Below are 126,876 nucleotides of genomic sequence, written 5' to 3' on the forward strand. Positions count from 1 at the left end.
ACATACCGTTAATAATTCAGGATTGTCATGACATTTTCTTGCCTTTGTTATGTATCATATACTCTCAATATAGAAAAAAATATGAATGATTCGTTATACATTATCGCTCCCGTCCGTATTCCATTAAAAATGCATATTTTTCTCGCAAGAAAATAATTTTTTTCACTTGACATTCACTGTTTAACATTCCTTTAACAATTGCAATATGATTTTTAACAGTATGAACACATTGTTTATATTCTTATCATTCATTGAACATTCATGTTTTTCGTTAAGATGAGCATAATACTCGTATGATCATGTGATATGTTATTGGTAGTCGAAAATATCAAAGCTATAGATAGACAGATATGTGAATTACTTGATATGCCAACAGACATAGGCCGTTTGAAGACTGAAAACAATCATGTACGGCACATAAATACAGTAGTATCATATTATATTCAACTGCTAAATTTCTCTGGAAAAAAATTGTTTATTATTGAATATTGAACACATACTCATCGTGCTCCTTAGCTCCCTGGCATAAATAACTGTCATTCCTTATTACCCCGTATTAACATTAACACAAACACTGCATCATGATTAAGAGTTTTTAATGTGAGCTCGGTTCCATTAAATCGTCCTGTCTGGTTTTTTTTTTTTTTGGGGGGGGGCAATGATTGAGAGACCAATTACCAATATTTATACAAAACGGTTATTATTCATTTATTAAAGAAATTCATCATTCACCCAGTAAAATCAAATATCTAATTTAAATTCCGGAAGCAATTATATTTTCGAAATTGAACGAATTTCTGGCATCAATCAAATGAAAATATACGATATTTTCTAAGGTATCAAAATATAACATCATGGGGGGGGGGGGTGTAGTAATATTTATTAATCATTCAGTTCAAAATCAAAGTGATGCTACATTATAAAATAAAACAATTCAATATCAACAAAACACTGTTCACAAAAGACAAATAATTATCAATTTCTATAACACAATAATCGTACAAAATGTCAGTGGATAAATTCAGTAACAAAAATTAACCATTTATAATCAATATAAATTCACAAAATTATACAAGAGTTATGCAGAAAATTGATTACTCAACATTGATTAAACTGAATGAAATTACAAAAAAAGGAAAAATGTTCCAGTAAAATGGTAATTATGATTAATCAGTCAATGAATCGACTAAGGAATGTAGGACAGAGTACCAAAATGGTATGTATTGGTGTATAAATTTGAGGTTCCGCGATCCACGCAACAACTGGGAGTTGTGGCGTGTGCCTGTAATCTAAGCTTTGGGGGTTAGGTTACAAATTGATACAGAGGTTAGAGGTTCGAGCCCTAGCCATGTCTTTCGGATGGTGACGTTGAAGGTCGTACCCAGACGTAGATAATTATATATCCTTGATAAACGTCTGATAAAACTCAGTTACACACACGCACATACGCCCACACATACATGTATTTAAACCCATTGGCGTAGTGAGACAAAGTTAGAGGGGACAGACATTGATTGGATGGAAGGCGAAATTTCGAAAAGTTTGCGAGCGAGCGAAGCAAAGGATCATATTTTTTCTCTTTGATATCTTTTTTTGTTTTGATAGATTCAGACATGATATTCAAAATTAATATCAACATTTTACAATTTTCTCTTTCCTTCGATCTCTTTCATTTTCTCGATTTTTTTCTTGATCCTGAAACTTTTGCGGATTCATGAGCCCCCCCCCCCCAATTTATACGAAAGTGAGATATATTCATGCATGTGGATTTGCAGATGATATAATTGACAAATGTTGTTCATTCAATGTAAAGTCTGCCTCAAAAGTCTACCAAAGTGAAGAAAAAAGTTGATGTGAATAAAAAGAGAAAAATCCAACGAAACAAAACAGTGAAAAATTCATCAACATTGGATGTAAAATAAGAAAGATATAATATTCTACAGTTTCGCTTGATTTCACAAAACTGTTATATGCACATTCTAGTCGGTATGAAAATGAAGGGACTAATGACATCACCAACTCACTATTCCTTTTTATTTCATTATCATGAAAAGTTTTGATTTTCTAGTTATCAATTCTCATGTGAATGAAGGTTTTATTCCTTCCTGAACATAAGGAATTAATATTGTTTATCACTTTCTGGCTCAGTCAAGTTGGTCAATAATGTCATATCCGTTAATATGAAATATTGTATAATTCAAACAATAAAAAAAAATAGTGAGTGAGGAGCATCATCAACTAAATCTCATTGGCGTATGACTGAGTTATGCGTAGGGGAAGGCGGGGTAAGTTGTGACACTTTTTGCATTTTGCATGTTAGAATTGTTATGACTAGTAATATTGTAGAAATAAGTACCTTGCCTTTAACTTTGATTCTTGGGAAATGTTTTTCACCAATATATAACTTTCTACCCCCACACTGAAAGTCATCGTGACCTTTGAAAAAGCTCATGTCAAATGAATCAACTTGCCCCATATATGGGGTAATTTGTGCCACCATCTGGGGTAAGTTGAGCCACAAAAACTATGTACAAAATGTATGTGGGAAGAATCAGGATGTCAATTTTTCATTTAAAGTCTTTTCACTTGCTAATTCTCAATATATACTAACATCTTGTAATGCAAAAGAACTATCATGTGAATTTGCTCCTTTCTGCCTGCATATCAATGGCTTTTTACGTTTTTAAAATTTTCAATTATACATCACCATAAGAATTAACATGGCTCAACTTGCCCCATGTTGATTTGGCTTAAATTACTCCAGTCCGAACTTATTTCGATATTTTCACATTCACACATTTCTAATGCATTCATCATGTAAAAAGCTATGACAAGAATGAGAATCCATGCCTGGACTAACAATATTGTTCGTATTTATATAATATATTTAAAGACGTGTGTTGGTCAAAAGCACTTATCTATTTCACACCCTTTTTTACTTTTTGGCTGAAATTTATATTTTTCCCTCTGAAAAGTACTTTTTGTTCGAAGTTGGAAATAAAGTTGTTCGGTTAAGCAATGGGTCATCAATACATGACACCACCACAATGTCTGACTCATTCATTATTAGCCTGGGGGTGCTGGCTCAACTTGTCCCTATACTCAACTTACCCCGCCTTCCCCTATAACTGTTTTGTGAAAAATAAGCAAAATTATAAAATGTCCGATAACTTTCTTATTTTACATCTGGTTTTGATGAAATTTTCAGCGATATGCTTGTCTGATATTTTTCTATTGACTCAAATTATATTTTTGGGGGGTGAACTTGTATAATACAATAAAAATGTCGTTCTTAAAATACGTTGATCGAAACCTTCCTTTTCCGAAAAAAAACACGTTTTGCTGTAGATACTCCCGAGAGTTTTGGGCGCCACCTCATTCCAATAAGAAATGGTTCCCGTATTATTGCCTTCAAATCTTATATACCTCCTCAGAATAATTCACTTTCTTTTCTTTGTTTACTTGAACACCTTATAGTGATTAGGGGCCTAATATTGTAAATGTGACTGTAATTTAAAAATCGTTATCGTTAGTATAATAACCACCAAACATAACTTATTTCTGAATCCGTTCGTGTTGCTCATTACGTTATTATTTTTAAATTGGTTTTCAGACATGAAATTTGTAATGTTTATATTGTATTGAATAAGTCAGAATGGGATAGCCTCTACCGGAGATATTACTAGAATTTGGGCCGACATTGCGCGCGCGGCCAGCCAACCCTGCATTTGAAAACAAAACAGCCGCTGTCAAATGGAAAAGAACGAATTTTAAAATGTTACAATACTACTAGTATTCAGGGTAGCGTTTCATAAAATGATTTGTCAGACGTTTTATCTGACAGTTACCATAGCAACAGTGCTTCTCAGCCAATCAAAACCTAGGAAAGGTGTCAGATCTGACAACTCAAGTTGTCGGACGAAAATGTTGATGAAACACTCCCCAGGAATACGCGTTTTGACATAAGCAAGAGAGAAAAGGGTGTCGTAATATTTAATGACTTATAACCCGAGAAAGGGAACGGAAGACAGTAAATTCAAGATGCAGTGGTGCTGGTAGGATAACCCTGGAAGGGGGCGGTCACACATGTGCGTTTTAGCCAGCGTCTGCCGACGTATATGTACGTGTGACCAACCTTTAACGCCTCATTCAATTCCATATCTTGACATCAAGTTTCAATTCTCGATATGAAAAAAAGGGATTTGATTAACAGCACAAAATTTCAAGAATTCTCATTCTTTATAGGCGAGGCACCTTCTTTATGTTTTTAACATTTGAAAATTTTGCAGTATTGAAAATGGGATTGAAGAAAACGGATTCCCATAGCATACGTGCGTCGGCATAGGATGGCTGAAACAAACATGTGTGGCATAGCCTTAAAGGGATGGGTGTGTGAGCGTGTGTGTATGTGTGTTTCGTCAGACCGTAGTCATTTACGTCTGGACCGACCTTCACTTTTAAAATAAGCCTGCTGCCATGGCTTCGATAAAGCATTTCAGATTATCTTTGATTACATCAAGAATATGGGTTATTAAAACGCATTTGTGCGTGACTGCACTTTCGTAGAAATGTTAGTAGGCCTTACATTGAAGGCAGTATCATTCTTATTTTCATGATTATTATATAACCATTGGTATTATTATCATGTCTGTTACCATCGTTATTATTCATTGTGGTCAAATTAATATTACTGATTATGTGGAATGATTGGCGATTCTGGATTTGACTTGTTTATAAATACATTTAAATCGATAGAATGGTTTTTAATCAATAAATTCAGTTTTATGGATCAGTTCGTACAAGGACATAATCCCTTTTTTTAATCAATCAATTCAATTTAATGGTACCGGTTCGTACAAGGGTATAGACCGCAGCGCGTAAGCTATTTTTAAACTTCAAAAACATTTGACCTCCCATTGGTTCTACTTTCCCGTAATGGTGATATTCTCTGAAAATAAAGAAGAATAACACAACTATTTTTAGAAAAAATATTCAATTGAAACATCATCATGCAGGTTCCATTTAAAAATGTCAAAATTGGTTGTACTTGATTTCAAATCAGGCATAATCGCATTAACAATTACTCGAAGAAAATGGCAAAGGATCGAAAGGTCAAGAAGATTAATTCCTTAGAAGATCGACCGATAATAGACAAGCATTAAAAAATATCAGAATTACAAAACATGCACTTTATAAAAGGGGGTAGATTATGATGACGAGCGAAATTAATTTATAGGTATTTTGGATTTGTCGGTGTGCAATAAGTGAGTGTACTGTTTTGCTTTAAGTGCGAGAGAGAAAGAAATTAAGAAAGAGACAGATAGATTATGTAGGTCTCTGGAGCCTAGTTTTTAAATGTACCCACTGGTGGATCCAGGGGGAGGCAAAGCCGGCCCAGCACCCCCCCCACGTGAGAGGCACAAATTAAATGTTCAATGTACAAATGCCGTTAAAATAAATAGGAGTGTGCCCCGCCTCCCTTTTTTTTGCTTATCAAACTTTTCGTGGACGAAATGTCCTATATTTTGGTTGAAAACCTTTTTTTCCTTGTCAATTTTTTCCTTGGAAAATGTGCCCCGCCTTTTTGAAAACTCTTGATCCGCATAGATGTACCGGTGGTTGTGTGTGCGTGTGTTAGGGTATAGGAGCGTGTGCGTCTATGAGAGAGTGTGTATTTATCCAAATATTGAATTTATTGAAGAACTATTCACAGTCAATAAGATGCATATAGGCCTATATCTTTTTTGGCTGGGAGGGGGCATTTATATTTACAACAAAAATCCGAAATCCACTCCCAAAATGCTAGCTGAATAGAAGACTGGAAACTTAATTATATTTCAATGGTGTGTTTGAATCTGAAAAAGAAAAAAGATCTATATTTAAGGGCGTACATGCAAATCATTGAGTGTTTTTTTTTTGGTCACTGCTAAATGATTAAAATGTTGCTAACCCATTACAGTCATATTCAACATGGATAAATAATCCGTTTAATTAATATGTTTTTCCTAAGACTGAATTTATAGAATGCTTTTGAGCGCTAAAAATATTAAGAAAAATATGTTTGATTCTCATCTTGTTACGATAGCATATCACAACTTTATCATTATGGTATTTTTAAAAAAAATCTCACATCCGCCATCTAAGAATCTACAACAGGTATTTTAAAGTGTTCAGCGAAAAAAAATTATCATAAATAAAGAAAAACTCAATATTATAATGTCACACGTTGTAAACCGCATTCCAATCTGTCAAAGATCACATCATATTTTCAACTTTCGGAACGGAATTAAATCTCATTGCCATCAAAATACCACTTATATCCTCTTGTCAAGTTAGTAGTGAAGGCGGCATACTTGGAAAAGGGTCTTGAGCCGATTCAGCAATCATATTTTTATAAATGTAGTAAACAAAAATGATCTCTTGGCGTAATAAAAACCCAAGCTGGGCAAATACCACGCAGAGAATTGAGGTGTCTTCAGTCTATTTAAGGATCGCTGCCCACACCCACTTAATGCCTTGGTGCGTAGAGCGTCACTTCTCATCTTTCGTGGTCAACCCCCCCCCCCCCGCTGCTCTGCTGAAAGCAAGGATTAAAATCTATTCCTCCGGAGTACAATTGAAGTGATTGGTGGAGGAGAATTTTCTTTCAATACAAATAATATCTAATAGTAATATCATGCTGAAAAGAGGTTCGAATTAATTCGTAATAGACTTCTGTAATCAATATATCTGTATTCCATTATAAGGCTAGATCATAAAAAAATCGCTTATAGTGCTTAAACATGTTAAAAGTGGAATATAGGCTAACTGACCGGGAGTACCACGTCAATTTCGTTTTTCGTACATTAACATGAGTTACATTTCTCCCTTAGAGATTTAGTCAATTTTTCAGTTACAGACATCTTGAAAATGTTTGCACGAAATGTAATATCTTTGATGTGTGTGGAGGGGGAGCAGGGATTCTGTGTGTTTGGACATAATGTGTGGGGGTGACAAATAAAGATTTGTATGGTTGTGTTAAACCAACATTTTGCGTGTGTAGCGTTTTGGAAAATGAGTCTGTGGGTGTATGTACACAAACTAGTGTGAAAGTGTAAATACATTGAGTTGATACAAAAATTAAAGGGATACTCCGGGCTGAAAATATTTATATCTAAATAAATATTCATAAATTAAAATGCTGAAAATTTGATCAAAATGGGAAAGCAAATAACAAAGTTATTGAAATTTAAAGTTTATCAATATTTTGTGAAAACAGTTATCGTCATGAATATCCATGAGGTGGGCTGATGATATCACATCCCCACTTTCCTTTTTCTTATGTTATTTCATCAAATCATATTTGTTTAATTATTTCATACATGTGTAAATGATGTGCCTCAATTATGAAAAATAGGCTGCGACAATAAATAACTAATACATTTAATCAGTTGTCAATCAAATGCTTTAGTTCATGGTAGATTTTTTTTTAATAAACCTAATTTCATATAATAAAATACAAAAGAACAAGTGGGGATATGACATCACATGCATGCCTAGGACTGTCTTAGTTACCGGAATAATGCAAATATTTAAAATTTAATAACTTCGTTATTTGTTATCCAATTTTGTTATTAAATTTTCAGCATTTTGCTTTGTTTATTGAGATATAAATATAAGAGACCATCCCTTTAAAAGTAAATGGCCCAAATCAAATATGTCTCCTTTCAAAGGCGCGATGCGCTCCATTAACGATTTTGCCGATAAAATTGTGAAAAAAATCCATATTTATCATAGTCCTACTTAAAGTGGTAAAGACAAACTAAAAATGACATCCATTTTGACAATATGCCGGCAATTTATGAATGAAATTAAAATCAACGGCCATCGGGGGAGTTTTGGAATGATGTGAGGAATTCGCCAATAAATCAATTTTGTTTTGATCTTCCAAATAACAGAGGAATGTAAAGAGGGATGTATTATTGTATTCGTGTTGTCAGCCAGGATTGCTCTTGAAGTGAAGAGGGGGGGGGGGGGGGGGGGGGGAGGGAGAGGGGTAGATAAAAGGGGTGAGGTGCATTATTTTTTTTTTCACTTGGAGCGTTATGGCCCAATGGATTAGTCTTCTGACTTTGAAACAGAGGGTCGTGGGTTCGAATCACAGCCACGGCGTAATATCCTTCAGCAAGAAATTCCTCCACACTGTGCTGCACTCGACCAAGGTGAGGTGAATGGGTACCCGGTAGAGAGAAATTCTTTGAATGCTTTGAGCGCCTAGGCAGCCCCCAGCCCATGCAGCTAGCTAAAGCCGGCTATAATACATGTAATAGCAGGCCCACTATAGGAGAACAGTTTTCGGAACTGAAGTGGCTTCCCTGGGTAAATATACCTAGATTATTATTACATTATTATTACTTATTCATTGTTTTATTGTTTGGCAAGAACCATTAGTGTTTATTGGCACGGGGGACCGCTACTGATTCACATCATTAAACAATAACGTCTGACGGCAAAATCTTACAGCAATTTGTTCTGATCGTCATTATCATTAATATATAAACATAATGCCATCTGATAATGAAGTCAAGTTTCCGACTATTAAACGATCATACACAGTTTCCTAAAATCTCGGCGATTTTAACTGCAGTTAAAATTAAACCCAAGGAGGAATGAAGAAAATTTGTAAAAATCAACAAAAGATTGTCTGAGTAATTGCAATATTCTGAATTTGATTCGCGCGTTATATTCTAATACGATTACGGAAGCAAAACATTTTGTGCATATAATAAACATGGGCGGAAATACCAGGGGGACGTGCCCCCCTACTCAAAATAGTAGGGGGACACAATATCAAATGTCCCCCTACTATTTCTGATCTTTTATGATGGTAAGAAGTTTATCATTCAAATCGAAATAAAACATCTATTTTTAGGACTAGATGACCTTACTTTTGGGATGATGCCCTGTTTTTTTTTTTGTTTTTTTTGCTTGTCAAAATTTCGAGCCCCTTATCCCCCTACCTTTTGACCAAAGTGGGCATTTTTTCTGGCATGCATTCTCTCTTCCATTCCAGCTAAAATGTTTCGTCTTCATTCTACAAACAAACATTCCATAATCATTTTTATTTAATTTCTTTATAACATTTTCCCCCTGTATATTTCAAAAAACAGTTTACCGGGACAATTATATACAGACAAATAGGTCTACTTCATAACATGAGATGAGAATGATGGCATTGATGGTGCTCCAGTAGCGGCCTGCTATCTTTGATCTCATCGCCTTAATCATCCATTAATCGTTTCTAATCTGTCTCTATTGATCAAAGCAGATAATTGCGAGGCTAATTTCGTTACAAGAATGAAAAACGATCTCATTTTTCACAGCTGCAGAGCTATTTGATTTTGATTCGTAGGTTTAAAATAAATAAATGCATAAATGAGTGAGTAAATACATAAATAAATAGATGAATAAATAAATAAAAACATGGACGAGGAGAACTCGATTTTCCGAGTTTCACGATTCTACATGTATTTTTCTTTATAATATATAACGCAAAAAATGCATTTATTTCATCATAAGTTATTTTTCAAGAACCCGCGAATCTTGAGTACTATGCAAGCTTTGATTTAAATTGATTTAGATTTATCTTTCTTCTACCTCACATTGTTAATTGCTTAGTATTGGTAAAGGCCTATTAATGGAAAAAAAGTTTCGTGTTAATAATGGAGGGGAGAGCAATCCCTGAGAGTAAATAACTATTATTTTGATAGAATTGGATCAATAAAATATTTGTTCCATTATTCCTTAAATGAAACTGATTTTGTGTATTGTAGTTTGCTATGCACGCTTATTGAGTTTTAGCAATCTGTGTGTTCGAACCGTATGGATTTAAAAATGAGACACCGTTTTGCCCACAAAAACGAGCATTATTTTATTCATAATAATGCAATATGCATCATAAGATTTGTCAAAAAGCTGACCCCGAATGCCATCATGCGCCCATCAAGATTGGAGATCGTTTATAATTCAGTCACATCTGCTCGAAGGCGGGCTTACGGCGATTCGAAAACAGCCATTTTATTCATTTTTATTCAAACCAGTTATGTATATAGCGGGCACAACAAATGTTAAAACGGCTTTTTTACTCGCCGTACCGCCGCCGTAGATAATTTGTGATTGTGGTTTCAGGGGAAAAAGGGTAATTCAGCTCAACCAAAAATGAAAATAAGGACAAGAAAGAAAGGGGAGCAGATTCAACTGAGAATTAACTGAGAAAAAAAGGTTGTCCCGACTCCCTCCCCACATCCACTTACCCTTGTTTCGCCACTGCTTTAGAAACGATTTAATTAACATAACTGAAATGTACAGATTAAAAGGGACCACAGAGGAAATATACTGTAAATAACAAAATAGACATCTCTGATGATTTTTTGTGTACACTTTTCTAGTCGCACCACCATGGCGACGGCCAACCAATTTTGAAGTCTTTGAATTAGGTAACGGTAATTTCATTGCTTGAGAGTCTCGCCAAGATTTTAAACAAAAAAAGGGTATACAAATTAAGTTTGGGTCCAAGCTCGGATTCGAACCGATAACCAGGTACGGTAAGCCCAAGGATTATCCATAATCTGTCTATGAACATGATGACTATTCATGTGAAGAAATCCTTGACGACAGATGTTCTGGAAGTGCCGTGATGTAGTGGTTCATTCACTTGACTCTTAAACCGATGGTCGTGGGTTCGAATCCCACCCGGCGCTAATGTTCTTTGGCAAGGAACTTATCCATGTTTGTCACTCTCCACTATTAGATTGGCACGTGTGCACCGATAAACGGTTCCCTGGCCAGGATACTCCCCAGGGAGTGGAGATGGTACACTTTACGTGTGGAACACTGATGGATCCTATGACCGGGGTAATAATAATTACAATGTGAAGCGCTTAAAAACCAACGTATGAAGCGCTAAATGAATGTAGCTAATATCAGTATTACTATTATCATTATCATTACTATCATGGCGTCGGAAAGAATCTGTTTTGGGAAAAACATTTAACCCTAAAAAGACTGGGGGGGGGGCCTTTTTTGTACATAAATCGCGATAACTTTTTTGCGCATGAAGCGTTCGCGCCGCCATTTCATGACTTTTTTCTCTTGAGTTTTGCGCAACTTTTGATCATGTTTGATACCAAATTTGTATACCCCCATGCCGCGGTTGCGGAGTTACGTAACATTTTCGTATCACATGTCACGTAAGAAATTGAAATTTGTATTCGTTTGTGTGTAAAGTGTATGGTATTTGAATGAATGTTATACACATTGTTTTCTAACTACATTTTTATTTGTTTCTTTCTATATTATGTCACTTGTGAATTCAAGTAGCAGTTCTAGGATATGAAAATAATGAAAAACATTGCATAAAAAAATAAAGAAATACATAAGAAATTGAAATCAAAGAAAAACATAAGAAAAGTAGTGCAAAATACCAGAATCGCTTGCACAACTATATTCTTGGGTGCAGGAAACACTGAATAGACAAGTAATGTCACACTTTAGTTGATTATGCTATAATTGATATTGAATAAGTTATATATTACACAAACCCAAAATATATCTAGAATACTCAAGAATTTGCAAACAGGAATTTATGGACCGCAATAGGTACCAAAATATGAAAAATTCAATTTTTTGATAAAATTTGCATATTCGCATAATTAATTATGAATATAATTTGCATAAATTATGTGATATCTCCTATGCTTTGTTTTCACCAGCTAGTGTACATGTAACACATCACTTGTGTATCTTCCAAGATTGCTTTGTCTCATTGCAAGAGAGTGTAATGCAATAAAACATGCCAATTATTGTGTTTCTCTACATAACGCATGCAGAGTACTTATTTGCATATATAGTAGTTACTAATTTGCATAAGCATATCTATTAATTCAAGCACGAAATAACACAATTCCATGATAAACAACCTCTTCTTACAGCTGAAAACCTTGAAACGGGAATTTATGGACCGCAATAGGTACCAAAGTATGAAAAATTCAATTTTTTGATAAAAATTTGCATATTCGCATAATTAATTATGCATATATTAAAAAATACAATGAATATCAGTATTTTGACTATGTTTTCTTTTAGAGGACATGACAAAGGATGTGTGTGCCAAATTTGGTTGCGATCGGACGACCAACGGCCGAGATCTTAGGGGGGGGGCCAAAAGGCCCCCCCCCCCAGTTTTTCTAGCCTCCAAAATAGCCCAGTCTTTTTAGGGTTAAGTGACGGGGGGTGGGGGTGGGCGGCGGCGTTGGGGCCAACTCACCGTTGCGTGTTAGGATGTCAGATGATAATGTATTTTCTCTGTTCGTGCCAAATGGGAATAGCGCTTCGCTGCTCTCAAATTTGCCATATATTGTAGTCTTTATTTATGATTTAGTCATATGTAGGAAGTAGAGAAAAGTGGAGATAATAAATAAATAGAATTACGTCAGAAAAAATAAAGGATCAATTATGAAGGAAAAGGGCAAATATTATAAGGTCTACTCTCCATCTATACGCAGAATGACCTCCCGACCTATGTAACTGGAAATTATGGAATATTTTGCCCAAAATAGAAAAAATCGTATCGAAACAATTGCGCAAGATATAAAACATTCTTTCCTTTCACTTGAACATCATTGAGAGCTCTTTTTTCCATTATCAATAAATTGTTGTTGTTTGAAATTTCTATTTTTATATCTGTAAATAGGTCCAATCATAAGTTCATATTTCGTTTCGCTCTTTCTTTTATTTCTGAGTTTGTCCAGATCCATCTGTCCACTAATATAAGAGCTTTGCTAGCCACTGAATGAATATGAACAGAACACAGGAATCGTATTCATATTATTCATAGAGCATAATTATGCCCTGCTTGAATACGAAGAATTTAACTCCAAAAGGAGCTAAATCCATATTAAGAGGTTTTTTTTGTAAATCAAAGGTTTTTATTCGCCACTTATCCTAATATACTGATGTTTTCTTTTAAGAGAGTCAAAAGGGGCCTAAGCTTTCGATCCTAGCAGAATCTTCTTCGGAGGCAAAATGACAAACATATAAGGTGATGTTTTCTTTTGATATATATAATTGTGCGATCATCTTAAATTATGTTTAATAATGGAAAATGAACACTAAATGCATACATATTGATAGCAGAGTACATTTCACATCTTTTACAAGGAAGGTGACTTTGTTTTGTTATAACAGGAGCTAGACCCAAAGATATTCACAATAGTGAAATTATATTACTTTCATCAAAGTTTGCACTGATGGTGTGAACTTGTATCCACAACATGTATTTAAAAATCTGAATACATAACTTATGACCATATTGAATTTAGCTCCTTTTTGGAATAAAAATGTATTGGATTTAGCTCTTTAGGAACAAAAATCAAATTCGCAATCAATTTTTATCAACCCCCCCTTCCCCTAAAAATAGAAATGCGATATGGTGCATTCGATTTCCACGTCTTTGATACATAATGTTTAGATTAGGAAGTCAATTTTGGTCAAACGTGGATTAGGTCCCTTTTGGAATTAATTAGTTCATCTGTCAGAAAATCGAGCTAAATTGTCAATTCATTCTAATAGGCATCGAGATGAAATGGTGATAAGGTCATAATTAAGTGGTAGAAGTGACGAGGGTTGGGGAATATGATTTCATGGGTAAATACTAAAGAGATCCTGTGGCAATTCATGCAAAAAAAAAATGGAGACTTGGGCACTCGACATCCCTTCCACAATAGACTTCAACTTAGGGGATGTTCATGTAGAGGGAGATTCAACATTAGAGACAAGAGGAAAGAGAGACAAAAAAATACACTCGGCAAAAAAGTTCTTGAACACTTTTGATTAAAGGCAAATTATGGTATGTCAACGTGACCAGACAATATTCCTCTTCCAGTATGACATGACATTTTCATGTGAACAGTCATGCATATTTGTGTCCAAGAATTTTTTTTGCCTAGTGTAGATAGATAAATAAATAGAAAGATAGAGAGAAAAGGAGGCATGCAGACAGAGAGGGAGAGAGAGGGGGGGGGGGGGGGTTGGACACGAAGAGACGGAGAGCAGCTAGGAAAAGAGATGTGGATAGGAGAGAAAAACAGATAGTTGTCACAAAGAAGGCAGACAGAAAAGGAGGTCATTTACATCTTGATTGCATATTTGTTTTTACCATATCATGTCTGACCTTAATAATAGTACCCTTCTGATTATCTACCAGCATCTATATCCATCAAGTTGTTATGGAGGAAATCCTATCATAAAAAGTGCAATATTACAAGTATTAAAAAAAAATCACTCATCTACCTCGTGTTAGTGAGGCCCGAGTCAGCAAAGAAAGGAATAACTGGAATCCGAAATTAGAGGCATGAATAAAACTAAACCAGTGTCGTCGCCAATGAAAATAGCTACTATATGATTGTAGAGCAAGCAGCAACGCCCCCACCCTAATTAGGAATAAAACGATGAATTACTCTTTAATTCTGCATTCACTTTTTTTCTTCTTAAATAGCTGGGGTGGGCGTGCTTATTGGTTTTACCCGTGTATTTCTCATAATTTTACTCTAATCGCCAATGGATTTCAATGCTATATACAAGCAATGTATTAAGTAACAAATTGGTTGACAATTGCATGTGAAGTGAATTAGGCATTCGTTACTTTGAAAAATAAATAAATGCACTGGAAAAGGGCTGAACTTTGACAGTTCCTAACTAACAAATTGGTTGACAATTGCATGTGAAGTGAATTAGGCATTCGTTACTTTGAAAAAAAAATAAATGCACTGGAAAAGGGCTGAACTTTGACATTTCCTAACTTTACCACTTTTGGTAATCTTCTTGATTCCTTTTACATACCCAAACTCTTACCATATTCATGTCATGTGTACCTCACGTACAGTATGGCACTGGCAAAGGTTGAAGGCAGGGGCGGAAATCCTAGGGGGGACAGGGCGGTCGTGTCCCCCCTAGTCAAACTAGTAGGGGGGACACAATATCAAATGTCCCCCCTACTATTTTGGGTCTTTGGTGATGCTAAGAAATATATCACTGAAAATGGAAATAAAACATGCGTTTTGAGACAAGATGACCTTTTTTTTTTTGCTTGTCAAATATATTTTCGTCGAAATGACCTTAAATTTTAGGTAATACCCTTTTTTTGTGCTTGTCAAATTTTCCAGACCCTTGTCCTCCTACCTTTTGGGAGAGATTTCCGCCCCTGGTTAAAGGCAAAGGTTAATATTCATAACAAAATATACACTCCAGAAGCCCGTCTCAGAATCACATGCACTGTGTCAATTTTGCCATTATTGTGATTTCCTGTGAACACTTGAATGTGATTGGTTGCTGAGCACTTTTACCATGGTAGTAGCCACAATGGCAAAGTTATAGTAGCCGTAACTCACCACCATTTTTCATCTGACTAGTTGTCAGATCTGACAACTTTCCCTGATTTTGTTTGACAAAGGAGCACCATTTGTTTGGTTACTGTCGGATAAAATAATTTGTGGGGGAAAAAGCCCGGCAAGTCAATTCATGAATTGCTGGACAGTCAAGCTGCCCAAAACAAGACTTTGGCTTGTATCACAAATGACTTCACCTTACAGCACAAAGAACTTCATCTTGCATCACAGAATACTTCACCTTATATCACATAAGACTAAGCTTTATACCAACGAGTTCACCTTATATCACAAAGGACTTCCACCTTAAAATCACAAGAGACCTCACCTTATATCAGAAGCAACTTCACCTTATATCACAAAGGACTTCCACCGTATGTCACAAATAATTTTTTTCACTTCATAACACAAACCACCTCACCTTATATCAAAAAGGACTTCGCCATATATCACAAAAGACTATCACAAAGGACTTCGCCTTATATCACAAAATAATTCACCTTATATCACAAAAGACTTTGCCCTGTATCACAAACAACTTCACCTTATTATCACAAAGGACTTTGCCTTATATCACAGGAGATAATTCTCACTCTTATCCAACTCTTTCTTGTCTTTCAATTTCTATCTCTTTCATTCCACCATCAAAGAACCGTTCTTTTCCAGACTAAATCACATGGTGAACATCTTATCTGTACCAGTATGCAAACGCCCCCAAATACAAATAAATATATGACAAATTTGTTCTCAGCAAATTGGAGCATGCCTTCATGATCAGAAGCATAATTATAACAATATATTTTAAACATGCCAAAGAAAACAACTTTTGTTAGATAGGGTCCTATTCACATGGGAAACTATATGCATTGGACTTAGAGCATAACAAACATAATCTCCACTAAATCATGTTCAGGATTTTGAAAAGAGAAAAGCTCATGGATCAACTAAACTGATTAATTTTCAATACTTTAATTTCAATGTACACAATAAATGATGTATTTACAGGATAAAGATTTCTTGAAGAGCTTATTAGTTATTATTTCAATAATGAAATAGAGCTGAACGGTTTTGGTACATCAAAATGGAAAACAAAGTAGGCTTAGAACAATAGATTCAGTCAAAGGTTACAGTTAATTGTAAATGCCAATTTGAATGATACAGTCTTAGGTATTCTCAATTTTAAAAGTGCCATAACTTTCTCATTGCTTGTCCGATTTCTTCCAAGCTTATAGTGTACTGCTTTACTGAATATTCTCTCTCTCACTCAACATTTTATGACCAAGGTAGGATATCCCTTTAAAGGATCTGGCCATTGCTGGCTGACCTGAAGAATTTCAATGTTTGAAACAAGGCTGCATGCTTATTTTCATTTTGAATCCAGGACACAGTCACTAACTTCCCTGAACCTATGTCTAACATGAACATGCACAAGATATGAGAATATCGATAATAGAGATCTGTTCAATGTTCCAGTCATGAAGACACCGAGGTACATTTGCTGGTAGGGAATTCATCCGGTTCGTTTTAACCACGTATATTAATTGAATGTCTTCTTCTACTGGTTGATATTCTAATGTAATTTTAAAATCCAGGGACAAGTACCATATTCATATGTGATTGGTATGTTATGGTATAATAATAATTATCATTTTTGTATTCATTTCTTGTATAGCGCAGACAACATACTATCTAAAATCTCTACATGTATGTTACTTACAAGGAAATTAGGACTTTATTACCGTGGCTTCAGCCCGACAAGTCTTTTACAGTGGACAAGCATTTCAAGGAATAAATTCCTGCCAGGTGCTCATTGACCTCACCTGGGTTGAGTGCAATGCAATTTTTACCAGCTTCTTGCCGAGGGAAATTGTTTATGCCATTATGGGATTTGAACCCATGACCCTGAGGCTTGGGAGACTAATCCACTTGGCCAAACAGCTCAGCATTGCCAGATAAACATTTTGCGACATGCACTCTCAATGGAAGTACCATCAAGTCTGCAATTTGACCTTCTAAAGACAAATCATTGTGTCAGATCAGGTTGGTGGTTCACAAATATTTAAGAATGCCTAAAATTTGCACATAATTTCCCAGTCACGTATTTCAGATGATATATAAGTTTTTACATGCTTTAGGGAAAATGATGCACACAAAATGAAGTGCTGTACGAAAAATGCATGGCAGGGAGAGTGCATAGATTTAACCCTATCTAGGCCGGGGGGGGGCCTCGGAGGCCCCCCCCTCAACGAATCGCGCGATATTTTCGCCGCGCAAATTTTTTTGACCGCGCTGCTCGCTGACTTTTTACTTTCAAGTCTTGCGCAACTTTTGAGACCAATTTTGCGTCACCCGGGTACTCGGTTCCGAAATTACGCAACATTATGTAAGTGCATGTCAGACCAAAAATTGCTCAAAAACGTGATTTCGTGTACAAAGTCAATGCAAATTGTGTTTTCAACCAAAATTCATAAATGCATGATTATTTTTAGTTTTGCTGGTCTAAATGTATTTATTTTATGCTTTTTATGATCACAGAAGAGTCCCCAACAAATTTCATTGAAAATTCATACTAATTATGCATAAATTAGCATAATCACTTAATAGCCATTCGCATGAAAAAAATTACTACACAATCTTGTAGATTATGTCCCAGGCAACCCGCGTGCCGATTTTCAGCGCGATCGCGCGGTCAACGGCCGAGATCTTTAGGGGGGCCTGGGAGGCCCCCCCGGCCATATGAACTCCCAAAATACCCCGGCCTAGATAGGGTTAAAGCATGAACACGTGCCTTGCATACATCATCGAACCCGTTTTATAAAACACATAATCGCATTGGTCTTCTTTCGGAATTGTACAGAAACGTTCAATGCAATTACTTGTTTCCAATCTCTCTTTCTCTCCCTCACATGCATTTATCTTTCTCCCTTTTATGTACTATGTGCTTGCTACTGTACTCTATGAGTTGATATCTGTTACAACAATATTTTTGTATACTTTTGCGTAAACTTATTCCCTTTTGATGTTATACAAAATGACAAAATGCCTAACCCATGAGCACAATTTCCTCTTTTAGAGGTCCTGGCACACTATTTTGTACATCTTTGTGATTGTAAATGATCCTGAAATTGGTTTTAAATGTTGATAAATAGATTTAAATTATATTTTGAGCGGGGATAAAGTCCACATGGAAGTGAAGGACTTTCAAGATGCCTTTGCTAATAATAATAATATAGGGTATTTATATTGCGCACATATCCACCTTGTTAGGTGCTCACGGCGCTCCAACATTACCCGGCTAAGCTAGGCGTTCAGAGTGCACACAGCTTCTAAAGGAATTACTTCCTACCGGTACCCATTTACCTCACCTGGGTTGAGTGCAGCACATTGTGGATCAGCTTCTTGCTGAAGAAAATTACGCCATGGCTGGGATTCGAACCCATGACCCTAATAATGGGCTGGTTTCAAATCTATAGCTGGTTCCAAATCTATAACAATTCTATAAATAAAGGGGTGAGACAGATCATGAAAACATCTTCAATATGAGGATGGCATACATGTATATCAGGCAGAAATACTAAATAAAAAAGCCTTAAAATAAGATTAAAAATGAGTAAAAGCTAGATACACAGTGATACGAATTAAATATTTATTTGTAAAAAAAACCCCCGAACATTTATTGACACTTCTGTGACGTAGGGTGGAAAAAATTGTTACAGTCATGTATATTGTAACTGAATCTTCTAGTCAAAGAGGAAATTGGATCTTCTTAGAATATATATATGAGTAATTATGAAGGTAGAGCACGAAAAGATATTGTATAGGTCAACTTGATAAAAACTGATCAACTTGACGAAAAAAAAATCCCTTTGGGTAAATTACATAAACATGTTGATGTACGATTACCAATTACTACCATTTTCATTATTTCAAACAACATAATTCAGACCGAATAACAAATTAATGAGATTAATGTATTCGATGCAATCAATCATTTTAAAAAATGTTCTACGATGAAGGCTGAGCTTTGTGTTATGGGCCCCAGGTCTTCCATTTTTTCACCTGCTGCTATTGCAAGGATTTTTTTCTTCACGTTTTATGAGGAATGAAGCGACCTGGGTCCCGTAACACAAAGCTTAGCACTGATCGTAGAATATTTTTCTACGACTGATTGCATTGGCTACAATGTACAATCAATCGTAGAAATCAAGCAAACAATTAATCGCTAACGTTTGTGTTACGGGAGCCAGGTCTTTAACTTCATTCCCACTGCTAGTGAACACATTGTTGTTTCATACCAGTACTTTGAAAGCAACCATTCAAACTTTCCTTTCATTTGAAGAGGTTGTTCTTCAATATTTTGTTTGAAAAGTGGTTATCAGGTTTTCCAATCTTTGAATTGCTGCAAGTGCAGGGATCGATTTTTTAGTTTATGATGAAAAGGTTATTCAGTATTCTATCTTGTACCCACTGATATTGCAGAGGTCTATCTTCAATTTTCTTAACCCTAAAAAGACTGGGGGGGGGGGGCTGAATCAGCCCCCCCCCTCGACATTTTTCGCGATAAAATCCGTCGCGCACAATTTTTTTACCCTGTCGCTCGCTGACTTTTTACTTTCAAGTCTCACGCAACTTTTGAGACCAAAATTGTGACCCCCGAGTACGTGGTTCCGAAATTACGCAACATTTTGTAAGTGCATGCAGACCCAAAATTACTCAAAAACGTGAATTTGTGTACAAATCCAATGCAAATAGTGTTTTTAGCCAAAGTTCATAAATGTATCATTATCTTTCCTTTTACTGCTTAAAATCAATTAATTTTATCTTTTTTATGGTCAGAAGAAAGTCCCCGACAATTTCCATTGAAAAAACAATAAAAAACAAAAAGTCGAAAAACAGAGAAATACATAAGAAATTTAGAAAATAGAATTCATAAGAAAATAAATGTGATGTTGAAATTTTTTTCAAATAAATTTGATCAGATGCCTATCTAGAGCATGTGAAACAAAAATTAGCATTTCAGGGGCATTATATTATTAATTAGAGCAAACTTATGATCTTACACATAAATTAGCATAATTAAAGATAAATTCCAGTTTTGGTAACGATCTCAAAATGACTTTTTACAGAATCTAATATAATGACCACCCAAGTGTCTGTTTGTATGAATAAAAAATATGTGCCAAAGGATTCTGGAAGAAACTGTGTACTCGCTGAGAAATAAGCAAAATAAGTGTGGATTCAGTCACTTCGGTCGGGTCTTTATTTCAGCAATAATAATACACTGTCCCACGTGTGCCTATCTGTGTTGGCGATCTTCAGTGTGATCGTATTTCAGCTTAGATTTTATGATTTCACAAAGTTCAGTTTATGTAACTGTACCATATCTAGATCCACGATGATATAGTCATACTTAACCTTGGTTTTACAGACTTTCTCACAAAATCTGTGTTTTACTGCAAATACTATCATTTAGCTTTAATGAGACATGAGATTTTTTGCAGAATTTGATGTTATAATTTTGTAGATAATGCCATGGGTAACATGTGTGCCAATTTTCGTCGCAAATGCGCGATCGACGGCCAAGATCATAAGGGGGGGGGGGACTGAATCAGCCCTCCCCCCAGTCTTCAGCCATAAGGATTTCTTGCTCTTCTTCTTTAATTTGAAGAAAGTGGCCATTCAGTAGTCTTTCTTGTATGAACTGATATTGCAGAGGTTCTTCTTCAAACTGGCCATCAGTTTTTCCAGGAATTGTTTTTCTTCTTCTGAAATGAAGAAAGTGGCCATTCAGTTTCACATGTCTTACTACATGTAGCTGCTACTGCAGTGATTGTTCTTCAGTAATTTGCAAGAAAACACTATCTTCACACCTCTCCCAATAATATTACATTGACTAATCTTTCATAGATTGCTATAAACTCAAAGCAGCCATGAGGGCTTCCATGGCTCGAAGTCAGCCAATCATCTTTCAATATCATGGAAAGGTGATTTAAACGGTGTGCTCACACCAGACTTTGTGAGAGGCAACAGAAATCCCTGTAATATGTGTGCATCTTCAGGGTTCAGACAATCAATCTCTCCCTTCAAATGGAATGATAGATATTCTTATGCATGATCCAGGCTACATTGGTGCAATGGTAGTGAGATGATTTTCAGCATATGAGGCAAGGTGAAGAATATACAAAACATGCACCGACTGGCCATTGATCTCGGCTCCACACTGGGGAATAGACATCACCTGTTACTTGGCATACATCCTGTCGCTGTCAAAATCTCAATGAGAGCTGATGCTGGACTGTCTTTGACCTCTAATAATGTAGGGACAATTCTTTAAATAGCATCTACATGTATTGCTCATGAAACACCATTCTACTCTGGGTGACAGACAGCATCTGTTTCTTGGCAAACATCCTTCAGGTGTCGAATTCCCAAGACAGCTGGCACTAAACCATCTTTGATTGCTGATGCCATTGGGATTGTTCTTTAATATTTTGTGAGGAAAGCGGCCATCGGGTCCTCCATCCTCTGTCTCTTGAGTCTATATGCTTCCATTTCCTCTTCCGTTGGTTCCCTCACGCTGTCGTACGACTTGAGGCTGTTGTACGGTCTCTTCCTCTCGTCCATGGCTAGCAGTCGGTCAACCTCCCTCTCCTGCTCTTCTTGGCGTTTCATGGCCTGATGATAAACAAAACACAATTGAATGCCATTTGATTTTGATCATGCATGTTAGAAATCACATCATGGTGTGGACTTACATGTGGAGAGCACACACACCACCAAAAGACACTCATGGCGCCTAGCAAAGCAAAAGTTCTCCAACGTATAATCAAGCTACAAACGTAGCTGAAGTCTACATGTACAAGTTAAACTGAAATCACATGGTGCAAAGTTACAAACATTCACTAGCATAATTTGTAAACAAATTTTCAGCATTACTCCTATGTATTAAGATCGCATGCTCGATCTTTAATGGAATCATAAGTCAGAAAAAATTGGAACCAGTGGGATTCGAACCTGCCATCTACTGCTTTCCAGGCAGCGACTTAACCACCAGGCTATTTGTTTACAAATTATAATTTCCTCCTATTAAAGCCTCTTTATTTACTATCTATTGTCCACGGCGGACTGCATTTGCATATTATGCATATTAATGAGTCAGAAAGAAGAGGATCTAGGGTATTTGAATTCCAGTTCATCGTGATTTAGCCGTGAACCAGAATAGCCTGGTGGTTAAGTCGCTGCCCGGAAAGCAGAAGATGGCAGGTTCGAATCCCACTGGTTCCAATTTTTTCTGACTTATGATTTTCATTAAAGATCGAGCATAATACATAGGAGTAATGCCGAAAATTTGTTTAAAATTATAATTTCCTCCTATTAAAGCCTCTTTATTTACTATTCACTAGCATATTAACAACTTCGCACCACCCATCAGTATTACCAGCTACATCCTACTAAAATTGCCAATTTGTCCACTGCCAACTCGTTAACTAACCACATGGTCTACTTTCATTTTAATCTGATGCCATTCTGTCCATCAACATGTTGTCTAACACCATTTGGTCCAATCATCACTTCGTCCAATCACCAGTTCGTCTATGACCATTTCGTCTCATAACCAGTTGGTCTAATATTCAATTTTTTTTCCCCATTCATTTTGCCCAATTAACACTTGGTCTAATTAGACCAAATGGTATATGGACTAAATGGCTATTGGACCAACTGGTTATTAGATGAAATGGTGAGTGGACAAAATGGCAATTAGACCATGTGGAAAGTGGACGAACTGATGGTAGACCAAATAACAGTAGACGAGTTGGCAAATGGTCGAATTGGCATTGGACCAAATGAAAATAAACCCATCCTATTGGGGTCAGCTCACTTTTTACAGGAGCCCCAGCGTATGTATAAACCAGCCCCCAGGAGGAAAACAAATACACCATCGATATCAATAGGTGACTGGAGCTACTATGTGTTCTTTTGAGGCCAAAAAAGTACTCCAAATGGCCAATAGGTCAAGGGCGCACAATAACCCAATTTTTTTTTTATTGTGTGTGCGTACGTGAAGTATTTTACATGTTGGCATCGCCCCATATATACTGTTACTTGTATACTTGGAGTACTTTTTCTTTGCCTCAATGCAGCAGCGCACAATGACCCCAATGCAGCTTATGGATATCGATGAATTACACCAATGAAGGAGGGGCAGTAATTCATCTTGATCAAGTTCAAGTCAAGGTAAAGTCCACCTCAGAAGACAATAAGACCCATCTTGGCTGAACCATAAAAAGTTAAACAATGGTAATTCCTCATGTTCAGGGAGAAATAAAACTTTGTTTCACAGGACAATTATGAGAAAATTAGAATATTTCATTTTTCATATAATAGAATACAAAAGAAAAAGTGAGTGAGTGATATCAGCAGTTCCCTCATTTGCATACCGACCGGGATGTGCATATAACTATTATGTGAAATTTAAGCGAAACTTTAAAATGTCATAACTTATTTTACATCCGATTTTAATGAAATTTTCAGTGTTATGCTTGTTGGATTTTTTTTCTATTTTTATTCAAATCAATTATTTCTTGAGGAGGACTTGTCCTTTCACGACTTTATATGAGAGAGTTCATAGTTGCCCATGTGGTTGGCCCTAAAAAAAAGACTTTAAAGTTTAGTAGATTGAGCTGAAGAAAATGAAGGATATGGGGTGAAAATTGAAAGAACAAGAAAGAAAAGAATAGTTTTAAAATTTGAATCCTAAAAAACATGTCTGTGTGAAAAAAAGAGGGTTTTCATTGTTCTAGCACATCAAACAGTCCTTTTCCAGAGTAAAGATCTGGGGGGTGTTTCACAAAGATTTAAGTATGACTTAGGTCGCACTTAAATGTCGACGCGTACATGATATGCAACGCGCAATCTTATTGATCAATACGCAGCAGTGCGCGTCCTCTTGGAATGATCTGACCAATGCTGTTATGCCTTTAATACTCCGCGCAACTAGAAATTTAAGTGTGACTCTAAGTCATACTTAAATCTTTGTGAAACACCCCCCTGGTGAATCACCAACTGCATGTAAATTCTCTCATGCACGGTTAAAGAGTGAGTCCATCCCAACATCAACCTCAATTTCAAGATGACCTTTTTAAAAATAAAAGTAGAAAAAAATGGTCTAGTGACCTTCCCTTTAAGACAGAATTGTTACACTAATGCTCTCCAAATTTGAACTAAAGATATGACAAAACTAGGGCTTAACTGATAGTATCTTGGTGAATCCAAGCAAGAAAATTTCATGTAATATTTGTGTCATCCTCACCTCCATTATCTTCTTTTTCCTAATGGCTTCCTCATCCTCTTCCTTTTCTTCACTGCTATCTTCACTACTGCTCGAATCTGAAGAGTCTGACTCGTCTGAGCTATGTCGCCTCTTCTTTTTCTTCTTCCGTCTCTTTTCTTTTTCTTTCTGCTTTCTCAGCTCCTTCTGTTTTTTCTTCCTCTTTCTCCTCTTTTCCCTCTTCCTCTCCTTCTCTAAGTCTAGCTTTTCCTTATGTTGCTGAAAATATAAAAGAATAATGAGATTTAATTAAAAAATTCCAATAATAATTATAATAATGATAATAAAATATGTGGCTTATAAAGCGGCAAATCCACTCTGTAGAGTGCTCAAAGCACATAATGTAAATGAAAATGGAGATTCTATTTTTTTTTTCATTAGTATTGCTTGTAGCCTGCATGATAATGCATTCATAACAATTATATTTATGAAAAAAGATACAGGATTTTTTTTTTTTCATTTCAAAGGAAAAACATGTATAGAAAAGCTAACTTACTTGTTTTGGATTGTATAGCATATCTACATGTTGCATCAATTGAATCTAATATCACAATAGTGGTTTCATTGTAACAATCAGATACTGTACATGATGTATGGTACTAAACTGCAAAGAGCCTGGTTCAGAATATGAAAAGGGCTTTTAACATTTTGGCTATGGACATACTACAGGATGGTCTATTTATAATGCAGATGTCCTCAAAATGAGAGAAAGTTAGATTAATTAGATCAATTCCAGTGCCAATACAAGCACGCACATGATATCACCATGACATCGTACCAAATCTCTAAGTACATCATTACACTTCGGCCAAAATCAACTCCACCACACCACTCACAAACTTCTGCCTTCCTCCCATGCCACGTACACAATGCAGTGCTACAGAAACCATGGCACAAATATGGCACCTGAAATTGCTCACTCCAGAGTCCCTAAGTTAATCATAATCAATCTCTCAAAACATAATCAATCTGCCAAAACTTCACATCGAAAGAATTCAGCCACAACAAAACGTTTTTAAACATAACTTCGTTCATAATCATGGAAAATCAAGACAATTATCAGGAGAAAAAATGGAAATCCGATTAAAATCAAGGAATGTCATTGATGCCTGAGAAACGTGTTTCAAGTTACAAATACAATGCAGAAGGAGGGGAGATCCTTAAACCATCTGACAAAAGGATATGATAGGCATTAGATATTCAAAGAGGTAAATAAAACAGAGAAAATGGGTGAATTTCTAAATAATTCTCACCTCCACAAGTGACTTTTCAGGCTCATCCTCCTCCTCCTCATCATTCCTGGGGATGGCATCAGAAGGTTCAGAGGGTAGGATGACGGAGTCTTCTGTCGCAGCCATCCTACCTGCTGCCCCAGTGCAGTACGAGCCTCGGACGAACGAGTGGCAGCAGCGGTAGCCCCACTGGCCATCTCTCCAGTACGACCCCCAAACACTCTGAAAGACAAGATTTAATTATTATTGCAATGGCAAAATATGATGACTTAGAGAGTGTCAAATCCATTTTGATTTAAAGCTGGAACCACATTTCAGAACCACACGACAATTCGGGTCGTGTGGTCCAGTGGTTAGAGCATTGGACTCATAATCGCAAGGTTGTGAGTTCGAATCCCAACTATGCCATTGTCCCACTTTGATAAAAAGGCCTGAGAGTGATATCTGTCGTCTATAACATCAGCCACTATGACTGATTAACCTAGACATAAAACGTTTCATAGGTAATTGGTTATATGCCAGCTTGGCGTTTACCAGCAAAAAATGCTGTCCTGCCGAGTTACTACGGGAGTTACCACAAACAGAAACAGAAACATTTAAGTTGAACAAGTGGAATGCCTCTGGGGGTCTCACCTGCATCATGCGATTTAATATAGCAGCAGTGCTGACTTTGACACTAATATATAATAATTATTCACAAAAAAACACCATTAATTGACATTTGACCTTGATCATGTGACCTAGAACTTGTCAGTGATACTTGATTACCCCTTTATCCACATTTTGTACACTATATCTATAAACTTTGAAAGTTATGACAGCAATCTAATAATAACATCTAACATGGCCAAAGTTCATTGACCTTATAATATGACCTTTGACCTCAATCATGTGACCTGAAACTCGCACAGGATGTTCAGTAATACTTGATTAACCTTATGTCCGAGTTTCATGAACTAGTTCTATATATTTTCTAAGTTATGATGACATTTCAAAAACTTAACCTTACATGTAGGTTAAGATTTTGATGTTGATTCCCCCAACATGGTCAAAGTTCATTGAAAATAAATGACCTTTGAACTTAGTCATGTGACCTAAAACTCAGGCAGGATGTTCAGAAATACTTGATAAACCTTATGGCCAAGTTTCATGAACTAGGTCCATATACGTTCTAAGTTATGCTGTCATTTCAAATACTTAACCTCCGGTTTAATACATGTAATACATGGTGTTGATGCCGCCACCACCGCAGTCGGAAAAGCGGCGCCTATAATCTCACTCTGCTACGCAGGTGAGACAAAAACTAAAAAACAAAGTAAAAGTGCTGAAAACATGATTAAATTATTACTATACTACTACTACCACTACTACAAAAAAACATTGTCATGTAAAGCAGTTTTCAAAACTGAAGTGGCTACCCTCTGTATAATATGATGTTATTATCATTATTACTACTATTACTACTACTACTACTACTCTTTCTACTACTCCTTCTACTCAGATTCTCCTACATGTATTGAATATGCTATCATTAAGATAAAAGACAAAAAAAATGAATATACATTTTATTCATAAACAGGAAAAAAAACTTCAGAACTAATGGAAAAAATAATCAAATTAGAATAATTGTATATAAAATTTTTAAAAGATAAATCGATGCGTATGTAAGTACATTAAGTACATACAAATAAATAGAATTGTAAATATAGGTAAATGAAAAGTATACAATGAAGACATCAAAGTGAATTATCAATTTTGATAAGAAAATAAGGAATGCAATTTGATCAACAACAGAAAAAACAATCCCTTCTCTCATCAATACAGATATCAATCTAAAAATGTCTACTCTTATGATGGAACTACTTTGTGTTACATATAAGAATAATTTTAGAAGAATTGTAAAAGCAATTACATTCATCTATTAGTTATTTCCCTTTAAGGTTAGCCAAGAATTGTAAAGAACATTCAAGAATGTCTTTTTATTATGCAGGCCTTGCCTATTTTTAAAGGCCAAGGAGTTTTATTGTTGAATAAGGAAAAGCCAAACAATAGAATTGTATTGGTAGTGGAAATGAATAGGCTTAGGTATTTTGTTTACACTGTTGATTTCAATGAGGTCATTCAAGAGTGTTCTGGATTTTGACTGCTCCTGAAAGGAGAAAGTTCTTTTGGAAGGTGCTAGAACCTTCTATGGTGGTGACATTTTTTAGAAGCTTCTAGATTAGTTGAAACTTAGTATATATAGCTGCAGTTTCTTTAATCACATCATATTAGATCACACCATCACATCATATGAGAGCAAGAGATCACATCATATGAGATCACTTCACCAGATCAGATCAGAGCAGTTTATGCATCAATGAACTGTTTGCAGTTATTTTGAGAAATTATCAGTTCTCATCGAGATCATCAACATCATCAACCTGTTCAATGAACATGCTTCAACCCATGGATTGCTGAAATTGACTGTTAATCATCATCAACATCGTCTTCACGGACATTTCAACTCGTTGCAGTGACTCTTATTATTCATCGGACTTCAACATCAGTTTCATCATCGCCATCATTGTGAATTTTCGCCAGTCAACTGGGATTTTTATCATTTGGATTAATACTTGGATATAGCATCATCACGTCGGGATTTTACATCGGACACTTCAAGAGATTTATGTAAGATCATTATTTGTTTTATTTATGTATAATTATCTCCTGTAATAAAAAAAAGAGAAAATTAAAAATCAAATTTACTTGTTATTTGTTGCAGTATCGTAACAAATAATTTTGGGGGCTTGTCCGGGAAACGGAAACCAAATTTGTACAAGCCAAGGCAATTTGAAACGGAAACCAAATTTGTACAAGCCAAGGCAATTTGAAACGAAAACCAAATTTAAAGCCAATTTGAAATTAAAACCAGTTTTTCAGGAAACAAAAGCCAATTTGAATTGGAAACATTTTGGAAAGTTCTAGAATATACTGTACTGTGTTATTACGTGCTTGTATTTGTGTATATTCACTATGGCTACATTTGATGTTGAAGAATTTCTTGCAATGACAGAATTGTCATATGATCATTTGAAGTCACTGAAGAAAGATGATTTGATAACAGTTTGTGATCATTTGGGTGTATCTCTAGCCCCAGGTTTAAAGAAGGCAGAGATAATTGACTTGTTAGCGAGTCACATGAAGCTTACAGAGGAGTCTGAAACTTCTGTTATTATGTCAGATGATGCTCGGATCCAACTGGCAAACATTGAATTAGAAAAAGAGAAAATCAACCTTAAAAAGGAAATAGAAATGGAGAAAATGAGATTAGAGTACCAGTTGAAATTGAAAGAAATGGAGTTAGCTCATGCAAATACTAACTCTACTCAAGATAAATCTCCCCAAGGCTTTGATGTGGCGAAAAATATTCGCCTTGTGCCAAAATTTGATGAAGAGGGAGTTGATACATATTTTGTGTCATTTGAAAAAGTGGCCAAGAGACTGAATTGGCCCGAGGAATACTGGACTCTTCTCCTCCAAAGTGTTTTTGTTGGAAAGGCTGCAAAAGTCTATTCTTCACTCTCTGAAACGCAATCATGTGACTATGCTACAGTAAAAGAAACAATTCTCAATGCATATGAGTTGGTACCAGAAGCGTACAGACATAAATTTAGGAACATGCAAAGACAAACAGGCCAGACGTATGTTGAATTTGCTAGGGAACAAGAAATGATGTTCGATAAGTGGTACAGATCACTGAAAGTTGACAAAGATTTTGTTCACCTTAGGGAAGTTGTCCTCCTAGAAGAATTCAAAAAGAGTCTTCCTTTTGGCATTAAATCTCACTTAGATGACCATAGAGTTACTGAAGTCAGTAAAGCAGCCATAGTAGCTGATGAATTTGAGGTCACACATAAAGGTAGTGGAGATAGGCCTCCTTTCAAGAATTATTGGAAAAAGAAAGGTAAAGGGTCATTTGAATCCCACAATAAACCTAGTGAGGGAAAATATGCAAGCAAGGACAAAGACGCTAATAAGAATCAGGCTAGTGGGGGCACAGAATCAACCAAACGGTCTGAGAGTCGTAGTTCCAAAATTTGTACTCATTGTCATAAATCGGGACATTTGAAAGAATCATGTTGGAAATTGGTTGGAATGCCAACCAAAGTTAAGAAAGACATGGGTTTTGTCAAGCAAACAAGTGTTCCCTCGATGGAGTTTGTTCCATCAGAGCCCAATCGAGATGTTGAGAGTGTTTCTCTAGAATTTGCTGATAAAGTCAAACAGGTTGATGAAACTTTTAGAAGTTTTTTGCATGATGGTGAAGTATCCCCTTGTTCGACTGGTGCTGCTGGTAGGTCAGTGGTGATCCTTAGGGATACAGGGGCTGCACAGTCCCTGATGGTGCCAGGTGATTCGGCTCTTCCTCCGGAGAGTTCAGAGAATGCCAACGTCTTAGTTCAAGGTATTGGCCCAAATTTCATGTCGGTTCCTTTGCATAAGGTCGACTTAAAGTGTGACCTAGTTAGTGGTCCTGTGACTGTTGGTGTCGTTCCAGAATTACCCATGAAAGGTGTTGATTTCTTGTTAGGTAACGACTTGGCTGGAGATAAAGTTGTTGCATCTCCAGTGGTTTCGGAAAAGCCCGTTGAGGTAGCTGAAACTGAATTGTTGCAGGAAGATTTTCCAGGGATTTTCCCGGATTGTGTTGTTACTAGGTCTCAGACTCGTAGAGCTGAAAAGGATGATGCGGAATCTGCTGATGTAGAGGAGAGTACTGATGTCTGGTTAGCTGAAACCTTTTTCAAGGATTTGAATGGGGATAGTGTTGAAGGCTCTGTTGCTAACAATGGTAGTTTGTTTAGTAAATCCTCCCTTGTACAGGCACAACAGGCAGACCCAGAATTAAAAAGCTTGTCACAGAAAGCATGTTCTGAGGCTGAGGCTGATAAGGTTCCTGAGTGCTTTTATGTCAAAGATGACATTTTGATGAGGAAATGGAGACCTCCCCGGAGACCAGCTGATGAAGATTGGTGTATAATTCACCAGGTTGTAGTTCCTCCTTGTTACCGCACAGATATTCTGAAAATGGCTCATGAGTTACCTATGGCAGGTCATGTCGGTATTCGGAAGACAGAAGATAGAATTATGAGGCATTTCTACTGGCCTAAGATGCACAAAGATGTTGTGCATTTCTGTAAGACATGTCACACATGTCAGATTATTGGTAAGGCACAGCCTTCTATCAAGCCTGCTCCATTAATACCCATTCCTGCATTTGATGAACCTTTTACTAGGGTTCTTGTTGATTGTGTCGGACCCTTACCCAGAACTAGGTCGGGTCACAGATTTCTCCTGACGATTATGGACTTGTCTACACGGTTTCCAGAGGCGATACCTTTGAGAAGTATCACTGCAAAGACAGTGGTGCAGGCGTTAGTGCAGTTTTTCACTAGGTACGGTCTGCCGAAGGAAATTCAATCTGATCAAGGGTCAAATTTCATGTCAGGAATATTTCAGCAAGTTATGAAGGAGTTGGGAATAAAGCAGATCAAATCCTCTGCTTATCACCCACAGTCCCAAGGAGCGTTAGAACGCTATCATCAGACTTTGAAGACCATGATTAGGGCTTATTGTGAAGACTATCCCGATGACTGGGATAAAGGGATCTCATTCCTACTGTTTGCAACTAGGGATTCCCCGAATGAGTCCACAGGTTTCAGTCCATTTGAATTAGTCTATGGTCATGAGGTTAGGGGTCCTCTAAAGCTTATCAAAGAGAGGTTTATGGTTCAGGATGATGATGTAAACCTTCTAGACTATGTGTCAAAGTTTAGAGAAAGGCTCTCAAAAGCTTGTGATGTGGCTAAGGAACACTTGAAAGAGTCGCAGGGAAAAATGAAAGCTCAAGCTGACAAAAATGCAAAAGAGCGAAGTTTCAAGCCTGGAGACAAAGTATTAGTGTTGTTGCCTTTGCAAGGTGAGCCCTTGAAAGCTAGGTTTAGTGGTCCCTACATAGTCAAAAAGAAATTGAATGATGTCAACTATGTGATCAGTACCCCTGATCGAAGAAAGTCTCAAAGAGTTTGTCATGTAAACATGTTGAAAGAATACTTTGAGCGAGAGGCTAGTCAGCCAATAGGTACAACACAGGTCAAAGAAGAAGAAAAACATGTAAATGTACATGAAGAAGAATGCTATGGAAAGACAGATAATGAATTGTCATATACAGATGTATCTAAGAACGAACCATGTGGTATAAAGTTGTCTAACTCAGAGATGTTAGGAAACATGGATGAGGCATTAAAACACCTGCCTGAAGATCAAAGAAATGATATATCTGGCCTGTTAAGAGAATATGAGAATGTATGTAAAGACAAACCAGGTCGTACACCTTTAACTGTACATGATGTAGACGTAGGTGATGTAAGACCTATCAAACAGAATCCTTATAGGCTCAATCCAAGCAAGTTGGAAATGGTGAATAAGGAAATACAGTTTATGTTAGATAATGACATAATCGAACCGAGTCAAAGTAGTTGGAGTTCTCCCATTGTAATGGTTCCAAAGCCAGACGGCTCTCAGAGATTTTGCATTGATTACCGAAAGGTAAATGCAGTAACTAAGACTGACTCGTATCCAATTCCTAGGTTAGAAGATTGTATTGATAGGGTTGGAAATTCTGCCTATATCACAAAGATAGACTTGCTTAAAGGATATTGGCAAGTGCCACTGACTGACCGAGCCAAAGAGATATCAGCCTTTGTCACACCTGAAGGCTTATTTCAATGCAAAGTCATGCCTTTTGGAATGAAAAATGCACCAGCAACCTTCCAAAGGTTGACAAATCAAGTGATTGCCGGACTTGACAATTGTGTCGTATACATAGACGACATCCTAGTATACAGTGATACTTGGAATGATCATCTGAATCATTTGAGAGCACTGTTTGACAGGCTGGACAAAGCCAATCTAGTAGTGAATCTGATGAAAAGTGAATTTGCCAAGGCAAAGGTCACATATCTTGGTCATGTGGTTGGTCAAGGGCAAGTGCTACCAAGAGAAGCCAAGATACAAGCTATCTTAGACTTCCCAATTCCCACAACTAAGAAAGAATTGCTCAGATTCTTAGGTATGAGTGGCTTCTACAGGAAATTTGTTCCAAATTTCAGTACAGTGGTTAGTCCTCTGACAAACCTGCTGAAGGCAAAAGTGAAGTATGTTTGGTCTGACGAATGTCAAAGATCATTTGAGAAATTAAAGGCCATTTTGGTGAATGAGCCTGTTTTGGCGGCTCCAAACTTCACAAAGCCATTCAAAGTAGCTATTGATGCATGTGATGTTGGAGTAGGAGCAGTATTGCTCCAAGAAGATGAAGAAGGCATCGAAAAACCAGTGTGCTACTTCTCTAAGAAACTCAATCGGTTTCAGAAGAAATACTCAACTATTGAAAAAGAGGCCCTGAGTCTCGTACTAGCCCTTCAGCAGTTTGAGGTGTATCTAACCACTGGAGAGATTACAGTCTATACAGATCACAATCCTCTTGTGTTTTTGGAGAAATTCAAAACAAAGAATCAAAGACTGTATAGATGGAGCCTAATGCTCCAACCATTTCCTTTGAAAATTGTACACATAAAGGGAAAGAATAATGTAATTGCTGATGCTCTATCAAGAGTATAAAAAGTGAAATTATTCATGATTTTGACCAAGTGTGTCATTTGAAGAAAACATCTTTGATGTTCATTTATTTTAACATGTTCGTTAAGTACTATATCTTTGTACACGATAAATGTAAATGATTTATCAAGATGACTTTGAACAGTTAAAAGAAAAATTAATCTTAAAGAAACCTTTACTACGGTAAAGCTTTCTTTTCCCCGGTGGGGGAGGTGTTACATATAAGAATAATTTTAGAAGAATTGTAAAAGCAATTACATTCATCTATTAGTTATTTCCCTTTAAGGATAGCCAAGAATTGTAAAGAACATTCAAGAATGTCTTTTTATTATGCAGGCCTTGCCTATTTAAAGGCCAAGGAGTTTTATTGTTGAATAAGGAAAAGCCAAACAATAGAATTGTATTGGTAGTGGAAATGAATAGGCTTAGGTATTTTGTTTACACTGTTGATTTCAATGAGGTCATTCAAGAGTGTTCTGGATTTTGACTGCTCCTGAAAGGAGAAAGTTCTTTTGGAAGGTGCTAGAACCTTCTATGGTGGTGACATTTTTTAGAAGCTTCTAGATTAGTTGAAACTTAGTATATATAGCTGCAGTTTCTTTAATCACATCATATTAGATCACACCATCACATCATATTAGAGCAAGAGATCACATCATATGAGATCACTTCACCAGATCAGATCAGAGCAGTTTATGCATCAATGAACTGTTTGCAGTTATTTTGAGAAATTATCAGTTCTCATCGAGATCATCAACATCATCAACCTGTTCAATGAACACGCTTCAACCCATGGATTGCTGAAATTGACTGTTAATCATCATCAACATCGTCTTCACGGACATTTCAACTCGTTGCAGTGACTCTTATTATTCATCGGACTTCAACATCAGTTTCATCATCGCCATCATTGTGAATTTTCGCCAGTCAACTGGGATTTTTATCATTTGGATTAATACTTGGATATAGCATCATCACGTCGGGATTTTACATCGGACACTTCAAGAGATTTATGTAAGATCATTATTTGTTTTATTTATGTATAATTATCTCCTGTAATAAAAAAAGAGAAAATTAAAAATCAAATTTACTTGTTATTTGTTGCAGTATCGTAACATTTGCGAGGGCATTCATCACACCTAGTGCATCATCGTACTTACCAAGTGATTGGCCAGAAAGACATCTTCTTCATACTTGGATTTGACTGGGGCCTTCTCTTGTCCTTTAATAACAGTCCCATGTCTTGAATACTCAACATATTCCTCCTACACATGTATGATATAACAGAACCCAATACATCATTCATGCAAATTATATAGGTCAAATTAAATTGCATTATATGCTTCAAGTGGTAATCAGGTCAGAAAAAAATAATAAGATTTATTAACGCAAGCCAAGTAAGAGAAATGTATTAGTGATAATTGGAAGAATATCTGTTATCACTTCAAAAATCATAGCTTAATGTCTCAAGCAGACTTAATTTGATCAGGGCAATATGATGCACCAAATACATGTACATTATACTGACAAATGTTGATCCTAAATTGAAGTCATCCATCTACATAACACATTCGTACTATATTGATAATGTCAACTTAAGATTAAAATGATACATAAGCAAAGAGTTCATGAAATCTTATGTAATTGTCCATTACAAATACTAGTCTGAAATTATCTAGATAGAGTATACCACAAATTTGACTCTCATGTCAACAAGAAAAGTATGGCCTGTACTCTCTCGAGTCAGGTTTAAAAATAAGCCCATTGCAATCCGAATTTCAAAAAAATTGCAATAACACTTGAAATTAACATTCCAACCGATAAAATCTTAGAAATCAGAATACAGATTTGTGGTAGGACTACTGAAATTGGAATTAAGTCAAGTTCGAGCCTCCCTGTAGGTATGAAAGAAAAATCAATTACAAATTGCAATGACCTCATTATCGCCTGCGACTTGAAGCAGATTTGGACTATACTCCAAACACAGAGCTTGCCGCAAAGCAAAATTGTGATTTTTACATTATCCTGAAATTCTAATAAAATAATTTTGTTCTTCTTTGAAATGTCACATTTATGCAATATGTGTCGCATTGGATTGCATAGTGTGCACTCTGCTCAAGGCTACGGTCTAACTCTGTGCTAAAATTATGGGAAGCCAAAATTCAGAAATTCTGTTTATATTGTATATCCTACGTTTACTTTTTGTTTCTTTTTGCTTATATAATGAAAACAAATACTTAAAGGGGAAAGAAACCCTTCGAAAAAGTGGGCTTGTGTGGAAAGAGAAAAATTAAAGACAGTTTCAGAAAAATCAGACAAATAATGAGATAGTTATGAGCATTTGAATATTGTGATCACAAATGCTATGGAGATCCTTCCATTGACAATGCAACAAATATCACATGTGAACAACTTTCCCTTTCATGGACTATAAAACACTCCTAAATTGTTTAATTTTGCTCTTTCTTATGGTGATAATTAGATAACTGATGTACACTATATTGCATTATGTTACACCTTCTTTATGTTGAATTTCAATTTGTCATTTCTCTTTGTATATACATGAATGTAGATGAATATCTGTATAATATTTGGAAATCTATGTATTGATGTATTACTGATTTATACAACATACAGTTATGAATGTTTTTGCATGTTATCATTGTATATATTTTAAAACAAAATATTCATGCCAAATGAAATGAAATGAATTAAGTTTGTTAATAAATTCAAAATTAAAATTCAAACTCTTTATCCATAATATATTCTTTGAAAATCTGTATTACAATCCCTCTTTTTAGACTATATACATGTAGTAGAATCTATTTTCTACTGATAGATGTGACAATAGAGGCATTTAAGTGAAATGTACACAAAAGCAATGGGAAAGTTGTTCGCATGTGACATCAAACATGTTTGTCGCATTGCCAAATGGAGGATCTACAATACAATAGCGATCTAAATTTCAAATGCTCATAACTTTCTTATAATTCATTCAATTTTCTCGAACTTTCGTTGATCTGTTTCTTTAATTTTCTTTTTTTCACACAAGCTATTTTGTTCCTTCAAGTTATCATTCCCAGACAATTACGAACAATTTGAGTGTCAAACGACTATAACAAATTAGATTTGTACTTTCTACAGAATATCCACCTATTTGGAGGTCAATAATCATAAGAAAATCAAATTTCATGTAGCTTTGGGTTTTTCAGTTTTTAAACAATAAAAAAAATCAATTTTAATTGGTAAAACAAATGACAAAAGAAAATGGAATTATTTTCTTTCCTTCAAATCTCACATATATGTTTTTAAAATCCTCTCTTGGTCACAGCCTCGGGTTGAACAAAAAGGCCAGTATGGACAGATTTCACTGTCTTCCTCACGAGCAGTCACTGTTTGCATATTAGGCAATAAAAGGATTTCATATTTTCTGGGGCCCGTTGCAGAAAGAGTTGCATTTAAACGCAAGTCAAAAAATCAATCGCAAGTCCCAAATGCTACGCGCTGTTGATTGGTTGAAAATCAAGTTGCGCCTGATTTTTAGAGTTGTGATTGATTGCAACTCTTTCTGCAACGGACCCCTGGGCTACTTTTCACAACTTACAGCCTAAATCTGCAACATTGAAATGCACAGAATTGAGATTTTACAGGGTTCCTTTTTAAGTTTCCAGGGCTCTTTTGAGCATTAAGGCCACCGCACACCTTACGACCCGACTGGTCTACGATTGGCTTGCGAATGAGTGGGGGAGATGTGATGTCACAGATCTTGTCAGCTCGATAGCTGCAGACCGGCCAGAGACAAGTCGCAAGGAAAATCAGAAGGATTTGACATGTCGAATCCTTATGACTGAATCGCAAGCTCAATCCTTCTTCCAGCCATCAGACAGCAGAGTTGTACGACGCGTTCATGATAAACAACACACATACGCAGTAGTAAGCGCATTTTCTCAGTTGTTATGGCTAAAAGTAAAAAGCGCATGCGTGAGTTGAAGACAGCATGGTAGTCGGATCATAAGGTGTGCATCTCCCCTCACTCAGTCGCAAGCCAGTTGCAGACCAGTCGGGTCGTAAGGTGTGCAGTGACCTTAAAGAGGGTGAAATTGCCAGCCAAAGCACCCGCGTAATTTTAACCTTGTTGTATAGAATATAATTCATATTCATGACAATCGAATACATGTACATGTACAGTGCGTATTGAACTACGTAAACTATCAGCCTCCCATGGGAAATAAAGGCTGCAGAAGTCTTTAAAGACGGTGGCTAACAATGATTTGATTTTTTTTTTAATTTGAGCTTCAAGGTCCCACTTGTGATATGTTAAAAAAAATGAAGCCCAGAAAAAAAATCACATCCGAAAATCATTATTTTTTTCTTCAAAAAAGTGAAATATAAAGTGACTGGAAACACCTTTTTGATTTCATCGCGTACACTTATGTATTTTATTATTATCGGCACAATAGAAATTACAAAAAATCCTCGATTATAACCTTTCAAAGCATTTGCCCTTTCTTGGGGGGTTGGTTTCAAAGGTTTTAGGTTGATAGAAGTGCATCCATGTACATGTTTCATCTCTCCTTTAGTTTTTTTTAATACATGTCTTCAACGTTAACTTACAGCTCATACATCAGTACAATGTATTTTCTCGATCATATCAATAACAAAAGAAACACGTTTTCGGAGGTCTTGGTGTGTACTATTAACGAACTGCAGTGTATCATCATTTACATGACCATATTTCTAAAGTTGCAGAGCATCATATCGTAAAGCCTGGGGGAGGTTTTATCTTCAAATCTGACTTACCGTTTGAGCCAGCAGCAACTGCTTAGGGGGCGCCTCCAAGTGCTCTTCACCACCATACTGTTATGAGAAAAAAAAAAACATCAAAGAACAGATTAAACCTAAGTACCAGTCATTGAAGCAAACAATGATTTCATGTGAAAGTTTTTGAAATCAAGGTTAATTCTAACAATATCATCACAGAGACAATTAATGCACAAGTCAGAATTCAGAATTCCAACATGTGAAGAGCTCACTTGCAAAAAGGGTTAGGTTCATTTTTTATCATATTTGATTTTTTTTGTCTCAATGTATAGATTTTTAGTAGCTCTTTAAGATGATACCAAAGAAAAGTTGAAATTCCCTTTAAAAAGTGATCTGAAATGGCAAAGAAAAATCACTTTTTTTCAAAAGGGGATAGGTCCATTTCAGTTTAGTTGCAAAAGGGGGTAGGTCCACACAGAATTTTTTTGGAAAACAATATTTTTAAAAATATGAAGACAGGTAGATTTCTTTTATTCCCAATGCTATATTCTCATGGTAGGGTATCATGAAAATTTAATTTCGCATAAGAATATTGCAATATGGGAAAATAAAAAAAATGATCTTCTTGAAGTGGGCCTAACCCCTTATGCAAACAAACTCTTCTAAAGAGCTCATTTGTCAAAGGAGTTAGGTCCATTGTTCATAAATTTTGTTTTCTGTCTCAAAACCTCTAAATTTTAAGTTGCTCTGATGAAAACAAAGAAAATTTGAAATTCACATGAAAACATCAATAAAAATGGTAAAGAAAAATCACTTTTTTAATCAAAATAGATTGGATTCATTTCAGATTACTTGCAAAAGGGGTTACATCCACAATGATAATTATTAAAGAATATGTAGATAAAAAATGAAGACATGTAGATTTCTTTTATACCCAATTTTTTGTTCACATGATAGTGTAGTACATCATGTCAATTTAGTTTCTCATAAGAATATTGCAGTGAGAATAAAAAACATGTTTTTTCTCGGAATGGTCAAAATTGGACCTAATCCCTTTTGCAACTAAACTCTTCATGTCAGAAACTGACAGATATCGCTTCTTCCTCTCAGGTAGAATCTACATGTATCAACATAAAATTGTGTTCCTGTCACTTCTTTCATCAGAACACCTAAACCTACTCTTTTCAGATTATGGCAAGCGGCACGACCGATTATGGCAAGCCGCTCTGGCCTACCCTGGAGTCTGAATTGTATTTCAACTTAAAAAACATTATAAAATGCCGAACTCCCCCTTGCCTTTTTCATAAAACTTGTTATAAAGGCAAAATTTGGAAAACACTGGAATTGATTGGATTGGCTTATAGTTAAATTGTTATAGAAAGTTATGCATGTTATTATTACAAGTCCTCATAAAATGGGATGGTATTCTGGTGGGGAAAAACAGAGAAGAGGGGGAGTATTGAGTATGTAGGGCCCAACTACTTGAAGCATGAAAAAAATATTTTTGAAAATAGTCATGGCTGATTAGTAGAACTGATCTAATCTAAACAATGAATTGCCAATTCCTCCACTGCCAACTCGTCCACTCACCACATGGTCTACCTTCTTTTAGTATAATGCCATTCCGTCCATCAACATTTGTCTAGCAACCGCTTGGTCCAATCATCACTTTGTCTAACCACCAGTTCGTCTATTCCCATTTTGTCTAATAACCAGTTTGTCTAATACCCATTTTCTATTCATTTTGCACATTTAACACTTCCCTTTATTTAGATCAATCGGTATATGGACTAAATGGCCATTGCACCAACTGGTTATTAGACTGAATGGCATTAGACTAAATGAAAGTAAACCATGTGGTTAGTATTAATTAAAACGAACTGATGATAGACCAAATGATAGTAGATGATAGTAGCTGGCAATTGGATGAATTGGCATTAGACCAATGGGTAATAAACCTACTTAACAACATCACTGTGTGCTTGACATAGTCTCATGTGAAAGAAATAACAAAATTTACGACTGCTATACCCTGTTATGAATTTTATCCGATATTTTGCTTGTTTTTAATGGAATAATGGGCGTCAAAAGACACCGTTCTCACTACATTTTCTAAAACTAGTTTACTGGCTACCGGTTCAAGAAAACAGTTTGGTTCCCATTTGATCATCTGAAAGTGGTTTACAAAATCATTTCACATAAAGCGATCGTGTTGCTATGGAAACGCTCTCAGCGGGGTGACATGTTTTGCGTGAAATTCGAAACTACAGCGTAGGCTTTCTACACCTGCCGTCTGGAGTAGCATGTTCAAAATCTGTGAAGATCGCTACTGAAGAACGATTGTATCCTCACGCTAAAATTGGTTTAACGAAGGAAGGAGGCAAAGCGATCTTGAAAACTACAACACGAGGTGGTTTCCTGTCTCTTAGAAAAAAATGAAACATCATGAAAAGATAATGTCTAGAATACCGCCCCTGGTTTCTAGGACTTCGAGGAAGCTTACCTTTTGGAGTATGGTCTCCTTCTGACTTTTCTTGAAGTTTTCCTTCTTGCTGCCAAACTCTTTATGAAGGAGGTCTAGCTTGGTTGGCTCAGCCTGAAGATGGACATCGGTACCGCGGTTAGATGCGTCCCATGCAAACACTGTCAACAACAAGAACATCAGGGACAACCGATTGGTAAAAACATTACTTTTTGAATTTCTAACAGATACTTACAAAAAAAATCCAAAAACATAATTGATTTCTGATGTATTTTATTGTTCTTTTTACTCTAACATATTTCTTTGTTTTTTGAACCGTTGTTTTTTATGATGAAAATCCTCATAGACAAGATTGCAAACATAAATAACACAAAATAAATCCATTTAAACCGGCAAAAGTAAAAATAATCACACATTTATGATTTTTGGGTGGTAACACAATTTGCATTGACTCTGTACACTGAATAACGTTTTTGAGCAAGTTTTTGCCTGACATGCAAGGTTACAAAAGCTGTGTGACTTTGGAATCATGTTCCCTTGCATTGCAAATTTGGTCTCAGAAGATGGGCAAGACTTGAAAGGAAAGTGTCACTGAAAGGTTCGGTAAAAATGTTGTGCAGCGGCGTAGAAATGAAATTCCTTCGGGGGGGGGGGGGGACTGGACCGGTCAAATAGAGGTTAACAAAGTGCATATAGAGCATCTTTAATATTTTTGACCCCCTGCCTTAATACTGTCAAAAGATGAAGTCATCAAACTTATCCCAAAACCGGATGCAACATGTAAGCATTTTTTTTTATATATATTATGGACTGGATGCTTGAGTAAACCTCAACTTGCAACAAAAATTTTCTAATTTTTTTAATGAATCTTCCCTGACAATATTCAACAATGAAATTTTAAGACAAATGCATGTCAAAAGGTTTATTTATTGTCTTTTGATTAACATGATATAGATTAATTAACTATTACCTTTCACTAAAATTGAGTCTTTCAATAGCAAACAATAATCCATCATTTGCAAATATGTGATTACTTGTAAATTTACATTTTGATGCTACTTTATTCACAAGTCCACCGTTTTCAACAGTGGACTCCTTTCATTTAAAACAGTGGACTCATCAATGAAAACGCATGCTAAAAAATGGCAACAGGCGTCAATTTGTCACACTGTCGCGCATTTGTCATAAATGCGCGCATCAGCATTGGACATTTTTAATATGTGGGTAAATTTATTCAGGAAATCAGCGTTACCAATGCGTTCAACCGATGGTTTTCAAAACCACCTTTGTGAATTCCGTCTAGAGTGACTGGAATTGGGCGAATCAAAGTACATGTATTCAGGTGAAAATGAATGCCCTCCCAGTATCAGGATCTGTGAATCCAGACAACTGCTTCCTGCTAAAACAATGCTAAGCCAGGACCCTACTGCATGAACGCTACTATTATGGTAATTTGCCATCCAATGGTTACTACCATGGTAATGCTGATTATCAGCCAATCAGAAGCAAGGATTCCATGCAAATTACCATTGGATGTCAAAGTTACCATGGTAACTTGTATGCAAAGGCCTGGGTCCAGGGGTTTAAAGGAACAAATCACTGTACATGTACATTAAAAAGCCTACTTTTACCTTTTGTACAATGCAAATAATTTTTTATTTGGTGTTTCAAACGTGGTATTTTCCACTGTAGCAGATGAATAAAACTGATAGATAAGCTGTGCCAACAACCAAAAGAATGGGTCATCAATCACGAACAAAGTCATTGATATTAACTTTATCACACACCATGCAGTCCAAGATACAGTGTATTAATTCATATCAACTTACTTTGTGCCTTTGCCATAGAGACCGTGTCACCACCTTCTCGTATGAAGTTATCTCCAGCAAACTTTAGACTGTAAAAAAGGATTGAAATTTGATGTGTATTTGTATATGCACATATCATAATCAACAAGTTAAAAACAAGTGAATGCTATCAATACCTTGAGATTAATATGATTCATAAAATCTTTAAAAATCAAATGACTGGAGATTGTCAAATCAAAGATGATGCATGCACACTCATATTTTTCTCATATACATGTAACTTGTAATACTTATTTTGGAAAACGCAGTGATAAGGTACTACACCACAAAGAGCTACTAATTTATATACTGGCAATCATCAATTGAAATCTAAACAAATCCACACCCATTTTTAGGGTTTAACATATTATCAGACTCCTAGATGGATGTATCTCTAATCTCTATCAAAAATTCAGAATTTTTTGGTGTGTCGTATCAATTCTTGCTATTGACACTAACCAAAAGTCTTGGATGTAATTCCGGTCTTTTACTTTTAGGACCCAGTAAGCTCCGGTAGCATGAAAGTATGAATAGAATACAGCAAAAGGGATAACATACATGTAAGAATAATGTTTCATACTTCCTCCTAAAAACAAATAGAGATCAAGTACACACTATGAAAGCAGATGCAACTAGAATAGCGCTTGTTATGGGAACGAGTAGACTGGAATGTATTGAGTCAAACATCAATGATCAAGAAGTGAAATTTCTAGTTCAGTGCAGAAAGTGAATGGCAAACTCTTGCCTTGTGCTACATCCATCGACTTTTAGTTATTGTCCATTGCAAGAACTGGTAGTTTTGCTACAGTCTTGGCAGAGGATCTTTACTGTGAATGATATTGAAGCATTGTGATAAAATGCCAATCTTAGATACGTTTTGTGGCTGTTATATGATATTTCATTACTTAATTCTTCATGAAATTTTGTCACTGATCAAAATCAGCACCCTCTATAAAAGTAATGTTTCTACACAAATATGAATACTTATCTTACAAAGCTATCAGAAAGGTTTGAAATCTACATGTATTTTACCCCAGCCCTTAATCAAAAAGTGGTTTTCCATCCAAGAAGAAAAATATGCCCTTTAAGAATTTGTTGTCGGGACCTTGCTTTTTTAATTCATGATTTTTTACTCCAGAAAAATCGGGTTTTGCAACTACAGAACAAGCTATCACATCTGTGACTATTTGCCTTGTGATTACAAAATTAGATAAGAGGATCATTTCATTAACATTGGATCTGACAACTTTCCTTGAATTTGATTGGCTGAGAAGAACTGTTACTATGGCAACTCTCGGATAACCCAGACGTCGGATCAGTTATCCAAGAAGTCTTTCATAAGTGCTCCCTAGGTCATTCCTGAACAAGCCGAATCTGAAGTTGATCTCTCAAACAGTTCCTGATTTATTGTGAGGAGATATTTCAATCTCATGACATCTATGACCTTTGACCTCAAATATCCCACAAAGTTCCCATTCAGTTCATTGTCCTCCACGTATGGATGCATCAAACACGTTTGCATCCGGTGGGTGTTTCATAAAGCTGTTTGTAAGTTAAGAGAGACTTTAAGAACGACTGGTGAACCTTTCTATGTTGTAAATAATCACCAATGAATATTCATGGTAAACGTCACTTACCATAAGAAAGAATAACCTGTCATTCTTAAAGTCACTCTTAACTTATGAACAGCTTTATGAAATGGCCCCCTGATCCATTGTAGCATTTTGAATTGAATGAGAAGAGAATGCCGGAAGACATACACCTTCAGCACCACCTCGGGGGGGGGGGGGGGGTGTTAATAAACAATCAATAATATACTCACTCATCAGGATTCGCTCCGACATCTTTATAAGGATTATCTCTCATCGATCTTGTTTTGGGGTCGTAGTAGGCCGAGTTGGGGTTCAGGTTGTACAAGTACTGTGTTAAAAGATTGGAGAAAAAAGGTGTAAAATATTTTAGTTTGAAAATACAAATAAAAGAAAACAAACAAAAGAGCAAAGCTTTGACTCTTCTAATGAACAAGTTTAAATACAAAATCAGATTATCAAATTATTTTTCTCCGTCAAAGAAATGAAAGAATCATGCAAATGTGTCCTGCCCCAAAATGAATATTCAAACAAGCTATGACCATCATTTTGCATTGTCATAATCATTTCACATGAATAAATTACAGGCTGCTGAAAATATTTAATTTCTGAATTTTTGGAAATATTATTTGAGAAGATATTATTTGTGAATACATGCATCAATCAAGGGCTGCTCAAAAAGCTGTAGAAAAATATAAACTTTGCCAGGATTCTATCATGTCTATCCAGCACATTTACCATCAACATCAATAGATGGATAGAGCTAAAACACACTCTTTTGAGGCCAAATAAAGTACTCCTAAAGGTCAAAAGGTTATACCTGCACAGAGTTCCATACTTTCTTTCTATTGCCTATGCATGTTAAAGTATTTTGATTATTTAGTATGATCCCACATACTGTTAATTGTATACTTGGTGTAGGCCCGTTTTGAAAGTCCATTTTTGATGCACGTGTACACAGCGTGTTTTTCGGTCGTGTACACATTGTAAACACCGTGAGAGCGAGTTATGTTTTCATGTCGACACGGACCCGCATCAACATGTCATAAATAGGGGTCTATATAGCCTAAGTCACGGTTTTAAAGCTTACCTGAGAAGTTTGTAGTATCAATAAAAGTTAATTCAGCTTAGCAGCACATTTAATTAATAAAAAATGCAAATGAAAATCAGTGCAGGGTCCTAGCTAGTGCCGACGCTCGTTGGAAGCGCATTTTGTATACTGTACCGTACATGTATGCACAGATCGCTATAGAATTAACCCTAAATAGACTGGGCTACATTGTATTTTGACGCCTAAGAAGACTAGGGGGGGCTGATTCAGCCCCCCCTTATGATCTCGCCCGTCGATCGCGCGATCGTGACGAAAATTGGCACACGCGTTACCCATGGCATTATCTACAATACTATGACATCAAATTTGGCAAAAAAACTCATGTCTCATTAATTATGCTAATTTATGCGTAAAATCATAAGTTTGCTCTAATTAATAAAATAATGCCCCTGAAATGCTAATTTTTGTTTCACATACTCTAGATAGGCATCTGATCAAGTTTATTTTTTTAAAAATTCAACATCACATTTATTTTCTTATGTATTCTATCGTTTTCTAAATTTCTTATGTATTTCCTTGTTTTTCAACTTTTTGAATCAGCGATTTTGGAAGTGAACTCACTCTAGATTAATTGAAATATATTGACATATAAGTAATTAAAAAATGTGCAGTGTCTGAGAACTAAGATTTAATGTGAGGCTGTGAGCTTGTTCACTGACTTTGTAGTCCCATGCAAGCTTTATGCAGATGCTACCGTGTACGCGGTGATGGAATTTAGTACACGTGCACTGACTTGACCGTGCGTGTACACGTGTACCCGAAACGGGCCTAACTTGGAGTGCTTTTCTTTTGCCCCCACAGTCATGCGTGCGGCAGTGCACAATGAGCTCCATCCAGCTTATTGATATCAATGACATTTACTGAGAAAAATAAGAAATAAAAGTGAATTAAAAAAAAAACAAGTGGAATGCCTCTGGCCGTCTCACCTGCATCACGCGGTTCAATGTAGCAGCAGTGCTGACTTTGAATACTACTCTAACTCGCACAAGATGTTCAGTGATACATGGTTCCTCTTATGTCCACTTTTTATGAACTAGACCAATAAACTTACAGAGATATGATGGTTATTCAACAAAAAACCCCAACATGGCCAAAGTTCATTGACCTTACATGACCTTTGACCTTGATCATGTGACCTGAAACTCGAACAGGATGTTCGAGTTGATTACTCTTATGTACAAGTTTCATGAATCAGATCCATAAACTTTCAAAGTTATGATGGTAATTCAACAGATACACCCAATTCGGCCAAAGTTCATTGACCTTTGACCTTGGTCATGTGACCTGAAACGTGCACAGGATGTTCAGTGATACTTGATTACTCTAATGTCTAAGTTTAATGAACTAGACCAATAAACTTTCAAAGTTATGATGGTAATTCAACAGATACCCCCGATTCGGCCAAAGTTCATTGACCCTAAATGACCTTTGACCTTAATCATGAGACCTGAAACTTGCACAAAATTTTGAGTGATGCTTGATTACTATTATGTCCAAGTTTCATGAATCAGATCCATAAACTTTCAAAGTTATGATGGGAATTCAACAGATATCGCCAATTCGGCCAAAGTTCATTGACCCTAAATGACCTTTGACCTTGGTCATGTGACATGAAACTCTAATAGGATGTTCAGTAATACTTGATTAACCTTATGGCCAAGTTTCATGAACTAGGTCCATATACTTTCTAAGTTATGACGTCATTTCAAAAACTTAACCTCAGGTTAAGATTTGATGTTGACGCCGCCGCCGTCGCCGCCGCCGCCGTCGGAAAAGCGGCGCCTATAGTCTCACTTTGCTTCGCAGGTGAGACAAAAACCCTAACAACAAAAAAAAACACCTGCAAGTATCACATACCTTAGCTGTGTCCTCACGAATGCGAAGGTTTCTCACTGTAATTCGCCTAAAGAGATCAAACAGAGACACGAGTTAACTTGATTTTATCTTCATACAAGTACATGTATGTTAGCAATAATCAAAATTGGGAATCCACATTTTCTAAAAACAAGCCATGTGAGGTCTAATGCATTGCTATTGAAAACATGATAGTGTAAGGTAGCAACCAAAGAGAAATAAAAAATGAAATCACATAATTTTTCAAATCAAATATTTCTGTATCTTTTTTGGTTTGCCTTTCAGAACAAAAAAAAGAGTATATATATATACATGATGCAGTACAAATTGATACTGCACCATATTGAAGAAGACAATTAAAATTTGATTGTTTTTTCTTCAACATTTCAAAAACTTGTTTTGCCTTTCTGAACAATATTATCATCTATATAGTGTTCTAGCGATGCATAAAAAAACATATTTTGGTCTGCATCAATTGCCCGTGCAAAAAAAAGGACCGAAATCCGAGAAATATCCCATAGACTCCTGTACAAAAATTGTTATTGAATATGAGAGCTTATTCAATAGTTTAAGGCGCGTGCACGAATGCGTGAAATATACAACTCGTGCAACAATGAAAGCAATGCGATGCACAGCATAGAGCACAACGACGCTCCATGACGTCAAAATGAACTACATGGAAGTCGCATGTCAACGACAAAATTATAGGTGATAATGGCAAAATGTGATAAGTGATATGACTTGTTAAATCAAATTTCTCCCTCTTTTTCTGGGGGGAGGATGGGATAGATGATTATATTAGATGGCGTTATTTCATGAAACCAGAAATATTGCATGGCTTTTTTGTGCATTCCCGATTTCCATTCATTATTTTGTTCATCTATATTTTCATAATTATGTGCCAACCATAATTTTATCATCACCACTATTTGTTTCAGTTCTGTTCTGTTGATACCTTTGCTTTGTTTTATGTTAAACAGCTATTTATTTTTATTTTGTGTATATATACTTTTGTTCCCATTTTGTTCTTTTTAATGAATTTGGAAATAAATGCTGAATTGAATTGAATATTCCTCTAGTTAGGGCCAATATTCCACTCATCTGTGATTCGTGGAATATTTTCCTGAACTCTTGGAATATTTCTTGTATTCCATTCAGAGCAATCCAATACAATATACATGTAATTATATTTCTTGTGTTGGTAGAAAAATAGTGATGCTCATGGTCTGTACTCCCATACAAGCAAAACGAAAATTCCAATAACCCTCAGAATTATAACACTGAAAATCTTGGATGGAAAAAAAATTATCAACATCATCCCACAAAATGCCAAGACAGGATGGATGAAGATGACTTTAAATATAAAGAAGGAATTTCCTTTCCCACTAATGCGCACTTCTTATGAATTTCCAGGTTAATCCTATAATCATAAGTGGTTTCAGCACTGTCAGGTAACTTCGTACACTGATACATGTACCATTCTAACTTTAGTGAACTATAATTAATTACACTGCATTCCATTAGCTTTCAGATTCTCCTCCAAAATATTATTCCATATGTAGGTCACAGATCACATGAGGAAATCTCATAGGTTGAAGGATTTCTGCTTAAAAATTAGTTTGCATGTTTTCATTAAAAATTACATGCTTATTCTCCATTGCTGGATTTATTTCTCATGAATATATATAACATATTGGCTTCAATTTGTATCAGACAAATATAATTAAAAAACATTACTTTATTTTTTTACTGGAGCGTTGTGGCCAAGTGAATTAGTTTCCGGACTTTGAAACAGAGGGTCATGGGTTCGAATCCCAGCCATGGCTGCGCGGGGCTTCTTCCCGACTGCACTTAATTATAAGTCCGCTGTGCTGCATTGGCCGTTGCTGCAGTTGCAATCAAAATGTAAATGAATATGCGCAGGCTTGTTAGATATAATTATTAAAAATTTAAGGATCCTGTATGAATGGCCATCGGAATAATGTTTTCTGCATTGTAATCTGAACCCAATTTCATTGTTTTTCAATTTGTCGGTATTAATTTGAGCGAGAGCTTGTAAATGTATTAAACTTTATTTACGATCAAATTTTGATGATCTGGGTCAAGTCAGAGAGCAAGCGCAATTAAACGTTGAGAGAAAATATCAAGCAACAGCATGCGCAGTTCTGCCCATGACAGTATATTGAAAAATATACTGAGCTACAGGAAAACTTTACAGAGCTATTTGCAGCAATGTGTTTTTCCTATTGAAATTATACTTTGTCACATGATCATGAATTGACCAATCATTTATTTAGAATACTCATGAATATTCGTAAGAGGGATATAACACATTATATTGAAGAAGCCCACTTCTACTTGGCAAGAAGTAGTAATCAATATAATAAAGATTTCCTAAGAAACAACTTTTTATTTCATATTAAAAGTTAAACCTAATACTCCCAAAGGGGGAGGGTGCAATTATGCTGCCCCCCACCCCCCCCCCAATTTTTGTTGTTGTGATGAATTAACTGCAAGGAATCTTTTGACCATGCTACTCGCTAATTACTTTCAAGTCTTGCGAAATTTTTGTCACCGAATTTCGGATGTCCAGGTATGATTTTATGAAATTACGCAACACTATGTACATTAGGAGCATATCAGTCCCAAGATTGCTCCAAAAAGTGTTTTTACCCAAAATTCATAAATGAGTGATAATTATATGGTAATTGCTTTTATTAACAACAATCCTTTAATATGATGATATTTTTTACCAATATAATGTCGACAAGATATTTTTTCGAAAAAGAAAAAGTGGAGCACCTCAGGCAGTCTTGCATGTAGTACACGATTCAATATAGCAAAAATGCTGACTACAGAATACTGCAATAATTATTCAAAAACATTACCATTCTATGATAATATAAAATACTATGCTCACCCTAAATGACATTTGACCTTGGTCATGTGACCTAAGACTTGTGCAAGAAGGTCAGTGATACTTGATTACCCCTATGTCCACATTTCATGAACTATATCCATAAACTTTCAAAGTTATAATGGCAATTCAACAAATACACCCCCCAAAAAAGTAAAAAATATGGCCAAAGTTCTTTGACCTTTCACGACTTTGACTTTGGATGTGTGACCTGAAACAAATGTAGGATGTTCACTGATACTTGATTTATGTTCAAGTTTCATGAACTACATGTAGATCCATATACTTTCAAAGTTTTGATAGTTCAACAAAACTTAAACTTGGTCAAGATTTCGCTTTGATTCCCCCAACATAATTGGCCCTCAATGACCTTTGACCTAGGTCATGTGACCTTAAAGTCACAAAGAATGTTTAGTGATACTTGATTACCCTCAGGTTCATGAACCAGGTCCATATACTTATGACATTTAAAAAAATAAACCTCAGTGAAAGATTTCAATATTGACGCCACCGTCATCAGAAAAGTGGCGCCTTGCCTTGCTCTGCTATGCAGGCGATAAAAAAATACTCAAGAAATCAAATTAAATACTGTATAAGTTGTTATTTTTGCGTACAGAACTTTTCGCGGGTTGTTGAATTCGCGATCGGAAGATGTACCAAACACAGCATTTCAGAGAAGAAAAAAATGGTGCCAAAAAACGCTCCTCAAGCCCTCATACTGACGTGTCCTTTGTACATAAATATGACCCTATAACAATCAGTTATAAAAGTGTGAAAAAAGTGGCTTAAATTTAATTTTTTGTACCTCTAGATCTGAAAATATATGTACCGTCAAAGTTTGATCTGTAAAAGCAATCTTTAGAAGTTGTGATTTGTTAGGTTTAGGTTCATTTTTAAAAGTTGGTTGAAGTGAAGAAATTTTGAATTTTGTGAACAGAATCTTACATGTACACCTGTAAAACTTCTGGTCATGTGACTTTACATGTATGAATATTAATGAGTATGCAAATAGCTGCCAACGTACCAGTGCATACAGTCAATCAGATGACAAAATCAAATTTCAAGGAAAATACATTGTAATATTAAAGTGAGTGAAAAAATATTGATGAAATTATGTTAGGAAATACTTTAGGCTCTGATTTTGTTTGAGAAATAAAAAAAAGTGAAATTCAAGCTGACTTTTTTTAATCACTAACTGTTCTTTCTCAACCTTATTTTTGTACATAAATATAGGTGCATATTTTAAGCACACAGGATGTTTGCAATAGCAAAGCTTTGCTGTAGGGATATTGGCACTGATTACTAAATGTGTCAAAATTTTCACGCATTGTTTAAGAAATCCACAGCCGATCAGCAATTCCTGAAATCCGCGCAAATGATACAGTACAGAAGAGACCGATTTTGGTACTAAAATATTTTTTTCATGTAGGTTGAGGAGCATGATATCAAGCAAAAATCAGCATACATTAATTCATATAAACAATTATAGGAATGAAGTGAAATTTCACTAGGCACCTGCATAGATTACATCATTCCCTAACATCAATAAACTTTTTGTTGTGATCCTATGATCGATGGCCTAGATCTGAAGGGGGGCCAATACATGTACCCCCCTCCTTCTAGCAATGATTGTAGAACATTTTTCAACGATTGATTCCATTGACTACAATGTATAATCAAGCGTATGATCAATCGCTAACCTTTGTGTTACGATACCCAGAATTAGTATTAAAAGATTAAAGTAGCTCTCATACCTTTTACTGTCGAAATTGGTTCCAGGCATGTCAAAGGAATCAGCATATTTATCCTCATCTGCATCACTTTCGTCGCTATCCTGTAAATTTACAATGAATAACAATTTAAGAAGCAAATACATTGTATTTATCAGACCCGAAATCTTAAAGAGAAATTCCAGTAGTTGCAGTTAACACTGATTTCATGAGAAAGTCTGTAAAACAAGGCTTAATTGTCAGTATATCATCGAGGATCTAGATCTGGTACAGTTACATTAACTGGACTTTGTGAAATCTTGAAATCGACGCTGAAAAATGTTCACACTGAAGATCCCCAACACAGATAAGCGCACGTGGGACAATGTATAATTATTGCTTAGGGCGTCGGGCCCGAATCCCGTGCTTATTTGCTGATTTCTCAGCAATTACACAATTTCTTCCAGAATCCTTTGGCACATGTGTTTTATTTATACAAACAGACACTTTGGTGGTCATTTCATTGGATTCTGTACGAACTCATTTTGATATCGTTACCAAAACTAGTATTTCCCTTTAAGTTTACACATATCAGGGGTGTGAGTGGTCACAAATGAAAAGATCTGAAAAAAGCTGGAGTGGTGAAAAAGTCTGAAATAGAACAAGCTCCCATTCTTTTTGTACAGAGGAAATCCACAAAAAAGCTGAAATTAAGCTGAAAATCAAAATCCCCGAAAAATCTGAAATCAGATAAAAGCTGAACTCTCACATCCCTGACATATAATTGTTTCTATGAAATAAGAGCTAGGATCAGTTCATCCGTGACCATCCACCCTGAGACCAACAATAAGTCACCAGAAATTCATTTGCGATTGTCTTTTCGCTGGAAAAGGCACACACTATAAAGCATACCCCATACCGTAAAATGGTACATAACTCATTAAAATTGATCAACAATAAGCCTCAAAAGTATGTGATTGAAAGTAGAAGATATTCATCAAGAACGAGGTTTGATTTTGGGGGTACATTCAAGCATAAGATGTACACACTTTGCAATCTCAAATGTCCAAGCACTGCCAAAAGAAAGTTTCTAAGGAACCCTTTTATCATTCTATTCGATCCTACAACTTCAAATTTTGACAGTATTAAACAGAAGAATGACTCTTTCTGGCTAATTTTCATATTTTTGCTTTTCGAAGAACAAATTACCAATATGGCTATTTCCAGAGAAACTTCCCAAAGCAACTTATTGTTGTTTTTTGGGCTGGTAGGTCACATATTGTATTGAAAAACAAAAGGAAATGAAGGGAAAAATGCAAAAAGATAGCAAGTTTGGCCATATACATTTACGGGGGGGGGGGGGTAACCTGTATTTATCCCTGTGAGTTGACCTGTATACTCATATGCCTTGAATAAGCCAGTTCGTAGTTCCTTTCTGGGCATGATCAAAAGATTCTACGCATGATCAGAAGAAGGTCATTTGTACTAAAGTGACATGGTGCTTTAAAATCTAATGAGATAAGCACCAACTTTGATGTCTTGATTATTCATATATTCTTTTGAATTGTCGTTTTCATTTACATCCACAAAAAACAACAATGCTTCCGCGAACGACTGGTATTTCACAGTTTGTTAAGTACATTGTGCAACATGCTAAGATATGCATTCAAAGTAGGAATGCAACAAATACCTTCATCAAGTGTTCATTGGTGTGCTATTCTAGTCACCTGGTCTATTCAATTTCTTCATCCTGCTATGTAAGGCAGGCAGCTTACGTAATATCTTGCTTTGAAATCTGCCTATCATAATGAAAGAAATGAAAGGTCATTTGACCAAAATTGCCCATGAAGTAACTACGAACTGGTCTATTGCAATATCAAGAGGGCTTTACACATGTAGATGAACAATCAAACAATAATAACCTATTGGCAAACATGGGTGATATTTCTATCTGAAATAACAAAAAACAATTGGTGCACACACAAAATTAAAAATTCCATACCCTTTCTTTCTCCAGATCCCCTGATATCATTTCATTTTGGAGTTTCTTCGCTTTCAGCTGCTTCTTGGCCTAGGGTGAGAAAAGAGAAAGAAAATAATTATGATACCATTCCATAGTCAAAAGTACTTCTTCTATCTTAACATACTCCTCAATAACACGTTTGTGATCCTCAAATTATCTGTTCATCGATCCTTCTCACCATCATAATAAAAATGGATTTTGTGCTCTGATAAGCCGAGCTGACAAACACGATATCTTATACGTTTTCCTTTCATCACACAGCACTCCATAATCACACTTACCTCTTCCATCTTTGCGGACTCTTCAATGACAGCCTCATGTTCCTCGGGGTTATAGCCCTTCCATCGATCCCTCTTACCAATATATTAAAATTGGAGGTTGGGTTCTGATTACCATGAGGGAAAACCTGCTATCATATTCATAAAATCAAAACATATTTCTAACATTTTCCTTACATCACGCAGCACTCCATATTCACATCTACCTCTTCCATCTTGGCGTACTCTTCAATGACGGCTTCATGTTCCTCAGGGTTATATCCATTCCATTGATCCCTCTTACCAATATATTAAAAATTGGAGGTTGGGCTCTGATTACCGTGAAGACAAACCCGCTATCATATTCATAAAATCAAAACATTTTCCGAACATTTCCGTTATTTCACGCAGCACTCCATAATCACACCTACCTCTTCCATCTTGGCGTACTCTTCAATGACGGCTTCATGTTCCTCAGGGTTATAGCCGTTCCATCGATCCCTCTTACCATCGTAGTCAAAGTGGAGTTTGGGCTGCATGTGTTCATCCGGGGCAAGGTCCTCCCCTGAAAATTTAGCGCCGACTTTACGCGGTCTCTGTATTAGGAAAAACAAACCAACATCAACATCCCTTTGAACTTGTTAATAAAGACTGAGCTTGATGTGGACTAGTGGTCTCCGAATTGTGTTATAGCAAAATTAGCCAGTCTTCCACATGTTAAAGGCAACTGTTCTCTTTGTCCATGATATACATATTTTTGTTATGAAAACCTCTATTACATGTCCCCATAATTAAGATTAAAATAGACTTGATTAAAGTGAAAATATAAGTAAAATATGTAAAAGTAATTGGTGGCTCTAGGGAGTTGTACAATTGTCACATCACACATGTTTGTCGCATTGCCAATGGGAGGATGTCCTCATCATAAAGTGATCTGAACAATCGAATGCTCATAAATAATTATTATTTGTGAAACACTCCCCCCCCCCGGTCTTCAGAAAAATTCTATGAGTGTCATGGTGTAGTGGTCAAGGGCCCGTATTCCATAAACGAGATAAGATTTTTGCTTAAGTCTTAGCAATTTGTCTTAGCATTTTGCTTGTCTAAGAAATCTTCCCTAGCGATATTCCATAAACTTAAGACATTTGTCTCAAGTCAGGCGATATGGCTAAGCCAAAGTCTCAAATTCTATGACCTTCAGTGACCTTCTTAATGATAAATTGCTGCAGAGGTCACTGCAACAAACTTGCAAAAATGTGACTAAAGTTGTTTTTTCTTAAAAATTTGGATTTTATTGAAACTAATTACAACTATTGTAGTAAGAGAAGAGCATTCATCACACATATATGGTAAGAATTTTTAATTCAACATATCTATATTTTTGTTAATTACCAAAACATTTCAATCCCAAACCGAGTGACTTGCACAGTTTTTTTGTGTATCAGTCCCATATATTACTTTTCATGTATTGTTTGTTAAAATATAAATTGAATATATTCCTCTCGACATCTTTACTCTAACTTCAGTTTAAGTAGACCTAGGCCCCCTAAGAGAAAACTTTTGTAACTTTTGAGACTAGTCTTGGGTCTAACATTAGGCCTAGATCTAGCCTAGGCCCAATTAGATCTATAATATCCGTCTGTTTGGAGGAGAATTAAACATTGTTTTTTTTTTTACTTTTTTTACGTTTTTATGAAGGCTGCAAAACGTAACTTTGTTAGTCTAGTAGTGGCATGCCATAGACATAGTGGAGCAACCGAGACTGAAGCTATATAATAATACATCATATAGACCTAGGTATATTAGTATTGGTCTAGGCCTAGAACAACATTCAGGACTTAGCCTTACTTAGGACAGGGATAGATTTACATGTAGGACTAGAATAGATCTGACTTAGAGTTAGGCCTAGCCTAGCCCTAGACCAAAAGCTTCTGTCTCCGTCTCCGACTGTATTTTGATTTTTCTGCTAAACTACGAGTACCGTACGACACTCGACAGTCTAACAACATTACGTTGGACTAGACCCTAATCTCACCAATGTGATATGACAGTAAATGTCAGAAACTTTTAAATAAATTCCCAGAAACTACGGTTATTCCTGTCTACAGTGCTACTGCTAGGCCTATCGCTATGGCATATGCATTGCTTGCCAACTACGGTCTACGCCTAAAGTTAGATCTAGGCCTAGTCCTGACCTAGACATCTAGGCCTATGTAGATTCTAAGTAGATCTAGGCCTAGGTCTACTTCTCTTTTAGGTCCATATGTTTGTTTGGAGGAGTTCTTAATTTATATATTTTGGGGAGTTTGTTTACATCTAGGTTTCTAGAAAACAGGCCTAAAGTAAAGCCTAGACCAACAGCTCAGTCTAGACTTGGGCCTAGGCCTACATTTATATAAAAATTTACTTTAGGTCTAGGCAGCCTATAGTATTATGGCTATACTTTCTTCTATTCATTCTAGATTCTATTTCTAGCCTAGCCGGTAGCCCTAACGTTAGGACTGGCTGATCTAGTTAGACTAGTCTACTGTTTGATCTAGAATCTCTAACGTAGGCCTAGATCTAGAAGAAAAATAAGACTAAAAGCTAGACCCTATCTAGATCTAGTAGAAGTAGAACTATAACAATCTAGGTGTTAATAGTTATAGGTCGAGATCTAAAGTAGAGACTTGTAGACTCTATCAAAATATAGATTCTAGTTCTAAAAAATAGTAAATGTAGGATAGTCTAGATCTATTCATCTTACAGTAGGCCTGAAAAAGGAAGCAGGCTAGGGATCTAGCATTAAGTTGAATCCAGCCAAATGTGAATTTCTTTTTAGCTCCAAAGTACTGGTACATCTTAGTAAAATCCACATCGACTCAATCTCATTTTCTGGCCTCACTGTAAATCTGTCAAGTTCTTGTCGCAATCTCGGTATAGTTTTTGATTCTCACATGTCTAATCACATTTCTTTTATTTGTAGATCAGTTCGCTACCAATTGCGAAATATTGGTTTTATTAGGAAATACTTGTCTCGACCGGCCACAGAAAAATTGGTTCACGTAACAAATTTTCCAATATAGACTATGTCTTGCAGATCTATAGGGGAAGGCGGGGTAAGTTGTGACAGTTTTTGCTTTTTGCATGTTAGAATTTATATGATTAATAATCTTGTCGAAATAAGTACCTTGCCTTGAAATTTCATTCTTCTGAAATATTTTCCACCTATATATAACTTTCTGTCCCCACACTGAAAGTCATTGTGACCTTTGAAAAAAACGATGTCAAATGGCTCAACTTGCCCCATATATGGGGTAAGTTTGAGCCACCTTCTGGGGTAAGTTGAGCCACAAAAACTATGTACAAAATGTATGGGGGGAGAACCAGCATGTCAGTTTTTTGTTTTAAGTCTTTTCACTTGCTAATTCTCTATAAATACTAACATCCTGTAAAAGGAGAAGAGCAGTCATGTATATTTACTCCTTTCAGCCTGCATTTCAATCGATTTTTATGGTTTGTTTGTTTTTTAAGATACATTACCATAGGAATTACCATGGCTCAACTTGCCCCATGCTGTTTGGCTCAACTTACCCCAGTCCGAACTTAGTGCGATAATTTTGTATCCACACACTTATTATGCATCCATCATATAAAAGACTATGACAAGAATGAAGATCCATACCTGGACTAATAATGTTGTTATCATGTCTTTATTATATTCAAAGACGTGTGTGTTTATAAAGCACTTATCTATTTCACACTCTTTTTTACTTTTTTGGCTGAAATTCATATTTTTCCCTCTAAAAAACTACTTTTTGTTTCAAAGTTGGAAACAATGTGGTGGGGTTAGGGGTTATACTATGGGTCATCAATACATGACACCACCACAATGTCTGACTCATTCATTATTGGCCTGGGGCTGGTGGCTCAACTTGCCCCTATGCTCAACTTACCCCGCCTTCCCCTACCTCAAAATCAATGTGTTAGCCAACTTTTAAAAGAATTGGTTGAAAACTAAAAAGGGTTTCAGGCCACAAGATTTTCACCGAATTTCATTATATAATATGTTGTTACCGTGGCAACACGATTTCTGATACAGACAAAAAATATTCTTGCACATTTTCAACTCAAGACTGATGTGTGTGCCAAATTTCATGAGCATTGGTTGAAAAAATGAAAGAGTTTGAACTACAAGATTTTCGTTATATAATATTTCGTTACCATGGCAACACGATTTTTGATACAGGCAAAAATATGTCTTAGACAGCTTCAACTCAAGACTAATGTGTATGCCAAGTATTTAGGAGAATAGACCAGTTGAAAACTGATAACGTATTTCAATCACAAGATTTTCATTTATTTTGGGGTTTTTTTTTTGTTACCATGGCAACAAAATTTTTTATGTAGGCATAAAATATGTTTTGCACATTTTCACATCAAGACTAATGTTTGTGCCACATTTCAGGAAAATTGGTTAAAAACTGAGGAAGTAGTAAGATTTATACATAATTTTTGCCATTATATACCGTTACCATGGCAACACATATTCTGACACATGCATTAATGCGTCTTGCACATCTTTCCTCAAATCTAATGTGTGAGCTAACTTTCATGAGAATTGGTAGAAAATTAAAGAAGTATTTTAAACGGCAAAATTTTGGCCATAATATATTGTTACCATGGCAACACAATTTCTGAAAAAGAAAAACATCTTCCACCTCCTTACCTTAAGACCAATGTGTGTTCAAAATTTCATGAAAATCGGTTTAAAAAATGAAGTAGGAGCTCGAAATGCAATATAGGTATAAATTGTAAAATTTTGTTGGCTGAATTACCTTGAAGGTAATACAATTAAGACAACTCACAGCTGTCTTAAAGTTAGGGCTAAATTCTTAGCCATGTTGTATTTATGAAATACAGAATCTGCAGTTTTAAGAAAAGTTACTTAGCCATTCATCCTATATCTGTCTTAGTTGCGCAAAACCTCTTAGCCAAATTCTAAGATAAAATTCTTAGCCAATTCTTTATGGAATACGCGTTTTGGCTAAGAGTTTTATCTTAGACAGAAAAATAAGACAAAATGCTTAGATTTTTGACTTAAGCATGCTTATCTCGTTTATGGAATACGGGCCCTGACTCTTGCCTTGAAATCAAAAAGTTCGTGTGTTTGAATCTCACCTTGCATCGTTAGGCAAGGCATCAATCCATATTTTGAAAATAAACGAATTGAATTGAATATTTTGCCACTCCCCAACAAGAGCACCCGTTGAATAAAAGTTACCATTATGAAAACTTTGCCATGCAATGGGAACTTGCATAGAATCCTAGATTTTGACTGGCTGCTGATCAGTGCTGCCATATATGGATGGCAAAGTTACCTTTTAATAGTAACTTTTACGTAAAGGGGTCCGGGCGGGAGTTACAATGTACATGTAGGTACCCGGTAGGATGCTGAGGCCTAATGCAGTATGCCTAGCAACCAAGTCTTGGAACTCTTCTTGGAATGCTCCCCACAGAGAGGAGAAAAGACATAAAACTGTATGTAGGCATGCAAGGATCAGATGACCGGGGTAATAATAATTGCAATGTAAAGCACTTTTAGAAACATTATTATATTATAAAAGAGGGTGCTTGCAATAGCTGAATTGGAACGACCAATCTTACCTCGACACAGTCCTTTTTCTTATGCGTCATTGAGCCACAGTTCTCGCACGCACCTTTCCTAAACTTCGTAGACACGGTCCCCTGTTGCAAAATAAAAACAAAGGAACATAACATTGATTTACACATGGAAAATCAGGAAAAACACAAACTGAAAGTGTGCATATCATTCCATACAGATTGGTCTCAATGCCTCATTCGCTGGCATAGGACATCTTTTGGGGCTCTTGTTAAATTTTCCCACTTTTATTTGTAGGCCTACTGATATATAATTAAAATGTGCCTCTCTCAAAAGTGGCCTTGCCCTAATGAAATTGAAGGCCTCTTATTATTAAAGGTGTGACTCAAAAGATTATCCGGTGGTAGTTTTTTGAAGCGTAAGAAATACATGTTCATGAGGTTAACAGGCGATTTCGCTCTCATGACAGCCCAAATCACCCCTAAAATTCCCCCCAAAATGCATGGTTTGGGGAGATCATTCTTTCTAGAATTGCCAGGAGATCTGCCACAAACAATATTCAAGAACTCTCAGAAAATCAGTATTCTGATTATGGCAGAATAATGATATTACTTGCTATTACTGCACAATTTCCTGTTACCCCATATAAAGTAGTACTAAACATTAAAAAAAAAAATAGCCCCAAGATTCTGTAAATGCCCCCAAAGTGGAAAATAAGATAGCCCATTAAAATTAATTTCCTTCCTTGGTTTTGTAACAAACATCCCACACCGAATAGTTCCCCATTATATATGGTAAATTGCCTATTCGTACACTAACCACATGGTCTACCTTCATTTCGTCTAATGCATTTCCAACAATCTGCATTTCGTCTAACAACTATTTGGTCCAATCATCACTCCGTCTAATCAGTAGTTCATGTATCACCATTTCGTCTAATAACCAGTTGGTCTAATACCCATTTTCTTTTCCTTCATTTTGCACAATCAATACTTAGACCAAATGGTATATGAACTAAATGGCTGTTGGACCAACTGAAACGGAATGGCATTACACTAAATGAAAGTAGACCACATGGTGTGTGGACGAAAATGATAGTAGACAAGTTGGCAATTGGACGAATTGGAAATAAACCTTTCAATTAATAAGGTAAATGTACTGCGTACAGACTTTCCCCTTCTACATAGCTTAGAAGTTTTTGACAGAACTTACCTCCTGCACACCTTTCTTGTACCAGGAACTAATGGCTGACACGTCTTTCTTGACTCTCTGAGGCCGCTGATGCTTGAGGGTAGGTTTGTCAAAGCCCACATACCATGGTACTGTTGCAATGTATTGTGGGATATGTGGATTGATATCCCTAGAGGAGAAGAATAAAAAAAGTAATTGTTATCAGAAGTATCTCAATCATTTTCCTTCTTGAGAAGCAGATTGATTTAAAGAGAAATGCCAGTAGTTGCAGTAAACTGATTTTATGAGAAAGTCTGTAAAACCAGGCTTAATTGTCAGTATATCATCGAGGATCTAGATCTGGTACACTACAGTCAAATAAACTGAACTTTGTGAAATCTTGAAATCTACGCTGAAAAATATTCACACTGAAGATCACCAACACAGATAAGCGCGCGTGGGACAGTGTATTATTATTGCTTTGAATGTCGTGCCCGACGCTTAACCGGAATCCAGTGCTTATTGGCTAATTTCTCAGCATTTACACAATTTCTTCCAGAATCATTTGGCACATATTCTTTATACAAACAGACACTTTGGTGGTCATTTCATTGGATTCTGTACGAACTCATTTTGATATCGTTACCAAAACTGGCATTACACCTGTACCTTTAAATATACTTTTAGGCAGAGGGTTAGATTTTAGAGTGATGAGCTATTTATTATTTCTTTCTGCGTCAGTTTTAATTTTTTTTTCTAACATATTTTTTATAAATAGTGGCCAACTAATGTGTGCTGAACTTTCTTTTCAGTGCCTCCCCCTAATTTGGAAATCCAGGGGTGAATCGATATCATTAGTTACCAGTAAAGGCCCTTCTAACCTAAAGAAATGCCCAGGTACATGTACATGTACACATGGGGTGTATCCTCAGTACAGCAGCTGGGCACTGCACGACTGTGAATGTTAGTAAAGCTTAATTATACAGACAGAAAATTGAGAAGGATTTTTAGAAGAGTAGGAGAAAAAATGGGAAAAAGTGGAAGGAATATGTAAGAGATAAATTCTTGTAACATGAAATTATATTTTAGGAAACAGTCATGAATGATGTGTGAAATATATACCATAATCTAATCTAAATACATATCAATTTGTGCTTGACATATAGTGGGCAAGGAACCAGGATAGCAAAGCACTTATTATGAAAAAGTTTATGAATGTTGGAACCTGTCGAAAATTCTATCATCATGCGCATTTATGAATTCTGGGGGAAAAAAATCTGTGCACGCTCAAAACAAAAGAGGAAAAAAATTGACAAGTTTGATGACAAATTCAAAACATTGACCACCAGACGACTGATTCTTTCATATCTCTGAAAAAAGATAACAATACTGAGAAAAGATGATGTTCAGAATACCGCCCTTGGATTTGCCGATGCTTAAATGTACGACACTGATTTTTCAAGGTCGCATAGAGAGTTTATGACATACTTTCCAGAGAGCATAAAGTGGCAGGCAGTTCATGTTTCAAAAGCTTACCAAATAAAATGGAGTACTTACAGAATAATAAAGCATAGGGTTTCATGATCAAGCTGACTGTTACTCTTGGTTACACTGACAGCTATGTGCAACGATCGAGCATACAAATCAACTTTATGATCAATCACTTTTTGTTTAAGGCTAGTGTACTTACTTTCCCTCTTCATCGACCAAAGCAGGAGCAGTACCAGCTTTACGAGCCTCTTCTAACTCCTTGGCCTTCCTCCAGTCCTCTCGTTTGCTCCCTTGGCTCGGGGCCTCCGTCTTCTGGGACATGGCCGCCACAGAAGGCAGCGTTGTCCCTTGATAGGACATGATACTGGTCTACTGGTTAGTACTTCCTAAGTGACAAAATGTACAAAAAATAAGGAAGGAAAAATTGAGCAAATCATATAAAACTGGATAAAAAAGAGCTAAAAGTTTGAAACCAGTCCAAGAATACATAGACTTCAATGGTGCTAATTATGTTTTCATGAGGTCAAATCTTGGGCCTCCATGGACCGATTCGCACCAAACTTTGGCAGTGGGGGTATTTCATCATGCTGTAGCAAAATATGGTTTCAAAAATGCTGAAATGCAAAATCAGAAAATTAATGATGTCACACTTCAGTACTCTATAAGCCGATATTACGACTAGTCTAGTCTCAAAGAGTACAGTACAGTGGATTTATTTTTCTGACTAAATAAATTGATGCCATTGGGAATAGATTCATGCAAAGGATCATGGGATCGAAAAGGGAGGAATAGCGCCGCTATTGTCCGGATACAACCATGATTAGCAGCAGACAATACAGGGTATGATTTCCATTGTGTATCAAAATACATTACAATTGACGCCCGCATCCACCATTTTGCTTTCTTCAATAAACGCCTCTAGTCATATTTGTTCCAGAATCTAATATTGCTTTTCTTCTTAATCATGAGTGGCAGAGATAGATGTGCTGTCTATTACTGCAAGAATAACAGAAGATATCATGAAGACAAGTGCAATTTTGTTTCATTTTCGTGCACTGTCTGTGCGTGATTCTGAGCTGTGCGGCTGTGATTGAGCGAAGTGCCCTTCTTATGCATAGACATGTAGACAGTCTTGCACTCTCAGCCCAGTACGGCGGCGAGGTGGAGGAAAGTCCCACAAGGAAAATAAGCTAATGATCACCAAGAACAAACTTTGCGGTAGATTTGATTACTTTAACTTCAAGTTATATATTTTAAATAATAATATACCGGTATCAATCGATTGTCAAGAATACATGTTTTATAAAGCTTTTACAAATAATTATCTCCATCATATCATTCAGTTTAGTTTTATTTTCCTTGCTGCAGATACAAATAAATTCAGGACCATGACCATGGACAATCCTAAGTTTTATTAGTGGCCTGAATGATGTGATAAAAAATATGTGTAGGCCTACGATGAGAGAAAAAATGTAAAAAGATAATGAAGTGAGGAAGCAGATCTGAAAGTGTGAGCTACATGTAGAGAAGTAAAAAAGGAGTACTACAAATGCGATGATATTTACCGAAGATACATCTTTGGAAATAATTATTGAACATTTTTTTAATTGAAAATGGGATATAACTGTACATGTACTATAGGCTATAGGCCTAACTAATAGTAACATAACTAGTTACACTTAGCCTGGGGCGTTTTGGGGAGTGAAAGTTATATACTGTACGTATGGAGTCACTCCCCACTAATGCCTGGTACTCTTACCTATATTTCCCCACATACGGGTACAAAACCAGAAACTTTTGCCCCCGAGAATTCTACTTTCCCTCTAAAAGATCTAGCCCTAAATCATGTACATGGGGCCCATCATTGGGGTCCAACCACTCACACAACATGCGAGGTTAGTAATACTAACCTCGCACAACGCATGTGGTTTCATAGTGGACTTTGACGTTTTCATTCATCACACGAATGTGAGGGAATGAAAAACGCCAAACGTTTCAGTATTTCTCCAATATCGTATTATTATTTTACTAATCTAAGTTTCTTTTAAAATGAATTGGAAATTGTTTATAAAAGTGTTTTTATCGCTTACCTCCAAGTCTCAACCAGGGTACTCCGTTCGATCCGTCCTTAATACTGCGGTGGAAAGTACACAAACAACAAGCGAAAAGCAATTTTTCGTATCGAACATTCTCAATTCAAGTCGTCAGCGCATAATAGGAAATTGTACCAAAAATCAACAGGTTGCATCTCATGTATATACTTATTGGTAAAGTACGCCATCTTTTGACAAGATGATGATGAAAGTGGATTGAACGAGCAAGAAAATAATGCTGATCGCCTAGAATGCAGCTAGCTTGCAAGACCGTAAACAAAGGTACGGTAGGCACTTAAGAACCAAGTTTGAAAGGACACTCGTAAAATTACGTCACTGTCGCGATGAATATTCATTAGATCGTGGTCATGCGTGTTCGATACAATTTGTATTACAAACTCTCTGCATGCATGCACTCAGTGTGTATTGAACACGCACGACCACGATCTAATGAATATTCATCGGCGAGAGTGATAATTTTACGAGTATCCTTTCAAACTTGGTTCTTAAGTGCCTACCGGCTTTGAAATAATATCGCGCGCCCTCTTTAGGCAAAAGTTGATATCAACGCTGATCAAGAGGCATCTACGTGAAGATCACGAAAAATGCTCTTATTTTATTAAAAAAACAGCAAAGAGAATTCAACAAACGATCCATATGGTTCGGTAAGTGTCATAGAATAAATATAATGCTTAGCTACGATGTAAAGTCATAGTTATTTTAGTAAAAAGGGTGTGAAAGATTCGCGTGCACCAGGTGCATATGAATCCTTCACACACGAGACGATTTGAAACCATGAGTGGGGTCCAACTTCATTTCCAACATTTCTGTGATATTGATTTTATTTTTAAAGAAGAATTCATTAAAAAAACGAGAGATTTGTTATGAAAAGATGAGAAGAGCTTACAGCCGTGTTTATGTCGCCATCTTGATTTCTTTGACTTCTGCTTGGTGACAGCACGCGAATCGCACGATTCGCGTGCTGTTTTTCTTTTTTTTCGCGTGCTGCATGCTGTATTTCTTTAGAAAATCATGGTAAGGTAGATCCCGGTTCAAATAAGTGTCCAGTTTCCTAAAGCACAGAATGGCCAAAAATATAATATCAATTGAAATCATATTTTTTTGTCCTTGTTCAACTACATCATACAAATGTGTTTTTTTTTGTGGACCAACAATTGGAGACATCAAATTAAAGCAGTGGGACCAGGCGCAAAAAACTAGAAAACGGGAAAGAATTATTTTTGGCATAAATCATGAAAATAAAGCAAAATTGCGAATAGAAGGTTTCCCTGCGATATACAAACCAAAAAGAAGCATGTCGGTTCCGTTAAATATCATTTTTATAGCACTTACTGGCAAATTTGGATCCAAAACGCAATTCTCCGCAGACGCAGATAGAAATATTATCAAGCCTGTTTATGATGACGTCATAAACTTCATCTATAATTCTATTCTTGCGGTTTCAATATGTGTTTTTTTTTTAATCCAAGGTTTCCATACCAAGAAAATAAATATTTTCATTGAAAAATTATACTATATAGTGAAATTCAAATTGAAAAAATAGAATATAACTTAAGATATTACGATATATTTCCTACGTCTTTAAAATCGGCTTTGAGCCTTGTAAATTGGCAACAACGTAGGTATAGTAATGCAATGTTCCCCCATTGAAGCGTGCGAAGCGCTGTGGAAAGCCGTGATCGTCTAGAGGTTAGGACATTGCGTTGTGGCCGCAATAACCCAGGTTCGAATCCTGGTCACGGCATTTTTGCTGAAACTTTTGCCATTTGTTTGTGGCTTTCTTCCACTTCAGTGATATTATAATGATGATTGTGATGATAACAATAGTAATGTTAATTAGGATAATGATAATAATAGTCACAGTGCTGGATCTAATGTTGACATTGCCACAACAAGCTCAAAAAATTACTAAGTAAGATAACAAATACAGTAACACAGGTTTGCTAAATTGTTTCATCTTTTCTTTTCTTTACCCAGCAAGAAAAAATAGAAAAATTGATTCAAAGTTTTGCTAAATTTTGTCAATTTCATATTTTAATAAGCCTCGTGGCGCACATGCTGATCGAGCCCCCCCCCCCCCTCCTCCTTTTTTTTTGGGGGGGGGGAACAAACATGGCATATGGAGCATTTTTTTAAACAAAATTCGAAAATGAGTGAAGTGAGCAATAAAATATTTAATTAACCCTCTTGATATAAGAAAATTCATTTTTTGATACATTTTGGCAATAAAATATCCATTACCTTTTATAGACCTTTAGTTCGTTCTTTTTATCATTTTTTTTTGTGGGCATGCCGCAAGCCCACCCCCCCCCTTTACATTTTTTTTTCTTAACAAGTGAGAAAGAGAGATAGAGAAGGAGAGACTGAAGTAAACTCAAGGGAGAATTAGCAGTGGCGTAGCTACCGGGCCTGGGGGCACGTGCCCCCCCCCCCCTGAGAAAAGAATGGCAGAGCAAAAAAAAAAGGGAGAAAGAAAAAAAGAAAAAAGGAAAGGAAGAAGGAAGACAGGAAGAAAAATGACAGAAAAAAGAGGAAGAAGACGAGTGAATTAAATAATGTGAGGGGGTGAGGGGCAGACTTGCAAAAACTGATCAGCAACAAATCTTTCATATTACTATATAAAAAATTTTGCTTGCGCCTCGCGCCAGAATTGCCTGTTCGATGAGATTCATATCTTGCTCAATAGGCTGATATTGAGCAAGTTTTGAAGTCAATAAACAAAACATATTTTGGCTCGGACATCGAGCTTTCATAATTTTTTCAGTTTCATTTACAAATTTAAGTGCTCTGCCTACGTCCGTTTTATGGTCTATAAGCATTTTAAGCTCACGCTGCGTGGTCACGTTGTTTGATCCGCCAAGTTCCTATTGTCAAGGCCTACGTGTATTCCGTTTAAACAAATGTATTCAGAATGCCCAGATTCTAGGTCTAAATCTAAAACATGCGCGATAGCCTGAATGTTCTTTATTTAAAATGTATCTAAATTATCCAGTTTCACATCAGAATATCAGCAATTATCTGCTCATGCTTCACGATCGCATTATTAATGATACCCAATTAACTACATCCTATTTATGATTTACAAAATATGAATACATGCATGTAGAGTGTCCCGTTTTTAGGTTTAAGATCTCAATTTTCTTCCTCTCGCGCTTCGCGCTCGCATCAATTGTTTAGTTACATACCTATCCAATTTATTAATACAAAAAGTGCTTAGAATGACATTTTTTAGGTCGGAATGTAAAAAAAAAATTGCTTGCTCTTCGCGCTCGCATTATTGAAATATATACCGTCTTCGTGGGTAACTGTAAGTATGTACTTAACAGGTCCGTTTTCGATAATGCTAGAACAGTTAGTAAAAATTTCTGCTCGCGCTTGGCGTTATTGAAATATATACCGTCTTCGTGGGTAACTGTAATCATGTACTCAACAGGTCCCTTTTCGATAGTGCTAGAACAGTTAAATAACAATTTCTGCTCGCGCTTGGCGTTGGCAGATAACCATCTAGTTACATGAATCTTGTTCAGGATTACACATAACGTTGCCCAGAATATTAAATTTTCAGGACAAAATACATCGCGCTTTTTATAAGGCTTATGAGATTATTTCATGTTTATGTTGTTTTATAAAAAATGAAATTAAGAAGTGACTGATCGGAGGAAATATAGGTGAAGATAATTTCGGGCCCCGGATTGGCGTTAGTCGGATCTGCCCTTGTGACACATACACACACACCGGAAAAAATTGTGTTCTCCCTGAAAAAGCAAGGACCCCCCCCCCCCTCAGTGCCCCCAGGAAAAAAATCCTAGCTACGCCACTGAGAATGAGAGATGGGTATCTTCTAACAATTGGCTGGTTGGACAGAATTAAAGTGAAAATCTGGTATGCATCAGATAGCCAGTACACTCTGTATTTTTTTTGTGTTTGTTTTTACTTGCTAACATCTCAAATTGACAGAACATGAGTTTAAAAATATGTTAACTTGTTTTTGTGTGTGTTTGTGTTTTATGATGGTTGGCAGAGGATTATTTAACTATGATAATTTCAAGAAAGTGTTAAGGTGGAAGATCGGAATAAAAAATAGACTTGTGCATGATCATTTTTCTATATTATGAAGATTTTTAAGTACAAGTAAACTAGAATTTAAGTTTAAGCTGTTTTACCAGTAGTAATGCAGTATACATGTTACAATATGCCCGGTATTGTTTTATTGATTTTAAGTTTGAAATGACATGGCTTTGGATTAGTCTGCAGGCACAGGTTCTGATCGAAACTTGGATAAACAAGTGGGTCGACGGCGGAATTTGAGGTGGGGGGATGGACCCCCCTAAATTTATTGTTAATAACCCTTATTTTTTGCTTGTCAATTTTATTTCCTGCGTCCCCCCTAAAATGTCTCTGGTCCCCCCTCTAAAATTTAGGTTGATGACCTCTTTTTTTTTTTTTTGCTTGTCCAATTTTTTACCTGCGTCCGTCAAAAATTTCAGGTGGGCCCCCCTAATTTTTTTGGCTTCCGCCGCCAATGGGTCTCCACGCAAAGACTAGCACATACAAAACTTGCTGTTTCAATCCTGAGCGAGGGTTCAGTACACAGGTCATTATAGGCTGCAAATTCAGACCCTTAACTCGAGTGAAGGGTTTGCAAAGCAGACTAGCTTTTGGCTACCATACTTGGCCTTGAGGGTTTGGGCCTTTACTACAACACTAGCTAGTTGCAATTGAAATGGGGGGGGGGGTGTAATGCTGCCATTAAAGGGGTACTCCAGGCTGAAGATATGAACACATAAAGAAAAATTGGACAATCAAAACACTGAAAATTTGATCAAAATCGGACAAAGATTAACAAAGTTATGACATAAAAACTTTGCTTCATTCCTGTACAATTCTAGGCACTTCTTCATGAATATTATAAGCAAATTGATAATGTCATATCCTTAATTTTTTTTTCTTTATCATTTGAATTTAGCTTTCTTCATTTTTTTTCCTCCAAGTACTCGTAAAATTGGATTAACAACTGATTTATTTCATTAGATATTATGACGGTATGTTTGCCCAGGTGATTATATTGACTTCTGCATGCAACTTATTTAATTATATAGGGAGACATATGAAATATTAACAGCATAAGAAAAAGGAAAGTGGGGATGTGGCATCATCAGCCCACCTAATTAATATTCATTACGACGTGTGCATAACTATATTCTCAAATATTGCTTAACTTTAAAATCCAATAACTTCGTTGTTTTGAAATTTTAACGTATTTTACTCTATTTATTTAGCATTGAATATTTTCAGCCCGGAGTACCCCTTTAAAAGGAAGTTCAATGTAAATTGAGGTCCATGGCTGCAAGGCTGCTGTGAAATTTAAATTGGACGGGGATGAACTATTAATAGGGGAAAACCTTAGCTTCATAAGTCACGGGTGGGAAAAACTATTTTAGCTTTTGCCTTCTTTGGTTCTTTTTTCTCTCTCTTATCCCCCTATTCCTCCCTTTCTCTCGTCTTGTTCTGTTCAATCTCCCTTTCCTATTTCCTCTTTTTTTTACCCCTCTCCCTTTCCTTCGTTCTCTTTCTTTCACTTTCCTGTCTTTTGTCTCTCCTCTTCTTCAGCTTGTTTTGTCCTCTCTTTGTTTTGTCTCCTCTCCTTTTCTATTCCTTCCCTTCTTTCTCTAGCTCTCTTCTCCCCTAGCTGCCTTTTATATTTGCCCACATTCAATTATATCTTTTATTGCGTTCTTCATTCATAGAATGGCAGAATGGGGGCACGTCGGGGTAATTAAAATGTAATTGATTGATCAAAAGATGACACGTCCACCCCAACACAAAGTTGATCTGAATAAGAGAAAAATCCAACCAAGCATAACACTAAAAATTTCAGCAAATATGGATGTAAAATAAGAAAGTTACGACATTTTCAAGTTTCGCTTAATTTAACAAAACAGTTATACATGCACATCCTGGTCGGTATGCAAATGAGGAGACTAATGACGTCACCTACTCACTATTTCTCTTGTATTTTATTATATTTCATATAATAAAGTACCTCGATCAAAATCAATTGCTAGGATCTATGCTAGTATCATACACACCAAACTATATGAGCCTAGGTTAAGTTCAACTAAAGTTATCGCGTTTAATAAGGACTTCAGAAGGGTAAGATGAAAACATGTCACTGTGACCTTGACCTTCGATCTTTTGACCTCAAAATCATTACGCTTCCTGTGATCCATGCTAGTATCATACGCACCAAATTATATGAGCCTAGGTTAAGTTCCACTGAAGTTATCGAGTTTACAAGAAAAAGTTAAGGGACCGACGGACGGACGGACACCGAGCGTGATACCATAATACGTCCCGTCGAGACGGGCGTATAAAAAAAGTGAGTGAAGGACATCATCGACTGATTCATTTGCATGTAATTGAATTGTGCATATTACTGTTTTGTGGAAAAATAAACACAACTTTAAAATGTCATAACTTTCTTATTTTACATCCGATTTTGATGAAATTTTCAGCGTTATGCTAGTTTTATTTTTCTTTATTTCCTCAAATCAAAATTCTTCTGGGGTGGACTTGACAGCCTAGCTCTTAGTACCAAAGAATTACTAGTCTGATAACAAATGACCAAAAACAAAAACCTTTCGCTGAAGATACTCAATCGCTGAAGATACTCAAACAATCACTCATCATCTCCGGTCAACTGAGTAAAGAAGTTTAATTCTGTACAATTCTGTTCCATACACAATGTATTAACAAATGAATAATTGTTTCAATATTCAACAAATAAGAAAATTCAACAATACTTGACAGAATGAATCATAACCATTTTAATAAATATATGTTATTACCATTAAATTGGACTTAAATTAGTACAGTATCTTGTTATTCAGCAAATATAGTGTCAGAACCATATTATAATAATTTTTTTTTTTTTTTTTTGGGGGGGGATAAAATGTATTTCTGCTACTAGAGGGACTATTATAGTACAAAATGAACACACATTGGACCAGTGTACTGGCTACTCAATATAATGTCTCTTTCGGTGAAATAACATCAACCCCATGAGTAGTCTATAGTGAATCATATTGGAGGTTATTTCTGATGAGAAGTGTCTCAAATAAATACTAGAAGCTGTTAAAAAAATAAGGGCCAAACCACATACGGACCGGGCTTAATGTATGTGATATAAGCCACACACAAAAAACATCCTCTGAAATACTGCATGTAGGATTATTATCTAATTATTGACCATGAATTTTCAGCTAAAACATCAAATAAAATATAAAAATAAGTTTTCAGTAAAAAGTTAGTTTTAAGTTCAGACCATATACTCTCTAGCACATTTATGCTACATGTAGCTTCTCAATGGTTGATCTAGTTATTGGGGAAAAAATGTAACAAATGCATTTGTTTTCATCACCCGCAATACACAAAATAAATGCAACACAAAACAAAAACACAGTAAATTATAAAAACATAGCAACTCGGCATCTAGTATAAACTAATAAAATATCTACAAGTTATATTGAATAAAATCATTCCTCTGTGGGGAAATTAAAGAGTCTCCAAACAGCAGACAATAGCCAAATCAAGGTCAAGATGAGAGCAAGAGCCTAGCTAGTCCGTAAAAGACTTTAGAAATATCAATAACAAAAATAAATAAAAGTGATTTGCAAACCATCTACAATGTTCAATTCAACTGTTTTGATTTCAACTCTCAATTTTTCATATTTAGAATAATTATGCAATTGCATAGTAGCATATAATCATATTTTAAGTATATGAAGATTAACATACATGTAATATCAAAATAGACAATTATCAAAACAAAATATAAATTGAAAGGAAGGCAATGTTCAATTCAATTGTTTTAATTTCAGCTCTCAATTTTTCATATTTACAATTATCATACAATCGCTTAGTAGCATATAATCATATTTCAAGTATATGAAGATTAACATGATATCAAAATAGACAATTATCAAAACAAAATATGAATTGAAAGGAAGGAAGGGCCAAGTGAAAAGCAGAGATTGTATAATGTAGCCCCCCCCCCCGAAATTGTAATTACATGTACATGTACTGTATATATTTAAAGAAAATGATAACAAGGATGATTCCGTATTACTGTGATAACAAATACAGTTCCAGGTTGGCCAAATTATTCCTTTTTTTCTTTTCTTCAACCAGCAAGATTGTTTTAAGTCTGAATGATAATCTGGAAAAAAAATTTGAAAACTTGATCAAAGTTTTGCTAAATTAGGTCAAATTCACAAGTCTCATTTAAATTCTATTAAACATGTGTTAAAGTTATAAACAATTTCAGGATGCAATGACATTGGATCAAATGATGTTCATTACGATCAATGAAAATAATGTGCCAGCCCTCATTGTTTATTCCTTTTTTTTAGCAATCATATAACTATGCTGCCTTGCTTTTAAAATCAAATATATATTTGACCTCATGCTTTCTAGGTTAGCATTTTGTCATTTAAACTTACAACTTGTTATGTCTTTCATATAGGTCAATGCCTATACACATATCATAGTTGTAAGAGATGAAAGTTTTTAAAGAACGCCCTCTATGTTTAGGTTTAGATACTAGTTCTACATCTTCTAAAGAAAGCATGGCAGGAATTTCAACATCTTGCAGCATTCAAACACATGTGTTATGATGCAAAAAAAATTAAACACTGACAAGAGTCAAGTGATTGAATATTTCATTCTTAAAGGATAAAGTTGGGAGAATTTTATCATCATATATCCTTATTTTAATTTAAAAAATATGAAATGGAAATAATGTATAATATCATATACTTATTCTTTTTAATTATCTTAAAGACTCACACAGGGAACATACATGTATTAAGCAGATGAAGTAAGTTTATATAAACCAAAGTGTTAAAAGCCTCAGGTATTTTGCACATGTTCCCATTAGAATTTACATGTAAGCATAGAGGAAAAAAAACATGAAAAAAATAGAAGATTCAAAAGGAAGAAAAGGAATATATTAGTTCACTGTGAAGGAAGATCTTGTTTATGGTGCAGACTTTAAGAACAGCGGGTCTATGTTAGCAAGCTGTTAAACAGTAAAACTCTCATCCAAGAGTTCTTTTACAATCCAACAATATTGAAGAGAGGTAATAACACGATTATCCATTTTAGCAGGTCGCGATGGGATCAAGATTTTTTTAAAACTAAAGTGGCTACCCTGGGTAAAATATGACATTATTATTATCACCATAACTTGTGTCTTCACATTCAAACGTCAGCAGAGATGTCGCCCTCTTTCTTCTGGGTCCCGTTTGTAAAACTTGCTACAATAATAAGTTTACAGTAACAGTTAAAAGCTACTGAAATCCTTCAATCTAATTGGCTGATAGTAGATTTGTTATAGAAATCATGTATTTCTTTTTATAACTCTGTGAAACTTTTATAAGTCTCTGTGAAACGGGACATTGCTATTAAAGACAAGGTAAATTACACAAGATGGGCACCGGCTCTGTACATCTTGGATATGCCGGAGCTTCCAGAAACTCATTCAAACAGAATTCAAGAAAGGGATGTTTGCAGTAAGGAGGGTGCCAGGGAGCGTTAATGCCACCTGCATGGACTTATGGCAGAAAGTTTGTTGCAGGCAAACGCGATTCTCGCTATCATTCACAACTTGATTTTCAACCACTAAAAAAAGTGCATTCAGGGTTGTGCTTGATTTGTTTTTCTAAATGCAACTTGTTCTGCAACTTGCACTGGGTCCCATTTCGTTGTAACATATGCTTAATTTCTATAACAAAATTTACTACCAGCCAAACTAATTGAAAGATTTCATCAGCCTTGTTACTGTAAATATCATAAAAAGTTTAATAAAACCCCTCAACGTGATCCTGAGAAGACACCGAGACATGAGAAATGGGAAAAGAACAGTGGCACCAGGGAACTGAAAAGTATGCCGTCTCAAACTAGAGAGCCAGGGATGTCAACCCATTAAAAAACAAAATAGTAAAAAAATCTGCCCCAGAAAGGAAAAAGTTCATCCGTTCAAGGCATCAGTGGAGAGCAATAAAGGTAAGGGCTGGTAAAGATGGGTTTGATGTATGTTCACATCCATAAACAGATCAAGCCTGCTTCTATTGAGCAATTCAGGAACATGTGGATCCTTTGATTAATTTTGTCAAACAGAATATGGGAAAATAACTTGGAGGAAAGGGAGACGGTCAACCCTGTAACAATACTCTCATCAATAACTCAAAGGTATGGAACCAAAAAAGTACAATCACTATATAATCGAGGCAGTTGATCTAGGAAAACAGCAGTGTCACCCGTTATATCGCGCATGGGTATGCATTCTGATGGTATGGCAAATGGCCGATACCATCAAGTCCAAGTTAAATAGATACACAGACATGACAAAGAATACAAAAAATACAAGGTGGAATATTAAGGCAAGCCCACAACATCCAGTACTGATACTCCGTAGAGCACTTAGTCCCCTACCATGAAACCATTGCAAGGATGACAGTTTTGACATAGTGATCACTCTTCCTATATGGGAGCAGACCCATCAGCTTCGTTCCATCGAGATGGAGCGATAAGGACGACTACAGCAGATCACACTGATCAGCTGAAAGGGGCACAGGGAATACATGTACTCGCTTTCTAAAACTCTAGTCAGTGTCAGGATGCAATGACAGTAGTTAAAATGATGACCAACAAACTCACAACAGCACATCTAGATGTCTACAACCAAAATGATATAAAAGAATTCAGATAAGGGTTGCAGAAGGGAACGACTGTGATTGCAACACAGCATGTTCTCAGCCCATGGAAGTGGCTTTCTTTAAATTAAGGTATTAACAAAATATCATTATGTGACTTAATCTGCCAGTACATTGTCTGCAATGGCCAATTTGCATTAGAATGATTTCAACACAAGATTCTACGAGCAGAAGGATCCAAGGATGGATTTGGTGCATAACATCAGCGGTTGTGTCAAAGATTGCAGGCTACGATCGATGCATGCAATCATGGAGAGGCAGATACTAAATGGCTGCACCATGCTGTAACATTATCAGAGTGAAAGGATCATCATTCGCTCACCAGATATAGATGGCAGTACATTTCACACCCAATGATGGACCAAGTGAAACAGCTAGGTTTGGATTGAAAGAAGTACTGAGGTTAGGAATATGCCCATGGGTATATGCATCTGTTCATGACATCCTCAAGACCATGGCACGTACAGATGGACCAGTGTATTAGCAATACACCATTACCGAATGATGCACCAAGGAAAACAGCGAGCTTTGGATTGAAAGAGGAAATATGGTAGGAATTGAATAAGCCCATGGCTCTATGAATCTGTTCGTGACATCCTGAAGACCATGGCACAAATCATTTCCTCCATTCTGTCAGCATTTCATTCTCTTACAGGATGTGATTCGACAACATCTATTGCTTATATTGGTAACAAGAGGTCTTGAAGAACAATAAAGACCAAAGGACCAGACTACTCTGCTGAACTCAAGCCACTTTGGAGAGATGATGTTACAACTAATAAATCTACCGAATGCCTCTTTGTAGCATTGTATGATCCAAAGAGCAAAGATGAAGATGAAAAAAGATTACATCAAGAGTATCTACTTGAATGACTAAACAACTGTATCTCTGAAAAAAAAACACACCCATAATGGATGCCTCCTTCACAGAACATGTAGAAAGATGAACATGGATGTGGCAGACCGGATATACACGTATAGGGCATCTTCACTTGTCCCTATTTGCAATCAAGCAGGGCACCTGAAGTTTAAGGGCTGCATAGCAGTGATGAAGAATGCAAATTACATTCCCCAAAAGAAGTATTTCTGGAAGAAATCCTCACGGATGCCTCCTTTGTAGGACATGTGGAGAGAAGTATGTGGCAGACATCATCTCTTGTCCTTATTTGCAATCAAAATGGTCAATTGGAAATCATGAACGGTATAGAAGAAACGAAGGATGACACAAGATATCCCCAAGAGAAGTATCTCAAGAAAAACTTCCCCATGCGCTACCTCCTCTGTAGAACACGTGGAGAGATGTATGCGGCAGACAAAATAAAGGGACATTGTATCGTATCCCTATTCAATCAAAGGGACACCTGACGATTATGGATGGTATATACATACACAGACAACCCCCCTGATAAGAGAATTACACTGGCTGAAAGTAAAAAATTGAATTGAGCATAAGCCTCTGACTATCACATTCAAATGTCTCAATGATCAAGCTCCATCATACCTGTCAGACCTCCTAACAGTTCGCCAATCAATGTACAACACTCGGTCATCATCACATAACCCTCTTCAAATCCCCCGAACATTAGAATTAGTAGGTGATACGTCATTTTCTGTGTTTGCCCCCAAATATTGGAATAGATTACCCCATAAAATTAGACAATTTTCTTCTATTGATGTGTTCAAAAAGATGCTAAATCTCATTTGTTTCAACATGTTTAATATATTGCAAGTAGTGTTTAATTTTGTCTAGTTTTGTTTGAAGTTTTCACCGATTGTATTTTTGTCATTTGTACAGCATTTTGTAACTTTTGAAAAAGTCATTATTATTATGTAGCAGTGGTGAAAAATGATGATGATATGATATTTCCCCAAAAGAAGTATATCTGGAAACTTTCCCATGCGATAATACTTTTTTTGTAGAGCATGTGAAAAAGATGTATGGGTCAGACTAGATCTAGGAAATCTTCTCTTCTCCCTATGCAATCAAAAGGGTCACCTGAAGCTTGGTATAGTGGTGATAAAGAATGAAGATGATGAGATATTCCTCCAAAAGAAGTATATCTAGGAAACTTTCCCATGTGATAATGCTCTTTCTGTAGAGCATGTGAAAAAGATGTATGGGTCAGACTAGATCTAGGAAATCTTCTCTATCTTCTCCCTATGCAATCAAAAGGGTCACCTGAAGCTTGGTATAGTGGTGATAAAGAATGAAGATGATGATGAGATATTCCTCCGAAAGAAGTATATCTAGGAAACTTTCCCATGCGATAATACTCTTTTGTAAAGTGTGTCAAAAGATGTAAAGGGTAGACTAGAAGTAGGAACATCTTCTTTTACTTTTATGCAATGAAAATGGATCACCATCTGGAGATTATGGGCAGCATAGCAGTAATGGAGATGACGAGATAAAAGAAGCGTAAGTACCCAGGAGACGTCTCCATGCGATGCCTCCTCTGTAGAACATGAGGAGAGATGTATGTGGCAGACTAAATATTAGGACATCTAACTCCCTTGTCCAGATTCAATCAAACGGGACACCTGACCATGGATGGTACACAGCCGTAAGGAAGAATCAAGATATATATTCTCCAAAAAGAAGTATATCTGGAAAACTATCCCATGCCATAACTCTTTTACAGAACATGTGAATGATGTATGGGGAAGAATAAATTGCAGGCCAGGGTCATCTTCTGTTGTCCCTATGCAATGAAAATAAAACACCTGATGATTATGGGCTGTGAAGCAGTGATGAAGAATGAAGATAATTCCCCTAATACGAAGTATCTCTGGAAAAAAAATCTCCATATATGATGCCTCCTTTGTAGAACTATGGAGAGATGAATGAGGCAGTTATTCTCTTGTAGCCATACAATAAAAAAAGGTGACCTGAAGATTATGGAGGTATCAGAGAGATGAAGACAATAATCCCCAAAAAAGCAGCTCTGGAAGATTTCCCCATGTGATGCCTCCTTTGTAGAACAGCTAATTGTGATAAATAATGATAATGAAAATGCCAACTTAACCAGGGAAGCCACTTGAGCTGTACGTAAGCTGCTCTTTTAGCAGGCCCTGCATAACATTACACTTTTACATTCTAGATGCTGATGGCAGGGAATCAAATAGTTTTCTTTGACAGTTTGGTCAAACACAATCTATCAAATTTGTATTAACTCCAAACTGGGAGCAATAAAAGTTTAAAACTTACATGTCACAGTAAATTTTTCAATTTCCGTACATACATGTAACTCTTAAAATTACTGATTGAATGGACAATTCAAGGAATTATATCATATGGATTCAACGTCTTCCCAGGACGAAGAAATATTGGTGGCAGCTCCTGATGAAACTTAGCAAAGAAAGTATCCTTTTCAAGCCATATTCCTTCAAAATAAAAAAATATGTCAGCTATACCTATAACCTTATTCATGTCTTACTAGTTTGGGGTTACCCCCATGTACTTAGAAAGCTATTTGCAACCATTTTCCTTATATTAGCTGCATGTACATGTAGCTAAGAAACTAAGAGGGCTTGCGGTTCGCACTAGCTTAAGGTGACGCCAATGTCTTTCGAAGCTATGCCATAAGCAACAAATATTCTACATGGCTCTGAAAGTTAGAAGAGAATACCTTTCTTTGCTATTACATTTCTTTGAATTAACACCATACTTTCCCGTAGATACATGTACATTTAGGCTATGTTATACACAGCTTATAAGGATGTCTGGTAAATATAATCTCTGGGCAGTTCAAACTTGTATGCGGTAACTTCATGTCCGCCAAGCTAGGCTACGCTATGACAAAAGATATTCTATGCAGCTTTTGAAGAAAATTGGCAAGAAAACGTTTCCATAGGGCCGGTTCCTTTGAAAGAATCCTAATATGTTCTCAAACCTAAACAGCTTCTAAGGATACAGACAGCGCTACATGTACATGTAGATGTGCAGTTCACACTTGTTTGAGATGACCCCAAGTCTTTCCAATGCTTAGAGAAACTGGAAGAGGGACCTGTAGATACAGAGGAAACAAAGTAAATATTATATTTTCTTGCCATACATATTTTTCAAGTATTATTGAAAATACCATCTGTAAACTTTTAATTTTGGTGATATTTTGTCCAACAAATCTGTTTAACATTTTCACACAAGTGATAAATAGATGTTGCATATTCTTACTGCTTATAGTCGTATCCAATAAAAAAAAATCCCACATTTTCAATGATTCAAATTCGATCATATGACACATAAGAATGTTGTGACATGATACTAGCTAAAACATGACCCCACATGGAAGCATTTTTTTTTCCTTTTTAGTAGAGATAGAATGATTAAAAAACGATTAATGAAAATACTTGTAGCATCACTGCAGAGTTCAAGGGCTTAGGAGAAATAGGGAAATGTCACCAAAAAAATGGGTTTCCATTCATTAGTACCTTCAGCTGACAAATGAAGGTGCAACCACAGTGGAAAAATATTTCAAAAATTTCAAACAAAAGGTCATTGGATTAAAATTCACCGCTTTAGTTGCTAACTTAATATTAATTGTAATTCTTTTGCTCAGACATGAACTAGTGTGATAAGTGTACCATTATTTATCCTTCTGTAAGAAATATATAACACATGTACCTTAGATATTAGTCAACTTATGGGGAAGTGAAAAACTTCAATTTCCGTGGAGTGTTGCTTAATTACCACTCAATCTGTCAGAATTGTTTGATAATTGCAACACAGTCAATCCCTGTAAATCATATGTCCCATAGGTTATGTACTTCAACAAAGACAGGTAAGGGTAGTGCCGGGGGGGGGGGGGGCACTCAGTATATAATGCAAAGTGCATAGTGGGTATGTGCCGCGGAGGGGACCCCCATTTTTACACTCAAATTTCCGTTCCAATAAGGCATAGCATTTTTGTCTTATTGAGAAAAGAACAAAGAAAGCCGCTCCAAAGCATAGCATTTTCTTCTTATCGAGAATAAATAAGAAATTACATCCGCATATTTTTTGTTGCTCCGTTCCAGTCCCTTTGATCTGCAGGGGGTTGTGTTTCCATGTGTAAAGTGCTGACAGTGGGTGATTCTTCAAAAGTTCACTTTGAATAGTTAATCCTTACCTTCAACCTACACATGAAGTCTCCCAATGTTGGAGCAGCCTCCATGACACTCTTCAAAATGCCTAGGAAAGAAATCATTATAGTTCAAATCAATCTCATCGGCTGTGCGATACGGGATAATTTTTTATTAGACTTGCTGTTATTACTGAATGCAGAATATCCATGCTAAAATGGCTATCAGCCAATCAAATGCCACCATATTTGTAGTTTCCAAAGGCAATTGTAATTTTGTCATAATTAAGAAGTTTGGTAGAAATGTCAGATGAAAATATGTATTTTTTCATTTAAAAAATATCTCAGATAGAAGTAATATAATTGAATTCTTAGTTAATTTGATGATTGTTTCCTAATTCTCACTTCAATTTTTTTTTTTTACTTATCAGAGTTGTAGTGCACACCTAAAGCTGTTTTGACAATTAGACAAAGACTTTATACAACTATGGTACATTTGCCATAGAGGTAACTACCATGAAAGCCTGGATTAGTTGCTGAGCCCTGTTACTATGGCAGTTGGAGGAAAATAATGTCAAGTAAAATATCATATTTTCAAAATTGTATATGTACCTTTTACTTCATCAATATCTTCATCACGGACTTCAAACAGAAGCTCATCGTGGATCTGGACAAGTAATCTGATAATTGAAATATAAAACACAAAATACATACTGTATATAACATGCTTGCATGTGTAAATTTACATGGAGTACAGAGGAAATTCCCACTGATATCTCCCCCTCTATGAATACATAAAACCTTTGAGAAAATATAAAAGAATATATCTAAATGAATGAGGACACCGCGAATTAGTGTCAGTAAAATCCCAACTTGGGAACATGGAAGATACCATTCAAATTTATAATTGTTTGGATGCAGTATGTACACGAACCTGTTAAACTATGGGATGTTTTAGCTCTCAAGGCCTATGAAGGGCTCACAGGTGTTTTCTTGTCAATAAATAATATAATTAAGATTGGCTTGGCAATCAGACACTGGGGATATGAAGACTTCTAAACAAAAATTAATTTCAATCAATATTTTGTTTCTCATATGCAACTGACATGTAGGAAAGGGAGAGTTGGGCTACTTATTCATGTAATAGTCAGCCATAGGAATTTAGTAATAAGAAATTCAAATGCTATTTAATTGTAAATCAGGTGTACCTACTTAGATCAATCATAAGCTTTGTAATACAAGCTCATAGTTTAAGACTAATTATCAAGAGCTATCAATGGTTTATTGGAAATCTCCTGTAATCCAAGGAGACTATCTATTTTGTTGGAAGGGGTATCACGATGCAAAAACATGCATGTACTGACATCGTAGAAGGCAGAATAGATCATAAGCATTTGAAAACAACTTGTTTATCCTTTACCTTGCTCTAATACTGTTCCTTTCTGATAATACTTTCATGACGTTGATCATAGCAAGCTTACAGATGTCAGCAGCTGAGCCTGCAATAAAAAATATACAGAGAGATGACACGACTTCTTTGCACCCTTTTCTTACAAACATGGAGCATATTATGTTGACATACATGTACATGAGAGCAGTGCAGGATACAGGCAAGGAGATGTAGCAGCAGATATAAGGGGAAGCAAATCTAAGCTTGTATTTATTCAAAGCTTATGATTGATTTATTGAATGCATAAACCATTATGTGCTCTAAATTGGGAAAATCAATTGTAGGTCTTATAGTCCCCATCATTATCCAAGGGCCATCAAAAGCCATTTCTGTGGACCACGTGGATCTAGCCAAGGTGATATTTAATAGACTATCTGAAAAGATTGACTGATTGGAGACCAAGAGATTGTAAACATTTTTTCTTACTTTTAAGAAACAAACCAGGATCATCTTGGGTAGATATGAATATACAGTACACGCGCATGCATCGATCGGCTTTTCAGAAATTGCCTTTCAGTTCATTATGCATTTATCTTCGTCTTTAGGGTCGTCATTCTAGAAAGACACAACACAGATGCACATGTCAGGGTTTTGATGTACTCGGTATACGTTTATTAGTCTACCACTGTCTTTTCTGTCTGAGCTCAAATCAAAGGGCCGTAGCATAAATGTTTTGTGAAAAACGGGTGAAATATCAAAATGTAAAACTTTATTTGATACTTGATTTCGATGAAATTTTCAGTGTTATGATGATCGTCTGGTTTTCCTCTTCATTTTCAAATGAACTTTCTGCTGGGGTAGACTTCCCCTTTGACCATTAAAACGAATTGTGCAATCGATCACCAAGTTTTGTGTTATGGGTCCTGAGGATTCTGCACTAACCTTGTATCACAAAGTTGACGGCTTGCCTCTCTGCATGAGACCTTGCATGGAAGTTCAACGAGTTGATGTTAGAGATGAGTCGATGCCGGTGAAAGATGGTCCTCACGTGTCCATGTCTCTGGCACTCTGAGATGCAGCGTTGAGCGAAAGAATTCACTCCTTTGAATTTCCCTGTCCATTAAAGGTCGGTGCAGTAAAATTGATAAATACCTTCACATAACAACAATGATTTTAATACCTGTAAGGCATATTACCGCTGTTTCTAAGTGCACAATTTTCTGACTATGGCCAACTATTGGAAACTAAAAATAACAGTGCAATAGATGAATAACTAATTAAAACATAGTTTTATAAAATAATTTTAACATTCGAATTTCCCTGTCCATTAAAAGTTGGTGCAGCAAAGCTGTTAAACCTCTTTGCATTATAATAATTTTGATATTTGAAAGCTGCTTCTAAGCATACATAATTTATTACTATAAACGAGAAATAAGTGTAATAAAAAGATGATAGAATGTGCTAAAATTTTGCTTTATTAAATACTTAATCTTTATGATTAAGTAAATTTGGAGAATATCTAAAATGTTAAAACCCCTGTATTCGTCAATCTACCTAAGCATTGCTTTAATTTCATTTCTTTCTTTTAATTCATATTATATGTGAGTACACTGACAACATTCTTGAGAGAAAAAATTAAGTGAAATTTTGTTGGCAGTCAAACCCCAAATCAATATTTCAATATATCTTTGGAGGAAAATTAAGCGTACCAATGAAAACAGGTGCATATAGGATATTTTAGAAAAAAATTCTAAAGATAATTTAATCGCACCTTAAATAACATTCTTTGTCTTGCTTTTTTCGAAATTTTTCTAAAAAATTACAAAAAATATCAAGTCAAAGTATTAGAGACTAGGCATGACATCAAATATATGTAGAAATATATAATTAAAAAAATATGACTATAGACTGCAATTGTTCTTACCCAAGAAACTCTTGGTGAATGCTTTTGCATTTTCCTTTGTGTCATTAAGGGTTTCTGCCAAGCGTTCAGCCCCTGAATGAACAAAGTTATATCACAGTAAAAGGGCATTTAGTATATTTCCCAAAAGAGAAAAGAAGAAGAGGAATTATTGTTTGTCTTGTATGAAATTATTGTTTGTACTGAGTCGTTGATATTGTTGAAAATGTGGTATGTTTGATATGAATAAAACCTTGAACCTTGAATGTGACCAAAATGAATTTATACTGATATGCATGTACATGTACAATGTACACATCCTCCCATATACATGTACAGATCCACGCAAAGGGAGGGGCACAAGGCGGCATGATCCCCCTTATTTCATGGATCCTTTTCAGTACATTGAAACACAAAAAAATGAAAAGGAAATGCATGTAGCTACATGTACCTGTAAGTGGCGATTTCTGTTTTCTTGTCAAGTTATTGTCGTTGAAAAATGGCCCCCCCCCTATAGCTCCCCTTGAATGAAATCCTAGATCGACACCAGATCCTCCAGAATAATAACCTGTTACTGACCACACAGAAACGCTGTTAGCGCTATGTGCTATTACAGAGGCGCTGTTAAAACCAGTCATGTGGCAGCAATGCCTAATGTTAAATCAATGCATATTACTTTATATTTGAATAAATATTTTGACCTCACAATCCAAAAGATGTGACTGGGCTTACTGTCAGTGCTCTATAGGCTAACATTGTTTCTGTACGGCCGGCATTGATCTTTATATCACACTGAATGTACATAGATTCTATAGGCAAGGATCCAGCTGGATCAGACAATATATGAGTGGGAAGCAATTATTGTACATTCACAAAACTGGCCCTGAAACAGTATTGTGTAGGACTTCTGGATCTACCATTGATCTAGAAAGAGCTAATATACATCAAGTACACTGCGAAAACAAAACAATCTTTTGAATGATTTCTACCATCATATCAACTTCGTGATAGAAGGAATGCAATTCTTACCCACACCATATACAACAGAGTAGACAATGCGTTTGGTTCTTTCTCGGTCTGTAGTCTTCACATCATCTTGGCTCACTCCAAGCCTGGAAATGGCAACATAAACATGAAAATTGAGAACATGGGTTTTTCATGATTATGTATGCATTATGCTTTATGTATTACGTACTATGTATGCTTATGAATGTTATTTTGGGCCATCCAAACAAGCGTGATGAGCTTTCATTTGGTCCACCACTTTCATAAAACGTATTTGTTATTACTTTGTATACATGTATATTTAATTTTGTGGAAATAAATGAAATGAAAAAGGCAAATTGTGACTGGTAAAACAACATAATATGCCATCAAGTGATGATCTATTTAATAGATATAAATTCTTTACTTTATAAATTTGAGTAAATCTAAAAGCGTTCTGTGCAAGGAAAAGGGGAGCTTTACCAAATACTCAATTGATTGAATTGGATTGGATTTCATTCAAGTGTTTCAAGAAAAATAATCATCAATAATAATGATATTGGATAAGCAGACACTCACTGAACAACCTGGAAAGATGTTTAGTTATGTTATCTGGGGATGGGGAAGGGAGGGGTGTGACGCTCAACATTACATACTTATGTTCACAGCTAGGGGTTTTTGATGCAACATTAAAACATTGCTTCTTTTTTTATAAAGATGAACCTATTTTGTCAGGGATCAGCAGATGCGGGGGGGGGGGGGGGGGGGGGGGGTGGTGGGGGCGTCTTGGTCTAGACTAGTTGCTATGACACTATAATCTTTTAAACTGTAGGATAAGTGAGGTGAATGGGTACCGGTAGTAAGAAATTCCTTGAATGCTCAAGAGTAATCAATGAAGTCATGCTAAAGCTGGGGGTAATAATGACATTATCACGTTAAGCAGGGCAAGCTGGGAGAACAATTAAACACTGAAGTGACTACCCTTCGAAAAGTATGACGTTATTATTATTGATTAATGATAAAAGAGTCACAAACCATTCACAGGTTAGTTGAACAAAGATATCGGTACTGCCAGCATCATTGAAGACTTTCAAGAGAACGGGATCCTGTGAGAGGTGTGCTAAGATTCTCAGCTCGATTGACTGGAAATCTGGAACAGAGCAGAAAAAAATATATATATATTTTAGAGCATCAATCTGTCTTCACTGGAGAGGGTATTAAATGCATGCTTGCAGCGGCACTCGATTAGCAACTATTTACCGGCAATGTAACCTTTTTTTTTTGCTTTTGATCTTTTTTCGCAGAATGTTGACAGTGTGAATAGTTATTGAATGCATGCTTCAGTTTTAATTATTACCTGCAGTATTGGATCATTATAATTCGATGTAAAATATATTTTTGGTCATTTAAGCGGTGCTTTTTGGATGAATATATCACGGTTCGGGTACCCCCTCTTGGGAGCCTGAATACTTGAATGCACCCCAAAAGTGACCTTTTGCCCAAAATGATTGTCTAACTTCTCAATCATACTACAAATATAATGCATATTAAATTTTGAAAATCCCCCTCTGTAAGTAAGGGATAATTAAGGCACGTACATGCAAAATAAAACTGCATTTGAAATCCATGGACAAAATTAAAGAAACAGAGCAGTTACTAAATCCCCTTGGAATAGGATATTTTTTTAATGGAAACAATATTAAAATAATGAATTTATAATGCCGAAGCTGGTGGGTTGATCAATGATCTTTTTCTTCCATTCTAATTGGAAATCAAGGATATGATAATAATGAGAGACCATACTATGAAATACCTTACCAGCAGCAATGAATGACCAACCATCTTGTGGGTAGAATGGTTCTCTCATCCACAGGGTAGGGCCTGGAGAGGAAGAAGTTTCAATAAGTAAATAATTACCATTTTTTGTAACAGCATGTGTCACATTTATATGAAATTGTTTACATCCATTGGCCCGTATTCTGAAGTCAGGTTTAACTTAGACCATGGTCTAACTCTGTTCTAAAATTATGGGAAGCCAAAAGTGTCAAAATTTTTATTAAGTTGTATGTTTCTAATTTTTCACTGTGCTCTTTCCTGATTCATCGATGGTGAAGACAATCATCTATTTATACTTCCTTGACAATTATGAATGATTTGAGAGCCAAATGAGCTGATTATGATATATTTACTATTAGTGATTTATGTAGCAATTGGCTTTCCATACTAAAAACACAACTTTAAACTTGAGTTTAAGTTAAACCCGACTTCAGAATACGGGCCATTGTGATTATTCAGACACATGGGCCCGTATTCTCAAGTCAGGTTTAACTTAGACCACGGTCTAACTCTGTACTAAAATTATGGGAAAGCCAAGAAATCAAAAATTAAGTTTATATTTTATATTTCTTATGTGTAATATTTTTTTTCCCTTCTGCTTTCATAATGAAGAAATTACTTCAGTTATCATTCCTAGACAATTATGAACAATTTGCGTGTCATATGAGTATGTTTACTGTTAGGGATTTATGCTCCAATTGGCTCTCCATACTTAAACCACAACTCTAAACATGAGTTCAAGTTAAACCCGACTTCAGAAAACGGGCCATGATCATTATCAACAAAACTATTTTTCGAGAGAAATGCACCATTGGTGAAGAGCATGAGACAAGCTACCATTCAATAAGCATCATGGATGTAGTTAATATATTTTCAAATCAAAGAAATCAAAGGAAAGATAGCCAACTACATGACCAGAAAACTTTTTTTTGATCCACTGTAATCTCAAGGAGATTATTCATATTATATTCTACAAAAGAAAAGACGTAGAAAAAGAGAGTACATTTCTATCTAACAAATGACACCTATTAAAACAAATCATACTAATAAATTCAAGCAAAGTTAAGTTGTGCAAACTCTTCTAGGGCAGAGTTGCTGAGCATTTGGCTATTAAATGCAAACTTTAGTACTGATGCTTATAATAATAATACTTGGTTAATGAATGATGATCTAATAATAGTAGTGCAACACAAATTATCAATCATATTACAGAGTACTAGTATTATGTAAAAAGCTAAGTATGCTTGAATGCTGGGTGTACAATGCAACAAAGGGCACCAAACTGAAAGCTGTCATTCTTTGAAAGCATTCAAAACTTTTACCCGCTGAGGTCACTGCCATTGAAGAGTGGAGAGCATCTGTGAGAATCATCCCTAGAAAAGCCCCCTAAACGAGGATTCAAGGGCTGGCCGCAAGAACCTACTGAACACGGACACTCTACAAGATTTTGTGCAGATGTCCCCTATAAAAGTTGGACCATCACGACTGGGGGGTGGGGGGCTTTTTTCCCCCTCATTTCTAGCATTTTTATTTTTTATTTGCATTCAACGCCTACCCAAGAAAACACACCTTTTCCATGATTTTTCTTTCTTCTCCATAAGAAATCCACTGTCTAATCGCAGTGCTTGTGTTACGACAACTTCTATTACTGTTCCCAAGCTTTAATCAAATAACTTTGTAAATATTGATATTAAGCATCACTTACCATCTGCCACAGACCCACCTGTGCCTTTGTGTAATTTGAAAGGCTGCTTAGGAATGTTCTGAATATTCTGTAATACAGTAGTAAATTGATTGATGAATGGCACAGGGAGAACAAAGACAAAAAGGGTCAAGAGAAAACAATAGAGGAGTATTTTATCATTGTTTATATTGTATATTCACTTGGTTCTCACTCTGGACTATAGTCTGGCACCTTTGTTTTAAATTGCAAAGTCTATACAATTTCCTAACATTACATCTTTCAGAAGACTTGTGTATAGGCTGCAAGAGGTTGTGATATTGAAAGAAGTTCAATATGATTCTAAAACTGGGCACATTTATTCATATAGACTCACAGTTACAATTAATCATGCATTTTTTTCCTGTTACAGTGCCAAGATTTCCTTATGAATATACAGTTCTTGTCATTGATATTGCACATACACATGTAAATTCACTTGTTCAGATTGTCAAGAAAATTTGGTGTAATCTATGATGATTGAAAACAAATATAGCACTTTTTTCCTCTGTTGAATACGATATTGTGGTGGATGGAGATACTGTATAGCAGCTCCCCCAGTATGCTTGTGCCCAGATGTTCACCTGGCGAGTGCCATGCACCTCCATTTATCAACTAGCAATTTTTTTCATACTTTATAAAAAAAAATTGAAAATAAATGTTGTGTGCACTGTGAAGCCACTTTGGGCAGCTTATCTTTGTTAGATATCAAGTTATTATTTCAATTCCTTGTATGCTGCAGGCTCCTTACCCAAACCTCTGAATAAACTGCAGAAAAGATGAACTTACTGGGTTTGCTGACTGGAGTCGCCCTGAGGCAGCTGAAGTTTGCTCCCAACTGGTGTGGACATAGCCCTATACCCAACAAAGATTACAAGGGAATTTCAATCATATACATGCAGCCTCAACTATTACCTAGCAACTCTCTTAAAGGGGAAGTTCACCCTGAAGAAAACTTTGTTGTAAAAATAGCAGAAAAATATTTAAAAATATTGGTGAAGGTTTGAGGAAAATCCGTTAAAGAATATAAGAAAGTTATTAGAGTTCAAAGTTTTGGATTTGTGACGTCATAAACGAGCAGCTGCGCAATGTGTTATGTAATATAAAATGCATGAATTTCAAATTCTGTATGGTTCCTGATGACTTAATTTTGTTTTCTATTCATGATCGGGTGTGAAGTAATTTGTCTATTGATATACAAAAGGTACCGTGAAAACCATTTTCAATTTTCTGAGAAAATGACATTTCATTGATTTTTTACCATTCGCTATGTAGGAATGCTGCTCGCATATGACGTCACAAATCAAATAATTGAAATTCTAATTACTTTTTAATTATTTGATGAATTTTTCTCAAACCTTCGGCAATATTTTTTATTATTTTTTCTGCTATTTTTACAATAAACTTTTTGTCAGGGTGAACTTCCCCTTTAAGTTTATTGATGTCATTTTTTTATGTGTAAATCTAGTCTCTGTCCATTAGCTATTTATCTTTTGTTGATTAAAACACTCTGTATGTATGGGCATAGAAAATGGTAAAGGATTACTAATACTTGCTCTATAATTGTGCCTACTATATAATCATCAGCTTATACTGGATGGCTGAATGGGATACCAGAGATATTCAAAGATTTAGGACCAATAATCTGCACAAATTGAAGCCAGAGCACAATATTTTGCCCCAAGGACTGGAACAATTATTATTATGTAACCCCCCCTAACAAAAAATAGTTGTGTATTGGATACAATAAAGAAGTGTCTACTTACCCCAGACACACAATCAGAGAGTCCATCTATATAGGTTGATTTAAGTTTCACAAGCTAGATAGAAAATATTGAAAGCAAATATTTTGGTGAAAAGGGCTAAAGCAAGATGGCTGTACTCTCTTTGTAATTGTGTCATCAAGTATAGTTACACAATATAAAAGTAAAGTCAAGACTCTATTTAGTGTTTTCTTTTAAGTGCTGTTACTTTGGGAGCGCCTGGCAGTTGATTTGAGTTTCAAAAGCTAGATAGATGAGATTGAAAGGAAATAAATTGTTGAAAAAGGCTAACGCAAGATGGTTGTACTCTCTTTGTAATTGTGTCATCAAGTATAGTTACAAAATATAAAAGTAAAGTCAAGACTATATTTAGTGTTTTCTTTATAAAGTGCTGTTACTTTGGGAGCGCCTGGCAGTTGATTTGAGTTTCACAAGCTAGATAGATGAGACTGAAAGGAAATACATCGTTGAAAAAGGCTAAAGCAAGATGGTTGTACTCTCTTTGTAATTGTGTCAAAGTAAAGCCAAGATTATTTTTTTAAATTCAAAGTTTCTTTAGTCCTCTTTAGTGCTGTTACTTTGGGCGCAGCTGGCAGCTATTTTAGGGTAGTATTTCATAAAAGGACTTCATTATTTGATACATTCATGAGTGCAAGCTGGTATGTTTAATATATAAATGTATAGTCGTGTCAGTGCATGCATTTCTTATGTTAATTTGTTTTGTTAAAGCCACTGGAGGAAACACTGTAAGTACATATACTGTACATCACAGACTAATGCATTGAATTGAAGTGAATTGTATACTTACCTGCCGATGGTTCAGGACAAGCTCAGGCAAAGGATGCAGGCTCTTCAATTTGTGTAACTGTTGAAACATAATACCACTTTTCATTGGGTATTCATAACGATCACATGTAAAAATGATTTGATTATTTGCAATTATGGCATTAGAAAAAAACTTTACTAGTACTCAAATACTGCATGTTAAAACATATAAGTATGATTTAAACAATATAAATGATGGTATTTGTAATCATAGAACGACAAGGATTTTTTTTGGGGGGTAGGGGCTTGACTGTGTGCTTAGACTGAAAAGTACTATACAAACAAGACAAACTACAAATATTATCCTCAAAATTTTCAAGGTAAATTCATGCAACTGGTCAACATTTAAAACAGTTGAACAAAAATTAGATAGCTCAGCATTACACAAATATCTTTTTCTTCTAAGTTGTTTTAATTTCTATCCTTTTTTTTGTAGTTTACCCTCAAACAAAATGGTATTATTGTCACAGATAAACCATTGCTCATATGCAGTATAATTTTGTGACAATCAATGTTTCAATCAAGACCATCAACACCCATGTTTGTCAAAACATGGATCCTCGGAGGAGGGGGGGGGGGGGATAAAAAGAAGGGGCACATACCTGCCTCTCTCCTGATAAGTTTGGATCTGCTCCTGCGTATGATAGTAAAATCTGTCTCGTGGCCAACTTGGCCAATAATTTACAAAAAAAATGAAAAGGAGCATTTCTCTAAATAAGAAATGACAACTCTGCAAGCTTTTGCACAATTTGATAAAATGTCATATCTCAAGCAAATGCTTTTTTTTTTTGGGGGGGGGGTTATTACCACAGCTTCTGATGTTGACTTGAGATTCTGAACATTCGTTCTTTGGAGTTTTTGACCAGGGCATAGCTCATCAAGCTTCAGCTCATCAAACAGAACCTAAAAACAAGAGGAAAAAAGGGTTATTATTTTCATGATAACTCTTATTCAAACAAAAGTGAAATAACTTCTTACATACATGTATTTCATGCCTATTATCTAATTTCCAGTAGCTAGATTGCACCATTAAAGCAATTAGAATACAAATGTGCATACGATGCACACTGTACTGCAAAGAATAAAAAGCTGAAATGTATGAGGGTAGAGGCTCCTGTCTTTTCAATCTCTTTTTATTTGGCTCAATATGAAAAAAATATAAATGCATGCTTTACCCTATCTATTATTTGTGCTCCTGATGGGAACAGTAAGGACAATACACATTTGAAAAAAATATTAATCTAAACCTGAATCTATAGTGTATTAAGATTCTGATAAAATTACTCAAAATAAAGAGAGTCTTGAGATTCAGGCATCATTGAAATTGACTCAATGACTAAGTATGAACAGCTGACTAAGAAATTTTAATTTGAAATCAAATTTACAATTATTTTGACTTCCATCAGCTGTATGATAGATTAAAGCTCTCATTGTAGAGAGCCATTTGAACGTCAAGTTTTGTACTTTTCCGAAGATTTGATTAGAATAATATAATCACATCAAGTTATCAAAAAATATGGGGGGGGGGGTAACCAAAGTGAGGGTAATTAATCATGCACAAATGGTACAACATACCGGGGGTAACTAAAATGTAACTTATGAACAACTTTATTAAACATCCCCTAGCGTATTTAGTATGTACAATCAAAATGCAGGTTGTCTAAAATATATTTATTGAGACCATATAAAGGCTTTTTTTATCTGGTGTGACAGAAAGAATTGGAATACTCAGCCAAGAAAAGACAGGCTTTCCATTCACTTCAAAAAAAGGAAATACAAATATATAAAAAAAGAGAAGAATGACCTGTCTAAGCTGAATATAACTGGTGATCTGAAAAGGATGCCCCGCCTCTTTGTAGCATTGCCTTTCAACCGCTTTGATCTCGTCCTGAAAACAAACAAACAAATTATTTTCAACTATAAGAGTTACCTCGTCTTGCATTGATGTCTACAATCAAAAAGTTTGATTATGGCAACTTTCAATATAACTTGCCAACCCAATTTATGGAAAAAACTACAAAAGCATTTCATACAGGAATTGGAAAAACAGGAATTTTATTGATAGGAGAAAGAACCTGAAATTCTCACGGTTCAGATTCTTTGCTTCAAATTACAATTTTAATTACGTACATATTGTAGAGAGGCTAGAATAACAATGAAAATAATACATTTCAATATAAAGAGATCACTGATAAACAAATCAAATAAACATTTCCTGTTTTCTTTACCATCTTATTCTGTTTTGTGTATGAATGCTGAAAATATCATCAAAAATTGTGTTTTTTATTATTTAATTTATTCAGATTCCACATTAAAGAAATACGTCCATGTAAATACACAGATCTGCAAAGAAAATTAAACAAAGATATGTATACAGTACATTTCAATCATTTATACATGAAAATAATGCAATTTTTTTTACACTCTCTATATTTATTTGCTTTGAAAACTTTCTAAAAGTTGAAGTTACAATGTAAAAAGGGTGAGTTTACCATCAAGATGTTACTGTATGATAAGAGCTTCTTCTGGTCGACATGTATTCCCTGGACTTCCATACCTGACAATATGAAGATCCATTATATTTTGAAAAGTAGAACAAAAATCATGTTTTTCACTGTGAGGAAGATACAGTGGTTATCCTTACAAACCTACATCACATTAGATGTATATGTGTAACAATGATTTACAATTCTGAGACATTTATCTGCCTTATTTCTTCATATCATGATACTAACAATGACGATAATAGTAACCACATTTTTAATTGTACTTCCTCATTTAGTGCTAAAAAAGATTATTAAAGCACTCTACATTCCCAGAAATAAATCTCTGATGTCTTTGTTTTAATATCTGATTTTCATCTTTCTTTCAGAATTTGCAATCTATGCTTAATTTCTCATAATATTTGCAATGAAAACAAATTGTCTTTAAAATTAAGAAAACTTATTTAACATCAAATAATTGTCTTTAAAATGAAAAAAAAAAATACCTTGCAATTTATTTCAAGCATGGACCTTCAATTGTTTATGAGGTAGTGAACAGTATCTCTATGCTTTAAAAATCAATTATTTTAAATTTGAATGATTGCTAGGATATAGGTGCATATCTTTAATACTGTTGTGTGTACTGAAAAGAAAAAAAAATCAAGAGAATGTTCAGGGAGGGGCAAATCGAGCAAACAAAGAATGTGAGCAATAATTATTATCAAAGAGAACAATGAAAAGGAGAATTACCCGCGAGAATTGGTATGAGGGGCACTTCCAAGTTTATAAACAACTCCCATAAATTCTTCCTCTGGAGATCGTTTGTCAGATGTTCCATCACTGGTCCCAGTAATTTCAAATCCATCTGGATTGTGAAACAATATATAGCACATCTTTCCTGATTAGATTAATTCTGAGGAATTACTTCCTACCATGTACTCATCTTATGAAGAGTGGCAAAATGTAGATAAATGCCGAATGTCAAGATCCATTTCTCTGCCAGTGGTGGGAATTCTACCCCTGACCCTGTGGTTCATAAATAATACTCAGGGCATGTCCATTAAAGAGAAATGCCAGTATTTGCAGTAAACAGTGATTTCATAAGAAAGTCTGAAAAACCAGGCTTAATTGTCAGTATATCATCGAGGATCTAGATCTGGTACAGATACATTAACTGAACTTTGTGAAATCTTGAAATCTATGCTGAAAAATGTTCACACCGAAGATCCCCAACACAGATTAGCGCACATGGGACAATGTATAATTATTGCTTCCCGAATCCTGTGCTTATTTGCTGATTTCTCAGCAATTACATAATTTCTTCCAGAATCCGTTGGCACATGCGTTTTATTTATACAAACAGACACTTTGGTGGTCTTTTCATTGGATTCTGTATGAACTCATTTTGATATCGTTACCAAAACTAGCATTTACCTTTAAATTTATATTTTTCTGAGGTTAATGAACATCCCAATGAAAGAACAATTTTCTCTTTCCCCCCCCCAAAAAAAAAAAAAAAATCTTGTTTCTCCTGCCAATTGAATCACAAGCTGATATAGCTGCAGGGTTCCAAGCTTTTCAAGAAAATATAATTTCCTGATTTTTCCCAGATAAAGTTTACAAATTCCCTGATGATTATTTAAACCCACCCCATTTTCACATGTTTTCTAAGTTGTTGCAGTGAATTACATGTATTTTCGGTATAAAAGAATCATGCGAAAACTAATTAGCTACACTAAAACAACACCATAGCCAGTCATTCAATGGATGTTTTTTATATGCAACAAAATACAACAGAGTCTGACTGACATACTGTGCTTTCGACTTTTGGGCCTGATTAAAATTTCCTGATTTTGGGTCATTATTCAGGTTTGACTTTTATAGAGTTGACACTGGAAGAAATTCATACTGCTCACCAAATGATTATTTGAAGATAGATGGAACTTTCCAGCCACAAAGGTTTTCAATATTTCAGAGAATGTGACTGGAGGATTGTCCGGGTCAAGAAGCCAGCAAGCAATCTTTGGGTCCATTATCATCCACTTGTTGCATCCTAGATTATACACAGGAGGTAAATAGGAACATGAACATTATGATCACGCTATTAATACTTGATCTATCAATTGTAAAATTTGAACAGAATATTTGCAATTGATCACAAATATTTTCTTGCAACACCACCTGAGTAATATTCTTCACAATTCACAATTGAATCTTTACCAACACTTAAAAGACCTGTACTACAGGACATGTAGGTGTCAATTTTGGCATAAAAAGCGTATAACTCCATAAAGTGGTCATAAAGAAATATAACAATTTAACAATTGGTAAATAAATATTTCAAATTGTTAGAAAACATGCCAATCAAAACTATATGAAATAAAGATGCTATGTAAGCTAGCCCAATAAAAATGAGTACGATAAGCGTACTGAATTACATAAAATCTCAAATCTTGTTTTTACTCTCTCCATATCATACATGCATTTATGTGATAGTCACACACAAGAACAGTGACTCTAAACCAATTAAATCATTGGAAATAATGTGACAATTTTGAAAGTCCTATCATACCTAACTGGGGATCCAGTCTGTAGTTTATGATGATGGCATGCATCAGTTCCTGGGCATCAAAGCAAATTTTCCTAGACTTTGATTGGAGTATATCATACAGAACTTTCCTACAACACAACAAATAAACAGAACATTTGTTTTTTCATCTTTTTTAAAAACAATAAATCAAATATACTGTGGGGGACTATATAGTCTGAATTTGTTATTGACTGCAACATTTATATTGTAAATAATGAGCGATGCTAAATTAAAACTAATTAACCTTAAACCAATTATAATGATAATAACAATAACAATAATACAATCGTGATTTTAAAATAAATAATCATTTAAAAACTACTGTATCCGCTTTACATGCAGAGCTCCAAATTGACACTACAAAAAATATAGATGCTCTTAGATATATTAGTTTATAAGCTGGCAAAAAGAAGCTGCTGTAAACTGCTTATCTAAAAAAAGAGCCAATGGAGTGAATAAGAGAGTCAAAAGGGGCCTAAGCTTTCGATCCTAGCAGAATCTTCTTTGGAGGTGGAAAGGATTAGTTTATAAGCTGAAAGGATTTCAAAATTAATTAGACAGTCACATGAACTGCAATGGAAACATTGATTGTTCACTTACCATAAGCTATCAAGTTCAGATATCCATACCAATTGTATGAATTGCCAAAAAAATGAACTGATTTGTTTTTCCTCAATTGCTTTTCATCAATTTGAATTGAAGACCAGAACTATGATGATCAGTAGAGCATACTCTTTTGCAATATATGAACTGACCATCTAATTTTTACCTGGGGACTGAAAATCAATCTTGACCTGTATTTACCTATAGAGCATTGATTTAATATTTAGGGTATTAGGGATACCATAGACCTAGTAGGTCCATGGGGATACTAAGGGTATTAATATTAGGGTACTAATTATAACGTTACAGTAATCTGTGATCCTTGTTTCACACTGAACTTACCTCGTTTCTTCAGATTTATTTACTTTACCCGGACCCAAAAGTGGAAAAGAAACAAAGATGTACTCCTTCTGAGCAGTCTTCTGTTGGACTGCAACTAATACAGAGTTAGCGGCACCATCCATGTGAGGAGTGGCAGAAGCACTTTTCTTGGTCTGCAAGCATGATTTTGGCGAGAAAGGAATTGTAATACATTAACCCGTTCGCGAAGGCATTTACATAGCCCCAGCTATCTAAAAATATTCTATTCAATTCAATTCAATAAACAACTTATGTCAGAACCCGGTGCTCTCCTCTTCATCTCCACTCCTTTCGTAAAAATTGCTCCACCAGTATGGGTGTTTTACATTTAATCAATACAATAGTCAGTGCAACTGATGGTGGGAAGTATTGCCTTGGTATATTTTTAGACTTGTCAAAAGCTTTTGACACAATTGACCACAAAATTCTCTTGAAAAAAACTTGTACATTATGGCGTGCGAGGTACAGCCTTAAATTGGTTTAAAAGTTACCTGGAAAATAGATTACAATTTGTTACTGTTAATGGTACTAAGTCACAATCAGGTAATGTAAAATATGGTGTACCTCAGGGATCTGTTCTTGGCCCATTGTTATTTTTGATCTACATTAATGACATCATAAATTCGTCTCAATTATTTACATATTCTCTTTTTGCTGACGATACTTGTTTATTATATTCTCATAAGAATATTCACACTCTAATGCAAACAGTTAATACTGAAATAAGTAAACTTTTTGCATGGTTTTGCTGTAACAAATTGTTATTAAATACTGGTAAAACACAATATGTATTATTCAGGGCTAGAGGAAAGGTTATCCCTGATGGTGTTAATCATTTAGTTGTTGGTGGTCAACAGATAAGCTGCAGTCAACATGTGCAGTTCCTCGGTGTTACGGTTGATGAATTTTTGTCATGGAAAAATCACCTTGATAATGTATGTACTAAAGTGTCTCGGAGTGTTGGAGTAATATCCAAACTTCGGTTTTTCCTCCCCCAGCAGACCCTAGTTACTCTATACAATGCTATTGTCATGCCTCATCTGATGTACTGCAATATTGCTTGGGGGCACACTTTTAGGACCCATATACATAAACTGCAAGTTCTTCAAAAAAAAGTTGTTAGATATATAACATACTCAGATTACAGGTCACCAAGTACTCCTTTATTTTTGCAACTGCAAATTTTGCCTTTCAATGAGATGGTTTCTCTTAGTTGTGTAATATTCATGTTTAAATGTCGATCATGCCAGTATACATTTTTGTCTGATGTGTTTGTGGAAAATTCTTCAATCCATCATTATCATACTCGTCAAAGAAACCTTATATATCAGCCATATGCTCGAACCCAATCTGCTTTGAAATCATTTAAAATAGTCTGTGTTTAAAGAATGGAATAGTTTACCCAATGATATAATTAAAAGCTTGACTCTATCTCGATTTAAAATGTTATGTAAAAACGCCTTGACAGATTGCAATCAGGTACTACATGTACATGAGTCAAGAGGAGTTAGCCATGAATGATATGTCCATGCGTACGTGTGAGTGTGGGGGTGTGATGTGTGGGTGTGTGTGTGCGTGTATAGCTGAAGGGGGGGGGTTGTTTGTAGTTAGTTATAAGTTATAACATTGTTCATCATTGTACGTTAGTTATACTTATTGTAGATATGTTATTCATTGCTACAGGGGCCCTGTTAACAAGCTGCGCTTCACTGGGGTCCCAAACCTAATCAAATATTTGATGTCTTGCTTTTTACCTTTACTATGAATGTGTTTGATTTTGGTTTGAATAAACAATACTATACTACTATACTACTACTAAAAAGTGCTTAGAGACATACAACTTTGCTTATGTATTTTGCGCTATACAAAAACGTTTCATTATTATTATTCCGAGGTGCGTTATTATTATTACCCTTGCTTTAGCTCGAGCTGCTATTCAGCGCTAAAAGTATTCTTAAATTCTATCTACATTGCCAGAAAATCATCAACTTCCTATCATGAGATTTAAATTCTATATGATTCAATAACACAATTTTGACAATGCAAAAATAATTAGTTGACAAGGTGGGAATTAAGACCACCAGGGAATAAGAAAGTACAGTAGGTATTAGACCAAGTAAACTGTCAACCAAACAATATTTAGATGAAATTGATAGTAACTCAGTGGATCTAGCCTATGAAGTAGACCACTGATGTCAAAAAGGAAGAAGAAAGAATGAGAGAAAAAGAGAGTCACAGTATCTTTTTTATAATTACCTCATTAGGTTCTCGAAGTTGTGTTGAACCATCTGTATAGGTAAGCATCATGAGTATCTCGTCTGATTGAGACAGAGTCTCCTGCAACTCGGTTAACTCCAAGGGTGACATGGATGTGATGATTTTAGCTAGAGTACCAGCTTTCCTTAATCTGCTACCGCCCATTACCTGGTAGTAAAACAGAAAAGAAAGTACATTTGCATAATGATATAGATTTACAAAGATTTACAAAACTTCTCTAGTGAAATAAAAAAGATGTAGAAATTATCAGTGGTATAGCACATACACCAGTCATACTGTAGCTCAGGCTATATAAAGTCTAGATAAAACAATATGTACATGGAACTCTATTGGTTTCCATATTCTCTATTGGTTTTCATACGCTAGATCCATTTAATTACTATCAATTCAGGTATTATACATATCCCTTCATTGGTTAAATGAGTTTCATAGGGCTGGTTCCTTGCAGTGTCATATTGTATTTTACATAAAAAGAGGGAATCCCATTTCTCTCACAATTTTTTTTTATCATCTATCGAGCTAAAGCAAATCCAAGCTTACAAATTGAATCTCTATGTACAAAGTAATAGTTCAACATGTTGTTATTTTTGTAATCTGATTATTTTCTCATAGCTATGCCCTAATATTGTAGTGCATCTTTTTCTTTTTATACTCTTGAATTGAAAATAAAATACTAGTGATAAAATGGTCATGTAAATGAATGCCTCTCTGAATGAAGTCACCCGCAAGCAATCTGTGCATATCCTCCACTTCCTGGGGAGTATTTCAGTCAGTCGCCGGTGCAGCGCACACAGTACTAGACAAAGTTACAATGACTTTCATATCCTACCGGGTACCCATTTAGCATCTGGGTCGAGAGTGGCAAAGTGTTGATTAACGCTTTGCCAAAGGGCGCCAGACCATGATGGGATTCGTACACATGACCCTATGTTTACAAGGCAAGAGTTAGAACCACTACACTATGGCTCTTCCAAGTAGTATATGTCAATTTCATAAATGTGGTAATTTGAAAAAAAATCTATGATATATTATACTTTTTACCTGATCAATAGACACCTGTACAAGGGCATCTGGCATTTTCTTCAACTTTTCCCTAAATCCTACAAAAGAAAAATGTGACCAAAACCCCAAATATATTGGGAGGATAATATACAAATATACAATGACACTCGAGGATCTGGCTAAAACTATTCGCATCAAAGGAACATCACATAGTACTATTCTCCCGAGGGCCATCGGCCCGAGGGAGAATAGTACTATGTGATGTTCCTGAGTGCGAATAGTTTTAGCCGGTTCCGAGAATGGGTCATTGTATATTTGTTTTATATCCCTTCCACTCATACCATTTTAAAGCGAAACGATTTTTAATCAGTTGATATAGAACGATCGTCGAGAAGTTGAGAAAATAATAAGTCTTGAAGTATGGATCGTCTGTTCCGCGAGCGCACCTGGTTAGTGCAGCTCGCCGAAAGTTTCCCGCGGCATGCAGTGGAGAGTACCGTTTGGCTGAGTAGCGCTCTGCTCGCATCGCACCGCACACATCGCCTTTCGCGAGCTAGGGGTGGGGTCCAAAAAACGTATAGTTCACTTTTTCCCTAGGGAAAAAATGGACTATGCGTGACGTCAGCAAGGAAAATGAACTATATCACGACAAACGTTTATCGTAGTAAAACTATTCTTATTCTCCTTGTGTACACTCTCAATACAACAATCTTAAGTAAGGGATATAAAGAAAACTAGTACCTAAAATGGTATTACCATTATGACGTATAGCACTGCGCGGTTCAAGGACGTGTACAAAAACGTGTACAATACCGGATGTTAGCGCTGGCTTTTATTGCCCGCCACATTTCCACGCATTTTCTCATTGACTTTCTTGAGCAGGCAATAAATTGGGCCCGCGGATAAACAATTGGAATTTTATTGACCGGCCATTCCATACCAGTCTTAATAAGCAGGCAACAATGTTTCAAAGTTGCCCTGCTCAGATGTCTGATACGGTTAACAATAAACAATTTGCATTCATTCGCTCTTTCCTGAGCATCATTATGAAAATAACAAGCAAATATATGCTCCACAACTCTAATGACTGGAAAAACATCTATTCAGAGCTACAGTATAACACAAAACAAATATGCATGGTCTGTTCGAATTATTTTTCATATCATAAAAAAAATGTTCTTTGTTGACCAGTGTCATGTTCCATTAAAACTTAGTAACATTTTCATGTAATGGGATCAATAGTGCTTGTGGACAGTGCAGAACATTACCAGTATTTTGTCCACTCACTTTATATTCATAGTGCACGTTACCTGTTGTCTTGGGATGAAATGCTGGCACAACCTTTCGTTTGGCTGCCTTTGCAATCTCACTACTGAAATAGAATGCAAAAAATAACATTATTAAGTAAAACAAATAGCACAATTACATGTTCCAAGCTTTTTTTTTTCAATTTTCTAAGCATAACTTGTTTGCGACATAGCAGGATCTCCTATACAAAATGTTTTAAATGTGACCATTGACCTTTGACCATGTTACCCTTATCAGGTCATTGTTATACTATAATCATACAATGGCCAAATGAGAATTCGATGTCCCTCATATATCATAAATCTATTTGGTCATGGTCATTGCAAGAATTAGACAGTTCCATGTACGTAAAGAACCTCTTGAGACCTTTGGACTTTTGAATTGTGATCATTTTAGGCTTTCAAATTGGATCATCCTCATTCACATTTGATTATGAACATGAGACAAGTTTGCAAATTATAATGACCATTGTGACCACCAACTTCATGACCTTAGAATCTGATCAGGGGGCCACAATGATCGTCGAACATTTTGTTATGATAAATGATTGCAAAGACTACAATGTACAATCAATTGTGAAAATCAAGCGTACCATTAATTGCTATCCTTGTGTTATGGGACCCAGATAATCTTACCTCCAGTATGAACAAAGTCTGAAATTGGACCCTTGATCTGTTCCATAGTTATTGGCCTCTGTGACCTTTAACAACTTGACCCCAAATAGATCATTGGCGCTCCTATAGGTAACCTTGTACTGACTCTAATTTGAGTGTGAATGTTAATTGCACAGATCGATGGACAATTCCAACACATAATGGGTTATATTCTGATAGCCATTGTTCAGTTAAACCTGGGTTGACTTACCGTAGACCAAACTTTTATGGAGTGCCAGTTGTTCACTTAAAAGATAAAAATGATTTTTCTCCTACTGTGAAGTTGTCAAAAAAATAATTACAAGTAAGTCGTGAAATGGGAAGAATTGACAATACAAAAATATAATTAATTTCAATACATGTATTAAAATCTATTGACCAATAATTTCCATAGTTTAGACTAGGATTAAAGGTTGATTTAATCATCAGAATACCACTTAATGCCTCCAGCAAATATTTGCATATGTAAAAAAGTAGGCCTACATGTACAGTGGGTGGAGGCATTAAACATTTTTGTTACCGGTACCCACTTTTATCCCTTGTAATTAATAAAGTGGAAAAAGAGAACAAAAGAATATTACTCACATTGATTGGCTCTTCATGCATGCATTCTCCCTCTTAATAGCAGATTTGGATGCCTGATGATTACTGACATTGAAGTCCATATGGGTTGGCTGTATGTTCATATCTAATGCTGATAGCTTGGTTGATGTGACTTTCAGTTCCTCGTATTCATGTTTCTCAAGCTGTGAAGGGTCTGAACAAATCTTGTCTTCAGGGTACAAGTTACATGGGCTGGTGGTGGTTTTTATCATACATGTACCTGGGTGTGTTTTTCTGCCACCTACTGATCTACGGTAACCCCGCCTTTCAACATCTTCAGGTGACGTCGAACCGCGGACTGCGTGAATAGGATGGTATGATTTGGAATGGTCTTTGGATCCATGATTAATAGACATTGTACCAGTTTTATCAGAAGGAGAAGCTGCTGTATGCTGAAGAAGTGGTTTAGTTTTGAATGGCGATGATGTGACACAGCCATCAAGTTGTTCTACATCTTCTGAAGATGGAAGACTTCTGGACTCTGGGAGAGTAGGGGGTACCAGAGAGGTTCCTACTTCTTTGCTGGTTCCTTGAATAGCATTTTGCAGGGATGGCAGTGTATGCTGGCTATTTTTGACCCCTGTAACATCTTCACCTGTCTGAGCTTGAGAAAGCTTACTACAATGAGCTTGATTTGAGACTTGAGAGCCTTGAACAACATTTCCAATCATACTTTGTGAAAGTGGCAACAATCTTGGATCTGCCGAAGGTTGGGCTAAAAGGAGATCATGCCGTATGTTTGGTTCACAGGCATCATTGTTGGAACATTCTTCTTGCATCAACTTTCTATAGTTGTCAATTACTTTCGTCTCACAATGATGATCTTTGATATCATATTGATTTTGATGTTGAAATTGGATTGCTAACTGCGACCTGTTCTCACTGCTCAATGCCTTCATTGCCATGGTTGATGGAGCTTTCTTCTTGTTTCCAGAACCAATCCGAAATGTCTGAAACTCCATATGTGGTTGTTCTTGGCCAAGCGCCTCTTCCCCTGGAACAACCTCTTCATTATTGATATTTGATCTACATGTACTATGTCCCTTTATAGCATCTTTGGCATTCTTATCAGAAATCAGACTTTCCTCTTCTTCCTCTGCCCTCAACGAAATGGCCAATGTAGGATATTTCTGAGTGTTTCCCGAACTGTCACCAGAAACTGGGGATTCCCTAAGTGGTTGTTCTTGGTTACCTGTTCTGTCTGGAATCACCTCTGTGCAATTTGCACTATTGCGATGGTCACCATCAACCTTTTCCATCTTAAAGCTCTGTGCATATATCTGAGTATAGTAGCTCTTTCCACCTGTTTAAAATTAAATTAAGAAAAAAATAGAACAAACATATATTTAAGCATGAACCCAAAGATTTTTTAGTGCTGCATTTAGCCGGATTGATTTAAGGGACGTTTAATACATGTATGTAAAGTAGAAGACCTCATTTGCTGTTCTGCGACCACTCAAATCCCTATCCGTACTCTGTAATGCAATTTACGTTAACTTGGAAGGTACATACATAAAGGCATTTTCTGCTGCTGTTCTTGAAACATTTGATAATTTTCATCATAAAAATGCAAATAACAAAATACAGGTGTATGCTTCTTAGTTCTACTTACGGGTTAAACAACTTTAGAGACCCCTATTTTTTTTATTCCGACCGATATGTCCATGTAAGTCTTTAAACCAGAAAATTTTATTACAATTCTGCATACATACCCATCTTTTCTTGGGAACAATTTATTGTAATGAACTGCAAATTTCAAATAGAATAGGAATATCTGCTCACTTTTTGACATTTGACGTCTCCTCTGTTGATCCTCAAGCTTCTTTCTGTGATCCTCTCTGATAGTTGCCAAAACAAGGAGGGCGTCATCTGACAGAATATGAACAGACCCAGGGTGTGGTGGTTTCTTGAGAGGTGTCCACACCTGTTTTGTGTGTTTTGGTTTTACATCAATAAAGTTAGACATGGTCTTGGTTGTCCAACAACTAGTGTGCAGTTGTATCTTGCCTTTGAGCTAGTACTTATAGAAGTACATTTTGTCTCCTGGTTGTAGATTGTTCCGAGGAGACTAGACTGGAGAAATGGAGAAAAGACAAAGAGTTTTTATTGAATAATATTCTGGCCCCACCATTATTTCTTCAACGTCAAAGTTGGACTTTATTCTAATAAAGGTGCATGCATGATACACATGGTCAGTATTGCAGTCCCACAAGTAGACTTTCATGATGTTGCTGAAAACGACTGTCGATAGTTTGATCAATTTAAATATTGTTTTACACTCTGTCAACACCATGAAAGTCAAGTAGCTACAAGCGGGACTATACATGTAATACAAGCAGAGTGTAACATCATTTAACAAAGTTCCAGTCAAGAAAGAGACAAACATTCTTCATTTTATTTGGTTGTTTCCAACTACATCTAAAGCCAAAACAATTTCAAGAAAATGTGGAAAACAGATGGCCAACTTATGAATGTAAAGATGTAAAATTTGAAATTTCAGCAACTTTTTGGAGGATATTTTTTCCTAGGCCCTATCATAGACGAGCATACATACATGTACGTTAATTGATTTTTGATAGGAGGGCAAGTCCAAGAATTCGCGCGCATTACGTATGGGACATTTCAGAGGCTTTAATGACCTGAAAAATAATGTTAATTAACTTCGATTAGATTGAATACCCTTATGATGGTAGACATCTAGGAGAAGAATAATCATGCAAAAAATGGTGACATGTGACCTTGACCTTTTAGAGAGAAAAGATGGGCCGTTACGTATGGGACGCAGAAAAAAGACAATTTTTAAAACATTTATTTCAATTTGAAAATTCTCTGAAAGTATTCCATTTGCCAACTTGTAACTTAGTGTGATAGAAGTCACAATACTCTAGTATATCTAAGGCAAGTTTCATGTCATAAGCCAAATCCCTCTAATTACAAACTCTAATTAAACAAATTAATGACATGTTACGTATGGGACAGTTACGTATGGGACATTTTGTCCCCATAGAGAACGTACACAATTTTCCCCATAATTCCAAAAATTGAAATAATTTAAAATATGGAAATAACAAAAGAGTTTCTGTCTTTTAAAATGTTCTATTGAGACATATTTGATATGACTGAAGAGGAAATTAGCCATTTCAACATTTGTTTTTCTTGTTTTTCATGGTTTAATGAATTTCTAATGTATTTCTATTGTTTTTTATTTTTTCATATTTTTCCATTTTCACAATTGTTTTTCTTCAATTGCTTTCATTAATCAGTATTCATAACAAATCAGTCTTTAAAAACTAAAGAAAAGGTAAATAATCACTTTTTAGAGCACTCTTGAAATTTGTTTTTCTCCATTCACTTTGTACACAAATCTCCCCATTGACATTGTGTGTAAATGTCCCATACGTAACATTTTGTCCCATACGTAACAATTTTTTAATTAACTTTTAATTAAAAGGTAAACTGTAATTTTGAAACTTTTTGGGGTATAACATTTTCATACTTTATAAATTAGAACTTCCCAGAGATGCAACAATACAAGTATTGTATTATGAGAAATAACTTAAAAAACATCCTCAAAATGTTACGTATGGGACATTCCATCCTTGGACAAGACCTAATTTGCATAATTAATTAGATGACACCACTTTTTTTCCCCCAAAAGTAATAAGATGTTAGGGGGTCCATGTCCCACCTATGACTAAATCTCACAAGTTTTGTTTTTATTTTCTATGAGTTTTCATAATTGTCCCATACGTAACGCCCATTTTACTAATTATGCAAATTAGGTGCCCCAAATTAGCATAATTATGCATATTATTAATTTTTTCTTAATGAAATTTGAAAATTCAACATTTGGGCTTTCTTACCCCACCAAAGATAACTTCTTAAATCAAAGATGAAATTTTGCCTTCTAAGGTGACCTTTTCTTGGACTTGCCCAGGAGTGGGCTATAAATAGGTGATTTTTTTTTATTTTACTGTTGAAGAAGTTGTTTTGTGTTCCTTTTACCTTATCTCAACATGAAATGACATTATTTTTTTGTCTCGGGTCCGAGGAAAAGTGTACCGGGACAAAATCCAAAATGGCCACCCCCCCCCCATCACATTTTTGGCCACAACTTCTTTATTTTGTGATCTTTTTCTCTGGTTTTGGTGTCTATTCATATGCTTTTTGTGGCAGCCAATTTGATTTTTTTTCTAAAATTAGTACAGTTTTTAAACCATTAATTGTAGAGTCAATAGCCACTTGAACAGTACCTAATAGCAAGCAGCTTTATATAGTTATATTGCTTTCATTCCTCTAAATTGAGGTTTACAGAATATATGCGAAATACAATTAACTTATCAAATAAAAGAACATTTCATTTGTATCCATAGGGGATATACAGTACACAATGTACTGTACATACTACACTGACTATATCCATGCATTAACCACCATGACATATAGTAAGGCCTGTAAATAAATAACAGTGTCACAGAAATGAGCTCCTGAGGTTTAGAATTAGATTGTGAATTTGATTGCTTGTCAGCTGATATAACATGATGTAGCCCGATGTAACATAAATTGCACATAAACATCACATTATATGGAAATGAACATCACATCTTTAGCCATATCTTTTTTATTTGGAATTTTTTTTTACCTGGTTGTTGTGTCTAATCCTATGTTTATGGGGTCAGGTAACTGCCATGGTAATGCTGATCAACAGCCAATCAGAATCACTGATTTCATGCAAGTTACCATTGGATCGCAAAGTTACCATAATGGTAAGCTTTTAGGCAGCAGGGCCCTGAATAGCTAGAGTACAGTGCAAATTCCAAAATGTGAGGGCGACTGTATACCTCACTCCGTGGGTGACTAAGTCTAACATTACAGTAACATTTAAAAGTGAAATTAAGATATCAAACCTTCAAAATAGAAATACACTAATCAGGGTTGGCGGATTTAAATCACCATGATTTTTTTTAAAAATCATTGAATTAAATCACTTCCATTGAAAAATGTACAAATCATGGACAAAGTATTTGTTCAATGCAGTTTTAATTCTTCAAGTCAACTGAAAAACTTTGAATTAACTTTATATCAACAAAAGATCAACAAAGTCTTCATATCTACTTAAAACAAATTAAAATCAAATTAATAAAATCAGGTAATTCCTTAAAAACTACAGATGTATGTTGTCAATAGGTAATCATTTTTTGTAAATTATGTCGAGTTTTTCTTCTGAAATTTTACATTCTTTGTCAGTTATTATTAGTCAATTTCTTTCTTAACATAAAGTTTTCACATAATCCAAAGACTTTTCAGAGAGCAGTTTGTAAAAAAAAATATATAAAGTCAATGAGAAAAGGTTTGTTGGCAGTTTTCCAGTTTTGATCCTTCGCCTACACATAACTACTTCTGTCATGTAAAATAAAAAATGATACCTGCATGTAATCAACATATTTAACATGCCTCTTATTTCGTATTGTTACATTTATTACACATTTGATGTTTTAAATAACATAATTATAAAAATCACATTAACATAATGTAGTACAGTCATAATTTGACTGTTGAGAAAAGCTTCTCTTATAAACCTTTAAGTCACTGCAGCCCATTTTATGTTCAGTGCTACAAATAATGGAAGTTTTGTATCTGCATGTAATAATGGAAAGAGCGCTATAACAACAATTTGCAAAACTCAGAATAAACATTTAACACTGCATTTAAATGTTAAGATGCAGGTACTTCAGTTACAATCATTGGCAGTTGTAAGCTGTGTCTCATTTAAAATAAAATACTTCTTTTTGTAATACATATGTTGTAATTTAAGCAGTTTTGCAGTTTCTATCCTTTAAGTTAAAAGTAAGTAGATTTTTTTTCATACTTTATGGATCAAACAGATTTTTTTGTAGAGAATATGGGAATAAAAATTGTACATTAATGTAAAAAATCACAGTAACATAATGTAGTATAGTCACCCTTTGACTAAGCTATCTCTTATATATTGTTCTCCAAAACTGAGAGTTTTGCATCTATATCTGTAGCGAGAAGAGCTTTTTATCAAACTAAAAAGGTCCTAAACATATACAGTTGTAGTCTCTCTTTGACTATTGTAAAGCTGTGACTAATTGAAAAAAAATCATTGATTTGAATTATTTATCTTACAATATACATGAATACTAGTACTTGGCAAAGGGTTTGTTGGCAGTTTTGATCAGGGATTTTTTCTCTTGGATTTTTAAATATTTCATTGAAAAATCCTAGAGGGGCATTTTCTCTACTCACTGGGAATTCCCTATGGAATATTTCTTCCTAGGCCTACGTATGATATAATTAAGTTCAGATACATGATTCCTCAAATTTATTTTTAATTGTCCATTTTTACTGGATTTTAATTACAAAATATGTGGTTAAGAACAATATTAGGGGTGAAATGTATAACATCAATATTGATGTCATTGTAAGAGTAAGGGGGGGGGGGATAATTACCCTATTTTTTGAAGGAACTTTTAAAAAATAAAAAAAATCTGATTTAAATAAAAAAAATCAGATTTTTTTATTTTTTTTTTTAAATAAAAAAAAATCGCCAACCCTGACACTAATGGCCAATGTCCATTTCCATCTCAAGTAGATATGAAATTAAGACTATAAATTGATTGGAACAGGCATGCGTGCATGATGCAGCTAGCGCGGCCTCCGCTGGTAGCGCTCGCTTGCGCAGAGGCGATGGTCGGACAGCGCTCTGCGGCTGCTTTTCAACAAACTGTGTGGCCCTCCCCCCCCCCCCCGGGGAACTCAACGGCTGCCGCACGCGCAGTAACCTATGCTAGCGCCTGGCCCCGTACAGTAAATTTAGTTAGCTTAGCTAGGCGAGCGCGATCGAACGCGCGCCGACACTCTGCTCTCAACTCAACTTACCTAGGGTCGGGATACCTACATGTAGATCTAGGGAAGTTTCTGAATGTAGGCGCCTAGGCATGTATTGTTATGCCTCCGTATTCAGTTCTAGGTTTTTCCTCCTCAAGATGGCTGGCTCACTTGGAACAGGGCTTTCGTAGTCATACTCATATTTTACTGTCTCATTTTTCCAGCATCTATCCAGGGCCTAGGCAGCTTCAAAACTGTGCACACTTGGGGCAGTGACAACATCATTATTTAGGCTATTCCTTAAGGCTATTCCATGTCTTAGGTATTCTAACATAAAAAGAATTCCTATATTTTTGGGCCTTTGTCCTTGACCTTGGTATGAACAATTTTTTACTGTGACCTTAGCCTAGCCCTAGGCTAGGCTCTGGTATGTTCAATAATATATTTTTCTTCTAGATTAACTTCTCAAGAACGTTTTCGCGCGCCCCTTACTGTATCGTGTACCGGGGCGGTAACGTAGAGATTCTGTAATGTATACAGTAGGCCTAGTCTAGGCCTATACCGTACCGTAGATAGAGGCCTAGATTACCTCGAGCGAAGTTCGTGCAGGCTCCACTCCAATTCACTACCGCTACACTATACACTTCGGGTAGGTGGAGTGTAGTGTAGCGGTAGTGGAGTGGAGCGCGAGCTCGAGCCTGCACGAACTTCGCTCGAGGCAGGCCTAACGTTAATTTAGGTCTAGTCTAGATCTAACGTTAGGTGGATCGCATTAGGCCTATATACGGTACATTATGTAATTTTGTACCTATCACTTTTTATTAAATCGTCCTAAATTACAGAAATATTCATTCATTTTTCGTCAGACTTACTAATGCCTGAAATCCTACAGAAAAAGAATGTTGCAAAACGAAAGAAAGATGGCGAAGATTCTCCGCGGAAACCAAAGTCGAACGCAGTACCCGTACCCCCGGCCTTGCATTTGTCACCGTCCGATCCGCGTACTACGGTACCGTGTCTGTAGTCGAGTTTGTTTCCGGCCGGCCGCGCCGCCGCTATATATAGCGCCAATGTTTAATATCCATAAAGATGTATAATATTGTCAATAATTTACATCTCTATGATGTTATCGTTTACGTAATGTGCGTACCGCGTACCGAACGTGCGACTCCTATGGCAAATTGATATACCGTACAGGCTGCCTGATTATAGGGTAACGACAAAAAACGGTGACGAAAGATCATTTTTTATGGTCATGTCTATCACACTAACCTTTATTTCCAATTCATCTCTAATCAGTTGATATTTAATGGCTGGATAACGTCATATAAGAATGAATCGAAAATAGTGTTTTAAAGTTTCATTCGTTCTATTGTTACCTTTTTTGTTTCTTAGTATTTTGAAATAATAGAAATCACTGGCGTAAATCCCGGAGGGATATATCCCGGGGGATGGGGGGATATATCCCCCCACTTTTCGAGGAGGGGGGGGTGGCCTGTACAAACATCCCCCCCCCACTTTCTGCGAAAGAAATGAAAAAATATTACAAGAAATAATTGTTTTGTTGGTGAATTTTCTTCCTAAATTACCGCTTAACAAATGAAACAATATCATTGGATCATAAAATGCAAATAAAGAGCCAGTTCACCATTTGCAAACGAAATACTTCTGTCCTTATTATAACATTGAAGAGAAACCCCCGTTTCTTCCAATTCAACGATGTTGGGGTTTTGGGGATGGATTAAGATGGAATTTCAAAACATTTTGTAGTGAATCTCTAATAAAACCATCAAACCATCATGGGGTAAAATAGATAATATCGGAGGGGTATTTGCCATATGGACATACGTGGCGTAACTACCGGGGGGGGGGGCATGGGGGGCACATGCCCCCCCCCCATCGGTTGACCCCCCCCCCCCTAAAAAAAAAAACGGGTAAAAGGAGAAATGATGGAGAAAGGAAGAGAAACGTAGTGGGAAAGAAGAAAATATTATTCACAATAATGTTATAATTATTTATGTTACATTACATAAGAAACATTTTTATCATAACTTTATGAAACATGATTTGTCCAGGGCCTACGTCTTCATTGTTCCTGGTGCTCGCATTGTCTGTTTAACAAGATATATAATCCTGTTGTACTAAAACATCACGTGTTTAAGTCAATACAAACCAAATACATTTCCTAGCACTTGAGTTATCATATAAAGTGACATATGCTTCTTTTACATGACTCAAAAAGTGATCGCCCCATGTTAAGATCTTCGTATAAAAACTGTCCGTGATTACGTTCGCATTTGGACTGGTGAGATGTCTGCTCTTCATGAATTCCTAAAATCAGTCCTTAAAATCTCCCTTCTTCTGATCTGAATATCAAAAATTTTCAGCTCGCGCTTCGCGTTCGCATCATTTGGTTAATGAAATACCTAATTCCTACAAAGAAACCTGAGAATGCCCAACTTCAGGTCTGAATTACCTAAATTTTCAGCTCGCGCTTCGCGCTCGCAATATTTGATTGGTGAGATGCGTATGATAATCATGATTGCAAAGACTACAAAAAGTGTTTCATGTGTTCAAATGTAGTTCTAATAAAATCAGCAAGCGCTTGGCACTCGCATTTGATTTTGATTTGATTTGTTTTATTTATTTCTGCATTCAAGATAATATATGCAACATAACAATACAATTCAGTTTCACAAAGTAATAAACCAATAGTCATAATAAAGCAATGAAAAATAAATATCGACAAGAAGCAATATTCAATCAAAAAAAAAATAACAGTTTAAATAGATGACTATGGTGAGATATGCATACTCTTAATGGATTCCTAAAATATAATCCTTAAAATGTCACTGTTTGGGGTCAACATATACGAAAATTTCAGCTCGCGCTTCGCGCTCGCATTGTTTAGCAAGACAGGTACCTATCAGGATTAAATAAATTTGATCATAATGTCCCTTTTAAGGTGTGAATATATAAAAAATTCAGCTCGCGCGCTCACTCAGTGATTACAAAAATTTGCTGGTGTCCCCATAATGCCGAGACCCACGGAACGCCGGTGTGGACATATCAATGACAATTCCTTGCATATCTAAAAACATGATTGCAAAAAAAATGCCAAAATATTTCAGTCATCCCCCCACCCATCAACACGGATTTACGCCAGTGACGCGGAGAATCTTGAAGAATATCCCTTGATCTGTCACTGCAACTCCAGCTGCTTGGTACTTAACCTCCTCTTCTTCTGATCTTGGCCTGGTGAAAGGGCGGCGTTCAGCAAGATATGCCTCACTTGGTGTCACAGGTTCGGCATTCTCTAGTACGGACTCTGGTGCGGGATTCAAAAGCGTTGACGGTCCGCAGATGACATCAATGTCAACCCTTTCTCGGTTGAGAGGAACATATATACCGGTGGCCCTGAATCCTGCTGAAAGGTTTTCCTTGTTCATAGAATACTAGTCTATGCATTTCCAAATTGACACAGGTCGTATCTATATCGGCCAGAATGTTGGCTGAGAAATCGACTGCATATGTAATGCATTTTTGAGGGAAAATACGGTCTGAATACCCCAACATCCACTGGCTGCATGCAGTGACTAGTGTGAGCTGGGAGGACGAACAGCACGATTTGTTGTTAGATCGACATCTAAAGGACAGGGACTGACAGACTTGTTTCCGTCGTAAATCAGCCGCCCCCATCCGCCCATGCACCTTCCGTTAATGTAGGGGAAGATAATAATGTTCCTTCATACATGTCATAAACTTGAAGAATAATTCCAAGTAATCACTTCTACCAATGTTCCTGGCAGTCCGCCTTCTCGCTGGGTCTCGGTGGTCTTTTTCTCTTTGAAAACGAGGAATGGTGGAAGACTAATAGACACAGTGGCCGATGGCATGCAGATTTCCTCGTCACGATCTCGACCGGCCAGTGTTATTTGCAATTGAAAGCAACTTCGTCTATCTTGAAAAAAAAAAATGTCTGGGTTATTCGAGAAGGTTGTACTTCTTAAGGATTCTGTCAAGCTCCTAGTAGTAGTCCCTGACTGTCTGTTGTTTACCAGGGTTGTTTAGATGACTTCGGCTAAGACATAGAGAGACCTTGCATGTGGTTTCACAGGTCGGATGGCTGGCCTCCGTCCCGGAAACCTTTGAACCAAATGCGTTTGTGTTCAGGGCGATGGTTTCAGCCTCTTCAGATTGTTGGCTGAATTACTAGCTAGTGTGATTGCCTGTAGCAAAAAATAAGCTTTATAAATAATTTCACAGAAAAAGTAGCAAACAATAATTTTATAATCATGCATCTGTTTCAAAATAATGAAAAGTATAGTGATATAGAATCAAACTCATGCACATCTCTCCTTAAAAGTCCATATTTTTGTAACCACGATCGGCCATGAAGTTAAGATGCGGTACAACCTGTTCCTCTTCTGTAAAGGAAAGCACTGGGCGAGGTCCTGACCAGCGGCGTAACAGGGGTCGGTGGCAAGGGGGGGGGGGCAAGAGAGCAAAAAATTTCCCGGTCATAATATGAACAGGCGTAGTGGTGTAATGAGGCAACCATTTTAAGAGGGCCAGATTTTCTGTTTCGTATCGGGCAGAATTTTTTTTAAGTTGCGAGCAAGCGAAGCGAACGACCGAAAATTTTGACATTTTTAATACAAAAATTCAATTTTGTGATATCCAGAGAATAATATATTTCACCCTTCTCTCTTTCCATTCCTTTTTTCATGGTCTGTACGCCACCATGAACAGGATGCTTTGCGGTAGTAGCAAGAAGAGTAAAAAAATATAAAAAACGAGGGGTGCAGTATGGTGCATGTGCTAAAAAAAATGCTGCTTAATATAAGTCCCGAGCGAGCGAAGCGAGCGAGAAAAAATCACCTTTTCATGAGAATCTAACTTTGAGATATGTTTTGACATCATATTCAGTAAAAAAAAAAAACCTTATCCTAAACTTTTCATTTGCTTTGCTTTCCTTTCCTCCATATTTTTTTGTTCTTGGTTGTAGAACTTTTGGGGGTCATGGCCCAACCCTACCATACTCATATACGGCAGTGCTTGTTGATATCAAAGCCATTTAACCTCGCAGAATGCCGCTGTTTTTAATCAAATATCTATACAGAATATAGCTTATACCTTGCGTAATGAACAAAATAGCAATGTGGGAATATTATTTTGTTATAAGTCGCCAGCGAGGAAAGCAAGCTGGAAAAAGTTTACCTAATGAATTAAATTCTAATTATGTGATATATAGATATTTTCATTCAGCAATTAACACATTTCATTGTTTCCATTTATTTCTTTATACGTTGTCTCCTTTAATTTCTTTTATTTCCTTTGGTTTTGCCACCAAGACCCCCCACGCCTGTACGCCAGTGACTGAACGTAAAGCCTAATGTAAGAAGGGTCCCTACAGGGGGAGTTATAAAGGCTATAGATGAAGAGCCCCTACTGTGTGGGGTCGGGGCAAAGCCCCGGTATCTTATTTGAATAAAATTTAGCTAGCTTATAGCAAAATGTTGTATGCAGTCCATCTTTATTCCCGCTCTTTATTTTCAATCATCGGCAGCCCGGTCGTGTTATTGTTTTTCTTGTCCCTTTTCTTTGTTTTCCAATTTAGCTTTTGACTGATTCCATTTTAACTTCATTTCCCGCTGTTGTTTGCCAATTTTCATTATTGCCTTACATAGGCCTATTTCGGAATGATTTATCCTTCCTCAAATGTTGTTCGTTCATTTTCCCGCTGTCCTATTCTGTTTAAAAAATATTTTATCTTCGTTTTCTTTTCCATTTTCCCTTTCCCTTTCTTCCTTTCCAATTCCCCTTTCCTTCCCCTTTCCCTTTCTTTCTCCCTTCCTTTTCTCTTTTTTCCCGATTTTTTTTCCCGGTGAAATCCGCCAAGGGGGGGGGGGGCAGCTTGCCCCCCAGCCTGTTACGCCACTGGTCCTGACTTAGAACATTTGTATTTGTTGTGGACTTTATCATGATACCGGATCTTTTTGAGGCTGAATGAAGAGAGGCCCTTTCGTCCACAAGATTGAGTGCACTCTCTATATTGATCTCAGAGTATTTGCGTCGACCATGTTGACTAGGACATATCCTTGGGAATTCCTGAATGAAATTAATTTTAAAAATAGTATATGTGCAATACAACAGAAAAGCAAATAATCATTTTTTGGTAGGAGGTAGTAAAACTGGGATAGTTTTTCTTTTCTCGTTCTTATTCATTCTCCTTTTCTTTCAATTTCATATTCATTCATTAATGTCCATCCCCATGACACCGCTCCTGTACTTTTTTGATTATCTTTCTACCCGTTTCAATCGTCCATCCATTTAATTTCAAGCAATAATTATTATCCTTTTCCTTTAACATCAAGTTTCAAACTGATCTCTTTTTTATCATGCTGTCATACATCTCTTTTCTTGATGACAATGTGTGTTATTCTAACTTACGTTATAGTCCATATTTCAATAATCAATTTTCTCATTTCTGGATCAAACTTGGATACAGTTAATTGAATTATTCATTTTTTATTTCATCAAATATTATTATTACACTCTACGGTGTGGGGTCCGGTCTCGCTCGCCTATATGTTAGATCTGACGTATAGTACTGGCAAATGGAAAATCGTTTGCCCTCAGATTTCCAACATCAGTTTAAAGGTCAAGTCCACCTCAGAAAAATGTTGATTTGAATCAATAGAGAAAAAAATCAGACAAGCACAATGCTGAAAATTTCATCAAAATCGGATGTAAAATAAGAAAGTTATGACATTTCAAAGTTTCGCTTATTTTCAACAAAATAGTTATATGAACGAGCCAGTTACATTCAAATGAGAGAGTCGATGATGTCACTCACTCAATATTTCTTTTGTTTTTTGTTTGAATTATACAATATTTCTATTTTTATGAATTAGGACCTCCTTGCCTGAAGCACAAAATGTTAAAATATTGGAATTTCACGTGTTCAGGGAGGAATGAAACTTCATTTCACATGACAATGAGGATAAAATAACAACATTTCATATTTCATATAATAAAATACAAAAGAAATAGTGAGTGAATGACATCATCGACTCTCTCATTTGAATGTAACTGGCTCGTTCATATAACTATTTTGTTGAAAATAGGCGAAACTTTAAAATGCCATAACTCTCTTATTTTACATCAAATTTTGATGAAATATTCAGCATTGTGATTGTCTGATTTTTCTCTATTGATTCAAATCAACATTTTTCTAAGGTGGTCTTGACTTTTAAGTTCCACCGACATTCTTACAAATTATCTATGATATCAGGTCTTTTGACTTTATTTTTTCAATTAGCAAATGTCTGTGGCGATAATAAACATAGAAAAGACCACACCCCAGAGAAACTTTTCATGAGACATGAATACATGCATATTTTGGATATTTGAGGCCCTCTCTTATTTCGATGAACGGTGCATAAAAGAAAAATTGTTTTAACAGAAAAAGCATTTTATGATATTCTTATTGATTTAGCAGAAGTTACACATGCAGGTTGGGAATATAGCTTCATCATTTTTAAACAACATAACTTTCCCCTTTGCTCACTAGTCTGATAGTATAGTGGGATCAATCAAGCATGGCAGTGTTTGCGATGAAATCAATGGCCAGTGCATGCAATTTATAACACTTTTCAACTAAAAAATTACAAGGATTTGTAAAAATGAATCCATTGTGGCGATGAATAATGACCGGTCGATGTTAGGATTTAAAATTTGTCCTTAAAGATTTAAATGTGAATAAATTCTTATTTAAAAATCTATCTTAAGATTTACATTTAAATTTCTAAGGATTAATTCTAAATCCTATTATCGACTGCCTGGTCACTATTTACCACCATAATGGGTTTATTTAAATCCCTGTCATCAATTGTTATATTATCATTATTAATATTTTATCATTCTCATTATTATCAATAAAGACTTCTTCAAAAAAATTATTAATGTGTAGTGATATTGAGTATGAGATACATGTTGCAGTTATGCTACTATCAATGGTATTTGTGGGGCTCCATGACATTTGCTCGGGCGACACTTGCTCCTCTGTAAATTCCACACACTTACGCAATTACCAACTTCAACCCTTGAGTCAACACATGGTACCCTATCCTAAACCTAATATAACACCCTCTTGCATCCTTAACCCAAACCCTATGGTCCGTATTCTGAAGTCGGGTTTAACTTAAACTCAGGTTTAAAGTTGTGGTTTAAGTATGGAAAGCCATAAGTATCAAAATTTGTATTAAGTTGTATGTTTCTTATGTTTACTGTGCTCTTTCCTGATTCATCGATGGTGAAGACAATCATCTATTTATACTTCCTACACAATTATAAATGATTTGAGAGCCGAATGAGCTGAAGTATAATATCTCTACTGTTACTGATTATGTAACAATTGGCTCGCCATACTTAGACCACAACTTTAAACCTGAGTTTAAGTTAAACCCGACTTCAGAATACGGGCCAATATATCTTAGACGAAATAGAACCCGGAGCGAATGTAGTGTCATCATTTATAAACCCCTCAAAAAAAGTTCTGCAACTCAAGTTTGAGTAAAATTTCTAATAAATTTCTTAGTGTGCCATCATTATATGTAAAAGTGGTATCAAAGGAAAGTATGATTATTCCTCTTTACGATCATGTGTCATTTGTAATGCTAGTGTTATCATGAAATACACAGACATGATAATTATGCAGCAATGTAAAAAATGAAATGTTGCAAAATTTGTTGCCATGTCATGTTTGAGTTCTGCAACTCAAACTGCAAGTTTGAGTGCTAATAATTTTTTTTATGTGCCACCATCATGTGTGTAAAAGTGATATCTTTAGAAAGCATGATTATTGTTCTTTACAATCATGTGTCATTTGTAATGCTAGTGTTATCATGAAATACACAGACATGATAATACGCAGCAATGTTTGAAATGAAATGTTACAAAATGCGCCGTTTCCAATAGCGAATTTCTAATTGTTTCGAGGATGGACCGAGTGCATTCACTGTCACCTGCATGGTGGAAATTCTATAGAAATGGAGACCCTTGTTAGAAATCAATGCATTTTGCAACATTTCACTTCCGACTTTTCTCAATGTTCTGGGTGACTACATATTCCATGAATACATAATCACAGCAAATGGCATGTCATTGTAAATAGGAATGATTCAGCTTTGAAATGATACCAGTTTCATATTTTATACTATATTAACCAAAAAGATATCATCCCCCAAAGCTGAGTTGCAAAACTTTTTAAGAGGTTTTATTAGGTTGGGGGATTCGAATAGTGATTCCTTTCAATGGATAAAAACTAAGGGCCTTTCCACACGTACGTGACTCTTGAATCATCATTGTATTGATGATTGCCAATCGTCTTTAGAATCATCGGACTTTTCACAAAGGGCGCTCACTCGAAAACTATGATTTGAATTCGAATTCCCGAGCGAAGGCGGTAAAGGAGAATGAAACCTTTGGAACAAGATAGCTTGTGTGAAAATAGAAAAATCAAAGAAACAGATCAACGAAAGTTTCAGAAAAATCAGACAAATAATAAGAAAGCTATGAGCATTTGAATATTACGATCACTAATGATATGGAGATCCTCGAATTCGCAATGTGACAAAGATGTGTGATGTCACTTGTGAACAACTCTCCCCATTACTTTAGTATATATTTCACTTAAATTGCCTATTTTATCACATCTATCACTAGATCATGTGTTCTTTCTTTAGGAGGGCATGTAATACAGATTTTCAAAGAATAAATCATGGATAACGAGTTTGTATCACCACAAGAAAAAACAGAAAGAGACAATTTGAGGATATTTTATAGTCCATCAAAGGGAAAGTTGTTCACATGTGACATCACACATCCTTGTTGCATTGCCAATGGGAGGATCTCCAAAGCATTAGTGATCGCAGTATTCAAATGCTCATAACTTTCTCATTATTTGTTCAATTTTTCTCAAACTTTCTTTGTTCTTATTCTTTGATTTTTTTTTGTTTCGACACAAGCCTTCTTATTCCAAAGGTTTCATTCCCCTTTAATTCTGCGGATCATGAATTTTGATAGGGTGTGAGCCGGGGGGGGGGGGGGGGTGAGTTAACTAGTTAGGGGTTTTGCATGACACCGCGGGGCATGACACCAATTACGAAAAAAAGGTTTTAAAATATAGATACAAACTTCTTTGATAGATAAAGCTTCTTCTTGTTTGGTTTTGGTTGACAACGTTACCAGTTAAGAAATGATTATTTTTGGCACTGCTTTTGAAGCTTTTTTTTCTACGAAGAATGATATACTTTACCTAAAAAAAAATTTAAAAAATCTGTATTATTATTTTTTTTCTGGGGGGGGGGGGTTATTTTTCCTTTTCTAAGTAGAAAATAGCCTCGCTAACATGGCAAGGTTGAAAAAATGGCAAAATAGTATGTACTTTGAAATAAAACTTGTAAATTTCCTCGTCATTGATTGGTAAATAAATGATGTCATAATCACGTTATAATGTGGTCACATGAAAACGCAAATTTCTTCGTCGTTGTTAGGTAAACAAATGGTGTCATAATCACGTCATAATGTGGTCATGTTAAAATGAAAATTTACTTGTTGTAGATTGGTCAGTAAATGACGTCATAATCACGTCATAATCTGGTCATACAAAAATGCAAAATAAAGTTGTCGTTCAAGTCGTCAAAATGACGTCGTAACAACGTCGTGCATAATATATGCACAACAAAAAAAGTAAGTCCCCCTTGAACAAACATCAATAATTTCCGAACCAATGCGAGTTTTTGATATATTTTTACATGAGCGTGTAGGTAATTTTATAAGCTACCATCTGAGTAAATGTTATGGACGTATTTTACGTCATGCTTCAGTGAGCACCGTCAGAAGGCAAAAATGTCACTTTTCAAAAGTCACAAGCCAAACAGCATGACTTTGATTCCATTTTATTGGAACTGATTCCACATTCAAATCATGAAAAATAGTCAGAATGCCTGTAAAAGGTACTTTCAAAAGACGATACAACTTGTTGGGCTAAATTTCACGGTTGAATAAACACAAGTCAAAATTTGCTATAATTGGATTAAAAAAACATTTTTATCAATAAAAATGATAGAATATGATGAAAGTTATTTTTGGGAAGAGTATCTTCAACAATATTCATCGTTTCACGGTTCAATGAACATTTATTGAAAACAAAAAATACGATTTTCAAATATCATAAGCAAGTATTGTTTCATGTTGGTAACTGAAACTGATCCTTTATCAACTTTTTCGTTACGTTCATGACCATTTAACATGCTTCCATGATTCAAAGGCGTTTAATTAAACATTCACGCTTGAATGAACATGTGGAATGTGATTAGCTCTTTTTTTACGTTATCGGAAAAAAAAATGGAATTTGTAACTATGGATATCTGTCACATACCTCCTTGCATGGTTCATTTGATTTGATTTTTAAGAAAATCCCGATATTTAATGCATCAGTGAGCACACAATATTTGAAAATTATGCAAATGAGAAGAAATTTCAAGGCCTTGGCCCCACTCTGTGTCGTATCGAATTGTTATTTTGGTGTGCGCGCCTTTTGGATAGTGTCACTCTGAAGCCATGTGCGAAGTTTCATGAAATAACTGTTGGCAGAAGTAACAAAATTTTTTTGACTTCCTCTCTTATAGACTTGTGTACATTATGGGTGCATATGTTTTAGAATAAGTAACCCCTTATTCAATATGGCGGAACTCTTTTTTTCAAGGCTGTCTTTAGCAATGTCATTTGGCAGTAATGTTTATCAACCTATGGGCAGAATTCTGTGCAAAAATGAAATCGATTTGTTTATTTATGGATGAGTGAGCACGCATCAAAGTGGGAAAATGGGTATTTTCAATGTCACTTACTCATTTTAAAGGGTAATAAGGTGAACATTGGGGGCAAATGCGGTTTCAAATGTGACTTTAATTGCTGTTGTTTTTATCATCCATCATTTCTATCACCACACACTTTCCGAGCTTTTTACATTTTCATGGTTGAGCGAACACATTCGAAAACTTAGGAATGAATACTATTTATACTGCATAAATGTATTCTTTTCCTAACAATTTCTCATGATCAGTTTAATTTATGGACGAATCAGGGGTGGATCCAGAATTTAAAAATGGGGGAGGGGCCTATAATCGGGGGAGCCACCAACATTTTCAAATTTTAATATGACCTAACAAGTTGTAGAGGATACTACCAAAAACCCCTATGATGATACATGTATGTCACAATACAGGCCGCGGAACGGTTTTTAAAGTGTGGGGGGGGGGCTGACCATGCAAAAAATCACAATCGTATGGTCATTTTTACATTTTTGTACATGTTTTGGAAAAAAGTGGGGGGCCCCCAGCCCCCCTCCCTCAAACCCGCTTCTGCGGCCCTTGCAATATTGTGCTCACTCAACCATGAACATGGAGCGTTGTGGCCCAGTGGATTAGTCTTCGGACTTTGAAACAGAGGGTCGTGGGTTCGAATCCCAGCCATGGCGTAATTTCCTTCAGCAAGAAATTTATCCACATTGTGCTGCACTCGACCCAGGTGAGGTAAATGGGTACCGGCAGGAAGTAATTCCTCAAAAAGCTGTGTGCACCGAGAAGGTAGCCTAGCTTAGCCGGGTAATAATAGCAGGGCCCGCTGGGAGAACAGTTTTCGGAACTGAAGTGGCTACCCTGGGTAAATATACCTTTATTATTATTATTATTATTATTATTATTAACATACGATATCAAAATTGTGTGTGGAGTGGCTAAATGATGGATAGTAAAACAGCATTAACACCATAAACTTCACCTAACAACAACTTTTGCCCAACTTTGTACTTGCACAATCTGAAAAACCTTTCTTGTGACTTTCAAAAATGGTCATTTTTAATTCATTCTTTAATTACTCATGCATGAACCAACCGACCAATCTCATATTTCCCTAGGAGTTGCTTAATGAGTGTAGAAAAACCACCTACGAAATATCATATCTCAAAGTAATTCCGTTCAAAAGTTACAACAATTTGATTTAGGGGGGACTTACTTTTTTTGTTTTGTATATATGACCAGATTTACCAGTTTCTCACCAGAAAATGACGTCATTTCGACCGTGTCTGCTATCAGGGAAGGGACATATAAGCTCTGCCCCCCCCCCAAGGATATTTTGGAGGCCAAGTCTTTCTACGTAAAATCGAAATGTAATTTGAGTAAAACTTAACTAGAATTCAACAAAGTTGAATTTGGATTCGCGATTAGCGTTCGTGATTCTAGTTTGGTTTAACACGTGCTAAAAATTCGTTATTAGCCTTATTTTCACTGGAATCATCATTCAAATTACGATTTTTTACCGTGTAAAAGGGCGTTAAATCAGTGAAGGGGTGACCCCCCCCCCCCCCATTAACTGCAATTCAACACGAGCGTGAATTGGATCTGGTTATGCGCTGGTACTGTGGTGAAGACTAAGGGAAACACTCGCGCGACCCTTCTTCCGCAGCCACTTCGCTCACCCTATTCAGGCCTAGCCCATTTTGCTCACAACTCTTTTTTACAACTTCCCCACTTTCTTTTTCAGCTTGTTTTTCCTGTTTAAGAAGGATGTGAAATATGAGACAGAATCACGTACATTCCTCTATTTTGGAGGGTTTCATTTTGGCTATCACCATAACCAGACTTTACGTTTTCTTTACATTTTATTTGAAACTATTTGATTTGTCTTATGTATATATATATATATATATATAGAGAGAGAGAGAGTGAGAGAGAGAGAGAGGGGGGGGGGGGAGAACAATGGTAGGCGTAGCTCAAATAAAAGTTCCCCAGAGCTATCTACCCTTTGGAAAAATTGGTGATGCCAAAAAATGTCTCTGCCGGGAATCGAACCAGGGCCCCAAGCTTTGAACGCCGGTGCCTTAACCACTAGACCACAGAGACGGGTTAGTGGCTAGAGTGACCCCGATCCGATTTACCGTCAGATAGACAGATTTTTGACACCATACCAATCATAATTTCCTTTGTCGGGTGAATGTGGGTTTTGAACAATGACAAGCCGCCATGCCTAGCTGGATCAAAGGTATTGCTTTGATAGAGTACACGTATGGGAGATGGTATACAAATGTGTGAAGTTATACATGTACAACAGCTTTGGCAACTCTTTTATTTAAATATTGTGTGAAAGAAATAGATGAAGAGAACAATGGTAGGCGTAGCTTGTTAAGGTTCCCCAGAGCTATCTACCCTTTGGAAAAATTGGTGATGCCGAAACAGAGACATTTTTTCGGCATCACCAATTGAAATAAAATGAAATATAATTCAATTGCTTTTGAATTAAAAAGTCATGGGAATCCCGGTTTCTTTTTTTTCTGGGACGCATTGTATATCTTATGATATTGATAATCAGACATCAATTCAAAAAGGCCTTGTTTAACTTGATTACTACAAAACACACAGTGACTTCTCACAGATGATAATATCTTGATGAAAATATCACCAAAAGTATGGTGAAAATATTGCCAAAAGATTTGACATTTTTTCGGCTTTGCACACCCCCAACGAAAATATGTTCCGCCACGCCCCTGCCTTCCCATCTTCATAACCATTGAAAAAGAAACGGTGTGTCTACCCACACCCCACCCCCCCCCGCCCTTCCCTCCCCCTTTTCATTTCGTTTTTTTTCGAAACGAACTTTCTGAATGACCAACCTTATTTCATTTTCGGACTAACGAACCTTTTTTGTTTTCGGATTAATGGGCCTTCGGAATAACGCAACAAAATAATGTTCAAATTAACGAACCCCTTTTCTTTTCCAGATTAATGAACAACGAGGTATGGGCGATTTACGTGTTTCGGAATTACGAACCTTCGGAATAATGAATATTTGGAATTACGAGCCTTCGGAATTCTATCCGCGATTCCATAACCGCGTGTCACACGGGACATGTTGACAACAATTTATAATCTCCTACAGCTGAACTCTTGAGCAAAAAAAAAACTTTTTTTTGTCAACGATAAAGTTCAAGCGGGTAGTGATATGAAAAACTGATAACCAACAAAAAATGTTTCAGTACGGGTAAATAAAAGGTGAAAATGCTGTGTGTCGTACAGGACGCAGAAATGTCCCGTAAGACACGCAACATTTTAACCCCTTATTCATCGAAGGAAAACATATTTTTGTTGGTTGTCATTAATTTTTTACATGTCTGACTACCCAGTAGTACTTTAATATTACTACAAAACAAGTTGAAGTTCCTGGTTCGTTTGGACAGCAGGATGTGTGTTGTGAAAATGGCTTATTTTTCTAGCATGGAATCACCCTATACCTAATGTGTACTCACCATGGTTTCATGCAGAAATATCATTATCTTTTTTGGGGGAGGGGACATATGCATATAAATTTTTGAAGAAACTCGAAGCTAGGGATCGGGCCGATTGAGCCTCTTGCGGGGGCAATTTTCCATTTTATAAAGTGATATTTAAGGCACACTATAGTCTTGGCCTATTGATGAATTAACATTTTCAATAAAAAAAAGATATATAATGAATATAATAAACAAGCACGACACTCACTCGTAAACTGTGGTAGTACTATAATCATTGATAATAGCATGATGTACTGCAAATAAGTAAGTTTATTGTGATAATAACAAAACTTCCATGGCGTTTTATGGGCATAGTTTACGAGAACTTTAACGAGAGACGGTTGCTAAGTTCCAATACAAACTTATTTCCGTCAAAGCTATTTCGTCTATTTACTCGATTAATCTTTACATTTGGTTTGAATAAAACGAAAATTCAAGTTGGTTGGGTGAAATTCCTAACGCCAAATGCTTAGTAAATCTTATGCAAAGCTGTGTAAAAACTAACCAAAATATTTTTTTTCGCCATTATTACCAAACATAAATGCATGTAAATGCGTATCGGTTACGTTATTTGTCAAGGTTTTTACATTCTATAAAAGAGATATATATATTGTTGAAAGCCATAATATTGGGAAATAGGATAGTAAATGTTATCCCTAGATATTAACCTGTATTGATTGTAAGCAGAGATACAGCGAAATCCTTTGTCGGAGGCAAAGCCGGCCCGTGCCCCCACCCCTTGAGAGGCACAATTACAATTTGTAATGTAAAAATGCCGTTAAAACAGAAGTGTGGCCCCCCCCCCCCCTGAAAGTGAAGACCTTTCTTTCTTTTTTTTGCTTTTCAAATTTTTCCTCGGGAAAATTCCCCCTCCCCCTTTTCGGAAATCCTGGATCCGTCCCTGCTAACAATAGACGGGAAATGGAATGAAGATATGTGTAGAAAAGAGTATCCTTCACAGGTTATTCATCACCGATTGTCGATCACGGGTATATAGAGGGATTGAATGTCAAGCGATAGAAGGCGTACCGAATGTCATGGTGTATTTGGTAGATATAAAAAAAGATTTTGCTCCACGATGCAAGACGGATTGACGAACATAGAGAATGTATTGTCAGATGTTCTTCACGACAAAGAAAAAATAAGAAGCCTTCGTCGAAAATTGGTGAATTAAATTTCTTTCTGGCATGTGGACAAATAACAAGTTTGCAATTTCCAAAACTTAGGCCGAAACTGCTGAGCCGGTTCACCAAATATCGAGAGAGGCCTTCCAAATGTTCTTTGTCATTATTATGACAGGCATTTTAAATAATTTAAATTGTGCTGTACTCTTGAATTGTGCTCCCCATTGTAGTTGCAAAATCTTCCTTGTAAGATTCTCTGAGGTCTTTTGTGTATGTCAAATTAACAAACTCAATATCAATAACGCGGTTACACTTCGTATTTCCGAAGGTTCGTAATTCCGAAAGTTCTTTATTCCGGTGGTTCGTAATTCCGAAACAAGTAAATCGCCAATACCTCGACGTTCGTTAACGTAAAAGGGTTCTTTAATCCGAACATTTGTGGCGTTATTCCGAAGGTTCGTTATTCCGAAGGTTTGATAATCCGAACACGAAATAAGGTTCGATGCTCCGAAGGTTGGTTAGTCCGAAAACGAAATAAGGTTTGTCGTTCCGAAGTTTCGTTAATCCGAAAACGAAATAAGGTTCGTCGTTCCGAAGGTTCGTTAGTCCGAAAACGAAATAAGGTTTATTAATCATTAGGTTTTCGGACTAATGAACCTTCGGAATTACGAACCTCATTTCGTTTTCGGATTAACGAACCTTCGGAATTACGAACCTCATTTCGTTTTCGGATTAACGAACCTTTGGAATTACGAACCTCACTTTGTTTTCGGACTAACGAACCTTCGGAATTACGAATCTCATTTCGTTTT

General features: G+C 36.0%; 2 protein-coding genes, 1 long non-coding RNA gene and 1 other non-coding gene across 4 annotated transcripts; 1 reads left to right on the plus strand and 3 right to left on the minus strand.

Moving 5' to 3' along the window:
• Window positions 1-21,571: 21,571 nt before the first annotated feature.
• Window positions 21,572-65,974, minus strand: LOC121425025 (pre-mRNA-splicing factor SLU7-like). The gene is made up of 16 exons (XM_041620959.1): window positions 65,901-65,974; window positions 62,654-62,840; window positions 61,006-61,153; window positions 59,838-59,918; window positions 54,623-54,787; window positions 53,914-53,982; window positions 51,957-52,036; window positions 47,289-47,334; window positions 44,554-44,651; window positions 42,714-42,781; window positions 40,906-41,045; window positions 38,442-38,498; window positions 34,802-34,906; window positions 26,004-26,204; window positions 24,733-24,969; window positions 21,572-22,097 (listed from the first exon to the last, which is right to left on the minus strand). The coding sequence occupies exons 2-16, from the start codon at window positions 62,812-62,814 to the stop codon at window positions 21,906-21,908; spliced, it is 1,848 nt and encodes a 615-aa protein (XP_041476893.1). The 5' UTR covers window positions 62,815-62,840; window positions 65,901-65,974; the 3' UTR covers window positions 21,572-21,905.
• Window positions 65,975-66,240: 266 nt separating this feature from the next.
• On the plus strand, window positions 66,241-66,312 carry TRNAH-GUG. The gene has a single exon. It is a non-coding gene; the product is annotated as a tRNA-His (tRNA).
• A 12,975-nt stretch (window positions 66,313-79,287) lies between these two features.
• On the minus strand, window positions 79,288-93,147 carry LOC121425275 (DNA polymerase nu-like). The gene is made up of 16 exons (XM_041621300.1): window positions 93,142-93,147; window positions 92,623-92,706; window positions 91,626-91,721; window positions 90,802-90,858; window positions 89,997-90,050; window positions 89,020-89,085; window positions 88,216-88,282; window positions 86,493-86,555; window positions 85,710-85,824; window positions 84,720-84,802; window positions 83,715-83,786; window positions 82,733-82,903; window positions 81,821-81,899; window positions 81,013-81,080; window positions 80,449-80,510; window positions 79,288-79,347 (listed from the first exon to the last, which is right to left on the minus strand). The coding sequence occupies exons 1-16, from the start codon at window positions 93,145-93,147 to the stop codon at window positions 79,288-79,290; spliced, it is 1,203 nt and encodes a 400-aa protein (XP_041477234.1).
• A 165-nt stretch (window positions 93,148-93,312) lies between these two features.
• Window positions 93,313-95,343, minus strand: LOC121424785. The gene is made up of 3 exons (XR_005971429.1): window positions 95,218-95,343; window positions 94,052-94,166; window positions 93,313-93,375 (listed from the first exon to the last, which is right to left on the minus strand). It is a non-coding gene; the product is annotated as an uncharacterized LOC121424785 (long non-coding RNA).
• Between the last annotated feature and the right edge of the window lie 31,533 nt (window positions 95,344-126,876).

Source organism: Lytechinus variegatus, chromosome 12, assembly GCF_018143015.1.
Source record: "Lytechinus variegatus isolate NC3 chromosome 12, Lvar_3.0, whole genome shotgun sequence".
NCBI classification, from domain to species: domain Eukaryota; kingdom Metazoa; phylum Echinodermata; class Echinoidea; order Temnopleuroida; family Toxopneustidae; genus Lytechinus; species Lytechinus variegatus.

Excerpts from the sequence above, each read along its gene's own strand:
- LOC121425275 (XM_041621300.1), bottom strand. Across the intron at positions 90,051-90,801 it reads TTGTCCTGAACCATCGGCAG|CTTGTGAAACTTAAATCAAC; the intron begins GTAAGTATACAA and ends TTTTCTATCTAG. Across the intron at positions 89,086-89,996 it reads TCTCTGATTGTGTGTCTGGG|GGCTATGTCCACACCAGTTG; the intron begins GTAAGTAGACAC and ends TGTTGGGTATAG.
- LOC121425025 (XM_041620959.1), bottom strand. The coding sequence starts at position 62,814 with ATGTCCTATCAAGGGACAACGCTGCCTTCTGTGGCGGCCATGTCCCAG. Across the intron at positions 34,907-38,441 it reads AGTTGCTGCTGGCTCAAACG|GAGGAATATGTTGAGTATTC; the intron begins GTAAGTCAGATT and ends ATACATGTGTAG. Across the intron at positions 24,970-26,003 it reads CTGAAAAGTCACTTGTGGAG|CAACATAAGGAAAAGCTAGA; the intron begins GTGAGAATTATT and ends TTATATTTTCAG.